The sequence below is a fragment of the Bos indicus x Bos taurus genome, chromosome 18, assembly GCF_003369695.1.
Source record: "Bos indicus x Bos taurus breed Angus x Brahman F1 hybrid chromosome 18, Bos_hybrid_MaternalHap_v2.0, whole genome shotgun sequence".
Lineage (NCBI taxonomy): Eukaryota > Metazoa > Chordata > Mammalia > Artiodactyla > Bovidae > Bos > Bos indicus x Bos taurus.
Window position 1 is genome coordinate 12,202,764 of NC_040093.1, and position 140,202 is coordinate 12,342,965.

Genomic DNA, 140,202 nt, shown 5'->3' on the forward strand with positions numbered 1-140,202 from the left:
TAGGTGTCCAATATGCTACTGGAGATCAGTGGAGAAATAACTCCAGAAAGAATGAAGGGATGGAGCCAAAGCAAAAACAATACCCAGCTGTGGATGTGACTGGTGATAGAAGCAAGGTCCGATGCTGTAAAGAGCAATATTGCATAGGAACCTGGAATGTCAGGTCCATGAATCAAGGCAAATTGGAAGTGGTCAAACAAGAGACGGCAAGAGTGAATGTCGACATTCTAGGAATCAGCGAACTGAAATGGACTGGAATGGGTGAATTTAACTCAGATGACCATTATATCTACTACTGTGGGCAGGAATCTCTCAGAAGAAATGGAGTGGCCATCATGGTCAACAAAAGAGTCCGAAATGCGGTATTTGGATGCAATCTCAAAAACGACAGAATGATCTCTGTTCGTTTCCAAGGCAAACCATTTAGTATCACAGTAATCCAAGTCTATGCCCCAACCAGTAACACTGAAGAAGCTGAAGTTGAACAGTTCTATGAAGACCTACAAGACCTTTTAGAACACCCAAAAAAGATGTCCTTTTCATTATAGGGGACTGGAATGCAAAAGTAGGAAGTCAGGAAACACCTGGAGTAACAGGCAAATTTGGCCTTGGAATACGGAATAAAGCAGGGCAAAGACTAATAGAGTTTTGCCAAGAAAATGCACTGGTCATAACAAACACCCTCTTCCAATAACACAAGAGAAGACTCTATACATGGAGATCACCAGATGGTCAACACCGAAATCAGATTGATTATATTCTTTGCAGCCAAAGATGGAGAAGCTCTATACAGTCAGCAAAAACAAGACCAGGAGCTGACTGTGGCTCAGACCATGAACTCCTTATTGCCAAATTCAGACTTAAATTGAAGAAAGTAGGGAAAACCACTAGACCATTCAGGTATGACCTAAATCAAATCCCTTATGATTATAAAGTGGAAGTGAGAAATAGATTTTAAGGGCCTAGATCTGATAGATAGAGTGCCTGATGAACTATGGAATGAGGTTCGTGACATTGTACAGGAGACAGGGATCAAGACAATTACCATAGAAAAGAAATGCAAAAAAGCAAAATGGCTGTCTGGGGAGGCCTTACAAATAGCTGTGAAAAGAAGAGAAGCGAAAAGCAAAAGAGAAAAGGAAAGATATAAACATCTGAATGCAGAGTTCCAAAGAATAGCAAGAAGAGATAAGAAAGCCTTCTTCAGCGATCAATGCAAAGAAATAGAGGAAAACAACAGAATGGGAAAGACTAGGGATCTCTTCAAGAAAATCAGAGATACCAAAGGAACATTTCATGCAAAGATGAGCTCGATAAAGGACAGAAATGGTATGGACCTAACAGAAGCAGAAGATATTAAGAAGAGATGGCAAGAATACACAGAAGAACTGTACAAAAAAGATCTTCACGACCCAGATAATCACGATGGTGTGATCACTGACCTAGAGCCAGACATCCTGGAATGTGAAGTCAAGTGGGCCTTAGAAAGCATCACTACGAACAAAGCTAGTGGAGGTGATGGAATTCCAGTTGAGCTATTTCAAATCCTGAAAGATGATGCTGTGAAAGTGCTGCACTCAATATGCCAGCAAATTTGGAAAACTCAGCAGTGGCCACAGGACTGGAAAAGGTCAGTTTTCATTCCAATCCCAAAGAAAGGCAATGCCAAAGAATGCTCAAACTACCACACAATTGCACTCATCTCACACGCTAGTAAAGTAATGCTCAAAATTCTCCAAGCCAGGCTTCAACAATATGTGAACCGTGAACTTCCTGATGTTCAAGCTGGTTTTAGAAAAGGCAGAGGAACAGAGATCAAATTGCCAACATCCGCTGGATCATGGAAAAAACAAGAGAGTTCCAGAAAAAACATCTATTTCTGCTTTATTGACTATGCCAAAGCCTTTGACTGTGTGGATCACAATAAACTGTGGAAAATCGTGAAAGAGATGGGAATACCAGACCACCTGATCTGCCTCTTGAGAAATCTGTATGCAGGTCAGGAAGCAACAGTTAGAACTGGACATGGAACAACAGACTGGTTCCAAATAGGAAAAGGAGTTCGTCAAGGCTGTATATTGTCACCCTGTTTATTTAACTTCTATGCAGAGTACATCATGAGAAATGCTGGACTGGAAGAAACACAAGCTGGAATCAAGATTGCCGGGAGAAATATCAATAACCTCAGATATGCAGATGACACCACCCTTATGGCAGAAAGTGAAGAGGAACTCAAAAGCCTTTTGATGAAAGTGAAAGTGGAGAGTGAAAAAGTTGGCTTAAAGCTCAACATTCAGAAAACGAAGATCATGACATCTAGTCCCACCATTTCATGGAAAATAGATGGGGAAACAGTGGAAACAGTGTCAGAATTTATTTTTGGGGGCTCCAAAATCACTGCAGATGGTGATTGCAGCCATGAAATTAAAAGATGCTTACTCCTTGGAAGGAAAGTTATGACCAACCTAGATAGCATATTCAAAAGCAGAGACATTACTTTGCCAACAAAGGTTCGTCTAGTCAAGGCTATGGTTTTTCCTGTGGTCATGTATGGATGTGAGAGTTGGACTGTGAAGAAGGCTGAGCGCTGAAGAATTGATGCTTTTGAACTGTGGTGTTGGAGAAGACTCTTGAGAGTCCCTTGGACTGCAAGGAGATCCAACGAGTCCATTCTGAAGGAGATCAGCCCTGGGATTTCTTTGGAAGGAATGATGCTAAAGCTGAAACTCCAGTACTTTGGCCACCTCATGCGAAGAGTTGACTCATTGGAAAAGACTCTGATGCTGGGAGGGATTGGGGGCAGGAGGAAAAGGGGACGACAGAGGATGAGATGGCTGGATGGCATCACTGACTCGATGGACGTGAGTCTGAGTGAACTTCAGGAGTTGGTGATGGACAGGGAGGCCTGGCGTGCTGCGATTCATGGGGTCGCAAAGAGTTGGACACGACTGAGCGACTGATCTGATCTGATGGCCCTGGAGGCTCAAACCGTAAAGAATCTGCCTACCAATGCAGAAGACCCAGCTTCGATCACTGGGTAGGGACGATCCCCTGGAGAAGGAAATGGCAACCCACTCCAACATTCTTGCCTGGGAAATCTCACGAGGAGAGGATCCTGGCAGACTACAGTCCATGGGATCCCAAAGAGTCAGACATAACTGAGTGAACAAACACACACATGACCGTTATGGCACCCCCAGACCTGTAAGAGTTGACAGTCCCAAAAGTTGTTCAGTTGCCCAGTTGTGTTTGACTCTTCTCAAACTGCAGCATGCCAGGCCTCCCTGTCCATCACCAACTCCCGGAGTTCACTCAAACTCACATCCATCGAGTCGGTGATGCCATCCAGCCATCTCATCCTCTGTTGCCCTCTTCTCCTTCTGCCTTCAATCTTTCTCAGCAACAAGGTCTTTTCCCAGTCACAAAAGTTATCTAATGAGAAATCTTGAAAGGACAGATGGTTAACAAAAATGCTTTGAGAATTGCAAAGCCCTGAGGGATTTAGGAGCCTTTATTATCTGTGGTAAGATTGCGAACCATCTGTCCTAAATGGAGAAAAAAAAGATTATCCAGGTGGGATGAATTCTTATTTAACTTAAATCTTTATGTATTCTGTGTCTGATAGTCATGAAAATTCAGTTTGTCTGTTTTGTTTGCGGCAAAGGGTCAAAAGCTTTCCCCCACACACTCTACTTTTAGCATTAGCGTGGAAGGTCTTATTATCACCAGTTCAAGAAGCTCTGCCCCTTCCTCGCTGTGTCCTCAGGCAGACTGCTTGCCTGACTCTGTGCCTCGGTTTCCTCATCTGTAAAATGGTGATTCTTGTTGTGAGGAGCCAGTGTGTTCCTGCTGGCAAACGGCCTGACTCGGGGAGTGCTCAGTATTACTGCAAAACGGTTAAAGGCACAGACCCGAGCCAGCTGTGTTCAAATTCCAACTCTGCTGCTTGACGGCTATGTGAGCCGAGACACAGAACTTAATCTCTCTGCCCTTCAATTTGCTTCTCTGTAAAATGGGCATCAAAACCTGTGTCTGTTCATACAGATGAACTTCTCTATGTAACAGAAACAGACTCACAGACCTAGAGAACAGATGTGTGGTTGCCAAGGAGGAGGAAGACGGGGGGAAAGGAGGATTGGGAGTTTGGGGTTAGCTGATGCAAACTATTATATATAGAATGGATAACAAGGCCCTACAGTATAGTGCAGGGAACTATATTCAATTCTTGTGATAAATCATAATGAAAAAGAATATGAAAAGAAATGTATATATATATCTACATATATACGTCTGAATCATTTTGCTGTACAGCAGAAATTAACACATTGTAAATCAATTATATATTCTTCAATACATTTTTTAAAAGTGTGTCTATTCATAGTGTTGGCATAAGAATTAAATGTTAATACATGTAAAGTACTTAGAGCCAGCCATGGAGCAATTCCTTATGAGTTGCCTGACAAGGTCTTCACTTTATAGACGAGGAAACAGAAGTTTGCAAGGATCTGAGTGTTTCCCTTGAAGGCCTTCCGCAATGCTGGTGGGAGAAACCCCCACAGGTCTGGGCAGACCGCCCTCCAGCCCAGGGTCTCTGCAGGCCAGGCTGGGCGGTGGTCCTCCAGCATCCCTTCCCCGGCTGACTTCTTTCTCCCTATGTCTGCATCCTGCTTCCCTGTTTTTAAAGGGAATGCATTTTTGTTTTTCTAAATATTGGTCCCATGTGTTTTGTTGTTGTTGTTGTTGCAAAAAACACATAACAATTAATTTATATGTAAAATCATGACTCAAGTGCGTTTATTACATCCACTACATTGTGAAACTCTCACGTCTGTCTAGTTCCATAACATTTCCATCACTCTTAAAAAACCCTCGTACCCGTTAGGCAGTCACTTCCTCTTCTCCCTTCCCTCCAGCTCCTGGCAACCACTAATCTGATTTCTGTCTCTAAGGATTTGCCTCTTCTGGACATTTCTGACCAATGGAATCGTACAATATGTGGCCTTTTGTGTTCAGCTTCTTCATTTAGCATCGTGTTTTCAGGGGTTCTGCTGTAGCATGGATCAGAACTTCATCACCCCCCCTTTTTTAGGTATTTATTTGGCTGCGTCAGGTCTTAGTCCTGGCGTGTGGTTCTTTCCCGGTGGCACACAGGCTTCCCAGTTGCCACAGGCTTCGTTGCCCTGTGGCATGTGGGATCTATTTCCTGACCAAGAAAAGAACCCAAGTACGTTGCATTGGTAGGTGGATTCTTAACCACTGGATCACCACATAAGTCCCAGAACTTCATTCCTTTTTAAGCTTGAGTTAATATTCTGTTCTATGAATAGAGAACATTTTTTTATCCATTCATCCGTTTGACGGGCCTTTGGGTCGTTTGCATCTTTTGGCAATAGTGAATAACGCTGCTATGATCATTTAGGTATACACCGAGAGGTAGAATTGCTGTGCGTTGGGACTGTACCTAGGGACGGTAATTCTGCTTAACCTTTATTAAACGCTGTATCGCGGTGGCTGTGCCATTTTCCAGTCCCACCACCAAAGGAGGGTTCCTATGTCCCTGTGGCTGCTGTTTATTTTTTGTTTTTTCTTAAATATTTACTTATTTGGCTGTGCTGGGTCTCAGTTAGGACACTTGAGATCTTTAGTTATGGCATGTAGAATGTAGTTCCCTGAACCAAGGGAGTGTGGAGTCTTAGCCACTGGACCACCAGGGAAGTCCTTGATGCTGGTTTTTAAAATACAGGCTGAGAAGCATGAGGCCCCCTTGAAGCTGCCCCTTTAGTCATCCTGAGATGGACATTCACCCCAGCGCTCCTGTCATCCTCCGGCTTCAACCGCTTCCATCATGTTCATTTCCCAGCTCCTCGAGCTGGCTCCCTCATTCTTTGGGCCCCTAGCCCTATGGTCATGTTAACTCTGGATGTAAGCAGATCTGGGGAACCAGATCCTGACTCCTTGCTCACCGGGTGCTCCAGGCCAGTGGTCTGTTTCCTCACCCTCACTGTGCAAACCCCAGAAGGGAACCAGAGGGAATTTCCCTGGGTTCAGGGAAAAGCATTCTAACCCTAACTCAAAAGCCAGAGGCAATAGAAGAAAAACCAATCCATTTGATTTCTTAAAAATAGGGAATACCCTGGTGGTCCAGTGGTTAGGATTCAGCACGTTCACTGTCAGGGGTCTGGGTTCAATCCCTGGTTGGGGAACTAAGATACTGCAAGCCTCGCAGCCAAAAATTATTTATGTTGCATGGCAACACCACAACCAAAGTCTAAAGATAAAAATGACAAGTTGGACCACAGACAATTTTGTGATGTCTTTTTTTTTTTTTTAACCGCAATACTAGTATTAAAAAAAAAAAAACTGAGAGAAAATTATTTCCAATATATATCACAAATACAGGGCTTCCTGCAATGCAGGAGACGCAGGAGACTCGCGTTCCATCCCTGGGTTGGGAAGATCCCCTGGAGAAGGAAATGGCAACCCACTTATTCTTGCTGGGGAAATCCCATGGATAGAGGAGTCTCGTGGGCTACAGTCTGTGGAGTCACAAAGAGTTGGACACAACTGAGCCCTCACCATCATCATCACAAGTACAGGGTCACTCATCTCACACGCTAGCAAAGTAATGCTCAAAATTCTCCAAGCCAGGCTTCAACAGTACGTGAACCGAGAACTTGATATTCAAGTTGTTCAAGATGGATTTAGAAAAGGCAGAGGAACCAGAGATAAAACTGTCAACATCCATTGGATCACAGAAAAAGCAAGAGAGTTCCAGAAAAACATCTGCTTTATTGACTATGCCAAAGCCTTTGACTGTGTGGATCACAACACATTGTGGAAAACTCTTAAAGAGATGGTAATTCCAGATCACCTTACCTGCCTCCTGAGAAACCTGTATGCAGGTCAAGAAGCAAGTTAGAATCGGACATGGAACAACAGGCTGGTTCCAAATTGGGAAAGGAGTACGTCAAGGCTGTATATTGTCCCCTGCTTATTTAACTTATATGCAGAGTACACCATGTGAAATGCTGAACAGGATGAAGCACAAGCTGGAGTCAAGATTGCTGGGAGAAATATCAATAACCTCAGATATGCAGATGACACCACCCTTATGGCAGAAAGTGAAGAGGAACAAAAGAGCTTCTTGATGAAAATGAAAGAGAGTGAAAAAGCTGACTTAAAATTCAACATTCAAAAATCTAAGATCCTGGCATTCGGTCCCATCACTTCATGGCAAATAGGTGGGGAAACAATGGAAACAGTGACAGACTATTTTCTTGGACTCCGGAATAAAAGATGACTGCTCCTTGGAAGAAAAGCTGTGACAAACCTAGACAGCATATTGAAAAGCGGAGACAGTGCTTTGCCAACAAAGGTCTGTCTAGTCAAAGTTATGGTTTTTCCAGTAGTCATGTACGGATGAGAGTTGGACCATAAAAAGAAGCTGAGCACCAAAGAATTGATGCTTTTGAACTGTGGTGTTGGAGAAGACTCCTGAGAGTCCCTTGGACAGCAAGGGGATCAAACTAGTCCATCCTAAAGGAAATCAGTCCTGCATATTCATTGGAAGGACTGATGCTGAAGCTGAAGCTCCAGTACTTTGGTCACCAGATATAAAGACTGACTCATTGGAAAAGGCCCTGATGCTGGGAAAGATGGAAGGGAGGAGGAGAAGGGGACGACAGAGGATGAGGTTGGGTGGCATCACTGACTTGGTGGACATGAGTTTGAGCAAACTCTGGGAGTTGGTGATGGACAGGGAAGCCTGGTGTGCTGCAGTCCATGGAGTTGTAAAGAGTGGGACACAACTGAGCAACTGAACTAAACTGTGTCCTGTTTCGGCTGGAGATCCACGACCAGAGCCTGATCAGGAAGAAACATCAGACAGATCCCAAATAAACATTCTTTAAACAAAGAGGATGGGGAGAAGGATGGTCTTCTTCAGAAATGCCAATATCAGAAAAGACAGAGAGGCAGAGGAAACGTTCCTGATTAAAGACCGAAGAGACCGAACTAACGGTAACCCGGGGCATTCAAAAAGTTTTATTTATTTGGCTCCGTCAGGTCTTCGTTGTGGCACCTGGAATCCTTGCTGAGGCAGGCAGGCTTCTCTCTAGTTGGGATCAGTTGCCCCGAGGCACGTGGGATCTTAGTTCCCGGACCAGCGATCGAATCCACATACCTTGTATTGGAAGGTGGATTCTTAACCACGGGACCATCAGGGAAGTCCCTAACCCAGGGCATTATCGATCGGGCCAACGGATACAACTGGAATACAGTCAGTAATACAAATAGTGTAGCAATGTTAAATTTACTAGTAGGGTCCTTATGTGAGAGCAGCCTGAATCTTAGGAAAAACACACTGAAATATGTAAAGCATTGTGATGTATGCTATGCAACTTACTCTCAAAGGACTCGGGAAAAAAGTGTGTGTGCGTGCACAGACACAAAATGCACACACCCCAACGCAGTGCGAGCCAATGGAACAAAATGTCTTGTAATACGTGAGTCCAGCTGACCCATACACAGGGCGTTCTTTGGACCTGAAGTTCTTTGGACCTTTTTGGCAACTTTCTCTATTTAAAGTTGTTTCCAAATACTATCTCTATTTAAAGTTGTCTCCAAATGCTAAGTTAAAAAAGAGAAACCATCAGTATCTTAAGAGGATACTGCCAGCAGGATGCAATCCAGAATTGACTCTTCCTTAAAAGAAAAGGCCAAACCCAACGGTTGACAAGTTAAATGCTAGCTACGGGCCTCTTCCTATAGGAATGATGGCATCTCTGGGCTTCAAGTTAACGCTAAGCATCTTGGGACCAACCCATAAATTTACTTTTAATCAGAAATTTAAGGAGAAAGAGAAAGAAATTTAAGGGGACTTCCCTGGAGGTCCGGTGGTTAAAACTTCACCTTCCGAAGCAGGGGGTGTGCGTCTGATTTCCAGTTGGGGAGCTAAAGACCCCACATGGCTCAAGGCCAGAAAAGCAAAACATAAAACAGAAACAACATTGTAACAAATTCAATAAGGACTTTAAAAAATGGTCAGCATAAAAAAAAAGAAAGAAATTTAAGTGAACGATTTAAAAACTTCCTCTAGGGCTCCCCTAGTGGCACAGTGAGCCTGCCAATGTAGGAGACAGTTGTTCGATACTGGAAAATCCCACATGCCTCAGAGCAACTAACCCCGGGTGCCACAACTACTGAGCCTGGCAGCCGCAACTACGGAAGCCTGGGCGCCCGAGAAGCAAGAAGAGAAGCGGCCACAATGAGAAGCTCACGCACCGCAACTAGCGAGGAGCCCCAACTAGAGAGGAGGCCTGGATCGCCGCAACTAGAGAAGGCCCGTGCGCAGTTACGAAGACCCAGCACAGCCAAAAAGTAAAAATGAATCAACTTTTAAGTGTTTTAAAAAATAAGCAAGAAAAAATAAAAAAGCTTCCTCTGAAAGTGCCATCAGCATGGGCCTTGGTGAGGCCCTGTGTGGCAGGCAGTGCCCTGGGGAGGTTTGTCATCTGTTGCCCGGGCCCTTACATCTGGGTTGGCCTAAGAGACTTGCTCTACGGACACCATATGGGGGAAGGGATGCGTGGGGACTTCCGAGGCCAGGTCATGAGGTTCAGGGAGCTCCTTGGTGGGCACAGGGCAGCTGGGCGTGGGCGCTCCGGTGACAGTTCCCAGCCACCAGGCACTGGAGTGAGCCCACCTGGACCACCAGCCAGGCCGGTCTTTGCGGCGAGTCCAGCCCGAGGCCACTGACCACACCTGCCAGAAGAGCTCGAGGGAGAACTGTGTGGCCCGGCCTTGTCGACCCATGGAAAAGAGAAAGATGGATACATCCCTGTGTTTAGAGCCAGTGAGCTTCCGGATTTGCAGTGCAACAAAGGATTGATCTCGCTCAAAGAAAGGTCTGGTCGAGGGGGCCCTCTAAGTCCGAGGAACATCCTCCCTGATGAGGGTCTTTTTTTTCCCCTCTGGGTGGCCTATACTTTCCCAAGATCTATGCTGGGGACCCTGGGCCCCACGGCATCAGTTAATCTCTCTGGAGATTAAGGTCAGTCACGTGACCAACTGCAGTCAAGACCCTGAGAAGCAAGGCCTGGGCGGCCTTCCCTGTTGTCACCTTGTGGCTGGGAGAAGTCAGTGCTGTCCAACTCCCCTGGCAGAGATACCAGAAGCCCAGGCCCACTCTCTCTCTGCCCACGTGTCTCTTCTTTTTGCTGATTTTTTTTTTCTTGCTGTGATAATCTGTAAGCATGCACAGAACAGCTCTTTTGAGTCCTGCCTGAGTTCTTCTAGCAAACGGTTCGACACAAAGGCGGGACTGGGGACGCCTGAAATGGAGTAGCAAGAGAGTCCCCCTCTGGTGTCTCACCTGCCGCAACTCCACCTGCAGGTCCAGAGGGCCCTCAGAACTGAGGAGCAAACGCAATCGGCGCACGGGGACTTTGTGCTTATTTTCCTCAAGACAGCGCGCTCCCCCAGGGAGGTGGCTCACACCCACTGGTTCACAGCCACCCGGCTGGCTTTGGAGAAGTGGACCAACCTGCAGGGCTATTCTGAATGCCCCATAGAATCAGGACTGAAGGCGCCTCATTTAGAGCTCAGACTTAAAAACTGAAATGTAGATGGGATTCACTATTAACCGCCAATGGAGAATAAAAGGGAAAGGGGCAGAAAACACCTTCAGTCTCCTTTGGCGGGGGGAGACATCTGCTTCATTGTGTGAGGTGAGAACTGAGGCTGGCCTTCCCTGAGACCGGTTGGGTGAGGGCAAGGCTGACCTGAGCAGCCTCAGTGAACACTCGCTGGTCAGGGGTGAGGGCTCGGGGCTCCTGCCCGCACATGAACTGTGGATGGGGTTCTCTGTCGCAGGCGGCAGAACTCGCCCCCAGGAGCCTGCTAGGACAGCAGACACAGGGGCTCCTTGGCCAAGTAGCCCCAGGACAGGCCTGTCCAGCTCCAGGGAGATGAGAGGCGAGGGGGTAGGCCTTCATGGCATCCCTCAGGTCCCCTATGAAGTGGTCACCCCAATGCTAGCAGCTCCCAAGGCCCCACTGTTTGAGACAAGCTGACTTACAATAATGACTTTATTTTAACATATTTAATTACAGACATAAAATAGCTGGGGAAGGGGGTGCGCCCCAGCCGAGCCCCACCCTGGGGCTGCCAGGAGGGGGGTGCAGGTGAGGCCTCCCTGACGACCCTCCTTCCAGGGGTCTTCCTATGGCGGGGCCCTATTGCTTTAGCAGGGGAGGGGCCATGCAAGTAAGGGGGGCGGGGAAGCCTCTGGGCCCCACCCCCCCACGGCTGTGCTGGCCTTCCTCCAGAATGCCCGGTCGGCGCCCCACCCTCAGCCTCTCCACCTCCGTCTTCTTTGTCGGGGGAGCAGACCATGTGGCCAGCCCCCCACCCCCTCTGCAAACCTAAAGGGGAATAAATACAAACTTTACAAAGTAAAAGGGGGTCCAACGTTGCCCTGGGCCGGGCCTGGGGTCGATGGGGAGCAGGGCCCTGCCACGCGGGCCTCACATCATCCCTAACTGCAGCAGCGTGCTGGCGTAGGCCATGGGCTTGACGTCGGGGTGAGGCTGCGAAACCAGAGGCACAGGGTCAGATACAGAAACGGGCAGGCAGCAGGGCTGGGGCGGGAGGCGGGTCCTCAGAGCCCCAGAGGCAGAAACCAGCCCCCGCCGCCCCGCCTCCCGCCCCTAGAACAGCTTTCCGCTCTGGCCCAGGCTTGGGGGTGGACTCACCACTGCTGTGAACTGGTGGAACTGGGGCCGCAGGTCAGCGCCCCGGAGGTGGATGTAGGCGGCTTTGTTCCCCATCTGGTCGCTGCGGGAAAAAGAGCAGAGGGGCCGTGTGGTCAGTCAGAGGCTGGGAGGGGCTGGGGGATGAACGCGCAGGGAGAAGGGTCCCGGACAGAAAGACAGGGACACAGATGTCAGGAGAGAGGAATCGAGGTGGAGAGGGGCCCTGGGAGCCCAGAAAGAGGAGTAGGGATGAAGGAGAGAGAGCCTGGAGGGGGCTGGGTGCCGGGAGGAGCAGGCCCGGGGAGCAGTGCCAGCAGGGGCAGAGGGTGGAGGCAGGGCTCAGGCCAAAACAGGGTCCCAGATCCAACCACGCCCTGGCTCTAACCACCAGGCAACACGGGGCACAGAGGAGCGTGGTGACCGGCCAGCTGGGATGGACTCAGTCTCTGGTCTTGTCCAGAGCATGGGAGACTCTGGCTTCTTCAACCAAACACTAGCAAAGCGGAGGGCAAGACGGACGGGGAACTCGAACTTGCGGACCACGGGTCCTGCTTGGAAGCAATCAACTGGAAAGAGACACTGAGGAGGGCTACGTGGGGAAAGGGAACCCTGGCGGGGTTCAGGCGACCTGAAGGACTGACAGTGGTCATCACTGTTATGTACAGAAGAGCTCCTTCCTTCAGAAACGCCCTGAGGAAGACAGGACGCCTGGGGTTAGCTTCCCAAGAGCCCACGGTGGGGGCGGGGGTGGGGTGAGAGTCGGTAATTGTTGAACCTGGGTGACGGGTATGTGGGCGTTCATTACAGTATCTGATGTATCTCTGGAATTTTCTACCATGAAATGTTAAAAAGAAAAGAAAACCAGTGGGCTGCGAAGAGCGGCCCGGCAGGCGGGGGTGGGGACGCACCAGTAGTTGGGGGCAGAGAAGACGGTGACGCAGCGGCCGCCGTGCGCCACCTCGTAGCCCTCGGCCTTGACCTCGTGGCTGCGGATGATGTAATCCAGCTTGTTCTCCTCCAGGAAGGCCTTGGTGACATCGGGCCCGAACTGGCAGCTCACGCCCCGCTTGCTGACCGAGCGCCCGTTCTGGGGAGACACGCAGCTCAGGGCGTCTACTCCCCGCTGCCCCGCCCGCCCTGCCCACAGCCCGCACCTGCCAACCACAGCCCCGGGCAGACTGACCTGCGGCTGCGGGTCGGACCAGAGCAGGTCGCACATGGGACCTGGAGGAGAGAGAGATGAGCGTCAGGGGCTGGGCGAGGATGCCACCCTCCACGGAGGTCACAGGGCACCTGAGGCGGGGTTCTGGGCCACCACGGGCCTCCCCGCCAACCTCCCCGCGAGACCCCATTCAATCTGTATGACCCCCAAAGCTGGAAGGAGTATTTTTTTTTTAAGTTTATTTTTTTTTTCCGGCTGCACCTCGCAGCACACTGGATTGTAATTCCCCGACCAGGGATGGAACCCGGCCCTCTGCAGTGGAAGCATGGAGTCCAAACCACTGGACTGCCCGGGAGGTCCCTGGAGGGAGTTAAATAAATGACGGCTGCAGACACTCCTGCTCCCCGGCCAGCACCACCCCACGAGGGAGGTGCACGGACCCAACATGCAGGACAGGAAGGTGAGGCTGTCCCTGGCCACCCGGTCACCTGAATCTGGGGGCTGCCGACTCCGCTCGATCTTCCTGATGTCGTCCAGGGTGACGCCGTCTTCACTGAACAAGCCCCCGTGCATGATCTGGGGTTCAGGGGGGACAGCAGTGTGAGGGGAGGGGCCGGCCACACCCCCACGCTCTGCCTCGCAGCCTCGTGTCGCGGCCGGGTCGGGGAGCCTGCCTTACCAGCACTTTGCCATTGATGCACTGGGCCAGCGGGAGCCACTCGAACACCTCGCTGAAGAGCTCGTACATCTGGGCTGTGTACTTGGCCTTCACCTCCCCCTCGAAGCCATAGATCTGGTTCATGTTGTCCGTCTCATGGTTGCCTGGCCGACAGCAGCATGAAGAGAAACCTCAGCATCCCGCTGCTGGGCGGGGCGCCCTCCAGCTCAGACCCCAGCCGAGGCCAAGGAGGACCGCCCGGCAGCCCCAGCCAGTGGCATCCACGCAGCAGCTCGCGGGTCCTTCCCAGCAACCCCGCGAGGTGGAGACGCTGTTCTCAGTCCTCTGTCTAGAGGGGCGGACGGGCCGAGAAGATCCACAGGTGTGTGGTCACAAGGCCTAGGCTGGCCCTGATCACCATGGGTCCAGCCCTGGTCCCAACCCTAAGTGACCAGAGGCACGTCCCTTGTCCCCTTGAGACTCGGATTCCTTCTTAAAGGACCAGCCACACTTATCATGCTAGAAACATCAAGCAAAGGGGGGGTTTTTGGAGCGGAAGAAAGGCGCCCCTGCAGTGCCTGCTGTGGGCCAGCCCTGTGCCTGGGCGTCTACCTTCCCACCAGAAGCCGTCCTCCTCCCTCTGGGGCCAGGGGAGGCCAGGGAGCAGCCAGGCCCCCCACAATTGCTGAGTCCGGACTGTTTGAGTCCAGCTCTGCGCCGCCTCCTCCAAGGAGGCCTGCAGTAGGCGCTCATGGGATCTATGCCACGTGCCAGGAGCACTGCGAGAACTCCTTGAACCTGGATGTGAACCCAGGGGCATCAGCACGGCTGTCCCCTGACCGGGGATTGAACCCGGGCCCTCTGCATTGCGAGTGTGGAGTCTCCGCCACCGGACCGCCTCGTGCATCTCAGAGCCCCCAGTCCAGCCCCTGCCCCTACTCCATCCTGCTTCTCCTCCACTCCTTGCCGCATCTCCTCTGCACTGTCCCCCTTCTCAGCAGGCAGGGTCTCCCCTCGGTCCTCACTCCCTGGTGAGCTGACCCAGCCCAACGCCACACATACGCTGAGGAACCCCACTTTATAGCCCCCGGAGGCCTCTTAGACATCTCCTCTCCGCCTCACAGCCACATCCAGATCCAAGCTCCCCACTTTCCAGCCTATACTCTGCTCTTCCCGTCACCCCAAGTTTCTCAGTGGCAGCAGCTCTCCAGATGCTCCAGCCAAAACTCGGGAGTGTCCCCCTCCAACCCCTTCTTTCTCTCACATCTGCATCCAGCCCACCAGCAGACACTCAGGCTCTACTCAAAAAGCGAGTCCGCATCCAACCACTGTTCCCACCTGGGTCCAGCTACCACCAGTCTCCCTGCTCCCTCTCTCAGCCCTTGGTCTGTTCCCCACACAGAGGCCCACAAGGTTCTATTAATACCAGAGATGGCCCCTGACCCTCCTCTGCTCAGAGGCCCCCCATGACCAAAGTCCTCACCGGGGCCCACAGAACTCCACTAACGCCATGCTGGTGCCCAGTGCCCAACCTGCCCAACCTGCCAGGGCGGCCCCGTGCATGGTCTCAGTGAAGACACAAAACAAACACGCCTGCAATCGCTATCCCGCACAAGCCCTGCCCAGGGCCCCGCGCTGACCCCAGACCCCCACTGACCCCAGACCCCATGCCGACCCCCCAGCTCACCTCGAAGTAAGTGAAAGTGATCTGGGTACAAGAGCTTAAAGCCAAAAAGGGTGAGGATCACTTCTACGGAGAAGGAGCCACGATCCACAAAGTCGCCATTAAATATCTGCCCTGCTAAGGAAAACAAGGGGGAGTGCTCCCTCCCTAGCCCCTCCAACCCTGCTCCTGTTGGCACTACCCTGGGGCCAAGAACGCCAGCAGGGCTCGGGGCACCTGGGCTCTCCTCACTTTTTGGGTCTGACCCAGTAGTTTGGCCCCTCTGAGCCTCAGGAGGTACCAAGGTCCCCAATCTCGCCTGCTTCTTAGGGAAACTGACGGCAGAGGGAAAGACCCTAGGCGGTTAGCCGGCTTCAGCTCTCCCTGCAATACAGGCCCAAAGCCACAGGGCAATCGGGACATGGGCCTGGTAGCCCCGCCCAGTGGCCATTCATGGAACAATTATCCTAACATGAGCAAATACTTATACAATGAGGACCGGGGCCCCCGAGCCTGTGTTCATCCCAGGTATGAACACGCTACCCGTCTCAGTAGCCTGATGAGGCAGATCCATTTTACAAACGACAAACCTGAGGAACTGAGAGGTGAAGAGACCTGCCCAAGTTGCACAGCCGGAAAAGGGCACGGCCAAGAGGGAAGCCAGGCGTGGGCAGGGCTGCCCCACCCTCACGTACTCACTCTTCAGCAGGACACACATCCAGCCCTGTTTCAAGACGAGGAGAAGCCAGGGCTCGGACGCACTGGCTTCATGCCCAGGTCACAGCAGGCGCGCACCAGCCCGGGCCTGTCTGGCCCTGGAGCCTGGAGAGCAAGGCCGGCGGCTGCTCCAGCCCGGCTTGGGGCCAGGGTGCTCATCAGGCCTCTCCCTTCTCAGGTTCAGGCAGGGAGTCCTCTCCCTCCTGTACTCCACACTTGGGAGGAGAGGCCGGGGAGGAGGAGCTGGCCCTTCTGAGGAAGGATACGTAGGGGTTGGTCTCCGAGGGTAAACCGTTGAGCTCAAATATGTTCAGGAGGTCATAGAACTGGCCGTGGGTGTCCCCGCACACTGTAATCTTCTCTGTCTGGAAGAAAAGAGGCCGCCGGAGAGGGAGGGGCCCAGAGAGAGACGTGTGGAGGGGGCAGAGGGGAGAGGAGGGGTGAGAGGTCACAGTGGAGTGAGAAGAACCATGGAACAGACACAGGCGGGGAGCACGAAATGCAAAGGGGAGGAGAGGGACAGGAGATACACAGGGTGGGAGGAAGGGAGACCAAGCCAGGGGTTGGGGAGGAGGTTGAGGGGGGGCGTTTGTGAGTTTCTGAGCTCCGTGGGCCCTCCCCAGCCAGGGAGCTGCCCGCCCGCCCGCACACCGCCCCCAGCACGCACCTCTTTGAGTGTGGTCTCCACAAGTGTGCTCAGCTTGGAGAGGACCTCTTTGACCTGTACTAGAATCTGGAAGGCAGGGCAGGCTGTGAGCGGGGCCCGCTGGAGGGCCAGCCGCCCACCCCGACCCCGGGGAGACCAGACTGGCCAGGAGATGCTGCTGGGTGGAGGGGAGGCCTAGCCGAGCACGTGCCCGCTGGGAACAGAGCCTGTGACCTGAGTGGGCTATGCAGCATTAAAACATCAGGACTATTTCATGGGAAAACCCAGATTCTCCGTTTGTCTTAAAACGATCAGCATCAGGCAGAACCACGTGGGATGAATCCAGATACAGAACGTTTAAGAGAATAGCTGGCTTGCAAACATGGAAGTGTCAAAGTCACAAAAATCTCCCCAAAAGGCATGAGGCTGCTCTAAACGAACAAAAAAGTAAAACAGCAGACCATATGCAATCGTTGATCCCTCAATGGATTCTGGATTAGAAAAAAAAAAAAAAAAAGAACAGCTGAAAAGGATGTTTGGGGAAAAAAACTGGGGAAAGCTAAACCATCAGCCTGGAAACACACAGTACTAGTCCTTGTGGACTGAAGACAGACTCGGCAGCGGCATGCACACCTGGCCACGTGGGCAGCAGCGGCTGGCCTGCGGGCCGTCTGCGTCAGCCAGTGTTATTCTCTCACCACCGAATTTCCAAGGTGGGAATGACTATAGTCATGCAGTAGAATGTCCTGTTGTTAGGGGACACAGGTTATGGTGCAACTTATCCTCAAATGGTTCAGGAAAAAGGAAAAAAAGAAAATACTGTGTGTGTACACACATGTATATACATAGAAAGATAAAGCGAAGTGTCAACACGTTAATAACTCGTGACTAAGTGAAGGGGCTATGGACGTTAACTGTGCTGGTCTTTTGGCTTTTCTGTGGGTTTAACAATTTGCTAAGTGAAAAGTTGGGAAAACAGTGCTAACAAAGAAAAGCAGGAGGTATCCACTTCCGGTCAGAACGTAGAAAGTTACGAAAGACTGTCACTCTTGCCTTAATGATGGAAACAAGCCAAGAAACAAGAAGAAAAAAGAAAAAACAAAGAACACACTGAAACATCTCACAGTGAGGGCTCAAAGAAACCTAAATGAGTCAAACTACAAGACAGGGAGGCGACCAGCTCTTCCCTGGGACAGCGACGGCGGCTGTGCTCCCGCCGGTGGCGCAGCAGGAGGGCCAGGCTGAGAGGGGAGCGGGCGCGCCAGAGCCCAGGGGGCCCTGCGGCAGAGGCCTCCGCCCAGGCCTGTGCATTCTTTCCCATGGCCACACAGAGGGTGCGAGGCGACGTGGTGGACAGGAGCCACCTGAGGCACAAACGTGGGGGCGAGACTGAGAGCAGAGCGCCCTTCAGACACCCCAGCAGCAGGGCTGAACATCAGAGCACTTTCCTACAGCTCCGTAAGCTGGAGACCTGAGAGCGTACAGGCATCCCTGGGATTCCGGCAGGGCGAAGATCCCGAGCTCCGCCCCCGGGGAGTCCTGGCTCCCCTCTGGACACTTCTGAAGCCAGCTCCAACTCGAGCTGCCCCTGAACTGCAGGGGGGACGGACACAGCCCGTCACTCTGGCAGCCCAACAGAGCAGGGCCTGCCCGTGTCTGCAGGAGAGTATCTGTCTCCATCGCTACTGTGCTTCTACACAAAGTGTCTGGCCCACGAGAAAAAAGCGCTAAGACGGGAAGAGCAGACAAACGGAAGCGGACCCAGAGATGACCCAGATGGTGGGAGATCTAGACAGAGACTTTAAAATAACTGTGTGGAAAATGTGTTGAAGGATCTCACAGAAAAGGTAAATGACATGCATGAACATATGGGGCCGAGAGACGAAAGCTATTAAAAAGTAACCAATGGAAATGCTGGAGATGAAGAATTCATCTGCAGGGTGCCCGGCACACCGTGGGCTCAGCAAGCGCCAGCCGGTGGGACCGCCCTGCTCCTGCGCCCCCGTGGTGGCGGGGTTCAGGCTGGGCCAGCGCCCTGAGGCTACCCCGGGTCCCGGGCTCTGGGGGGTGCTACCTGGTAGGCGCACTTCCGGTGCAGCTTCTTCTGGTCCTTGTACCACTGCATGAGCTCCTTCATGAAGGTGATTGTCACCCTGCCGTCCTCCAGCTTGGGCCCACTGTACTCATCCTCGATGGCTGGCGTGTGAAGGGGGGAGGAGAGTCAGGGGCCACGGCCACTGTCAGGATGGGAAGTGGGGCCTGGCCCCCAGGCACGGGGCAGGCTCGGCGCTAGACACACAGGTTGAGAGGGGACGGGCTGAAGACTCCGCTCCCTGGCCGGGGCCTCTCACGGCCGGCCCCTTCTGCTCAGGTGGGCTCACAGGCCCTCTCCCTGACCTCCCACCTACAGGGCACTCCCTCTCTGGCAGCCTCTCCCCCGGACTTGATCCGCTAGCATTTAACACGTGAACTGACTATCCGTCCTCTCTCCCCACTAGGACACCCGCTCCAGGGGGTAGGGGCTGTGCGGGTCACAGCTGTATCCCCAGTGCCCACAATGGTGGCACCCAGTAGGGACCCAATAATCACCCGTGGAATGAATGACAGATGCCTCTGAGTGCCCAGAGGACCTAGGGACAAATCAGGCCCATGACGGGTGGTGCAACTGCAGGACGGATACGGCAAGGAAGCTCGCCCACACCCAGGCCCTCCAGCCCCCAGGCTGGACGGCAGGGTCTCCAGGAGCACAGACAGCGTGGGGGCGCAGGGACCAGAGGTGCCCAGCACCCACAGCAACACAGGGCCCGGGCAAGGACGAGGAAGGCTCTGGGACGGGCACAGCGGGGCACCCGGGCCCGACTCACTCATGCTCTCGATGTCGAGTGAGTCCACGACAGAGCGCTTGTGCTCGTCGCCCGCAATGGCCCGCTCAAAGGCCTTCTGCTTCACGATCTTGTTGCACTCCTGGTACTTCATCTTGGCATCCTTGTCATGTGGCTTCACCTTCACCACCTGGTACGCAAGGTGGGCAAGAGAGGACAGAAGGAAGGAAAGAGTCATCAGCCCCCAGGCGAGGCGCGGGGCAGAGGGGTCACTGGGAGGCGGGGGCACCATGACTGCCCTTGGCTAGCCTGGCCCAGGGCTCCACGGACACTGAGCAGAGCACCCAGTCCCACGGAGAAGGGGTGCAAGCCTGGAGTCGCTCCCCGTCTAGGTCTTGGTTTCTGTGTCCCTAAACTGGGCGCGACAGCTGCCCACACAGGGCTGCCGGGAGGGAAAACATATTAACCCATTCAGATGCTCCTTAATACACCGCAGCTCTGACCATCATCAAAATAAAACTGGCCCTGCTCCAGCTTCCTTGCTGGAACCAAAGGGGCTGAGAGGTCCCCGTGGGCTGGATCCACCCGGAGTCTCAGTTGTCTCATCTATGAGGTGGGGGAGGTGACAGGCTGTTGGGGAGGATCAGGAACCAGCACGGGCCTGGCGTGCAGCCCGAGCTCTGCAGGCAGCTGCCGTAACTGGTGGTCAGGCGCCCGGGGTCAACCTCGGGCCGGAGACCCAGGACCAGTGAGTTCCCTTGGTTCCCTCCTGAGGAAGGTGGAGGCGACAGAGCATGAACCCCGAGGCTGACAGGAGGACAGAATGAGCAAACACTTGCGAAGGGCGTGTGGCAGCACAGGCCACCCACGGCCCCTTTCACAGGCTGCCGCGTCCATGACACGGGATCGTATGCAGGAAGCACTGGGCGCTTGGCCATGGGACACACTCAGGTCCCAGGAAGAGGAGCCTGTCCCCTCCCCTCCCTTCCGTCTCGCTTCCTACAGACTCTGATCCCCCAAGTCCAGAGGGAGCGGGGGCTGCATTCAGACCCCAACTCTGCCACTTACGTGCTGGGTGACCTTGGGCAAATGAATTCACGTTTCTGAGCCTCAGTTACCTGTAACTCTTCCTGTAATTATCAGTGGACCCTGCCTGACCTGCCCCCCGTTGGCCTCCCCAGGAGTGGGCTCCCACAGCCCTGTGCCACAGTGCAGAAAACGCGGGTGCCAGGCAGCGAACGTACCCTGGTGGAAAGCCTGGCTGCATCAGAAGCCGGGGCAAAGGTGTTTGCTGATGAGCCCCGAGGGTCAGAGTGGCTCACCCCCAAGAACGGGCGTGCAGACCAGGTGTGGGGGCAGGAAGCCGGGTCAGGGCAGGCTCGGGCCAAGGCACCCTGCCAGGTGCCTCCACCTGCGGTGGGGTGTGGCGCAAGGCTTGGGAGAGAGGTGGCCCCTGACAGTCCCTGGAGTACTTCCCAAAAAGCAGAGGTTAGGAGTCCACGGCCAAGGATGAAATCCAAACTGCGGCTCCGCCTGGCCCACGAGGGCCCGCCCAGCCCTCTGCGTTCCCTGCTTGCCCAGCGTGAACCAGCCAGACCAAAGCCACAAGTCCCCAAACATGACAGCCCCCTCTCACCTGCAGGCTGGTACCCCCTGGCCCAGAACACCTCACGTCCACCCTCAGTGACTCTTCAGCCCTGCCTCCTCCTCCTCCAGGTCTCAGCCCCCCGCCCCCGCCCTCTATCTCCCAGGCTGGGTCAGGCACCCGCCCTGGGCTCCCACAGGGCCCTGGGCTCCCCCTCATCGCCCCGCCCCAGCCCTGAGCACCGCAGGAGTCGGGTCTACCTCCCCAGTGGAAGGTGGCCGTGGCCACGAGGGCAGGGCTGAGGCTGTGTCCCAGGTGTAAGGAGCGCCCCGAGTGGGCGGATGCCCCAATAAGCATTTCCTCTGAGCCAGCGCCCTCTTTTCAGAGAGCTTGCGGGCCGGGGTGCGGCCAGAAGCAAACACTGATGACCCCGGGAACAAAGGAATGGAGCAGTAACAGCGCACAGCTAAGCTTTCTCTATGCCTGAGGCTGTAAGCGAAGACCTCGCTCACTTTCTCCTCAGAGCAGCTCTATGTGATGTCATCACAGCTCCACCTCACGGACAGACAGGGAAACTGAGGCTGGGAGAGGTGAAGTCACTGACCCAGGAAGCCAGGATTCCATTCTCTCCCTGCTGAAGATCCTGGTCCCACCGCACACGCTCGGACAGGACGCCTCCCCACCTACTGCCACGGTCCCCACAGCGCCAGACACGCCTTTCAGGGACACGATGCAGGTCCGGGTCTTACGAGCAGGCTCTGGAGCCAGGCCTCCAGGTCTTGCAGCGGTGGGAGGCCCCGAGGCCTGCTGGCTCAGAACTGAATGCTGGACTTCTCTTTAAGAAGAGGGATCTCACAGCAAGTGGGGTCTGGGCTGTGTCCGGTCAGCATCCTGTGACAGTGATGCCAGGCATGTCATTGGGGGAGAGGGGCGGTGGGGGCTCTGCCTTACTCCTTATACCTGCATGTGAAACCACAACACTCGTAGAATAAACAGCTGTTTTTCCAAAGTGGTTTCAGCCGCAAGTATTCCCGGGCTGTAAGTCCAGGGACTCAGACCGATGATATGGTAACACGGGCTCGTGACCCCACATGATGCCATGGGGCCGGCATGTATCTGGGAAACGGGAGCTCTGTAGAGTTCAGGAAGGTGACCCAGAGCACACGCTCCACGCGACAGGACGTCCCTAGAAAGTCTGGGTGGCGCCTGGTAACCACGCTCACTCCTGTTTCCGCAGTAAAACCTCCAGCGGCATCACATGGGACTGCAAACCCTCCAAACCCAGGAAGTCCAGGGGGCAGGTGAGGAGTAGAGACGGAGTCCCCCGGACCCAGCCTGGGCCCTCGTGACTGTCTGAGCTCCAGCTGCAGACAGGACAGAACACAGGTAGAATCTTGTGAGAAGAGGACCCGTAAAGGGGCGGGAATCCTGGAGCCAGGGTCCCCCTGAAAGAATGAACTTGGAGACAAGGGAGAGGCGTTGGTGGGGGGATTCAACACGGACCTGGAGAGGGGCGATCAGCTCCTGCCCTGGAGGCGGAGCAGAGTGGAGACACCCCCAGGCCCCCAGCCCCTAACAAGGCCCTGTGTCTGCACACAGCCCTTCCTGGGGGGCCGTGGGCTCTTCCCAGACACCCCCAAGAGAAAGCACACCCAGAAAGTGCCCTGAGTGGGGGCCCTACTCTCGCTGAGTCCTCACAAGGCCACCAAGGCAGGAGATCCAAAGCGCTCAGAGCTACACAGCTCACGGCCTGGCGTTCTGACCGTGGAGCCGGTGAATCCAGCCCCTGCATGAGTGGCCTGCAGACTGGAGACCATGACTCAAGGTAAGAATTCACACCTAATACACACCCGTATTCACACAAATGAAAAATATTCGTACACACACACACACATATGTGTACTTCCTCCAAAATGAACTGCTGACTTCTCTAGTCTATCTGATGAAGACAGAAGTGCTGGTCTCAAACAGCCCACTGAGCGTTATAAGCATGGACTCTGGGTTCACGCCTCTCGTCTCTGCTGGGCGACCTTGGAGGAGGGACATCGTCTCTCTAGACCTCAGTTTCTGTGCTGTAAAAGGGTAAATCCGTTTTCCTTCATGTACAAAGCACGTAAAGCGCTCACAACAGAGCTGGGCCCGCAGTGAGCGTGCAGACGAGGAAACTGAGGCTGAGAAAGGAAAGGCCCTTCACCTCAGAGCCAGGCCACGTGATGCTGTCTAACCAAGGTCGTGTCTTGGTTCCGCCTCCAGCAGTGCCAAGACTGAAGAGGGGTCTGGGCCCATGCTCTGCGAATCCCTAGCGTGTCACCACACAATGGCTCTGGAAGTAGAGCCTGCATGGGGACCCCCCCGAGGCTGGCCCCTCTGCCCTGCACCCAGAGTCTGATGAAATGTGTCAGAAAGGACAGCCTGCAGGCAGGCGGGTGGTCCAGGCTGGCAAGGACCTCAGGCTCATGCAGGGGGTCCCCAGGGCTGCTGGCAGAGCCCCCAAAGGGAAAGTGGCCGTAACCCAGCCCCTACGAATCCCGCAAGGCCGGGATAAAGCTGTGTATGCCCGCGAGATGGCTGGAAGTGACCATCTCAGACTCCAGGAGTATGCGCTGCGAGGCCCCAGGCTGGATCAGAGCAGTGAGAAAACCTCCATTCCGGGCCTTGGGGAGACAGCCCTGCAACCTAGTAGGGAAGACCCCGTGCAGATCTGCACTTGGGACTCCTCTCATCTTCTGCCCTTTTCCTTCTCTCCCCAGCCCCTCCCCCGCTTTGGAGACCTGCCCCCACCCACCCCAACTGCCCTCCTGAGTTACTCATTACTGAGCCCTCCAGGCCCCGTGACCTGTTCTCACACCACTTCAGCAGCGCCCGACAGCCACCCAGGAGGTGGCCACGCCTCTCGGCACCACCGCCAAATGTGGACACCCCGGGCCCAGGCAGGGGACCGGCTTCAGAACAGCCGGGGAGTCCAAGCTTGTCAGGACCCCGCTTTGCAGCTCCTTCCACCATCCTCCTGGGGGGTCATCCCAGCCCCCTCCTCCACTCCACCTCCCGGGCTCTAAATCTTCTCCTCCTCCCTGCCTCTGCCCTGCCTGCCCTGCCACAGGTGCCCTGGCCCAGGGCTCGGAGCGAACCTGCACTGAAGGCCGCCCTCCTCTCGGGGCCGGCGGCCAGCAGCCCGCCCCGGCCGTGTGACCTGCCCCTTCCAACCGCAGCCCGCAGCTCTTGGCCTCCCGTGTTGTCCTGCCTGACACAACAGAAGCTGCTCAGAGCGTGTAACGGAGGAAATGAAAGGAGGCAGTGAGACTGTGTGCGCGTGTAAGGGGGGGGCACGACAATCATTCATTCAACAAACGCTAAGCCCCTGCTGGGTGCCAACCACCGTCCCAGGGAGCGTCCCAGAACAAAGAGAACCCCCGCTCTCAAGGAGCAACTCTCTGGATGGGGGAAGACGCCGGCCAGAGGCTGGGCTGCCTGCGTTTAGACCCCAGCTCCACCGCTTAACAGCTGCATGCAGGTAGGCGGGCCTTGAGCCTCCTGGGCCTCAGTCTCCCCATCTGTACAATGGGGGTAACCATAGTTCCCGCCTCACAGGGCTGCCACACAAGTCACTCAGCCGGCTGACGTGAAGGGGAGGGGACGAGCCTGGCATGTAGGCGTGCTCTGTGAGGCCTTCCCCTATCACGACCAGAGCAGTGACAGCAGCGGGAGCGGTGGATGAGCGAGTGACCTGGCCAGTCCCTGCTGTCCTCTGGGTCCCCTCCCTCGTCACCTCATCAAAACACACCCCTGTGTGCTGTCCTTCTACAGCGTCTCGCCCTGTTCTCTTTCTCCCAGGCCCACATCCTCACCTGCAATGGTTGTTTGCCCTCCCAATGACAGCTCCATTTTTTTGCCCTCCTCCAAACTATAAGCTCCACCAGAAGGGCTGTGCGCTTCTTGTTCACCAACAGTAATAACAACAATAATCAGGACAGTTAATTACATGTGCCGACTACGTGCTAGGTGCTGTTCTAAATGCCTGAAAAGCAGAGGCTCGTTTACTCTTCACGGCAACCCCAAGAGGCAGGTCTTTGCCCCCTCGTTTCACAGATATGGGGAAGAGCACACAGAGAGGCCTCGCCCCCTCCCAAGGTCAAGCTGGGCTGTGAACCCAGCTGGCATGTGCTGGACGAGCGAGCGGTGAGTAAATGTGTGCACAGCCTCCTCACACCTTGCCCATCAGGTCTGGCCAAGCACGAAGAGGCCCCGGCCCGCCCCGCCTGGCCCCCAGCACCAGCCTGGTTCAGGCCCACTCACCGTCTCGTAGTCACGCAGGGCGGCCCGGAACTTGCCCAGCGCCATGTTGCTGGCAGCCCGGCGGTAGTAGCCCTTGATGTACTTCTTGTCCATCTCGACGGCCCGCGTGGCGTCGGCCAGCGCGTAGCCGTAGCACTCGGTGCGCAGGTAGGCCAGGCTGCGGTTGCCATAGTAGATGGCGTTGCTGGGGTTCAGCTCGATGGCCTGGCTGTAGAACTTGATGGCGTTCTCGTAGTCCTTGGCTGTGAAGATGCAGGGGCGGGGGGGGTATGAGGCAAGGGTGCCACCCCCAGCCAGCAGGGGTCCTAGACTGGGTGCTGGCCAGTCCCCCCACTTACAGATGGAGAAACTCAGGCCCAGAATGGAGCTCAGAAACGTCTCTCCAGCCCGCTCCCCTTCCTGACTTGTCCCACCCTAGCACAAGCTCAAATCCCTAACTCCCTAAATCACTTCCACATACCTGCCCACCCAACCATCGCCCACCAAGGCCCCAGCTGGGCAACACTTCCTCTGGGACTTCCGGAGGGCGTTCTGAATGTGCCCCGGAGAGGGTATGTTAGTGAGTGCCAGCCCTGAGATGGTAATCAGCAACTCTGAGTCTGCCCTGAGCCCCAAAACAATTATACAAGCCCAAAGAGGGGTTCCAGTAAAACAGGAAGTGGGGACAGAAAAGGGACCTACTTAGTCTCAGGAAGGCAACACATTAAAGAGACTCAAAGGAAGCGATAAAGCAGACCAGAGGAAGAGCATTCCCCACAGAAGGAACAGCAGGTGCAAAGGTACTGGGGGGGAGAGCACGGAGTTCTAGCACCAGCAAGAGGGTGGTGTGTCTGGGGGCGCTGAGCCTGGGGAGGGTAGGAGGTGAGGGCAGGGGGACTGGCAGGACGCATCCCGAAGTCCACAGCCAGAGCAGGGTGCAGCGACAGGACGTGACATCTGGCCAAGGGGAAAAGTCCATTTTATTTGAAATGCACCACGGCTGTGCCCTGCACGTTACATCCCGACCCGGGGCATCCACATGTCCCCGCGGCACAAGCACCATCTGGTGCTCCCTCTACAGCAAGCCACAGAGGTTTCGTTCAAGGTCAGACGCTCAGTCTGTATCTGCAGAGCTGTCTTGGCCCACGTGGCTGTTCAACAGGCAGGAGACCAAAGCCAGGGGGAGCGCCCGACCTGGGGGGACGTGGTGTGCCAGGTGCCTTGTGGGGCTCTTGGTACACAGGTCCCTGCACTGAACCCTCATGGCACCCCGAGGACAGCTGCGTTAGCCCCACTTTCCAGATGAGGCTCTAAGAGGGAAACCACGTCACCCGGCAAGTGGCAGACAGGGATTCCGAGTCAGGCCAAGCGCCGTGGACTCCCACGTTCTTCCTCCGTACCAGGCGGCCTCTGGGGGAGACCGGCATGGGGCAGACACGGGCACAGGGGCAGGCAGCCTGGGCCCCATCCCCGCTCTGCTCCTAGCGAGCTGTGTGTCCCGGGGCAACTTATGTACCCACTCTGGGCTAAAGTTTCAGAGAGTCCTCCCGACCGCAGCCTAAAATGAGAACTCCTGCCCTAACTCCCACTGTTCCTTTCCCCAGAGGCATCTGAGAAAACAGGACTTTCCCTTGTCGTGTTTGCTTATTGCCCAGCCTCCCGGTGTGAACTTAAGTCCTGAAAGGGCAGGGGTACTGTCTGTCTTACTCTGACCCTGGCCCTGTCTGAGGACACAGCCCACCCCAGCCTGCTGTCCAGGGGCTCACGATCCAGCTGGAGGGTGGGACGGACACACCACACACAGATCACAGCCCTCAGACCGTGACACCCGCAGTGTTGTGGCTGGGGCCACCTAGAGGGGATGCCGAGGCTGAGACTCAGAGGAGGAGGAGTCGGGAGAAAAGAACGGAAGAGGACTCCCAGCTCCATGAGTGGTTCCTGAATGAACGAAAGAAGGAAGGTAGGAAAGAAAGAGAAAGACGGACACACCAACAGTAGGTAAGGAAGCCAGGTGCTGGGAGGTGCCAGGACAATATAACAACGATCCCTTCCGCAGCTAACGTCTGGCAACCTTTCAAATGGCTCAGATGTCACCTCCTTTGAGAAGCCTTCCTTGACACCCAGGCGGGGTCAGGCACCTTTCTGGGCGGCCCCCGCCCCAAGGCTCCGCTCTCCCAGGCCTGCCCTCTCTGGGCAGTCACCGTTAGGTGATGGGTGTGTCTCCCCAGGACCGTGAGCCCTGGTGGGCAGGCCCAGGACTTCTCAGAAACATGCCGGGGCGGAACGAGCCAGCAGAGTCTGACCGACCCTCCCTGGAATGCCAACATCTTCGAGGACTCCTTCCAGCCTCCTGGCCAGATTCCAGAGGCCGGCGGCCAGCGTGCCTGCCGCGTACCTTTGGGCATGGGGTGGGGAGCCTGACATCAGGCTCTAAGGATCCTGACCACGAGATCCTGGACAGATAGCCTCCCCTCTCTGAACCTCAGCTTGCTCATCTGAAATGTGGGAAGCACAACTGGTCCCGCCTCATGCGCTGGCTGTGAGGGTTAAAGGAACTCCCAGATGAAATGTGGCTATAGCCGAGAAAGCGATCAGCAGATGCTCATAAAAGAACTGACTGAACAACTCACTGAAGGGAAGAGACTAGAAAAAAGGAAACGGGAGGGGCCTGGGCTTCACACAGCTATCGACACCAGATCCCAGCCCAGCTCTACAAATAAGAGTGCACTTAACCCTCAAGGGAGGCCCCATTTTAGAGACGAGAAAAGTGAGGCACAGAGAAGTTAAGGTCTTCCCAGGGGTCACACGGCAGGTAAGACAAAGAAACAAGATTTGAACCCGGGCAGCCTGAGCCCTTAACCGCGTGAAGTCTTGGACTCAGGGGCCTCCTTGGGGGTTAAACGGAACCCCTGTCTTTATACAGAAGGCGGTGGGGGGCGATGAGGCTCAGAGGGGAAGAGGGGTGAATGACACGAGGGACCAGGCTCTTCCCCACTGGGGCCTCTGGATCAGGCCTGAGTTCCCAGGGGTCAACCAGCTAGGGTCCTGCAAGCCCCTGGGGGCCCTCGTCTCCCCCCTCACCGCCCCGGGGCCAGGACGGCTCCAGGTAGGGCTGTGGGTAAGGACTCTGAATGTGGGAGCCAAGCACGTGGTGAGGAAGGGGGATATCCGGGCCATGCTGTTCGCACACTCTGACCTTGAGCAAGCGGTTTCACTTCTCGGAACCTCAGCTTCCTCTATAAAACAAACAGGGCCGCTCCTGCCTGCCTCCCAGCGCCCAGGGGAGGATTAGACAAAGTGGTGTACCTGGCCCCCGCGGGGGCTCAATTAAGGCGAGCTGTAATTAATCTTTTTATTGTTATTCCCCTGACCCCTGGGACTGAGGCCTGTGCCTACAGCTGCCTGCCAGACAGCAAGGGGCTTGGACCAGGAGGGGCATCCCCCTCCATTCCAGCTCAGTGCCAGCGCCGCTGGCTACCTGCCCAGTCTCAGGTCTCCCAGAGCTCAGAACCCAGGTCCTGGGGGGGCAAGGAGCCCCTCCGGAAGGCCCACTGTTTCCCAGAATTCTCCCCTCATCTCAGCATCTGCCCCCATGCTTGCCACTCTTCTCATGCCCCATTTCAGGAGCAGTCTCACCTTCCACACTGCCCCATGCTGGAGACTGGGCCCTGGCAGGGACACCTGATCTGTCAACCCTCAAAGCCAGGCAGTCACCTTGTTCTGTCAGGTCAACCTCCAGAAAGTCTCTCAAATCTCTTCTTTCACATCTATCCTGACTGCCCATCTCTGCCTGGTCTGGCCTTCATCCTCTCCTGTCCAGGGTCCTGCCTCAGTCTCCCCCAAGCTCTTCCAGCCCCCAGTCCTTCCCCTCCAGAGGGGTCTTTCTAAAGCCGCAAACCCAATCCCGTCCTTTTCCCGCCCAGAACCATCCCTGCCTCCTCAGAGTCCCCAAGCGGGATGCTCAGGCTCCCCCTGCAGCCTCACCATCAACTCTGGCCTCTCAGGCTCCAGCCCCGCTCACTTCCTCAGTGCTCGGCTCACCTCTGGGCCTTTGGCATCCTGCTCTTCCCTCCTGGGGTTCCCTCTCTCCAGGTGACCACTATCACTCTCCCTCTGAAACACTTCTTGAGTCGGCTTCTGTCTCTCCGGCCCGGTGGGCACCACTCACCTGTCCACCATCCTACTCTCTTTCCGGGTCTCCAGCCTTGTCCTTGGGTCCGGTCTCTGCAAGGCCACTGGGGGATCCCCTTCCATTGCTAAGCAGCCCATGTTGCTCCTCTCTTCAAATGTCCCATGGCTTCCTGCCACCCTCGCGATGACATCCACACTCCCTGACCCGCCTCCAGGGTCTACCTCCAGCCTCACCTCTCACCAGTCCCAGCTCCTTCTCACTGCTCCAGTCTGACCTGACCTTCCCACCAGAGACTAGCTCTCCGCTAAGGCTCGAGATCCCTCCCACGCCACACCCCACCTCCAGGGCCCTCTGCTATGAGCCTCCTCTCTCTCATTCAGGATCAACTCTATTGGTCTATAGTCTTAGTCTCTTCTGCTCGTCAAAAAAAAAAAAAGCAGCACCCCCCACCCCCAAGTTCTCCACTCCCCCTCAGAACCAAAACTCTCAAGACCCCTGTCAACACTGGCTGTCTCCACTTCCTCATTTCCCATTCACTCTTCAGCGCCCTCCCCTCTGGCTACCAGCCCCATCATCCCCTAGAAACTGCTTGGGTCAAGGCTACCACCAACATGTTACGGAGCCAAATCCAACAATCAATGCTCGGTGCTGGCTTTTGCGGTATCCCACCTCAGGCACATCCCCTCCTTCCAGAAGCACTCCTTTCTCTCAGCTTTCCTGATTTTCCTTCCACCTCAAGGACCACTCCAATGCAGCCTCTTCAGTTCTAACTACTAGAATTCCTTAAGGTTCTACCCTAAGCCCCTTCTTTTCCAAGGCGACTTCCTCCATTCCCATAGGCTGTTGCAGTCCACCCAGAGGCTGATCCTGCCCAAATTCCTCACTAGAGAGTTCCAGGCTGGTCCATCTCTCCACTCAAGAGCCCCTCTGGGAGAGTAGAGTCAAATCCGAACTGGTCTGTGCAGTGACTTATGAAACCCTAAGATATCTGGCCCCTGTCCTAAGCTTATCTTGTATCTATTTCCCTGCTAACTTGTTAAAGTTCCAGCCAAGCCAGCCAGTCTCCTTTCATTTCCGACCTCAGGGCCTTTGCATAGGCAGCACCACCCACCTGGGACACTCCTTCCCAACTGTCCTCTGAAACTTAAATGCCTTTTCCTCAGTAAGGCCTTCCCTCCCCAACCTCTCTAAGGTCGTGGCCTCCAACCCTTATTCTCTATGTCTCTGTTGGGGGTTTTCCGAAGGAATCATCACAGCTTTTAAGTATTTTATTATTTCTCTGTGTGTTTGCTCAATGTCTGATTCTTCTGCTAAATTACAAACTACCTAAGGGCAGGGCCACATCTGTGTCACCTGCTGCTGTGTACCTAAAGTCAACCACAGTCCTTAGCACGCAGCGGATGCTCAATAAACGGACCGAATCAATGAATGAATGGGTGCACCCACACCCTACTTTCCTAAGATCCTAAGTCATACGAGTCTTGGATTGCCTCACCTCTACCCCCAGAACCTTCCCTCTCCTGGAGTAACCTCAAATCTCCTCCTTCCTGGCCCTCCTATCTAATGATCTATTTCCCATGCCTACGATCGCCTGCTCTACCGGGACAGTTCCCCCCCTTCCCCCAACTTGGTGCCTCTCCACTTGGAGTCTCCCCACTTGGTAGCGCCATCACTCCTCCGCCCCATGTCACGACTTGGTAGCGCCCTCTTCAGGTCGCGCCATAAGCTGACACCTCTGGGGTCTCACATTTGGTGGTGCTCCCATTCCGGTCCCCCTCCCGTTTCACACTTGGAAGCGCCCTCCTCGGTCTCCCCACTTAGCACCCGCTCCGCTCGCCACTTCCAGGTATCACCCCTTCTCTCCGGAGCCCCCTCTGTCGCCCCTTGGTAGCGCCATCCTCGCCCTCCCCACGCCCGGTCACTTGGTAGTGCCTGCCCCGCGCCCAGGCTGCCGCTCCGCGTTGCCATGGTTCCGCGCGGGCCCGGCACCCCTTGACTTGGGGCTGCTCTCCACCCTCCCTCACTCCTTCCAGGGCGGGCGCACCTTTGAAGTAGTCGTTGGCCTGCGTCTTGAGCTCCTCTGCCCTCTTCAGAGCGCCATCAGCCGGGGGCTCGTCCCGGGGGGGCTCAGCACACTCAGTCCGCTCGCCCTCCGCCATCGCCATGCCGCAAAGCGACCCCCACCCTGGCAACGGCCTCCAGCGGCACCCGGCCGAATCGTCGCGAAGGAGTGCCGACTTGCCGCTGCCGCTGCTGCACAAGTGTCGTAAAGCGCGGGCCCCGAAAGCTCCCTTCGCGCGCCTGCGCAGGGTCGTTTCGCCGTAGAGCGCGCGGAGGACAAGGTGACCAGACGGCCTCCGACGGCGCCCTTCCTAGAATGAGCCAATGAGGGAGGCGAAAAGGGGCGCGCGGGCAAAAAGGCCCGGCGTGGCCCCTGGTCCCAAAGTTCCGTGTTCCGAGCCACAGAAGTTTCTCGGGGTCTTAGAGTGGGCTCTCCCTGCCGTCATCTCCGGATGGTAGGTGGTTTGCGAACGCTGCTGGTGGGTGTGGCTTTTCTTTGTGACAGTACTGTCCCTGACGCGGAACCCGAGCCGGGGGTGTCTAGCCCTATTGTCAAGTACCTGTGTGACCTTGAACAAATCTTCTCATCCTCTTCAGGGCCTCACTTATCCCTCTCTGGAAAATGGGCAGTTTCTCAAACCGACAGAAGAAAGGGTCAGAGTTTCTAAGTTATTAACTAAAGGTACCCTGGATCCCCTAGACTCAGAAGTTTGTTGCACCATCTCCTTTCTCACCCCTCACTCAGCCGCCTTCCATGGCTCCTCAGTGCCGTTAGGAGAAAACCGAGACTTTTTCTGATGAGCTAGAAGACCCTGAATAGTCTAGCCTGAGGCAACATTTCCAGATGCCACTCCTATCCCCAATCCCCATTCACTGTACACCCTTCTGGGCCACCTTTCCCAAGCCCACAGCCACTAGTCAATGCTAAAGTATAAATTCTTTAAGGCTCTGCTCCCGCTCCCCTCCTGGGGATAGCACGAGCTATCCCACCCTCAAAGCTTCTTGTCCTGGCAATTAGACCCTAGCACAGCCAACAGTCACCCGAGAAGCTACAAGCTAGTATCACCTCCATTTTACAGATAAAGACACTGAGATTGGTAGAGGGCAATGCACTTGCCCAGGGTCATACAATAAGAAAGTCACAGAGCCAGAACATGAACCTGTCCCACCTTATTCCTGTGCTTTTCATTCCTCCTCTACTCTCTCTCTATGCTTCAGAGCCTACCCTGTTGGTTAGATTTTTGATTGTTTTGAGGGCGAGGGATGCTGTAATGGATCTGAATCCTGAATTCAAATACAGCTCAGCCCTTTCCTGCTGTGTGACCTTGGCCAAGTGATCATCTTCTTTGAACCTCAGTTTCATTCTCTGCAAAATGGAGATAATTGCCTGTTGTTTAGGATCACAGGAGAGTTTGGTAAGATCATATATGTAAAGTGACAGGGGGCCTAACACACAGTTCTTTTTATCTCCTTTCCATTATAAGTACTCAAAGTGGGACAGAGTACCTAGAGTTGATGGTTGGGGCGGGGGTAGGGGGAGAGTGGGCAGCTCTCAGGAGGTTATGGGAGGACCTAAACCAGCAGGAATAGGCAAGGAAGACTTCTTGGAGGAGGAGATGTCTGAACGAAGATCTAAAGTATAAGTGGGAGATACCCAAGTGAGGAGGGAGGGAAGGGAGAAAGGCAGAGGGCCCAGCAAGTGCCAAAGCTTAAAAGTGGTTTTCTTCCTTTGAAAAGATTCTTTTGTGGAACATAAGAGAGGAGTTATGATGGTGACATGGCAGGTCAGGCACACCCATGTACACATGAATCTTGACATACAATCTCTCTTTGATGTATATACACCCATGCACAATCAAGTACAGAGAATTATGTCACACAGATAAACACCAGTACATAGAACTGTACTGTCAAACTCCTGTACGCACATCCAGAATCACAACACACAGGTACCAAAAAAAAAAAAATCACAATGCCTTCTACACTCAGGAACACAGAAATCCAAAGTAACGAGAAACACACATAAGGCTGAATCATTTCACCCAGACACTAATACACGCAGGAGGAATTACAACCCTCCCCATGCACAGGTCCACAGAACTATGCCACAGCGACCCACACAGAGCGAAAACATCACCAGACACACGACGTTACAGAGACCTACGTAGGAACAGTGTCACACGCAGAATCACAAATGGACACCCAGTGCACTCACACCCCCGGCAGCAACCCTAGAGATGAGTCAACACACAGAGCTCTGGTGCCTATCAAGGCGAGATCTTTATGGAGGTTTAGAGATTAATGGGTTTCAGAGCCAGCATGGCTGGTCTGGTCCCTCCCCCCTCTCCAGCCCAGCCTAGGTCACCCCCTGAGGGAGAGAGGGGTCAGATCCTTCTCCCCCCGACATAGCACCGATCTGGACAGGCCATCTCTTGATGAAACGATGAGAAGTGCCTTCCAAAAAAGGGAGTGAATTGGGTGGAGAGAGTGAGGCTTTCTCCTGTGGGAGACCAAGAAGAGCACCATCATAGAAAGGAATTTGGAGAGGGGCGGGAACACCGGGTGGCAGAGTACTGAGAAGTCCGGGCCTCCTCCCCACCCTGCGATATGTAGATTGGGCTGTGCGTGTGCCTGTGCGGCTGGGGAAGTCTCCTGGATTGTGAGGGAGCCCTGGGTTCCCCAGATACTTGGAGTTAAGTAAAGGTAAGTATATGTCTGGAGGACTGAGGTGGGGAGTGGAGGGGGGTCTGGGACAGAGAATTTTTAGGGATATGAGACTGAGAACAGAGAGGTCCATTAGCCCAAGGACCTGGGGGGTCAGGATCTGGAATGGGAAAACTTAAGACAGAGAGTAGTAATTGGAGCTAGTTGAGTTGGGTGGGAAGCCCAGAATAGAATTAGGAGGGTGCGGTCTGAAATCAAAGAGTTAGAGGTCTTAAGATTTGGAACCAGAGGAATCTACAGGGCAAGGTCCAGATTCTAAAATCAGCTGAGTTCTAGAACCACAAGAATGTGGATCTGAAATCAGAGGCAGTTGGGAGGCTGTGAGATCTAGAACTAGAGATAAAGAATAAAGACTAGAATTTGAAAAAGTCTGAAGACCAAGGTCTAGAACTAGAGGGATTTGGGCGAGCTTAACCCTAGAACCCAAAGCTTAGAGCTATAAGGTCTAGAACCAGAAAAGTTGATAAAGCAAGGTCTGTAATCAGAAGATGTTTGAAGGCTGAGTCCCAGATGCAGGGGAATTTGGAGTCATAAAATGTGGAATAAGAGGGAATTGGAGATTGTAAGGTCTAGAACCAAGGGAATTTCTAGGATGAGGTCTGAAATCAGAAGACATTTAAAGCCAGTTTCTAGGACCAGAGAAGAGAGAGATAACCAGATCTGGAATCAGAGACTTGTAAGTTGCAAGACGTAGAGGTTTATATATAGTCCAGAACCAGTAAATCTCTACCTCATGGTAGAGATTATGAGGACTAGAGTGAAGGAGAACTGGAATGTGGTGTCTAGTTCAGAAAGTACTAATTATAAGTTCAAGACATAAAACTCATATCTTCCTTTTGATGGGAAAAGCAAGTCTCAAGTCTAGAGTTGAAAAGGAACGAGCTGGGCATCATGAATCAAAATGATCTAGACGTTACAGAGTCTGGATTTGGAAAGAAATGCATCAAAGATCAGGAAGAGTAGCACCAACTGAGAGCTTGGGGTTGTGAGGTACAACATCAGAGGAAATCTTTGGTCTTAAGAGCTGGAATCAGCAGGAGTGGGAGCATGTGCCATTGGGAACAAGGGAGAAGTGTGGGAAGGGCTCTAGAACCAGAGGAAGGCAGAGAGTGAGTTCTAGAAGCAGAGGATTCTGGTGGTCCTGGGCCAGAGGGGGTTGGAAGTTGTGAGCCTTAGAACCAGACAGATTTGGCGACTGTAAAGAAGAAAGAGTTGGAAAGTTGAACTCCAGAATGAGAAAAAGCTGAAGACTGAGAGATCTAGAATCCTAGTGGTCTGGAGGATGGGAGAGCTAAAGCGGACCACATTGGGCATCGTGCAGTCTGGAACCAGAGATGGATGGGGGGGCACACCATCTAGAACCAGAGAAGGCCTGAAGTTTGTGGTCTAGAACCGGAGAATGTTGAAGGTTGTACAGTCTAGAACCAGAGGAGGCTGGGAGTAGCACAGTCTAGAACCACAGAGGGTCAAAAGCTGAGTGAGGACTAGAACCAGAAAGCGTTGGAGGTTTTATGGTCTGGAAGCCGAGGTGGGAGGCTACACCTGTGATAGGAAAACCAGTGTTGGAGCTGGTGTCCAGATCAGGCTAAAACCAGCTGGAAGTCCAGAGTAGAGGTGTGGGCAGAGCTAGGTGGCTGCTTGGGAGACGAAGGGCTCAATGAGAAGTCATGGGGCGTGGAGGAGGATGTGGTTAGGCAGTTAGGTCTGGCCCAGAGGGCCCCATTCCCCATTGACACTTATGATGACAGGGGGAGATCAGAGTCCCACATTCTTAAAGACAGACCCCAGGCAATTTGTAGCAATTAAAAACATACCATGAAAACAACAAAAATAAGAATGAAAGAAAGATGGATAGAAAGAAACATGAATATGATTATCAATACACCCCAAAGCCCAGAAATACAGATCTGAACCTCAACCTCCCCTACCCCCAATTACCGAAAATAAAGCCAAGAGAGTTGAAGAAAAGGATGAGGTACCCAGGATTGAGAACCTCAAGGGAAGTCCTGAGTGAAGCAGGAGGGGGCCAGGGACCCCCCTCCCAGAGGTCACTGAGCTGAGACCACCCCAGAGCGCCCCCAAATGGTGGGGGGCGGAAGGGTGGGGGCTGAGGTAGGCCCGAGGTGGGCAGGGGTCACCGAAAGGGGAGAGGGAACCCTTCTCTGGGCGCCGCCATCCTGTGCGTTGGCTGCCGGCTTGGAGCATGGTTGACATCCTTTCTTGGGGAGGAGAAAGGAGATGAGAAGAGCACCTGACTCAGTTGGCCTGGGCCAAGCCTGCCGCTAGCTGAAAGTGGCTCCTGGGCTGGGCCGTGTCCTCGTCCGGGTAGAGAGAGAGCAGGGAGGGGCCCGGGCCTGTGGGGGAAGATGGAAGGAAAACCAATGGGGAGTTATCACCCCAACCTGTCTTCCCTCCCAGACAGTTAAAAGCCTGACCGCTGGGACTTCCCTGGTGGTCCAGTGGTTAAGAATCCGCTTTCCAATGTAGAGGACCCGGGTTCCACCCCTGGTTGGGGAACTAAGATCCCGCATGCCGCTCGGTGCAGCCAAAAAAAATACAATGGCAATCCCCCCACCGCCAAACTCCTTTCCCCACTGCATGCGCTATTTTCCCCCAACAGCACTGTTTTTCGTTATTTCTTTCTCTGTTCTGGACTGGCTCCCTCACTAGAATGTCAGCTCTATGAGGGCAGGGAGTTCTGCCTATTTCACTTCCACGTGTGTCTCCAGCTCCTTGGGCAGCACCTGGCACTTACTGTGTGTTCAGTGAATATTTGTTACATGTATAAAGGAAAAGAATGAATCGAGGCACAGTGACCATGGCTAAAACGGAGGATGTGACGCAGAGTGTCCTCTGAGATGAGGCAGCAGTCAGACCCCACGGAGACTAGAGTCCAAGCTGAGGGTCTCCCTCTTTCTGAAGGGCACTAGGGAGCCTTGGAAGAGCTTTGAGCAGAGGAAGACCAGGGTCAGATTTGTGCTTTGGAAAGCTCCCTCTGGCTGATGCCTAGAGGTTTCAGGTGGAGCCATGGCTGTTGACAATGATGCTGGGAGCCTCACAGACACAGCAGCTTGTCCTGCTCTGCAGGGGGGCTCTGAAAACAGCATCACCGCAAGGGTGTGCTTTCTTGAGTTTCTTAGGAAACCAGTCTCGGCAGCATCTCTACAAGTCCTCAGAACATCTCCTTCAAGTGTGAACTCTTAAAATAGGCCCTCACAGAGGGGCTTCCCATGTGGTGCTAGTGGTTAAGAACCCGCCTGCCAAAGCAGGAGACGCAGGTTCAATCCCTGGGTGGGGAAGATGCCCTGGAGGAGGAAATGGTGACCCACTCCAGTATTCTTGCCTGGGAAATCCCATGGACAAAGGAGCCTGGCAGGCTACAGTCCACGGGGTCGCAGAGTCGGACACAACTGAGCGACTGAGCACACTGCCACTCACAGAGGCGGGAAACCAAGACTCCAGAGCAGAAACTATCTCCCAGGGCCACAAGCTGGGAATGACCACGGCACAATCAGACAAGGGCTTTGGGAGACCTGGGCTCCACTTCCACCTCAGGGGGCAGCTTTGGCCAGCCCGTCTCCCTCAGGGCCTCTTCTTTCCTCCCACGGTGCCCCCCAACCCCCGAGAAAGTGGGAGGGGCTGTCTGTTCCCACTAAGGTCGTGTGCAGGCACTGACAGCCCATCACCACCCTCAGGATCACCCCACCTTCTCTCAGCCATCTAAGGCACCTCTCATGGGAGACAGGGACCTAGGGCCCGTCTCCCCAGGTTGCTACTCACCCAGGGGCTCATTCAGTTCCACAAGGTGGGTGCTGGGATCCTGCCGGCTCCCTGGGGCTGGTCCTCCTGTCAGAAGGAAGCTCTAGGGGACAGAGACAAAGCCACCATCATTACCATCATATCCAAGGAGGCAGGATGGTGCAGTGCTTAAGGGCACCGTGGGGGTCAGTGGCCACTTATCAGCTCTTTGACCTTGGGTGAGCTGCTGTCCCAGACATGCTGTGCGGCTCCTTCCAGAGCCTTGTTCTTCCCTCCTGGGCCCCAGCAAGCTGACCTGCTCCCATGGACTCCATCGAGGTGCAGCCTTGCTAGTCCTTGTTTGTTTGGTTTTGCTCCTTGTTTTCCCTTGGGTTTCAAGGTTTCAGCTCTTACAAGGCGGACCCTACTCTCTCAAGGATCCGGGCACCACCGCCTTGCCCTGTGCCTTCAGGCTAGAGGTGGTGTTGCTAATCCCAGGGTCTTGCCCACACCTTTACACACAGTCCTGTTACTAAATTCTCCTCAATACCCCATTTGAGCATGCTCTCTGTGTCCTGTCCAGACTGATAGAGTTGTTCAACCTCTTGAGTGTAAATGTGAATAATAATAATTGGGGATTCCCTGGTGGTCCAGTGTGCTTTCATTGCTGAGGGCCCAGATTTAATCCCCTGTCAGGGAACTAAGATCCCACAAGCTGCCTGGCATGGCCAAAAACAAATAAATAAATTTAAAGAAAAAAATTTAAATTAAGTATTACTATTCAAGAGTGGCTATAGGAACTGAATAATTTACTCATGCTAGGCATTTCATGCAGTCAGCATCTGGAACATGGTGGACACTCAAAAAGTAAGAAACTGTTGATATTATCAACCTTTATCAACCTGATATTACACCCTCGTGTTCAAACAGCTCTGTTCAGACTGAGAATTCAGGCTTTTGTTTGGTTGGTTTTTAATATGACCATTTATCAATAGCCCACTAAGGAGCAGCTAAGGGCCTGATTTCATTGCATCTCATGCCAGTCCTATGGAATGTAACTATCCCCACTCTGCAGATTAGGAGACTGAGGCTCAGAGTGGTGACATCACCCACACACCCAAGGTGTCAGAGTTACTAGGTGACAGACCTGGGATTTGAACCCAACTCAGTCTGACTCTAGTGCCTGTACTCTTAAAGCTACACTAATAATCCAAGGCCAGGACAGTGCTAGATTTGCCGGGGGGTGTGGGGGAAGCGGGGAGGAGTGGTTCCCATGAGAGGTGAAGTTTCCTACAGATATTCACCGTTGTCATTTCTCCCCTTACTCTGCTTATTTTTTCTTCTTAGCACTTACCACCAACTTACATCTATTTGCAAAGCCCTTTCATACCTATCTGAGCCAGCAGATCAAGGTCCTACCCTTGAAGGGATGACTGACCATCCATCTGACCTTCAGCCAGCCCCTGCCCCCCTTGTTTTTCCATCTCTGAAAACAGTAGGTTTAAGCCTCTCTGGTTCTGAGGGCCAGAGAATCCCATGCAACCCCACACATACCAGGCTGAGGGGAGGCAACAGGAAGTTTTCGGGTTCTAGGCTGGGGGATCGTTTCGGGGGCCTGATGCCCAGGAGCTCCACCTTCTCTGCCTCGTCTTCTGAGCTCGGGATCAGGGCCCTGGAGGGAGACAGGCGAGAATCTCAGGGCCCAGCAAACCTGGGCAGGTGTGGGCCCCAGTGTGCACAAGGGAGGAGCGTCCACTCACTCCCCCAAACACCTGTTTATTCCTTTACTCATACACCCACCAGTCCATTCATTTGTCTGTCAGTACAACCCATTCATCTATCCAATGACCCATCACTCACCCACATACCTATACAGCCTCCATCCATCTGGCCTTCCATTCATCCACCTATCCATCCATCCACCTACTCTACTCACTAATTTTCTTCTTCTCTCATTTCACAAATCCTTGTTAGGTACCCACTGTATCCAGCGCCAGGCTGAGAGCCTTGGAAAATAATGAGATGTACCCATGAAAGCCTCGTAAGAGTAGTTACGAGACCACCCTGGAGACTAATGGGCTCATGCCTGCAACTTGGAGAGCAGAAACTTGAGTATTAATAATAGTGATCTAGGGGGTTTCCGTGGTGTCTCAGTGGTTAAGAACCCACCTGCCAATGCAGGAGACACGGGTTTGATCCCTGGTCCGGGAAGATCCCACATGCTGCAGAGCAGCTAAGCCTGTGCACCACAACTATAGAGCCTGCACTCCAGGGCTTGGGAATCGCAACGAATGGAGCCCAGATGCCTAGAGTCAGGGCTCCACAACGAGAGAGGCCACCCCGATGAGGTGACCAAGCACCTCAATGAAGAGTAGCCCCTGCTGTCTGCAACTACAGAAAAGCCCATGCAGCAATGAAGACCCAGCATGGCCAAAAATAAAATTGTTAAAGAAAAATAATCATCTAACATCTTTGAAAGGGGGACACGGATCCTCTGAAATTTACTTGAAATCGTGTGTCAGTATGTGTATGTGTCCAGTTTCTTGGGAAGAGTTCGTGGCTTTCAACAGATTCTCAGGGGTTTAGGAAACTTGGTTCTGGACAGTTTCTCTGACACCATGGCAGTGTCCTCTTCACTGTGACAAAAACTGTCACTAGGAGAAGGCAATGGCACCCCACTCCAGTACTCTTGCCTGGAAAATCCCATGGACGGAGGAGCCTGGTGGGCTGCAGTCCATGGGGTCACTAAGAGTCGGGCATGACTGAGCGACTTCACTTTCACTTTTCACTTTCATGCATTGGAGAAGAAAATGGCAAGCCACTCCAGTGTTCTTGCCTGGAGAATCCCAGGGACGGGGGAGCCTGGTGGGCTGCTGTCTATGGGGTCGCACAGAGTTGGACACGACTGAAGCGACTTAGCAGCAGCAGCAGCAGGCCAGAAATACATCCTAAAGGAGAGGTTGGCTGGTGGGATGTGGATAAACAATGAGAACAGTGGAGGGAGCTCCAGAAGGAGGGCACAGCCCAGGCAAAGACATCAAGATTGAAACAAATGTGGCAAGTGCTGGGGACACCAAGGGCCTGGCTGGAGCAGAGGTCAGGGTAGGGGGAACGATGGGGGATGAGGCTGAAAGTGGGGGGCAGGAGAAAGATGGGGTCAGGGGCCTTCTCTCCACCTCCCTTTTATCTACCCCAACCAGGGATTGAACCCGCGCCCTCAGCAGTGAAAGCACAGAGTCCTAACCACCGGACTGCCAGCAAGTTCCCTCTACACTGCCTTTGTATCCCTGCTCGACTGCAGCTCACCTCTTCCGAGCCCCAACCATAGGGGAGGATGCTGAGGGATCCCCTCTGGAAGGGCTGGAGCAACTCAGCCGGGGGTCACTCCCCCAGCGGGGCAGCAGGGAGGTCTCAGGGGTTGGGGGCGACATGCCGTGGAAGCTCCGAGCACGGGGCCGGGGGACAGCCCCTGGAGGTCTGTGGTAGGCCCTGGGTAGCTGCTCGCTGGAGTTGAGCTGAAAGTCATCATCCATGGAGATGTAGGGGGCCAGCATCTCCAAATCCAGAGCATCGACGTCCTGCAGAGGGCAGGAGGCAGTTAAGAGCATAAGCTTTGGCCTTGGGTGGACCTGGGCTGGAGTCCCAGCTCCACCACTTCAGAGTTATATGTCTGAGGTCAAGGTTCTGAGCCTCAGTTTCCTCATCTGTAAAATGGGCAGAAGGACTCTGTGGTAGCCAGTTGCCAAGATGGCCCCCAAGGATCCTCACCTCTTGGTATTTCGGCCCTAGTTTAGTCCCCAACTACTGTGTCCAGTCAATCCTAAAAGACATCAACCCTGAATATCCACTGGAAGGACATGCTGAAGCTCCAACACTTTGGCCACCCGATGCAAAGAGCCGACTTATTGGAAAAGATCCTGATGCTGGGAAAGATTGAAGGCAGGAAAAGGGGGGCAACAGAGAATGAAATGGTTGGATGGCATCACCAACTCAATGGACATGAATGTGAGCAAACTCTGGGAAATAGGAAGCCTGGCGTACTGCATGAACAACATCAAAGACCTTAGAAAGACAAAAGGTGGTGTCTGGAATATCCTTAGTCTGACAAAAGGTACTCTCGAGTTTAAGGATGTACCTCGTAGGTCTTCTCAATCAAACGATAGAACTTCTATTAAACTTCAGAGCTCTGTTACTCAGCCATCTCAACAGAAGCCTGAAGTAGAGGGGTTTATCTCAGAGATTAGTGGGTATGGCTTTTGTCTAGTGGAGTGAACTCCAAAGACACTTACATGAACAGAAGCATTGGCAGCTTGGACTGAAACGGAAAGGGATGGTACAAAATGAAAAGGGACCTTTGGACCATCAAAACTCTCTAAGCAGAAAGCAGGTTACAAAAACCACTCAGCTGCAACACATGCTATCTTTTTCGGAAAAAGGAAGGATGACAGTGAATTGCCAAGAGCCCAAAGGGTGGAGCCAAGAGCCATGAGAAAAACTACTGGGAAATAGTAGGAATGAGTTCTGATCCAGGAACTTTTTTTTTTTTAGTTTTTTTTTTTTTCAATTGAAGGATAATTGGTTTACAATATTGTGTTGGTTTCTGCCATACATCAACATGATAAGGGACTTTAGATATTTGCCCAGATGGATTTCAGAACTGCTATGGATCAGTGACCCAAGTGCTCTCCTTCCCCCCACTTTTTTGAATAGGAATATTTTGGCAGTTATTCTACACCTGTCCCATCACTGGATGTTGGGAATGTGGATGGCAGACAACTTGTCTCTTTAGTTCAGAGGCCAGCAGATTGAGAGGAACTGTATTTGAGGTGCTCAGCCACCCCCAGACCTGACTGGGGTGATGAGATTCTGGACTTAAAGTTGATGTTGTAATGGGAAGAGACTTTGGGGGGCCTTGGGAGGGGTGAGTGTACCTTGTGTGAGGGAGAGACATGAATCATTGGGGGTCCCAAGGATCACTGCCTTCTGGCGTTCCCACTTGTTTGTGACTGCCTTCCACACTGTGCCACAGTTGGTTTGTCTGCCCAATACAATACAGCAGAAGTGATGGGACGTCACTTCTGAGATTAGGATATAAACCACCGCAACTTCTGTCTTGGGTTCACTCAGATTACTTGCCTCGGGGGAAGCCAGCGGGCGTGCTGTGAGGATGCTTAGGCAGCCTCTGTACAGGCCCACATGGTGAGGAACTGAGGCCTCCAGCCAAAGCCGTGAGGGCCTGCAGCCTGCCAGCAACCCTGTGCGTGAATTTGGAAGTGGATCCTCTAGCCCCACACGGCTGTAGCCCTGACTGAGAACTTGATTTCAACCTCATGAAAGACTCAGACAAAACCATCCAGCTAAGCTGCTTCCAGATTTCTAATTCTCAGAAACCATGTAACGTAACAAATGTTTGCTTTAAGGTACTGAGTTTTGGGGTAATGTGTTACAGAGTGATAGCCAGCTAATTCATCATGCCACTACCACTTATCTCTCCAGACCACCAATCATCCAAGCACTTTCCATCTACCATCCATCCAACAGTCTGTCTATCCAGCAACCCATCCATCCATCCGGATACCTAAGCATTACCCATCCATCTCTCTACTATCGCCCACCTAGTGAATTCAGTGATCCATCCCTCTATTCATTAACCACTCCACCATCCCTCTCTAAAGCTTAGATATGTCACCTAGAACCCAGAGGTAAAGACCGCTCCTTCCACGCCAGCCCTTACCTGAGCGATATCTAGATCTGTCTCCACTGTCTGCAGGTCTTTCCCAGAGGCCAAGACTTTGTGTGCATTCTCCACGTCCACAAGGAGATCATCTGGGAGATCAGCCTGCGGGGACAGAGTAGAGACTCAAGGAAATCTTGGGCCTGGGAGATGTTGGCAGTAAGGCAGTCTGAACATTTGAGCTCAGGCTAGAAGTGAGGGTTAGTTGTCAGACAGCTGGGATACCAAGCGAGTCAAACAGCAAATGTGGGTTTCTGAACCTGGGTGTGCAAAAGCCTGAGTGCCTGGGTGTAGATTGACAGGGCACAATCGGAGGTTCAAAAGACCGAAGTCTGAGGCCAAGATACTCAGGCCCTGGCGGGTTATAGATCTTGGAGTCTGGGGGGAAACAATGCCGAGTCCAGTTGTCCCAAGGGTAAAGGTGAGGTCAAAGGTCACAGTCTGTTTCCCGGGTGGAGAGAAGATAGTTTGGGGAGTCATGAAGGTGGGGATAAGGAAAGTCAAGACTAGATAATATGGACCCCTGAGTCAAAGGTCAGCTTTCTGGACTCTTAAGTAAAAACAGTAACCATTATGGTCTGTTGAAGTCTTTCCCAAGTGCTTGTCATGGATGATATCACTGAACCCTCGCCATAACCAATGAGGTGGCTACGTGCTACTATCCTAATTTTACAGCTGAGGAAACCGAGGCCCCACTTGTCCAGGGTAACACAGCTCTACATGGCAGAGTCAGGCTTTGAATCCAGGTTTGAATAGTCTAAAACATCAGGCATTCTTGTCTCTGTGAGGTTAAAATTCGGAGAACCCAGGACTTCCCTAGCGGTGCAGTGGTTAAGACTCCATGCTTCCACTACAGGGGGTACAGGTTCGATCCCTGGTCAGGGAACTAAGATCCTACTTGCTGTGTGCACAGCAAGCCACAAAATTCAGATGTTTAGTCACAAGCAATGAGGGGTTACCCCTGCCAGCCCCAAACATCCTACATTTTGATCCAGATAAAAGTTGAAAGAATCCGGACTCTAGATCTTGAAGGAACCCCAACTCCATCTCATGCCCAACCTTTCCACTCCACAGAGGGAGAAACTGATGCCCAGAGAAAAGCAGGGTTCAAGCCAAACACCCAAAAGCCTGGATCCTGAGGGCTGAAGTGGAGGGAATGCTTACCGGAAGAGGACTCTGGGGGCGCCGTGTGGCTGGGGGTGCACTAGGGGTAGCGGCTACTGAAGTCCCGTCCAGGATTGGTGCCAGGAGGCGACGGAGGTCAGGGCTACAGAACCTACGAGGGTCAGCGGCCAGGGCGGCCTCACTCAGGGCAGGGGGGTGCACGAAAGCCAGGATCCGGGGACCAGAGGTGTCTGCAGAACACAAGATGCGTAGGACACAGGAGGGTCACTCAGGGCTGAGGGCGGAGCCCTCTGCCCACCTCAGGGAGCAGAGCTGATGATGTAATCAGTATGGACCCCATTCACAGCGTTGGGAGCTGAGTGCTGGAGAAGATATGCTGGGCCCGGTGCCATCCCTTCAGTGGCCCTGAAGGGTCCTAGGGGAGGGGCCCACACGGAGCTGGGGCACACAGTAGATAGGAACAGTAGCAACTGCCCAGCGGTGGGGACGTGTTTTAATATTTCAGATTGACACAGCTGGACGGGGGCACAAAACTAACCTGATTCTCCAGTAGCACAGAACAGCCTTTGGCCATCTGGCTCTGGTGGAGGGAGGGTGAGTGGGCATGTTGGGGGAGGAACCTGGCCTAAGACCCTCAGGGAGGTTCTAAGGACCCTGGAGGTCAAGATGTGGTCCCGAGCCAGTTCTAAGTCAGAAACGGAAAGGATGTGGGTGACCTCATACCACACCCAGGAGCATGGGTTGCTAGCAACCCTTTGCAGATGGTGAAGCCCTAAAGAACAGGCAGGGAGGGAAACTCATTTATCCAGGATTGGAGGGGGAGGGCCATTAACCAGGAGAGAAGGAAGAGGTAAAAAGAAGCCAGATGTGGAAGGGTCTAGACTATTGGAAGCCAATGTATAGTGAAGTGGGAGCAGGGAACAAATTGAAAGTGGGGACAGTTGGGAATCACAGCAGGATTCAGAGCACAGAACAATAAGACTGAAGCAATACAGAAGAGGGAGGGCAGAAGAGAGAAGAGCATTCTGGGCAAAGGAAGCTGCACGTGCAAAGGCCCTGAGGCAGGAAAGAGTCTATTATGTTCCCAGAGCGCTAAGGAAGCTGGTGTGGATAAGAGAGTGAGTGAGAAGGGGAAGGAGGCAGGAGGCAGGTCACACGGGGCCAAGTGGGTCAGATAAAGGGACTTGGGCTTTCTCCAGAGCGTCCTGGGGACACAACCCCACCCAGCTCCAGCCCAGCCCCATACCAAGTCTGTCCCCAGGATTAGGGGCATCCTTCTGAGAGGGGCTGCCCCGCTGAACGTGTCTGCGAGAGTGTCGCTCCGTTTGCTCCAGGGACAGCACCACTTCGGTCTCTTCCACTCGGCTGGGGTACAGGGCAGAAAGGGGAGTGGGAGTCAGGGAGGGTGCCTGGCCCCACCCCTAGGCAGTCCCTTCCTAGTGATGTCCTGTTACAGGAGGCCATCTCGTCCAGGGGTGGGAGGGCATTGTACAGAAAATAATTTGCCATGCTGACTTGTTTTAAAGATTTAAATTTTGTTGACTGCTTTTTTTTATTATATTAAGAATAGCATTGAAAAGAAAGTTAAGGGTGTCTTCCCAAATTCCCCCTGTGGAAGGAAAGGCAGGAAAAAAAGAGTTGGCATTTAGCACAGCCTGGGAAGAGAGAGAAGAGAGACGGGCCATGAGGGGCAGAGAACAGGGAGACTGAAAGGCATGAGAACTAAATATTCTCTTTATAGACATTTACTTATAAACGCATTCTTATAAATGTATTGATAAAGACTATATATGTACCATATTCTTATGTTACCAAATATGAAGAATTTATAGGGATATATTTTTATGAATAAGATTTTATTTAGGAAGCTTCTATTCATAGACATTTGCCACATTCAAAGGAACGAATTTATAAATATATGCTTCTGTCCCTTGTGTCTTCCTGCCGCCCCCTCCCTCCCCAGTCTCTAGCTGCAGAAGCAATCCAAATGTTCCCTCTGCAAACTGGCTTCTGGATAATGGGGCCTGGGGTGGAGGACCAGACCCTCATTTGGATCTCATTTGCATAACACTCTCCAGGATGAAGTGTGGGTGGTCCTTCCACCAGCTCTCCCAGAAGCTAGGACCCTGCCCCATCCTCACCCACCCCTTCTGGGCTGGAAACATCCCAACTGAGGCTGGATCCAAAGCTGCCCCACCCCTCTAGAAAAACAGAGGCTCATACAGTCACGTGTACATGCACTCCGTACTCACAGGCACAAACGGGAACCCTCATGTACCCCCAGGTGTATTCCTGGTCAGGTGGGCACACAAACTCTCTACAATGGGGCTAACACATGTGCCTACATGCCACATGGAATGCACATATTCATTCCTTCCAGACCTTTCCTTGTTTGTGCTCAGTCGCTCAGTCATGTCCAACTCTTTGTGATCCCATGGGCTGGAGCCCACCAGGTTCCTCTGTCCATGGGATTTCCCAGGCAAGAATACTGGAGTGGGTTGCCATTTCCTACTCCAGGGGCTCTTTCCAATCCAGGGACTGGACCCATGTCTCTTATACCTCTTGCATTGGCAGGTGGATTCTCTACCACTGTGCCACCTCAGAAGCCCTTTCCTAGACAACCAGAAATACTTAGTGGTTAAGAGCAAGGGCTCTGCAGCCAGCAGCCTGGGATTCAGATTCCAACTCTGCCACGTACAAGCTGTGTGACCTTGAGCCTATGGCTGAACCTCTTTGGGTCTCATTTTCCTCTTCTGTAAAGTGGGGATAATAATAGTACCTCCTCCCCAGGTTGTTATGAGTCCTAAATAAGTTGGTATATGTCAAATGCATAGAACTGTGGCACAGGATGAGCTCTATATATTTGCCATCATTGTTTACTGAGCAATTACTATGTGCCAGGCACTGGAGTTTCAACAGTGAACAAGACAGACAAGACTTCCGGCTCTCATGGTGGGAAATGCTAATAGGAAAAGACAGACCTTAAGTAAAAGACATTATTTGTTGGTAAATGTATCTACGTTGTTGTTGTTGTTTGGTTGCTAAGTCACGTCTGACTCTTGGTGACCCCATGGACTGACTGTAGCTTGCTAGCCTCCTCTGTCCATAGGATTTCCAGGCAAGAATACTGGAGAAGGTTGCCATTTCCTTCTCCAGGGGATTTTCCCGATCCAGGGATTAAACCTGCATGTCCTGCATTGGCAAGCGGATTCTTTACCACTGAGTCACCAGGGAAGCCCTATCTATGTAATTACAAAATGTATTATGCACCTTTCCAGTAAACAAAGCACTTGAAACATGGCTGGTTGGAACTGAGATGTATCGTCGTGTAAACGGCTTCCCCAGTGGCTCAGCGGTAAAGAATCTGCATGCAATGCAATCCTTGGGTTGGGAAGATTCCCTGGATAAGGAAATGGCAACCCACTCCAGTCTTCTTGCCTGGAGAATGCCATGGACAGAAGAACCTGGCAGGCTACAGTCCATGGGATGGCAAAGAGTCGGACATGACTGAAGTGACTGAGCATGCAGAGCAGGTCAGTGTAAAACACACCCCAGTGTAAAACACACCTGATGGTCTAGCGGCTAGGAATCCATATTCCCAATGCAGGGAGCCTGAGTTCAATCCCTGGTAAGGGGACTAGATCCCACATACTGCAACTAAAGATCCCACATGCCCCAGCAAAGATCAAAGAGCTCTCATGCCACCTGGGAGCAGCCAAATAAATAAATAAAATACTAAAAATAATAAAATAGAATACACACTAGATTGAAAAATTGAGTATGAAAAAAAGAATCTAAAAGTCTCAATAATTTTTAGGGGACTTCCCTGATAGGCCAGTGGTTAAGACTCCAAGCTTCCAGAGCTTTTGCTGCAGGGGGCTCGGGTTTGATCCCTGATGCAAGAACTAAGATCCCACATCCCATTCAGCATGGCCAAGAAATCTTTACAACTTCTTAAATAATAATTTTTAATATCAGTTACATGTTGAAATGATATTTTTGTATGCATTAGAATATGTACACATGTACCTGTAACATAATGTGCAATAATTTAATAGTCTATTATTAATTACATTAATCCATATAGTCAAAGCTATGGTTTTTCCAGTCATGTATGGATGTGATAGTTGGACCATAAAGAAGGCTAAGTGCCAAAGAACTGATGCTTTTGAACTGTGGTGTTGTAGAAGACTGTTGAGTGTCCCTTGGACAGCAAAATCAAACCAGTCAGTCCTAAAGGAAATCAACCCTGAATATTCCTTGGAAGGACTGATGCTGAAGCTGAAGCTCCAATACTTTGGACACCTGATGTGAAGAGCCGACTCACTGGAAAAGACCCTGATGTTGGGAAAGACTGAGGACAAAAGGAGAAGGGTCCTCCAGACCTGCTTGGGTCAAAACTCAGCTAACTGTGTGACATCGGGCAAAGGACTTCCTCTCTCTGGTCTTCACTTTTCCCTCCTCCAAAATAGGGATGGAGGAACTTCTTGGTGGTCCAGTAGTTAAGAATCTGCTTTCCAATGTAGAGGATACAGGTTCAATCCCTAGTCAGGGAACTAAGATCCCCCATGCCTCAGGGCAACTAAGCCCACACTGCCACAACTAGAGAGCCTGCTTGCAGCAAACGACTGAGCCCACGCGCTCTGGAGCCCATCCGCCACAACTAGAGAGAAACTCACACGCCGAAACGAAGACCCTGCATGTGAACTAAGATCTGATGCAGCCAAAAATAAATAAATGATCTGTTAAAATGGGGATCGAAATAACGGCTATACCTCATGGGCTTCTTGTGAGCACAAAGCCCACGGTGTAGAATGCTGTAAGTGCCCCGTGCAAGTGAGTTTTATTTTTATGGAGCAGGTGCTGCTGGCAATGGAAGGAGGCTCAGGTATGGAAGAGGGGGGATGGAGTATACACAGTGTCAGCACTCAAGCAGGCACAGAGACCCATGCAGCTGCACGCCACTCAATATTCATACTCAATGCTTCTCATCTCACAGTTAACCCCCTTTCAAATCAGAATCTTTGAATAACGTGTAGCCTTGAGAAGAATCAGAGCAAAGGAGAGGGGACCTCACTGTTACTGAGTAATCTCCTATTCATGCTTCATCCATTTTCTGCCAGTAAAACTGAACTCCCCAGGTCTGCTCTTTGCTTAAAGGGTGAAAGATCAAAATTCCAGGGCCTGGCCATCCAAAGGCAAGTCTTCATAATGAATAAAAGGAGCTTCCAGAAGAGATAGGAGGGCAGGTCCCCTCTCCTTTGCTCTGATTCTTCTCAAGGATACAAGTTATTCAAAGATTCTGATTTGAAAGGAGGTTGATGGGGGAGCATTTCGAAGACAACCAGGCTTGTTTTCCTGTGTATGAAGACTTGCATAAATATTCCTGTTACCAACCTCTGTTTTCTAATACAATCTCTTCTTGATCAAAAAGATCCTGGGAGGGACTTCCCTGGTAGTCCAGGGGCTAAGACTCCATGCTCCCCATGCAGGGGGCCCCGGTTTGACCCTGGTCGGGGAACTAGATCCTGCATGCTGCAACTAAGAGTTCATATGCCACAACTAAGATTTGGCTCAGCCAAGTAAACAAAACAAAACAAAAGACCCAAGGAAACTCCTATGGTTTTAGAAATGAATGCCATGTCCTGGGAGACAGACTTCAAAGAAAAGCTGTAATTCTCTGTCTTGGGTGATAATTAGCTGCCCTTGTCACAAGTTGTCATGGTGAAAAACTTCTAAGATGCATGATGGAAGGGGGGAGGAGCCTATGCTTTACCACTGCACGCTCATTAGAATGGTTCCGATGAAGACAGAGGAAATCAACCCTGAATATTCACTGGAAGGATTAATGCTGAAGCTCCAATACTCTGGCCACCTGATGCGAAGAGCTGACTCACTGGAAAAGACCCTGATGTTGGGAAAGATTGAAGGCAAAAGGAGAAGGGGGTGGCAGAAAGTGAGATGGTTAGACAGCATCACCAAATCAATGGACATGAATCCGAGCAAACTCCGGGAAATAGTGAAGGATGGGGGAGCCTGGCTTGCTGCAATCCACATGGTTTCGAAGTGGGACACAGCGACTGAACAACAACAATGAAAACAAAGACGATATAAAATAAAATGCTGGCAAGGACGTGGAGGAACTAGAACCCTCACACAATGCTGATGGGAATACAAAAGGGCACAGCCACCTTAGAGAGCAGTTTGGCAATTTCTTCTGAAGTTAAGCATACACCGACCATACGGCCCATCCATTCCATTCCGAGCTGTTGATCCAACAGGAATGAAAACATGACCTCACAATATCATGGATGAGAATGTTTCCTTTTCTCGTAATCACCCCAAATAGTCAACAGTTCAAATGTCCTCCAACTGAGGAATGCATAAACCGCGGTCCATACATATTCATAGCATAGATTACCTAGCATCAAAAAGGAACTGATGGATACACACCACAACATAAACTTAAAATCTATTAGGCTAAGTGAAAGAAACCAGGCTCAAAGACTACATACTATAGAATTTAGTGTACATGACATTCTAGAAAAGGCAAAATTCTAGGGTCAGAGATTAGATCACTGGTGGACAGAGACCATTAGGGGGTGGGCTGAGGTTCACTATATAAGAATTTTGGAGGGTGATGAAACTACTCTATAGCTTTTTTTTTTTTTTGACCTTGCTGTGAAACTTGTGGGACCTTAGTTCCCCAACCAGGTATTGAACCCTGGCCCCAGCAGTGAAAGTCAAGAAAGAAGCCAAGTCCTCACCATTGGGCTGCCAGGAAATTCCCTACTCTATAGCCTGACTGTGGTTGGGGTTACACAATTCTGTGCATTTGTAAAAACTCACAGAACCACATACAAAAAAAGAGTGAATCTTCTCATGTAAGTTACATGTCAATTTTTAAAAGGCCCTACAATTCAGCTGTCTTATTATAACTTGAAAATAGTCTTTTTCATTTATATTACCAGCACACACTCATATATTTGTGTCTACATGAAGATGCCTGTGTGTGATCAGTCACACGTGTTCTACATACATGTGCACACTTCCTCTCACATGTGTGCACTGTGCACATGCACACTTGAACATATACACACATACCTGTTCATACATATGCAGACCAGACCCATGCACACAGACATCCCACCTCCTTCCCGCTTACCTGATCAGGAAGTGGACGCAGACGATACTCTCAGATTGGGGACCCCGGCCCCCTGACACCACTGTGGCCTGGGTCTGGGTCCACAGGTAGCCACCACTCCGGGCCAGGAAGCGGTACTGCCCCGTTACTGCCTGGCCCTTGCTCAGCACTGGGGAGGGGCATGGGGAGGGGTTAGGGAAACTGAGGAGAGAAGGCAGTGGGGGCGGGGCATGGGGTATGAAGGGTCAGGGAAGAGAATGTTCCCTGGGGCTTGGGGAGCGCGGAGCTGGTGTTGGCTGGCGCCATGCAGCACCGGAAATGGAACCTGAACACATACACGTATGGATGCTCTGGCCGACTGCATCCGAGTCCAGCGCGTGGATGTACTCGTAGGCAGAACAGCCAATCAGGTCGTCGGGGCTGTAGCCGGCAACCTCCGCGATCCTGAGGTGGGTGCAGTGGAGCCTAGGTCAGTTCAACTGGCTGAGGTGGAGGGTGGGTGAAAGGGAGGAGAGTGGGGACACGGGGCTGAAGCCAGCAAGACAGAGAGACAGGCTTGTAACAGAGACAAAGGGAGAGCAAGGAATAGGGAAAGGAGCGTGGCAGCCTGAATAATGGCCCCTGAAGATGTCTCCGTCCTAATTCCCCGAACCTGTGAACACACTACCTTCTACGGCAAAAGGGATTTTGTAGATGTGATGAAGTTAACGATCTTGAGATGGAGAGATGATCCTGGATCCCCTGGGTGGGCCCAGTGTAACCACGGGAGTCCTTACAAGATGGGGGAGCACACGGTCAGAGTGAGAACAGAAGATGCGATGATGGAGGCGGAGGTGGAAGTGATGTGCTTTGAGGTGGAGCGAGGGACCACGAGCCAAGGGATGTATGGGGCCCCCAGAAGCTTCTATGGCAAGGAAACGGATTCTTCCCTGGAGCCTCTGGAAAGAACACAGTCCTTGATTTTCATTTCGTAAGACTCATCTCAGACGTCACCTCCAGAACTCTGAGATAGAGAATATGCGTTGTTCTGAGCCACTAGGTATGTGGTAACAGGATACAGCAGCCTTAGGAAATTAACAGCTGAGGAGCGTGCGTGCGTGAGGAGCGTGCGTGAGGAACGTGCGTGCCTGCGTGCGTGCTCAGGCGCTCCAGTTCTGTCCGACTGTTTGCAACCCTATTGGCTGTAGCCCGCCAGGCTCCTCTGTTCATGGGATTTTTCAGGCAAGAATACTGGAGTGAGTTGCCATGCCCTCCTCCAGGGGATCTTCCTGACCCAAGGATCAAACCCGCAGCCCTGCATTGCAGGTGGATTCTCTACCCACTGAGCCACCTGTAAAGCCCGAATAGGGGAGGAGGGAGAAGGTAAAAATGGAAATAGCAATGAAAAGAAAGACAAAAAAAGAACGTGAAAGAAATAGGAGAGGGGTAGAGAAAGGAAGAAAGAACATCACTAAAAGAAAAATAAGAACGAATAGAAATAAAAAGTAATCATGACAATTATTTTTTAAAAATAGGCACATCTAGGCTACTCTGCACCAGGCAACTCACTGAGTGATCAGAACACATGTTCTAAGTAGGCTGTGTTCTCACTTCACAGGACGGATGAGGAAAGTGGGGTACAGAGAGGTGAGGTCCTTTGGCCAAGGATGCACAACCAGCATGTAACTCGAACAGTCTGAACTCAGATAAGAAGACCCACATATAGGGAACCTCCTTGGCATGTCCAGAAGTTAAGACTCTGCATTTCCAATGTAGGGGGTCAAGTTCAATCCCTGGTCGAGGAACTAAGATCCCCCATGATCAGAGGCATGGCTAAAAGTTAAAAAAAAAAAAAAAAAAAGACCCACAGACAATTCAAAGACAGGCACACATATCAAGACAGAGATATGGAGTCAGAGAGCCAGAAACAGACCAGAGAGAGAAACTGGGGGTGGTGGGTAGGAGAGCAGACAGTGAGTGAACTTGGGCAGAAAGGAAGAGCAGGAGCCGGGCTTGGCAGGTGGTGGGTGGGCCCCTGACTCCTGCCCACCTCTCATCACAGTAGGTGAACTTCATGTCCAGGCTGTGGCGGCTGAGGAAGGCCCCTCGGCCCAACGGGGGCTCCAGGCTGCCAGGGTGGGGGATGGCTTCACAGATTAGCACCAGGCATTGCAGAGGGGGCTCCAAGTTGGGACTCCCAGCTGGGGAAGTCTGTGCCGGGGGCTTGTAGACCCTCATGTGTCCAGAACAGTGTAGTACCTGGTGGGGGTAGTTGGGGGCGAGAGGGTGATGTACCTGGGCCTGGGGCTACCCAAGGTTCTGGGAGGTATGTTCCTGTGGGCCCCTCCCCTAGGTAACTGAAAGAAGAAAGCCCTGAGGATTTCAGAGCCCCAGCTCAGAGAGCTCTGAGGACCCCGACCCCATAGAGACCCCAACCTAAGAAGGTTCTGACAATCTCCAGATTCTAAGACACAGGGAGCTTTGAGGACCCGATTTTCCTACCCCATGGAGACTCCAGACTCAGGACGCTGAGAACTCCCAGTACCAGGCCCACAGAGATCCAGACTAAGGAAGGATACAAGGACCACCCGATCCCCAACCTCCTAAGTACCCAGAGGATGTCCAAGACCCAACCCGAGAAAGCCCCACTGGATCCTGGGCCCAGGAGATCCCCGGACTCCAACCCGCTGTGGGAACTTAAGGGCTCAGGTCCAGCCCCAGCGGGCCCCTCCCTTCCACGCCAGGTCCTGCCCACCTTCCAGGTGGCCGCCTTGAGATTGAGGGTGCGCCCACGGCTGCTGAGGGTGCTCTTCATGCGCAAGGAGAAGCACCGCTCCGTGGGGGCCTCCGGCTTCTTTTTGGACAGGCCTGAGGAGGGCCGCAGGGTCGGGGGCAGGGGCAGGGGTAGGGGGAGAAGGGGAAGGGAAGGGGCGGGGGAGGGAGGAGCTGGTCATCGGGTAGCTCAGGACAGGGCCCAGGTCCCTCCAGCACCCCGGTTACTAAACTCTTACCAGCCTCATCCTCAAAATCTAGACCTGAAACCAGAGAGGGTCTCCCAGGGGTATGTTACGCTCTTTAAGACCCGCCCCCCCCAGAGCGGGCTGAGTCCCTGCATTCCCCCAGGGCAGGGCCACAGCGTCCTTCTTTTCCCATCTTTTTTTCTCAGTGGACAGGGAAGCTTGGCGTGCCGCAGTCCATGGGGTCACAAAGAGTCGGACACAACTGAGCGACGGAACTGAACTGAACTGATTCCAGAGGGGAGAGGATATGCTGAGGGCAGGATGGAGCCTCAGTTTCTGTAATTTAAGGGCAGAGACCTCCAGGGAACTCACTCTGCCGGGGGGTCAGGGCATCTTGAAGCTCCTCTTGGTCACAGGGATGGATAAAATCAAAGATATTGTGTCCGATCAGCTCCAGCTGGGAGGGAGGGAAGCAGAGGGTTGCCTTGGAGGAAAAGCATTTTTACAAGGGCCTCTGACCCATCTCACCCTTCCCATCCTCATCACCCTGCCCCAATTCATGAACCCGGATTATTTTCCTAGTCTCCTTATTCATTCATTCATTCATTCATTTCTTCAGCATGCCAGGCCTTCTTCTAGATGGTGTGGGCACGGAAGTAACTACAAAGACAAAACCCCTAACTCTCAGAGCTTACTGGGTAGTGGGGCACATGCTCAGTCACTTTAGTCATGTCTGACTTTGCGACCCCATGGACTGTAGCCCACCAGGCTCCTCTGTCCATGGGATTTTCCAGGCAAGAATACAGGAGTGGATTGCCATTTCTTTCTCCTGGGGATCTTCCCAAACCAGGGATCAAACCTGAGTCTCCCAGATTGCAGGTAGGTTCTTCAGCGTCTGAGCCATATAAAACAATATACTAACTGATACAAAGAGAACTAAAGCAGGGTTGTGCTGTGTTGTGCTTGGCCCCTCAGTTGCGTCCAACTCTTTGCAACCCTATGGACTGTAACCCACCAGGCTCCTCTGTCCGTGGGGATTTTCCAGGCAAGAATCCTGGAGTGGGTGCCATGCCCTCCTCCAGGGGATCTTCCCGACCCAGGGATCGAACCCAGGTCTCCTGCATTGCAGGCAGATTCTTTACCAGCTGAGCTACTAGGGAAGCCCTTATGATGAAATGATGGAACATTATCTTAGAGGTAGTGGTCAGAGCTAAAGCTGAACAGGGGAGTGATGAGATCTTGGAGTTCTGGCTCTGCCATTTCCTAGCTCTGGGACCTTGGAACATTCACCTCTCTGAACTCAAGAGCTCAAACTAACAGAAGTTTGCATCAAGAGTGGGATGGGGACTTTCCTTGTGATCCAGTGATTAAGAATCTGCCTTGCAAGGCATGGGATGTGGGTTCGATCCCTGGTTGGGGAACTAAGATCCCACATGCTGAGGAGTAACTAAGACTGAGAGCCACACCTACTGAGCCAGGAAGGCCACACCCAGAGAGTCCATGTGCCACAACGAAAGATCCCTCATGATGCAACTAAGACCTGACGCAGATAAATAAATTTTCTTTTTTAAAGAGTGGGATAACAAGGCAGGGGAAAGGAATAGATGCCAACTGTGGAGCTCATCTGACATGACTGACGTGACTTAGCAGCAGCAGCAGTGCAGCTCATCTATGTGATATAAGAAAAAAAACAGTAGCCATCTCCTGGGACTGGGTGTAAGATGAGCTGAAATTAGTTCTACTCCCTAAGCCTCTTGGCTCCCCATCCCCGGGCCCCTCATCCTACTCCTCTTCGCCCATTTGGGACCCCACATCCACCATTTTATGGAGTTTCCAGCCTCTAGGTTCACTCTCTCCAATTCTATCTCTGTGCAGTAGCTAGAGGGATCTTTCTAAAATGAAAATCTGATTGCACCTTTCTGACACAATCTCTCCTCTGCTTAAAATCCTTCCATGACTCCCTAGTGCCCTGGAGACAAACCTTCTATTTCAGTCCTAAATTTTGACCTCCAGCCTTTCTGTCACTTTCTCTCCCTGCACTCTGCACCTAACTCGGAGAAATGTCCCCAAAGGTTCTGCTTTTATCTCACATCTGTGTCTTGGCATATTGTTTCCTTGGCCATGTACATTCCTAGCCTTTGGTGGTCCCAACCATTCACCATACCCTTTGACTGGGTAAGTCCTTCAGGTTTTAGCTCAGATGTCTTTTCCAGGAAGCCCTTGATTCCCTCCCAGTCTGGTTCAGGTACCAGCGTCCACCCCAGGCTTGTACAGCCCCTTTAGCTGTCCCACCCCAGCCCTACCCATTCCAAATTTTCCTGTCTGGTGACATATTTGCCTCCCCTTTGCACTGTGGGCCTTGTAAAAGCAGGGCTAAGGTGGTTCTGGTGCCATCCGTATCCCAGCATCGCCTGCACAAAGTAGGAGTCCCTCTTACCTGACTGAGGCCCAGGTGTTTGCTGACATTTTCTGACAGGTAAGCCATGTCTCCCTCGGCGGTGAGCACCATAACAAAGCCCTCCAGGGCCTTCAGGTAGCAGGCATCCAGCGGTTCGCCCCCTGCTCCCACCTGGTTCCACTCCCCTGGTGTCCGGGCCAGGATGGATGGGGTGTGTCCAGTCAGCCGTGAGCCCGCCCTGGCTAGCCTCCCTCTGCTTTCCTTCACTCAGAGGGACTTACAGGTACCCCCAGGTGAGTGGGGCACATCCCAGTGACTTGGAGTCCCAAGGAAGAGGGAAGGACCAAGGAGGACTGGAATTCTAAGAGAACAAGGCCTCCCAGGGGTACAGAATTCTAGGAAGGCAGGGGTCTCCCAGGGGGATAGAACTCTTGTTGTTTAGTCAATAAGTAGTGTCCTATGACTCTTTTGGGACTTTAGTCTGCCAGACTCCTCTGTCCATGGGATTTCCCAGGCAAGAATACTGGAGTGGGCTGCCATTTCCTTCTCCAGGGGATCTTCTAAACCCAGGGATCGAACCTGAGTCTCTGGCATTGCAGGCAGATTCTTTACCACTGAGCCATCTGCGAAGCCCCTAATAGAACCCTGAGGAGGGCAGAATCCTAACGGGATGAAATTCCCAGGGGTCAAAATTCTAAGGGGCCAAGGTATAAGGGGAGTCAGAATTCCAAGGGGGCCAAGCTTGCCAAGGGTTCAGAATTCTTGGGCAGGACCTTCCTGATGGGCAGAATTCTAAAGAAGCAGGGACTCCCAAGCGACAGAATTCTAAGGAGGACAGAATACAAGACAGGAAAGTCTAACGGGCAGAGTCTCCAGAGGATGACTCCACTTTCCCCATAATAAAATCTTTGCAGGGTCCTGGGATTCCAAGGGGTGTGTGTGTGAGAAAGAGAGAGAGAGAAAGCCTCCCGCTGACTTTTAGTTTAACAGGGTGGGAATTCAAGGGGACAAACAATATAACTAGTGAGTCTAGCTGAGAAGATCTCCCAGGGGACCAAGTCCTAAGGGTCCAGGTGCCTTAGGGAGTTTAGCGAAACAGTGAAACGAAAGTGGTAGCCGCTCAGTCCTCTCTGACTCTTCGTGACCGCATGGATTGTAACCCGTCAGGCTCCTCTGTCCATGGAACTCTCCAGGCAAGAATACTGGAGTGGGTAGCCATTCCCTTTTCCAGGGGAATCTTCCGACCCAGGTGTAGAACCGGGTCTCTTGCATTGCAGGCTGATTCTTCAGGTCTGAGCCTTCACTATTTCTTAGAGTTCTAACTCTAAGGAGGCGGAGCTATGCAAGGGAGCATTCCAACGGGCGGGGCCTAACAAATAACAGACTTCGAAGAGGACGGGGATTCCTAGCACTGGATTCCGATTGGCCAGAACTCGAGGGGGCGGGGCCTCTCAGGGGACTTGGATTCCAGAGGGGCGGGGCTCCGCCGGGAAGCCATCTGGGGGCGGGGCCTTGTCGGGACGCGGCTTCCCGGAGGGGTCTCCTCAGGAGGTACCTTTCCGAGGGCGGGGCCTTGCCCAGGTGGGAATTCCCGGGGACGGGGCTCACCTGCGGTGCAGAGGCGGTGCATGCGCAGGTAGCTGATGGTGAGGCGCATGATGGAGGCCTTGTCCAGGTGGGCGCTGACCCCGCGCGCGAAGGGCAGCGTGTGCGCCAGCTGGTACAGCACCTCGGTCTCCTGGCTGCGCCGGCTGCGGGCCGCATCCCGGGACTTCTCCTTGCGCAGCTCCGTGCTCGACCTGCGGGCATGGCCTGCGTTCACTGGAGGCGCTCCGGGAAGGGAAAGAGTTGGATGCGGCAAACACGTGGGGTGCTGCCACATGGGTCTCAGAGAAGTCAGAACCGCGACTGTGCAGGCCTCGCTGTGTGGCCCGGGCGAGTTCCTGGAGCTCTCTGGGTGGTTTATACTATCGAGTCGCTCCTAGCCTCGGGTTTTATTGTCCGTGCGCCAGCCCATGCTGCCCTCCGGTGCCTCACTCCTCTCCAAGGCGTGCCCAGGGCCGCCCTGTCCCCTCCCTGACTTATCTGCTGATTATTCCCCGGGCTTGGGGCGACTGGGTAACAGGGAGGCCTCCTGCTGGGAGGAGGCTGGCAGCGATGGCCAGTAACAAGGGGAGGGAGGGTACAAGAAGATGCCTGCAGCCCCCTCCAGGCCCTCTGCCCTACAACCTCCCTGAACCCCGTCTCCTGCCCTTTTCCCTCCTCGGCTGAGCTGAGTTCTCAGAATCTTGGAGTACAGATCTCAAAGTCCAACGACCCATTTCCCCGGGCCCTGCCAGAGAGACACAGCAAACCATCCCTAGGGTCCTGGGGGGTTCTGTTCAGCCAATGGCTAACCACTTACCCCTGCCCTTTAATCCATTTCAAATGCTTGAATTCTGCGTGTGGGGTTGGAAGTAGAAAGTTATCGTGTTTTTTTGTTTGTTTGTTTGATTGTTTTCAGAAATATCTGCCACGTATCCAGCTTTTACTATTATGTCAGACCCTGTGCCATGTGCGTAAATTAACCCATGTAGCTCAGACATCCCTAGGAGGAAGACAATATCATTATCCCCATTGAACTTATGAAACCCAGGCACAGAGAGGTGCAATGCTTGCCCACAAGGAGTGAAGCTAAGGTTTGAACACTGGTCTGCCTGAATTCTTCAGTTTCCTCTGTTGTATGTACGTGCCGAGTTGCTTCAGTCGTGTCCAACTCTTTGCAATCCTATGGACTGTAGCCCGCCAGGCTCCTCTGTCCATGGGATTCTCCAGGCAAGAATACTGGAGTAGTTTGTCATTTCCTTCTCCACGGGATCTTCCCGACCCAGGGATCAAACCCTCATCTCCTGTTGTATGGCCCTGGATTATCTCCAGGTTTTAGTACTTCTTCCGGTTTCTGCACTGTCTTAAAAGTCAAATTCCAGGTCTCTCTGAATCCAAACTCTATAGTTTTTTGGGGAAAAATGATAGAATATGTTACATATAGTATAGTATATGTGTAATCTTATCTATATTGAGATACTACTATTGATAAAAAACCATAAATTTGTTGTTCCCTTGCTAAGTCATGTCCAACTCTTTGTGACTCCATGGAGTATAGCACACCAGCCTCCTCTGTCCTCCATTATCTCCTGGAGTTTGCTCAGATTCATGTTCACTGAGTCGGTGATGCTATCTAACCATCTCATCCTCTGCTGCCCCCTTCTCCTTTGACCTTCAATTTTTCCCATGATCAAGGTCTTCTCCAGTGAGTTGGCTATAAATGGCAACCCACTCCAGTATCCTTGCCTGGAGAACCCCGTGGACAGTACGAAAAACCATAAATAAGCAGCTATAATTTGCTAAGTATTTATGAGTCTGGCATTGCACTAAGTAAGGACTCAGCCTACGTGTACTCATTCAATCCTAAGAAAGCCCTAGGCAGGGACTTCCCTGGTGGTCCAATGGTTAAGAAGCCACCTTCCAAAGCAGGAGACAATGGTTTGATCCCTGGTAGGGGAACTAAAATCCCACATGCTATGGGGCAACTAAGACCGAAGTCAGCCAAATAAATAATTTTTTTTTTTTTTTTTTTAAAGAAAGCCTAGGCTCTGAAACCTCCATTTCACAAAGGGGAAACTGAGACTCTGAAAAGGTAAGTCCTTCACCCCAGAGTCATAAAGCCATTAACTGGAAGAGTTGGGATCTGAACTCGGGCAGTGAGATTTCAAAGCCTTCATTCTTCTAATTCCTTCTAATTCTTTTCTTATAAACCAACCCCCTCCTCACCCCCCTCCCCCCCGCTGCCCCCCTATCCTGGGCCGGGCCCCTTCCACAGCCTCCATGGAAGCAAAACCCGAGAAGGGGAAGCTGACCTTCCTAAAAGCCAGAGGCCATTTCTGGGGCATCAACCACACCCCCAAACAGGAGCCCTGCAGCGCCACCCCCAGGCAATGGAGGGAGGCGCGTGGTGCCTCCTGTCTCTCTACAGATGGGAAAAATCTCATGCAAGTGGGAGGGAGGCACAGAAGGGGACAGGCTGGGTGGAGGGGTGGAGGGAGCCAGCAACTGCCCTCATCCCCTCCCTCCTGGCTGGCGGGGGGCAGGGGCCTCCAGTCCTCCTCTGCCCAGAGGACATTCCGTCCTCCTGTCCCGTTCTGTTCCAGCCTTGTTTGTCTTCCTGCCCAGAGGGTGGGGGTGGGCGGGCCTCACTGAGCTGGGGGCCCAGACGGAGGGAACAGGGAATGGGACCGGGATGGGGGTAGGGGTGGGGTTGGCCCCCCCACCTCCCTGGCAGCTGGGCTCTACACTCCTCTCTGTGGCCGACTCCTCCCTTCATAGAAGGAGCTAGCTGGTGGCTGCGGCAGGACCCTCCCTCTGGCTCCCAGCCTGCTCTCCTGATATTCTGACAGCAAGTGTGGGTGGGCCTCTCCTGGTCTCTGGCCTTTCCCTGTATTTATTTACATATTTTTATTTTATTATTATTATTAAAGTTTTTATTGAATTTGTTACAATGTTGCTTCTGTTTTCTTGTTTTGGGGTTTTTCTTTGGCCCTGAGGCATGTGAGGTCATAGCTCCCTGGCCAGGGATGGAACCCCTACCGGCTGCATTGGAAGGCGAAGCCTTAACCACTGAACCACCAAGGAAGTCCCTGGCCTTTCTCTTTAAACAGAGTCAGGGCTAATTCCTCTGGTTCAGCATTCCAGTCTCGACTCCATGACCTATTAGCTGTGTGACTTTGGACAAGTTGCACGGCCTCCCTGTGCCCAAGAACAGCACAAATACTCATGGGGCTGTTGTGAAGACTAAATGAGTTACTGTATGTCAAGGGCTTAGAATTGAGGCTGGCAATTGGTCAATGCTATATAAAGGTTTGACTCTTTGAGACCCCATGGACTGCAGCAGAATTCTCCAGGCAAGAATACTGGAGTAGGTTGCCATGCCCTTCTCCAGGGGATCTTCCCAACCCAGGGATCGAACCCAGGTCTCCTGCATTGCAGGCAGATTCTTTACTGTCTGAGTCACCAGGGAAGCCAAAGAATACTGGGGTGGGTAGCCTATCCCCTTCCCACCCAGGCATCGAACCTGGGTCTCCAGCATTGCAGGCAACTTTTATTATTCCCTCTTTGTCCACATCAGGGATGGAAGGCTTAGGAGACTCATAGGCTCTGGAGAAACCCTCGGGCTTCAGTGGTAACCCCGTGGTGTGGTGTGTGTGTGCAATCACACATGTGACTTTTACACAATACTTTGAGAAAAAGACTAAATCATAGTGATACTAATAATAATGATAGCACTGGTGTATTGAAAACTCATGAGCTTAGAGACCCCATTAAGTCCCTTCAACAACCCTAAGCACCTGGAAAAGTGATCTCCCTTTTACAGAGTCAGAAACTGAGTCTCCAAGCAATTGCATTATCAGCCCAAGTCACCAAGCTGGTAATCCCAGGGCCCTCCACCAATGTGCAGCTATGCTCAACGCTTCTGTTAATCCAACCACGCGTTTGCTTTTGCCCAGAATCCTGTCTGACTTGAACACAGTTTATTGCCCACCTAAGGTCTGTCCCATCACCACTCATCATCCAGATCTGGTGCAGGAAACGGGAAGTAGAACCCTCATTTTCCAGGCTATGAAACTGAGGCTCAGAGAGCAGCCTGCTGGCATAAAGCCACACAGCCAGGAAGCTGGTGAGCTACGATTTGAACCCTGACTTTGGGGCCTGGGCTTTTAAGTGACATGCCTTGGTGGGCATGCCACCCAAGGGACCCCTGTCCGGCCCCTCCACCGCCCAGTGGACCCCTGTCCTTTCCCCTGCTCCCACCCCTGCTGCCTCCGGATTTCCCCAGCTGGCCCCATGCCCAGCCCTGGTCCAGCCCCTTGGCACTCTGCCCAGGTTGAGACGTGCAGCTGGAGCCCTGCCACCCTTCCTCTGTGTTCCAGCAGAGAACAGGGGGTGGAGCCAGACTGGGAGGCCCCAGGGTAAGGCCTGGGATGGGGACTAGGGCCTGGTGCCCCCCCACACACACCAAGAGAGGGAGAAGCCCACTTCTTCCCTGCCCTGAAGAACTTGCCCCTGAGAGCAAAGGCACAGAGAAAGTGGGGACACTGGCCCCACATTCGGGGCTGCTCCTGTGCCTCTCCAGACAATCGACTTGGTATTGGGGGTCTTGCAAAAAGTATAGAAGATTTGGGGGGCCTTAGGCTGAATCCATGCAAGGATCCTCTTGGCACTGCCCTGAGGTGGCCTGAAAAGGCCAGAGGCAGGGTTTGGGTTGGAGAAGGGACTTGGGGAAGGGGGTTGGGGGAGTCTCTCTACTCCTGACTCTGCGCATTCCCAAGGACCTGGTAATCAGTGGGGTGCCTGTACCCCAAGTCCTATGTTCTCTGGGAACCCTCTGACCTGGGAGACACCCAGGGCCAAGTGCCCATCGGGGCTTCCCGAGAATCACCCTTGCCTGGGGTGGGATGGCAATTAGCCAGAGCTGGAAGAGGGGGAAGCAGTAAGGGAGTATGGGGGCCCACTCACCATCACCCAGACCCTCTTTGGCCCAAATGCCATCCTAGGGGTGCAGGAGGGGATGGAGCGTGGCCGGGATCCGGGTGCAAGTTATGAGTGGGTGGTGCGCAGGCTCAGATGACACCAAAGGAAAGGGCTGTCCTTAGATGCGGAGAGGGGGAGCGCCCCCAGCTCAGCCAAGAGGGGCCCCCACCCAGTCAGGAGGGGCTGGGCCAGGGCTGGCCCAGAAAGGGTGGGATAGAGTTTCCCTGGCAGGCCCAGAGCCAGAGACTGGAATAGAATTGCAGGGGGGAGTATAGGTGAGTGGGGGAGGGATGTGAAAACATGAGGGTGTAGACAGATCCAATCAGACCTGTGAAGCCAGGGAGGAGGGAAGGGGGTGAGGCTTCCTGGACGCCTCAGATTGGACGGGAGAAATCAAGGGCTTGAGATACTTTCCGGGGTCCCATGAAAACATGGCCAGACAGGACCCCCTGGCTGTGGACCCAGAACACCAGTTCCCTGTGCTGCCCAGCAGATCTGCACCTGTTGGGAAGGGAACACAGAAACCCACTCCGTGCCCAGGATGACCTAGCTGGCCGCTGCGGCAGGGGGCGCACCCATCACAGCTCACACTGAAGCAGGCACAGCACCCTCTCTGGGGTCTTCCCAAATAAGGCTTGGGTGCTGCTTCCCACTGTCACAGGAATTGGGTGGGGTTGGAGGAGTCAGATAAGAGGCTAGACTTTGGGAAGTGGGTCAGGCTGTTTTCCTATTATTAAAGGGATGACCCTACCTTTCACAAGAATACAAGAAAAGCCCTTGGGAAGGGTCCCCCAGGTGGCTTCTGAAAGGTGACCGCCTCTGCCTATTTCTAGGCAACCCAAGGTTTGGGAAACAGTATCAGGGAGGGTCCAGTTATGGAGGTTCTCTCTTGAATCAATAGCTGACTCCCAATTCTAAGGGATTCCCTTTATCTGGGAAGGCTCAATTCGGGGCTGTCCCGTATCTCCTAGGACCCCAGGGGTCTTGTGTCAAAGAACAACCTCAATTCTGGGGGCTCGGAGGCCAGAAAAGTTACTCTGAAGAAGGAAAATGCCTCCCGCAGAATCCCGGGAACTGCTCAAGTGCAACCACCCCAATTCCGTGGGGACCCCGAGTTTCACCCCTAATCAGAAAGGGAAGCGAACCCAGAGCAGCAGGAAATCGGGGATCAAGACCCCAAAGTCGCTCCTGGCTAGAGGGGCGTGGCAGCCTGGACTTGGGGAAATGCCCCCACCCCTGCGATCCCCTAGGGTGGAAAGTGCGGCGGGGATGTGCCTGCAACCGCGCGTCCGAGGGCGTCCTAGGCTTGCACCCGCTCCTTCCCCACCCGGCTCAGGGGTCGCTGGAAGAAGAACCCCCAATTCTCATCACTCCTGCCCGCGAAGCCCAGTACCTTGCGCGCTGTAGTCCCAGCGCCATGACTCTCCAGTCGCAGCTCCGGAGCCCTTCGAGGCCCCTAGCCCCCTCCCCTGCCCCGCGAGCCCCCTCCTCAGCCCCTCCTCCCGCCTCGCGGTTGGCTGTCCCGCGCCCTGCCCGCGGCCCTGATTGGCTGATCGGTCTGTCACTTCCAAGAAAGAGGCGGGACCAGAGACTGAGCCTTAGAACGCCAGGCGTGTGTGTGTGCAGGAGGCGGGTACCGAGGAATACACACACACACCCCGCCACACCCCTTGCCGCGGACTTCTAGGCAGTGTCACCCGCACTGTGCACAGTCGGCGGGCCTCTCCTTCTGGCCCAGTCTACCCCGCCAAGTTCCGACACCGACACTCGTCTGAACCCACGTAGTTCACTCTGTCCCTCACACCCCAGCCCCCACCCTCTAACTCCCACCCCCGGCTCACCCCTCCACTTTCTACCCCCAGATGGGCCCCTCCGACTTCCAATCCCACCCGCTCCAGTGGCCCAGCCCTGCCTCTGGAGTCGCCCAGCTCCGCCTACTCTGTCTCGTCTTCCCTACCCACCGAGCCCCCCGCTTTTCCTTTTCGCCCCCAACTCCCGACCCCACCCACCCCAGTTCTACAGTCCCTCCACTTCTGTACCGCACCGTTCCCTCTCAGTTCCTTGTCCCTTCCTTCCACCCTCTCATCCCTCCATCTCGCTCCCATGCTCCCTGGTCCGCGCTCCTCTGGTCTGGCACCCCTCAGTCCCCAATCCCGCCTCCTTGCCTCTCGAACTCCCTTTGCAGGTTCTCGCTGGTGAGTGATTAAGTTTATGTCAGGTAAATTTCAAAACTCAATCACACCCACTTTTCAGAAGAGCGGAGAAGTTGTAGCTGTCTACCAGTGAAGGAAGTAAGACGGTAGAGACGCGAGGTCACCGAGGAGTGTTACACTTGACTAAGATGGGTGTTAATCCACCGCAGGTCAATATTCTGGATACAGCTTTGGGCAAAGAAAAGGACACTATAGCAGAAGTCTGTGGATTTTGCCCACCCTAGTATCCCATTCAGTTTTCTTTTGGGGAACTTCTTCTCTCTTCTTTATTTATTAATAAATAAAGCACTTTTACTTATTTATGTATCTGGCTGCACCGGGTCTTAGTTGCAGCACATGGGATCTTTAGTTGCAACATACTAACTCTTAGTTTCAGCATGTAGGATATAGTTCCCTGACCAGAGACCAAACCCAAGCCCACATGCATTGGGAGTGCAGAGGTTCAGCCACTGGACCACCAGGGAAGTCCCTCAGTCTATTTAATTTGAACAGGACTGGCCATAACCCTCCCATCACCAGCTCCAGCGACTGGTGATAGCTTGGTTTAGTCACTAAGTCATGTCAGACTCTTGCAACCCCATGGACTGTAGCCCACCAGATTCCTCTGTCCATGGGATTTCCCAGGCAAGAATACTGAAGAGGGTTGCCGTTTCCTCCTCCAAGGGATCATCTCGACCCAGGGATCGAACCCAGGTCTCCTGCATTGGCAGTTGGATTCTTTACCACTTAGCCACCAGGGACTAGACCTAGCCAGTTTATTCTGTTTCTCAAATCACAGTGATTAGTTCAGAGAAGGTATGTGACCTAACCTAGCATAGTGACAACCAGCCCTGAGACATTTGCTGCAACTATCATGAAAGATGTTCTCTTTCTCCTGGAGTTGCCAAGCTAGTGGGATGTGAGCTTGGAGCTTATGGGGCTCTGTTGCTGAGAAAGGCTTTATGAGCTGAATGTCAATGCAGAGGAAAGCAGAAATGAAAGTTTGTGAAAGATAGTCTTGACACTAGCACTTAGGTGCCTGGATCTGGCTACACCTGAACACCATTTTAATCTTGGAACCATTATGGGGTTTTTGGTGGTTGCTGTTGTTGTTAAATATTGTTTTATTTATTTACTCTGTGCTTAGATTAGTTGAGTTGATGTCAGCTGCTTACCCTCCAAAGAATCTTGATAAACTGAGGGACTGTGTCCTAAATCTCAGGAGAGAGATGTGTGAATGTGAAGCCAAATCTAGAAAAGGCTGCAGGAGAATCAGTGTCCTGTTCAAGGAAGCAGGGGTTATCCAACTCACAGCAGAAAGCCAAGCTGAGGACTTATGGTGTCCAAGGAAAACTAGCATATGTTAAACAAAAATTAAAACAGGACTAAATCTTATGTACATAGATGTGCCAGGCATCTATGATCTAGGTTAACAATAAACTTCACTTGGTTGTTCCTGGCAGCAAAAGCAATACAGGAAATGTGTTTGTTGAAATAGTTTCTAACTTTTGCTAAAAGGATATGTTTGGGGGACTTCCCTGGTGGTCCAGTGGCTAAGACTCTGTGCTCCCAAAGCAGGGGTCCTGAATTCAATCCCTGGTCAGGGAAACAAATCCCATGTGCTGCAAATAAGCTTTCACATGCTGCAATAAAAAGATCCTGCATGCCACAGCTTAGATCAAAGATCCATATGCTGCAACTAAGACATGATGTAGTCAAATAAATTGATTAATTTTTTTTAAAGGAGTGAACTTTTTTTTTTTTGCCTGAGTTGCAAGGCTTATGGGATCGATCCTACCTAGTTTGCTGACCAGGGATCAAACCCAGGCCCCTGGCAAGGGAAGCTGAAATGATCTGATGCTCCCCTCACTCACCTGCCTGGTGGTTGATGCTGCCTGTCACCTAGAACCTCCCCTGGGGACTGTGCCTGGAGCATCTACATGTGGGCCTTCCATGCGGCTGCTTGGGCTTCCTCCCATCATGGCCGCCAAGTCCCAGTGGAGAGGAAGAGTGAGCGAGAACACTCACAGAAACCATGCCTCCTTTATGACCTAGCCTTGGAAGTCATGCAGCGTCACTTCCCTCTCATTCCTTTCGACAGGCAATCACAAAAAATACTGCCTAGTGGACGGAAAGAGACTCCACATCTTGATGGGAAAGATCAAGCTTCCACAGGGAAGAACGTGTGGAACTGGAAACATTACTGCAGCTATTTTTGGGAAATATCTTTTTTACAGAACATTATCTTTTTACATTATCTTTTTTACAGAACATTATCTTTTTACATTATCTTTTTTACAGAACATTACCTTGGAGTTCTGCCTACAAGCAGTGCCATGGAGGTGGAGTCTTAGGCTTTGGGATATTGGAGGTAAAAATGCTTATTTTATCAACAGGGAAATAGGGTTCAGCAACAAAACCCCAGAACCGTGAACATTCCCAGTCTGACAAGTCAGCATTCCTGGCTAGTTTTCTGTACATCTGCTTGGGCATTTTACTTGCTGATGTTCACTTCTGTATGACTCACTCTCCCTGCTGTCGAAGACTGGGGGGAATAGCTCCTAACCGTTCTGCAGGCGTCACCTCTTGTGATCTAAATCTTTTTAAAATTTTTAAACATACTTATTTATTTGGCTGCACCTGGTCTTAGTTGTGGCAGGTGAGATCTAGTTCCCTGACCAGGGATCAGACTCGGGCCCCCTGCATTAGGAGCTCTGAGTCTTAACTGCCCGACCACCAGGGAAGTCCCATCTTGTGATTTGATTTTGTCTCAGCTCTCCCCTTCCCTGACTCTGACTCTTAATAATATGGGCTTATAAAAATCAGCTGGCATTCCTGGAACACTGCCAGGAGCAGAAAATCCCTCCAAACTCGAGCCAAGCCAACCTGGAAGCAGACGATGGATTAAATAGGATGAGTCCTAAGTGTTATGCACCGGCTCTATGCCAAGTGCAATTCCTGCTCTTACTGGAACATCAGGACAGCTCCATCAGGTGGGCTCCATTATTTTCCTGCTGATCAGTGGTTATGATCCATGGTTCTATAGCCAGCCTGCTTGGGTTCAAATTTTTACTCCATCACTTGCCAGCTGTGTGAGCTTGGGCATGTTGCTCCGTGACTGAGTCATTTCTGTAAAATGCTTTTAGTTAAAAAAAAAAAAAAAACCAAACCCTGAAGTAGATCAGACTGTTGTTTCCAAATCTTCACTCCCCTGCCAGTCAAAGGGCTCCATTCTGGAGGGTGAACAGGCATAGCTCAGACAAGCATGGTCACCACCTACATGTCCACATGCATACGTGTCCATGTGCATTTTGATGTCACACACATAGGTGTCGTGTAACAGGCTGCCATTAACACACGAGTCAGTAGCAACACATGGATTCTGACAAATGCTCGTGCTAGCACATACCATGATCGAGATCTATGTCTTGGCCTTGTTGTTTAGTTGCTAAGTTGTGTCCTACGACTCTTTTGCCACCCCATGGACTGCAGCCCGCCAGGCTCCTCTGCCCATGGGATTTCCCAGGCAAGAATGTTGGAGTGGGTTGCTGTTTCCTTCTCCAGGGGATCTCCCCAACCCTGGGATGGAAACCGAGTCTCTTGCGTTGGCAGGCGGATTCTTTACAGCTGAGCCACCAGGGGAGCCCGTCTTGGCCTTAGGCATACTTTGATGTTAGCCTGCTTGTTGCTGCTGGCACGTGGATGCGTGTTGATGCACACCCAGATAAGTGACGCATGTAGGTATCTGGGTTCTGTAACAACAGCACCTGTCATCCATAAGACACGTGAAACTCACACGCACGACTATAAGCACACGCATCTAAAAATCTCTTGCATCACATGGTTCTCTGCAAAGACTTTGATGTGTATGTTGGTGTAAACGCAGGAAACCACCCCGCCACGGGGGTGATAGGTACAGTGACCCAAGTCCCCCTGCGCAAGTGCTCAGCGCTTTGGCACTCCCTGCAGTGAAACCTCTGGTTAGACTCTGGAAGCCAGAACGCCCCTCCCCAGTTCTCGAAGTCCCCCTGCTCCCTGGTACATCCCTCCTTCGTGGTTCAGTGAGCAAGTCTCAGCACTTGGACCCATCCTAGGAGATGTGTGTAAATCTGTAAGTCTTCTGACATTTGGTGGCCCGGGAATCCAGATTGTTGCGATGCACTGTGCAGCTCGGACCAGAAGGGGTTTCCTGGGTTCCTGCTCGAATGGGATGCAAGAAGAATCTCTTAACGACCATCTTAGGCTACAGAGGCTCCCACTTTTACCTATAGCTGGCAAGAATTTTGCATATATATTAAAATATATCAACAACCTCAGATATGTAGATGATGCCATTCTAATGGCAGAAAGCAAAAAGAACCCGAAGAGCCTCTTGATGAGGGTGAAAGAGGAGAGTGAAAAAGCTGGCTTAAAACTCAACATTCTGAAAACAAAGATCATGGCATCCGGTCCCATCACTTCATGGCAAATAGAAGGGGGAAAGTGGAAAGAATGACAAGTTTTCTTTTCTTGGGCTCCAAAATCACTGTGGACGGCGACTGCAGTCGTGAAATTAAAAGACGTTTGCTCCTTGGAAGGAAAGCTGTGACAAACCTAGACAGTATATTAAAAAGCAGAGGCCTCACTTTGCAGACATGGTTTGTATAGGCAAAGGTATGGTTTTTCCAATAGTCATGTACATATGTGAGAGTTGGACCTTTATTTTTGGGGGCTCCAAAATCCCTGCAGATGGTGACTGCAGCCATGAAATTAAGACGCTTGATCCTTGGAAGGAAAGTTATGACCAACCTAGACAGCATATTAAGCAGAGACATTACTTTGCCAACAAAGGTCCATCTAGTCAAGGCTATGGTATTTCCAGTAGTCATGTATGGATGTGAGAGTTAGACTGTGAAGAAGGCTGAGTACCAAAGAATTGATGCTTTTGAACTGTGATGTTGGAGAAGACTCTTGAGAGTCCCTTGGACTGCAAGGAGATCCAACCAGTCCATCCTAAAGGAAATTAGTCTTGAATATTCATTGGAAGGACTGATGCTGAAGTTGAAACTCCAATACTTTGGCCATCTGATGCGAGGAACTGATTCATTTGAAAAGACCGTGATGCTGGGGAAGACTGAAGGCAGGAGGAGAAGGGTCAATAGAGGATGAGAAGGCTGGATGGCATCACTGACTCGATCGACATGAGTCTGAGTAAACTCTGGGAGTTGGTGATGGACAGGGAAGCCTGGAGTGCTGCAGTCCATGGGGTCACAAAGAGTCAGACACGACTGAGCGACTGAACTGAATTGAATATGCTCATCATATTAGAGAATCATAGCACTGACATTCCCTGTCTTTAGGGTATTTGAGTGCTAGACAAATTAGCCAGTCGCTCTATTTTTTCTTCTCTCTTAATAGATATATGAATGTTTTCATTTAGCCCTTATATCAAAATGTTGTCTATCAAGAAAGATAGACGTTTGACTGGATTTTGTCTTATTCACTTTAAATCTAAACTTATTAGTCATCGAAAGCAGGGACATCCGGCCCTGTAATGTCTGAGAACATCGACCTAATGGATCACTTCCTATTTATCATAAATTACAGATTCACCATCAGTCATCCCCAATTCTGAGATCCAAAGAGCTCTGAAAAGGAGAGCGTGCCATTGAGTGCACTTGATGGCAAAGGCTGGCCCCACGTGGGCTACTTTGGTAATCTATATTTATCCTACTGTGGTGTAAACAGCCCACATTTCACTGTGGGAATATTGATCTGTTTGCTTCCAGGAGTCACCCTGAACCCAGGTGGGCTGGCCTCATACATGTCACGTATACAAACCACCTTTCTAAAAATCAAACACCTCCTTCATTCTTAAACACACATGCTTAGTAAAGGACTGCCGAGCTTATTTTTCTTCTGGTTCTTTTCTAAACTATAGATATCTTGCCATCATTTTAAAATGGATTTTATTTTTGGTTGCCCTGGGGTCTTTGTTTCTGGGTGGGCTATCCCTAGTTGCGGAGCACAGGTTCTAGGTGGACGGGTTTCGGTAGTTGCAGCGTGTGGGCGCAGGAGTTTCGGCTCTCAGGCTCTAGAGCATGGGCTTAAATGCTTCATGACACGTGGGATCTTCCTGCACCGGGGATTTAACCCGGGTCCCTGGCATTGGCAGGCAGCTTCTTACCCAGTGCACCACCTGGGAAGTCCTACCATAATTTTTAATTAGACATTATAGGTACAGATGAGTTAGTCTGTGCATGAATTTCATTTCCTGGTAATAAAAGGAATATATTTTAAAATCTATTATTTTTAAAGGGGGTACTGGATTGAATAGATTTTATATCTATTATTACAGTCAATTGAAATTATATCACTAAGCCAGTGATTCCCAAAGTATGGTCTGCAGACCCCTGGGAGTCTCTGAGCTCCTTTCATGAGCTCTGCAGGATCAAAACTGCTTGCATCAGAATATTAAGATGTGTTACTCTTTTAAAAATTTATTTGAAAAAAAAAAAAAAAACTTTATTTGGCTGTGCCAGGTCTTAGCAGCATGTGGGAGTCTAGTTGCCTGACCAGAGTTCAAACTCAGGTCCCCTGTATTGGGAGTGTGGAGCCTTAGCCACTGGATCACCAGGGAAGTCCCCTGGCCTTATGCTACTTCCCGCTATAAGGTAAAGTTTTCCAGAGGCTATGTGATACTTGATTATGTCATTGGTCTGATATTAACATGCAGTGTATTTATCACTGCTACTTTCCAATCAATAAATAAATCTTTAAAAAATTTATCAGTTTAGGGGCTTCCCTGGTCATCCAATGACTGGGACTCTGTGCTCCCAGTGCAGTACAGGGGGCCCGGGTTCAACTCCTGGTTGGGGAACTAGATCCCACTTGTCACACTGAGACCCAGTGCAGCCAAATAAATAAATAAGAATGTTTAAGAATGATCAGCTTAGATTCATATATGGTAAATTGGAAGAACTGTCCTGTAGTGTGCTGATGCCAGCTCTTACTGGCTCGGGAGAGTGAACTGTTTAATTTCTGATCGTATGTGCCAATTGTTAAATCTTTGGTAGCATGAAATGAGCCCGGGTTTGGAGAATTTACATCACAGAGACATTATATCACGGATTTTTTTTTTTTTTTCAGAGAGCTGGATGAACATCACACCATATTGTATATTACCCACACAAACAAAGACTCTTCAGGATCCTGGAGATTTCCCAGGCAATCCAGTGGTTAAGATTCCCATGCTCCCAATGCAGGGGGCACCCATTTGATCCCTGATCAGGGAACTGAAATCCTGTATATTGCCCAGTGTAGCTAAAATAAACAAATAAAGAGATGTTGTAAAAATGATTCTTCTTTCCTCAATAGTTTTTAAGAATATAAAGGCATTCTGAGACCAAATCATATTAGAACCAGTCCTCTCAGATCAGATCAAACGAAAAAGCAATCAAGCCCTAATCTAAGCCTGACGCGCCCCCTGGTGGATGTGATGATATACACACCCAAACATACACACCTAAAAAGTGTGTGTGTGTCTGCTTGGTTGTGAAATAGCAATGTACAGGTAAAGATCACACTGATAACGTATTTTAACGCTTTCCATTTATTTTTACAACTGTATTTATTATCTTTGGACGCTCTGGGTCTTCCTTGTGGTGCGCGTGCGTCTCGTTGCTGTGGTGTCTCGAGTTGCAGAGCATGTGCTGTAGGGTGCGCGGGTTTCAGTGGTTGCAGCTCGTGAGCTTTGTAGTTTCAGCTCCCAGGCTCAATAGTTGCCGCCCCCGGGCTTAGTTGCCCCGTGGCCGTGGCATCTTCCTGGACCAGGGATCCAACCCATGGTTCCTGCATTGGCAGGCAGATTCTTAACCACTGGACCACCAGGGAAATTCGGTCTTCACTCTTTTGAAGCTTACAGGCCAGTTATTTTGTAGAACATCCCTTGTTTTTGGGGTTGTCTGATGTTTGCTCATCATTCACTCCAGCATACATATCTCTGGTAGGAACACTACAGAAGGGATTGTTTTCTTATTGTGTCCTTTCCTGGGACACATGATTCTGATTTATATCATTATCCATGAAATTAACTTTGATTACTTTTAATGATTTGAGCCTGTCAATATCTCTTGTTCTTGTATTGTTTAGTCGCTAAGTTGTATCTGACTCTTTTGTGACCCCATGAGCTGTAGCCCACCAGGCTCCTCTGTCCATGGGATTTCCCAGGCAAGAATACTGGAGTGGATTGCCACTTCCTTCCCCTAGGGGATCTTCCTGACCCGGGGATGGAACCTGTGTCTTCTGCACTGACAGGCAGATTCTTTACCGCTGAGCCACCAGGGAAGCCCACCAGGGAAGAATGCTGCTGAGTCACTTCAGTCGTGTCAGACTCTGTGCGACCCCATAGATGGCAGCCCATCAGGCTCCCCTGTCCCTGGGATTCCCCAGGCAAGAACACTGGAATGGGTTGCCATTTCCTTCTCCAATGCATGAAAGTGAAAAGTGAAAGTGAAGTCGCTCAGTCGTGTCCGACCCTCAGCGACCCAATGGACTGCAGCCTACTAGGCTCCTCCGTCCATGGGATTCTCCAGGCAAGAGTACTGGAGTGGGGTGCCCCTTGTGTATAATAATGGCACTTTTCCCGCTGTGTTCTGTGCGTCCACCAGGTGGCGCATAGCATTCCTTCAAATTACAGTGTCGACAGCCATTCATCGCCCATACTGCTTAGATCCATCCATCCACGAGTCACAAAAATAGTAATCATGTAATCCTGCCCTTTATCCCAACCTTTTTTTGTTTGGATTACTTCTATGAAGAAAAAAATTCTTTCTCCACTAATTGTATGTCCTGAGGTCCAGGTCTTATGTGAAAGGCAAAACAAATACTTGATTTTTTTTTTTTTTGACCAATTCTCATAATACTGACCTGGTTCCCTGATCCTGTAACAGGAAGAGGGCTTGTCCTTTTCTTTCCTGTCCATGGAGGGAAAAAGTGTTAGAAGACAAAGTTCAACTGAGTTCATTTTAAAGATCTTATTGGTTTTATTCAAATACTCATGAGCTGGGTAGTATCCAGTTTAGCAGATGGAGAAGGGTACTGGGTGCTGTCATAAATCCTGTCTGTTCTCATAAGAGACACAAGTCCTTTACACCCCAAAGGCATAAGGGCTGTCAGTATAGATATTAACCTTCATTCCTCCGCCCTTAAGGCAATTTGAATGAAAGTCATTCATTCACCTTTCTGAACTCATTTATCAGGACCTACTATGGGGCTTCCCTGGTGGCACAGTGGTAAAGAATCCACCAGCCAGTGCAGGAGACGCTGGTTCAATCCCTGGGTTGGGAAGATTCCCTGGAGAAGGAAATGGCAACCCACTCCAGTATTCTTGCCTGGAGAATCCCATGAACAGAGGAGCCTGGGGGACTACAGTCCACGGGGTCGCAAAAGAGTCAGACATGACTAAGCGACTGAGCACAGCATCAGATCAGATCAGATCAGTTGCTCAGTTGTGTCCGACTCTTTGCGACCCCATGAATCGCAGCACGCCAGGCCTCCCTGTCCATCACCAACTCCTGGAGTTCACTGAGACTCACGTCCATCGAGTCAGTGATGCCATCCAGCCATCTCATCCTCTGTCATCCCCTTCTCCTCCTGCCCCCAATCCCTCCCAACGTCAGAGTCTTTTCCAATGAGTCATCTCTTCGAATCAGGTGGCCAAAGTACTGGAGTTTCAGCTTCAGCATCATTCCCTCCAAAGCAATCCCAGGGCTGATCTCCTTCAGAATGGACTGGTTGGATCTCCTTGCAGTCCAAGGGACTCTCAAGAGTCTTCTCCAACACCACAGTTCAAAAGCATCAATTCTTCAGCGCTCAGCCTTCTTCACAGTCCAACTCTCACATCCATACATGACCACAGGAAAAACCATAGCCTTGACTAGATGGACCTTTGTTGGCAAAGTAATGTCTCTGCTTTTGAATATGCTATCTAGGTTGGTCATAACTTTCCTTCCAAGGAGTAAGCGTCTTTTAATTTCATGGCTGCAGTCACCATCTGTAGTGATTTTGGAGCCCAGAAAAATAAAGTCTGACACTGTTTCCACTGTTTCCCCATCTATTTCCCATGAAGTGGTGGGACCGGATGCCATGATCTTCGTTTTCTGAATGTTGAGCTTTAAGCCAACTTTTTCACTCTCCACTTTCACTTTCATCAAGAGGCTTTTGAGTTCCTCTTCACTTTCTGCCATAAGGGTGGTGTCATCTGCATATCTGAGGTTATTGATATTTCTCCCGGCAATCTTGATTCCAACTTGTGTTTCTCCCAGTCCAGCGTTTCTCATGATGTACTCTGCATATAAGTTAAATAAACAGGGTGACAATATACAGCATTGATCAACTCCTTTTCCTATTCGGAACCAGTCTGTTGTTCCATGTCCAGTTCTAACTGTTGCTTCCTGACCTGCATACAAATTTCTCAAGAGGCAGATCAGGTGGTCTGGTATTCCCATCTCTTTCAGAATTTTCCACAGTTTATTGTGATCCACACAGTCAAAGGCTTTGCAGAGTCAATAAAACAGAAATAGATGTTTTTCTGGAACTCTCTTGCTTTTTCCATGATCCAGCGGATGTTGGCAATTTGATCTCTGGTTCCTCTGCCTTTTCTAAAACCATCTTGAACATCAGGAAGTTCACGGTTCACATATTGCTGAAGCCTGGCTTGGAGAATTTTGAGCGTTTCTTTACTATCGTGTGAGATGAGTGCAATTGTGCGGTAGTTTGAGCATTCTTTGGCATTGCCTTTCTTTGGCACTGCCCTACTTTGGGATTGGAGCACAGCATGGGGCTTACTATTCAAGTGGTTGTGTTAATTACGGGTAGGGTGTCCCGCCTAGAAAATCCCGTACTCTTCTTGGAGCTAAGAACATTGGACATGAAAAGTAAGATCAACTTGGAGAAGAGGGATTTCTGATCAATCTAATCTGGGACAAGATAATAATCTAATATGGCGGCACCATTTGGGGATGTCCAATCAGGGGGTAAAGGAAGCAGGGCATCAGGGTTAAGGTTTGACAGGGGTGTATGGTGATGTGAGCGGCAGACAGTAGGTCTGTAGAGACATGAGAGGTTCTGTGTGTTCTCATTAAACGATCGGTCTTCACAGCCTGAGGGACTCAAAACCAAATCATAGATGGCATAGAAGTTTGGGAGTTGCACACACAGCACGTAAGGAGCATGTGCTCAAGGACAGGAATCCCTCCCTCAGAAGCACGAATTCTGCTTCTAAAAATATGAACTGGTTGACATCATGAATTACTAGAGAAATGCAACTATAATGAGGTACCACCTCACACTGCTCAGAATGGCCATGATTTAGTCTAAAAACAATAAATCCTGGAGAGGGTGTGGGGAAAAGGGAACCCTTCTACACTGTTGGTGGGAATGTAAGCTGGTGCAGCCACTATGGAAAACAGCATGGAGGCTCCTCCGAAAATGAAAAATAGAACTACCATGTGATCCAGCAGTCGCACTCCTGGGCATATATATTCAGAGAAGACTACAATTCAAAAAGATGCAGGCACCCCTCTGTTCATAGCAGCACTATTCGCGATAGCCAAGAAATGGAAGCTATCTAAATGCCCATCAGGGGATGAAGGGATAAAGACGTGGCGCATACATACAATGGAGTACTACTCAGCCGTAAAATGGAATGAAATCATGCCACTTGCAGCAACATGGATGCAGCTAGAGATTATGGTACAAAGTGAAATAAATCAGAAAGAGAAACACAAATACTGTGTGATATCACTTATACATGGAGTCTAAAATTCGACACAAAGGAACCTATTTACATAACAGAAACAGACTCAGACGTGTGGTTGCTAAGTGGGAGAGGGGGCTGCGGAGGGATGGAATGGAGTTTGTGATGAACAGATGCAAACTGGTATATACAGACTGGACAAGCAACAGAGTCCTGCTGTAAATCACAGGGAAACATTCAATATCCTGTAATCAACCATCATGGGAAAGAATATATATGTGTGTGAATCACTTTGCTGTAGAGCAGAAATCAACACAACATTGTAAATCAACTCTACTGCAATAAAAATGATTAAAAATAGAAAATATACGGAAAAAAAAAAAGAAGGAAATTTCTGGGTCATACATTGACACACAAACAGAAGTATTCAAAGGCCTTTGTAAGTCCTAAAAGCCAGGTGCCTTTCTCTGGGTCATGCTCCTCCCCCCAGTTTCTCCTCCTGCATATCTGACACTCTCTCTGTCCTCATGTAAGGCCACCTCCTGTAAGTTTCCTGGGAGACGTTCTCTGTGGCCAGATAAAAAACAACAGTAGATGCTGCCAGGAGGACGATTTAGTCCATTCATTCTTGGGGCAAAGGGAAATCCAGCGAGGAAGCAGGTGAAATGGGAACTGAGCATCATCCTGGCTTCCACATCCAGGAGCCCGGCTCTGCCATCCTGGACTTGGAGCTGGGGGAAGGACATGGTGGGGCTTATTCAGGGGTGGCTGTGACCAGGGCTGGCCTGCCTTTCCCAGATGGGCTGGGCCAGCGGGGTTGGAGGCTCTTGGAGGGATTCAGGGGGCCTGGGGACTGTTCCAGCCTGTATCACCGACTAGCATGGGACCTCACCTCAGTATCTTGCTTGAATCCAGGGATCAGGTTGAGAGAATTCAATAAATGGCCAATTGATTTCATATTTACCGTCCAGAAACCCAGCATCTTTTACACACAGCAGAGGCAGAGTCCCAACAGCTGAGCTAGCTTCCGTTCAGCATCCTCACAAAGCTGGGCTCAGGAGCAGAAGTCAGAGCCATCCGCACACAGAGAGGGTGGGCACCCAGGTGGGCAAGAGGCAGGAGACAGATGGACAGTGTGAACAGCTGGAGTTGGTTCCCTGTGAACAGAAACTCGACAGCAGCAGGAGCAAGAGAGTAGCAGGGCCCTGCCCAGATAAGAGACAAAAGACCTCGTGTTCCTCATCCTCAAAGTCAATGACACATGCGCAGAAAGGCCAAAAGGGAGGGGGTGTCACCTATTAGTAAGTGATGTCCTCCTACCCACAGCCATTTTCACCAGAATCCGCATTGGCTAAGAGATGCACGTGAACACACGGGAGCAAGATGATTGGCCAAAGGAGACCCGGGAGAAACGCCCTACACTAGTGATTCAGACCACCCTGAGGGTGCAGCTGTCTTTGAGCCCTCCCACTTGTCTATCCACACACACTCTTAACTCCTCTCAGTAAACACGCGACTTGCTTCACATCTCTCTCTCTCTATGTGGAAATTTATTTCTACACAGCTGATGGTCCTGGGCCTTGTCACTGACCCCTGGTCCCTGGTGGGCTAGTGGTTGGGATTTGGTGCTCTCGTTGCGGTGGTCGGGTAAACTCCGGGACTTGGTGGTGGACAGGGAGGCCTGGCGTGCTGCAGTCCATGGGGTCGCGAAGAGTCGGACACGACTGAGTGACTGAACTGAACTGAACTGACTCCAGTCTCGGGCGGGGAACTGAAATCCTGCCTCAAGCCGCTGCAGATCAGGCAGAAGGAGGTGGGGGGTCTCTGAGGGAGCTGGCAGTGGCACTGGATAGCGCCACGTGTAATGGCTTTTACGACACTCGAGAAGGAACAGAAGCAGGATGCCAGCCCGAAGCCTCATCCCTGTCGAATCAGGGCTCTCAGAGTCCATCGAGCCCTGGCCTGGCCCCCCGCTGCCCTCCCAACAGCACAGCCTCTGAGTCTCCCCTGCGATGTCGGGGTCCCCCTCCTCTGTCCCACCGCAGGGCCTGACTCAGCGGCCCTGAGACACTAGACTCCAGGCCGGGGCGTGGGGGGCTGGGCTCCTCCCTCCTCAGTGATGCTAGCCTCGCTGGCCTCCGCGCGGGGCTCCTCTCCCTCACCTCCGCTGGGATCCGGGTCTGGCCTCACGCCCCTTTCTGATCGCGCTAACCAGGTTTGCATTGCTCCAGGAAACTCCTGGTAACACTGAGGACCAAAGAGAGGAACCCCTTCATGGGAACACGACATGACGGGGCAGGGATTCTCAGGAAAAGAGGAGGCGATTCCCCCAAACCTTCCCTATTCCCAAGTGTAATAACAACTCTGTGTAGTGACTCACGGAGGGAAATAGATATTACATCATTATGCGGCTCACATACAGCCACAGAGAAAAGTGCATGAACCAACATAGCAGAGGACTCTGCTCAGAGCATTTTCTCTGCTGTTCTAGTCTATTCTTATTCACGGAAAACATTAATACTGTTTATGCCCAAGTGAACCGGTTTTACATCCTACCCAAAACTGTCCCAGTTTTTCTTAATTGGGTCCGTCAGGTCTCAGTTGCGGCGCGTAGGATCTTCGTTGCGTTCCATGAGATCTTCCGCGGCAGCCACACGGACTCTCTAGTTGCGGCGTGTGGGCTCAGGAGTTGTGGCGCTGGGGCTTAGTTGCTCCCAAGTATGTGGGATCTTAGTTCCCCAACCAGGGATCAAACCTGATTCCCTACCTTACAAAGCGGATTCTTTTTTAAAAAATAATTTTATGTATTTATTTTTGGCTGTGCTGGGTCTTCGTTGCTGCGCGGGCTTTTTCCTAGTTGCAGAGAGCCTTGGAGCACTCTCTAGGTGTGGTGCAGGGGCTTCTCAATGCGGTGGATTGTCTTGTTGCAGAGCAGTTTCCAGGGCATGCGGATTTCAGCAGTTGCAGTTCGTGGCAACAACTTAGTAGTTGCTCTTCCCAGGCTCTAGAGCATAGGCTCAATAGTTGTGGCGCTCAGGCTTAGTTGCTCTGTGGCATGTGGGATCTTCCCGGATCAGGAATTGAACCCCGGGTCTCCTACATTGGTAGGTGGATTCTTTACCACTACCCCATCAGGGAAGTCCCTACCCCAATCTCTTCCTTGGGAAATAGAGTTCCCTGTTCACTTTGAAATGAACTAATCACACCTGAAACTAACACCACATGGTAAATCGATGATACTTCAATTAACATTTAAAAATTAAATTTTAAAAATGTTAATGAAAAAAGTTAAAAGTTTCTAGTTCAGAGGTGTTGTTACAGGTCATCTCTGGGGGGGCGGGGGTCTGACATGAATTCAACACTTGCAGCCCTGCCAGAGATGAGTCGGATCCCATTCACTGTAAAAGTCCTATTTGTCATCATTTGTCACTTGAGTAGCTTTTTTTTTCTGTCGTTGTGACTGCTGCTTCTGCTGATTCACAATATCGGAAGGAGGAAGGGATCTGGCCTGACCATCAGGTGTGGTAAGTGGTCGCCTGTGTTACATGGAGCAGGGACCAGCCTGTGACAATGACATCTGCAGGGAGAATAAATAGCATGATCAGATATCAAAGGTTGGGGCCCTCTGGCCCTGGGGAGTCCCGGTCTCACCTCCTAACGGGCACGCTGCATACCTGACATTGTTTCAGAAAATATGTTCCACCAAGTTCCTGCCCGCTCCCTAGTAGGGGATCCCTGAGGCCAGATGGCGATAAAATTTCCTACAACCCAGGAGGAAGTTCAATCTTTTTACACTCAGGTACTGAGGGGAAGTCCCTGACTCTGCAGATTACTGGTACATTCCAGAAGCACTGCTGGGGTTTGTTCAGGAATCCCTGAACGCAGGGCCTCCTCGCAGTTTCCCAGGGGCTGGGCTTGAGGCTGATGGAGTTTCCCTGGTTGGTATTTGGGGTGTCTGGGACCAGTCTGGACTGTGTCTCTGACCTGCAGTGGGGCCTTATGCCAGGGTCTTCCTTACTTCCAGGGAACTGAGGTGAGAGATAACAACCAATGAGGCTTCCAGCATCTCTTGTTTCCCATGGTTTTCTGAGCATCCTTTGCCAGTGGGAGTACCTAAGACCATGGTGGTGATGAGGCAGCCGTGGTTCCTATCTTCCCGGAGCTCTGAGTCCAGTAGAGATCCCAGACTCATCCCCAGGTGACAGGCAACTTGTTTGGGGACTGTTGCTGTTTTTTTAAATGTAATTCATTTTATTTTTTAGTGCACTGGATCTTCGCTGCTCCCTGGACTTTCCTCTACTTGTGACGAGCGGGGGCTACTCTCCAGTTTCGGTGCGTGCCCTTCTCATTGCAGTGGCGTCTCTCGTTGTGGGGCATGGGCTCTAGGGCTTGCAGGCTCAGCAGATGTGGCACTCGGGCTCAGTTGCCTTGAGGTACATGGGATCTTAGATTCCAGACCAGAGATCAAACCTGTGTCCCCTGCATTGGCAGGTGAATTCTTAACCACTGGACCATCAGGGAAGTCCCTGTGTTTGGGGACTGTGGATGTGGGCTTTCAGTTGCCTCTGCTGCCCTCTGGGCCGATGACTGCCCAGGAATGGTCCTGGATGACAGAACAACACTCAGGCACCGCTGTATTTAAAATAGTGCTTATGTTTCCCCTAAACAACAGCAACAGGCCTCACCCAAGGAGGTTCAGTGCCATGTGAAGCGAGTATGAACAGTGACTTTGACTTTGTTCTTGGGTCCAGGAGCTGGGGTCAGAGTGAGGTTTGTTTGTTTTTTTAAATTTTTATTTGTTTTGGGTTGTGCTGGGTCTCTGTTCCTGTGCCAGCATTTCTCTTGTTGCAGAGCCCTAGCTCTAGGGCACTTGGGTTCAGTAGTTGAGACTTGCTGGCCCCTGAGCAGAGGCTCAATAGTTGCAGCCCACGGGTTCAGTTGCTCCCAGGCATGTGGAATCTTCCCGGATCAGAGATGGAACCGTGTCTACTGCATTAGCAGGTGGATTCTTTACCACTGAGCCACCAGAGAAGCTCCACAGTGAGGTTCTTGAATATGGGCTGGGGTCGAGGGTTTGACTTTCCTTCTGCCCCCAAGAAAAGGAGAGCATGGTCTCCCCAGAAATGCCTTGGAGGTGAAGCTCAAAAGCTGTCAGAGTCACACAAATATAGAGAACAGACTTGGGAGTTTGGGGTTACCAGATGCAAACTCGCACATACAGGATGGATAAGCAACAAGGTCCTGCTGTATAGCACAGGGAACTATATCCAATATCCTGCGATAAATCATAATGGAAAAAATATGAAAAAAAATGTTTATATATGTACAATGAATCACTTGGCTGTACAGCAGAAATGAACACAACATTGCAAATCAACTATACTTCAACAAAATAAAATAAAAATAAAAAGCTGCTTGGACTTCCCTGGTGGCTCAGTAGTAAAGAATCTGCCTGCCAATGCAGGAGACACAAGTTCGATCCCTGGATCACGAAGATCCCACAGGCCATGGAGCAACTAAGCCCGGGTGACGCAATTATTGAGCCTGTGCTCTGGAGCTGGGAATCACAACTACAGAAGCCCTCCCACGTTAGAGCCTGGGCTCCGAAACAGGAGAAGACACCGCAGTGAGAAGCCTGAGCACTGAAACTAGAGAGTAACCCCCGCTCGCCACAGCTAGAGAGGGGCCCACGCAGCAACAAAGAACCCAGCCCAACAAATAAATAAATAAAATCTTTTTTTTTTTTTAAAGCTGTCAGAGTCAAACATGAGAAACTGGGCCCTCCTCTCATGCAAGGTATTGCCTATAAATGGTCTATTTGGCCCTTTGAAAAAAGCGTAGAAGTTCAAACCCAGGGCTCTCTGACTCCAAAGCCTCAACACTTTGGGGGCTGGTGTCCTCCATGTCTATGGAGCCCTGGTCGGGCCCCCCACAGCCTCTCTGAGTACAGCCTCTCAGACCCACCCCTGCTGCCCTGATTTCCTCCCACTTGTCCACCCAGGAACTGACTCAGCCACCCGGAGAGACCAGGCTCTGAACTCCGGATGCCGGCAGGAGTGGCCCCTCAGTCTGAGAGACGCCAACTCCAAGCCCGCCCTGGGCAATTGGCTTCTCTTGGGAACTGGCCCGTGTCCACACCAACCTCAACCCTCCTTTTGGTAGAAACACCACGCTAGGTGCCAAGCCTACCAGGCTGGGTGCCAAACACCTGGGGTGGACGACGTGAGAGCTGAGCCCATTTTTCCGAAAGACACAACGGGACAGCAGGTCGCCGGAACTTTGGAAAGCAGCAGGCAAGCCTGTGCCTGGAGATTTCTGATCTCTTGTGTGTTTATTAATCTCTGTATGTGACTCACTGGGAAAAATAGATATTACTTCCTTTAGTTACACACAGTCCAAAAATATGTGATTACCAAGTATTTGTGAAGATTCTCTGCCATGCACACTCTCCTATCTTCCATGAATTTTGTCTTCATTTTATTTTATTTTTTTTTTCAGTGCCATTCTCCCAAATCTTCCCACCCTCTCCCTCTCCCACAGAGTCCATAAGCCTGTTCTATACATCAGTGTCTCTTTTGCTGTCTCGTATACAGGGTTATCGTTACCATCTTTCTAAATTCCATATATATGCGTTAGTATACTGTATTGGTGTTTGTCCTTCTGGCTTACTTCACTCTGTATAATAGGCTCCAGTTTCATCCACCTCATTAAAACTGATTCAAATGTATTCTTTTTAATGGCTGTCTTCATTTTAAAAGCTTTTTAGCTTTCCTGGTGGCCCAGTGAATAAGAATGCGCCTGCCAATGCAGACGACACAAGTTCGATCCCTGGTCTGGGAAGATCCCACATATCATGGGACAATTAAGCCTGTTCACCACAGCTACTGAACCTGCGCTCTAGAGCCCATGTGCCGCAACTATGGAGCCCAGGTGCCCAAACTACCGAAGCTCGAACCCCGTAGAGCCTGCACACTGTACCTACCGTGGGCCTAGAGCCACCTCAGTGAGACACCCACATGCTGCAGAGAAGAGTAGCCCCGCTTGCCACAACTGAAGAAACAGCCCACGCAGCAGTGAAGCCCAGCACAACCAAAAGTAAATAATAAAATAAAAATTCTCTTTTAAAAAGCCCTAAATGGAAGAGTTAAAACTAGCCAAGTCTTAGAGAAAACAACGGAGTAAGTGTTGTTTTGGATTTGAAAATCGTTTCTTAGATATGACACCAAAAGCGAAGAGGCAAAGGGGAAAAAAAACATACAGGCTATACTGGACTTTCAAAAAAGTTTAAACTTCTGTGTATCAAAGGATACTGTCGAGAAAGTGAAAATGCAACTCACAGAATAGGAGAACATATTTGCACATCACAAATCTAATAAAGATCTGAAAGGTAATCTCTAGAATACATTCAGACTTGTAACTGAAAATCAAGGGCTTTCCTGGTGGCTCAGTGGTAAAGAATCCACCTGCCAATGCAGGAGACACAGGTTTGATCCCTAGTCTCGGAAGATCCCACTGCCTTGGAGCAACTAAGCCCATGCTCCACAATTATGGACCTGTGCTCTAGAAACCGGGAGCCACAACCGCTGAAGCCCAAGAGCCCTAAAGCCTGTGCTCTGCAACAAAAGAATCCACCGTGATGAGCAGCCCCTGCATGGCAACTAGAGAGTTGGCTTTCCACAGCTAGAGAAAAGCCCAAGCAGCAGTGAAGATCCAGCATGGCCAAAAATAAATACACTTAATTCTCTAAAAACCGAAAAGTAAAAAGATTTGAATGCAGATGTTGTCAGTCCAGGGAACACAAGGAACTGTCCACAACGCTGGTGCTGACCAATCTCTTTCATTGTTCTGTTGCTGGAACGATACTTTCCCTGAGTAGCTTCACTTTACAGTGTGATTTAGATTCCCACCTGCGCGTGCAGAGTGAAGGCTGGTGTGGTTTGCCTCAATCTGAAACCCTTGATCTGTTTGGTTCCAGACGAAACTCATTCCCTTCTCACTGAGAATCAAACGCACAACTAGGCCTGATTCTCAAGTGTCTTTCTTGACAACAAAGCCACAAAAAACTGTGAAAAGTGCTCAGGAGAAGATATCCAAGGTGCTATCAGGATGTCATGACGTTACAGACCTCATCCTCTGAATTGAGGGACATCTCAGGAGGGTGGCATTTAAACTGAAATCTGGGGGCCGAACGGAAGGCACGTGAAGAGAGTCGGGAGAGGGTCTGACAGAAACCATCATGTATGAACCCTGGAACTTGGGGATGTAGGGAACACATAGGAGGTGGGAAGAGAGTGGTGAGGCATACAACTGAGGAAATAGCTGTTGAGCCCTGGTAGACATCTGGGTTGTAATCAGGCTTCCCTGGTGGCTCTGACAGTAAAGCATCTGCCTGCAATTCAGGAGACTGGGGCTTGATCCCTGGATCGGGAAGATCCCTTGAAGGAGGGAATGGCAACCCACTCCAGTATTCTTGCCTGGAGAATCCTACCGGGGTCCAGCCCTGGTTGGATCCATGGATTCCCTCTGGAGGACGGCGTTGGCGAAAGGATAGATAAAAGGAGAAAGAGAGAATTTTGCAGTTAAGAAAATAGAGGAGAGAAAAGAGGCTGATATTCCTTGGTTTACGCAGAAAGCCAATAAAGCCCCAGCACAGGACTTGCTCTGTTCACGTAGGCCGCAGGCGTCCTCTTGAATCGCGGAAGGTGCCCCACCTTAGGCACCTTGTCGAGTGGGTCTTAGAAGCCCAGGCAGGAAAGTGAACGCAGAGAGCCCCTGCGCTCCATGGAATCAGCCTGAATAGGAAAAGGAAAGAGAAAGAACAACATGGGGAGACCAAGCTTCGGTGAGCAAGGCCCACACTTTATTTTCCAAAGTAGTTTTTATACCTTAAGTTGTGCATAGAGGATAACGGGGGAAGGGGTAGAGTCATGCAAGGTCAGCAGTCCTTGATCCTTATCGAAGCCAGGCTTTCTTTCTGCAAACTTATCATATGTAAAAGTTTTAGATGATTCACATCATCTTTTGGCCAGGAGGCCTGTTAACATTTTATGACCCTTTCTTCAGAAAACTTATTTTTCTCTAAAGGTGATTATTCTAAAGTCAGGCGCCACCCTCCGAAAGCATTAGATAAAGTTGCATTCCTACAGGGCAAAAGTGTGGTGGGCTACAACAAGAAAAGAATTAACTCAAGGGTCCAAGATTACAAACATTAAAGTTACTACTTACATTTCTATACACCAACTATATTAATCAATACACTCCCAGGGACACAGTAGGTAAGGGATATGGAAACTTTGCAGCAAGCATTAGCTCAACAAAGAAATCCTCTACTAGTTCTATTTTAACAATTTTAACTCTGAGAAGCTCTGCATTGTTAGAATATCTTAAGCTTCCTGTGCCTCTGGTGGTTGGGAGACTGTGAATCTGAACAAACCTGTCAGGCAAGCTAGAAAGTCATCAGAGGGGTTTGAATTGAAACACTCCTATTATGCCCAGGAGACTTATTAACCAGAGTTTTAAGTTGATTTTCTTACAGAGAAAGGTGGTCGGGGATAGCCCCCCCGTTAATGTCAGAGGAGTTGGTGAAAGTTGTGAAATAGTAAAACAGACAGATTTTGGTTTGGGGGTAGATGCTCAGGCAGGCCCAGAGGGGTACCCCTTGAGTTCTGGCTCGCCTTGCCCACCAGATCTCTCCCACATGACCTTGTCATGGGTGGAGACTCTCGTGCTGGCTCCCGGCAGAATCCCATGGACAGAGGAACCTGGCGGGCTACAGTCCATGGGGTTACAAAGAATCGGACCCAACTAAAAAACTAACACACACACACACACACACACATGCACACACACACATGCGCACGCACGCACACACACACACAAGGAGTTATAATAAGCCGAGGGCAATGGGGAACCATGAGGAATGTGCAAGAAGGACACTTGGCACCTCCGCCCTTCACTGAGGGCCTCCTTGTCTGCAGAGGCTGGGAAGCATCAGTCCACCTTTCCCACAAGCCCTGGTGGCTGGGGTTCCTGATGTATCTGCAGCCCTGGGCATCACAGTCATGCAGTCATCAGGTGTTTCCCCAGCAGCAACCGTGAGTTTAGGCAACAGCTCTGAGATCTGGATCCTAGATCAATGCAAGGAGACACAGCCTAGAGCCTCTTCCTCCAGCCACTCCTAAGACACATAAGCTCTTAATCGACTATATCATTTGGAGGATCTAACCAGGGCTGGGTCAAGCCAAACCATCCATTCTTTGGTCACCTGAAGTCACGTTGCAGGGAGCAGGGATCTGTTTGTGTGATCCCAGGGATAGAGTTGTGTAAAGGAGGGACACAACCTCCCCATCAGCCAGCAGAGGAGGGACCTCGTGGATCTGGGGAGTCCCAGCCCCTCCTCCTGCATACCTGACATTCCTTCCACACACATGTAAGTCCACCTCATTCCTGCCTGTTTCCTGGGACGGGCTCCCTAAGGCCAGATGGAAATAACACCCAGATACTGCCAGGTAGAAGACCTAGTCTATTTATTCCTGGGGCAATCGGAAAGCCAGTGGGGAACCGGTGAGAGCAGGAACTGACAGCAAACCCCTGGTATCACACCCAGGGAGCCGGCTCTGCCAGCCGCAGCCAGGACACTTGGGAACCGTCACCTGGGGCTTCCCCAGGGTGGCCTATGAGCAGAGTCTGCTTGTCCTTCCTAGATGGGCTGGGCCAGGGGTGTTCAGAGGCCCCTGGGCTGGGGCTCAGGAGCCCTGGGATCTAGTCCAGTCTGAGTCACTGACCAACAGTTGGACCTTGGGTCAGTGTCTTGCTTGGCTTCAAGAAACAGAATGACAGAATGAGACAAATAGTTGTGTGAAGTCAGGATCTTACACTTGTTGCCAAGACAGCTAGAACTTTCTTTAGCCGTAAGTAGAGGCAGGTCCCAACACCTAGTGATGGCATCAGCCAACACAGGCCGGGTGCCCTCACAGTCACCTCCGACGTGGACGGTGACTTCCCGTGTGTCTTGGTGGCAAAGATTCTTCCTGCTAATGCAGGAGACACGGGTTCGATCCCTGGGTTGGGAAGATCCCCTGGAGAAGGAAATGGCAGCCCACTCCCATATTCTTGCCTGGAGAATCCCATGGACAGAGGAGCCTGGCAGGCTACGGTCCATGAGGCCACAAAGAGTCAAACATGACTGAGCGTGCACACACATGCAGGAGACACAGCCGTCCCAGACAGTGAGTTCTTATGGTGGGCACAGTAGGATGGGGTTCCCTGAGGAGGCTGGCGGTAGGATGGGACAGAAGTTTTTGCAAAGGCTTTTTTGGTACCTTGAGAAGGGGCCGAGGCAAAATGTGAACCCAGGGCTATCTTATCCCAAAGACTCAGCGCTGCTGAGTTAATGGCTGTGGATCCCCGGAGTTGGGAAGATCCCCTGGAGGAGGGCATGGCAACCCACTCCCGTATTCTTGCCTGGAGGACCCCATGGACAGAGGAGCCTGGCGGGCTGCAGTCCATGTGGTCGAGAAGAGTGGAACACGACTGAAGCGACTGAGGACGCACGCACGTGTCCACAGGTCTCAGAAGCGACACTGCTCTTTGGGCAGCATCCGGGCTCCGCACCTCTGTGCTGACCTCCTTTCACCCTCCTGTTCTTCAGTGACTCAGCTCCAGGCCCAGGAGTGAGGTCTGGGCTCGTCTCTCTTCAGAAACAGAACCCCAACCCTGCCCTAGAAAACATGCCTTCTGCCACATCCTGGCTGCTATCCAGGCATCGACAGCACCCCAGATACTCACAGAGGCAACTGTCCTCCTGGAGCGATTCCAGGAAGAGCATGGAATCAAGGTCAGGAGCAATGTGCTGCTCCAAACTCTAGAACATGACTTGACAACTAGCATTGGGCAAAGGAGGATCCACCCTTGCTTCAAGCCTCCTCCATTCATGACTTTATTAACCAACACCTGCAACTTGCCAGAAAACAGACATTACATCACTACATGGGTTCCAACATTCCTGAATGCGAGTTGCAGTACACAGCATTTAATTGTGAAATAATTAATAAGATTCTGTGTAATTAGCAGAGACGTGGATTGGTCTCAAGATCTTCATACAGATTGAAGTCAAAAGAGGAAAACAAGTATTGTGTATGTGTGGAATCTAGAAAAATGGTACAAGTGATCTTATTTGCAAAGCAGAAACAGAGACACAGAAAACCATGCATGGATGCCCAAGGGGAAAGAGGCGGGCATGGGATGAATCGGGAGATTGGGACTGGCATATATACACTATTGATACTGTGCTTAAAATAGACAGCTAATGAGAGCCTGATGTATAGCCCAGGAAACTCTGTGATGACCTAAATGGGAAAGAAATCCAAAAAAGAGGGGATATATGGAAACATATAGCTGATTCACTTTGCTGTACAGCAGAAACTAACATGACATTTTAAAATAATTTTTTTTAAAACCTGGAAAAAAGATTCTTTGCAGCACATACTAATCCATTCCTTAATCTATATTTTCTTCAATTAAAAAATGATGTAGCCGATGCCCAGCTTGAGTGGTTGTCTAACCTACTAAAATGTTGCAGTCCACAGTTGGGAAATACTCAGAGACTGCAGAAACCCCCAAACTCCAAGGGGCGACGTGGGGCTGGGAGGGGAGCATGCTGTACCCTGCCCCCTCTTCTGCTGTTGTTCAGTCGCTCAGTCTTGTCCGACTCTTTAAGACCCCAAGGACTGCAGCACCCCAGGCTTCCCTGTCCATCACCATCTCCTGGAGCTTGCTCAAACTGATGTCCATTGAGTCAGTGATGCCATCCAACCATCTCATCCTCTGTTACCCACTTCTCCTCCCACCTTCAATCTTTCCCAGCATCAGGGTCTTTTCCAATGAGTTGGCTCTTTGCAGCAGGTAGCCTAAGTATTGGAGCTTCAGCCTCAGCATCAGTCCCTCCAATAAATATTCAGCGTTGATTTCCTTTAGGATTGACTGGTGTGATCTCCTTGCTCTCCAAGGGACTCCCAAGAGTGCTCTCCAAGGGACTCCCAAGAGTCCTCTCCAGCACCACAGTTTGAAAGCATCAATGGGAAAAAGAAAACATTTAGAACTCTGGTCACTGCACAGGTATTTTTGCTGTAGCAGGATCTTCCCTGAGCTCCTAACTCCGGTCTCAACCTTCCTGTCCAGCCTCCCCAGAGCAGACCTGGGGAGACAGATATTCGTAGACACAGATCTGAATACTCTCCTTCCATGCTCAGGACATGGACATGGTGCTCAGTGCACTGAGGATAAAGTCCTGAGTCCTCAATGCTCACAAGGGACTGACCCTGCCCCTCTCCCACTCGCTCCAGCTCCCTCGTCTGTCTTCCACACTCTCTGGGGCTCAGCCTTCCTAAAATACAGTTCAGCCTCATCCTTGAAATATTAGCTCACATATCCCCTCTTCCAGGAATCCCTCCCTGAACACTCAAGGCATCTCATGACCTCCCACTCTAATCTGGGCTCCCACAGCCACTGAGTTTTTACCCAAACCTGACCTCTCTGAGTCATCATGGTCTTAAAGATGGTCTGTAGCCCTCTCTGATGCTACTGAGTAATCACTGCACCTGTAGCAGCCTCTAACTCAGGGCTTGCCACACAGCTCATTCTCAGTGAATCTTTATTGCCAGGCTCTTAAATGTGTCTGTCATCTATTTTAGACTAAAAAAATAAGGGTCGGGCTTCCCTGGTGGCTCAGTGACAAAGAGGCGGGAAGAAAAGCCACTGCGATGAGAAGCCTGTGTCCCGCAACTAGAGAGCAGCCCCTGCTCCCCTCAACTAGAGAAAAACCCGCACGTGGCAACGAAGACCCAGCATTGCCAAAAATAAATAAATAAATAAAATTATTTTTTTTAAAGTCCAGAAAGTAGAAGACTTAGAGGATCTGATGGGAAAGCTGGCGAGTGGATTCATCTTGGGAGAGTGGGAAGGACCCCAAGGATCCCTATTTGCAAAAGAGGCTGCAGTGTCCGGGGTGAGAGGGAGGCTCTGGTGGGGAGGGGGAGGAGGGGGCCCCATGGGTCTCCTCCTGGCTCTCAAAGAATTGACATCATGTTTGACAGTGACGTGACCAAGCTCACATCTGAAACCTGTTGCTGCCCCAGGGCCCCAGCGTGTCTCTGCAGGCCTGGCAGGAAGACAGGAGAGCTGATGAGAGCAGGAGCTTCTTTCTGGGGCAGGTGGGGGCGGGGCTTCGGCGGCATAGTATAAAACCAGCTGCTGGGATCTGCTACACTTCCTTCCACTCCACCGCAGCCAATCCAGAGCCATGACTCCACGACGCTGCATCCTGGGTAAGAAGGACCAAATCCCGACTCTCTTGGAGCCCAAATCCAAAATCAGCCTCAACACCATCCTCGCTTCAATCCATCACTCCTCGTCCCTAGCCCCCAGCCAGACAAGGGACTCCATCATGGCAGTACCCCTGCCACATCCCCAAGGGCGTGCTGCCTGCTCAGTCGCTCAGTCATGTCCAGCTCGTTGGGACCCCATGGACTGTAGCTCTCCAGGCTCCTCTGTTCATGGGATTCTCCAGGCAAGAATACAGGAGTGGGTTGCCATTTCCTTCTCCAGGGGATCTTCCTGACTTAGGGATTGAACCTGTGCCTCCTGCATTGGGTGCTGCTGCTGCTAAGTCGCTTCAGTGGTGTCCGACTCTGTGCGACCCCATAGATGGCAGCCCATCCCTGGGATTCTCCAGGCAAGAACACTGGAGTGGATTGCCATTTCCATCTCCAGTGCATGAAAGTGACAAGTGAAAGTGAAATCGCTCAGTCGTGTCTGACTCTTAGCGACCCCATGGACTGCAGCCCACCAGGCTCCTCCATCCATGGGATTTGGCAGGAGTGTTCTTTATCCCTGAACCACTTGGGAAGACCAAGAGCAGCCCCATCCATGTCCCTGATCAATTTCCAAACTCATGCCCAATGCTGTACATTATGACAGTCTCCCACCCCAAATCCTGGCATCTAAATTTTAATATTGGTCATGGACATAACACAACACCAGTGTTAGCTCAGCTGCCTTTAACGCTTGACTCCAGCTGAGCCTCCTGCTCTGAACTCTTCCCTCCCAGGGAACACCCACATCCCTCAGAACCCCAAACCCATTTCTCTGAGTCCTGCCTGCCTCCTCTCAACTTCCACAGACCCATAATCCGCAGACACCTAACACAGGTCTGTTCCTAAGCTTTCCCTGAGCCTTGGTCAGGACAGACACCCCCTCGGACCCCCCCTCCTCTAGGTTGGGCTCCAGTGGCTGCCCCATCCACTTTTGAGGCCAAGCATCATCCCTTTTTCTCCCACAGCTGTCTTGGCCGCTGTCTGCATCCTTTTGCTTCTCTGTTCACATGCTGCCCCAGGTGAGCCCAGGAGGGACGCGGACGCTGGGGGGTGGGGTGCCGCTCCCAGAAGACCCCAGCCCAGGACTTGCCCACCCCGCTGCCAGGGTGACACCACCTCTGTTTCCTCCAGTGTCCCCCACAGGCACTCAGCTGTTGCTGTGCCAGTCACAAGAGCGATGCGGGGACCAGTTCTGCGACCCCCGGCAGGACTGTTGCTGTGACGATGCCGTGGTACCCTTGGGCAGGACCCGGAAGTGTGGGAACTGCACCTTTAGGGTCTGCTTCGAGCAGTGCTGCCCGTGGTTGGTCAACAGGCCCCAGGAGTCCTTCGTGGTGAAGGTGAAAGGTCAAAATTGTTACTCGGCTGTATCCTCAGACGATCGGGTTTGTGGCAGGTGAGGTTCTGTGCCTTCCAAGGGAGGAGGGGGCACGGAGGAAAGGGGGGCCTGCATACTGGTTCTATGACTCATCGCCCCCCACCGAGTGCTTTTCTGGGTCCTTCCGTCCCCATCCACCTACTCTATTCCATCCACCAAAGACCCTGATGCTGGGAGGGATTGAGGGCAGGAGGAGAAGGGGACGACAGAGGATGAGATGGCTGGATGGCATCCATCACCAACTCAATGGACATGGGTTTGGGTGGACTCTGGGAGTTGGTGATGGACAGGGAGGCCTGGCGTGCTGCAGTTCATGGGGTGGCAAAGAGTTGGACACGACTGAGCGACTGAACTGAACTGAACTCTCTGTTGCTTCTTTCTCCTTTCGTTTTTATTTCTATTTCATCCTCTTCGTTGGTCAGCTTGTGTTTCTCTTTTCTACTCCTCTGCCCATAATCTATCCATCCCTCCCTCTGCATCCATCTCTCTCTTGCTCCCCCGCTCTCTCTGTCTCTCTTCAGTGTTGGCTGATCAGAGGTCAGTTGGATGCTGTGTCCTGAATGAGCCTGGAGAGATGTGTTGTCCCCTTAGATCTGGGACATGGAGTGGGTTTTAGAGGGATAGGAGACACTCAGATTCAATCCCTCCCTCCTTATTCTGTCTCCTTTGTAACAGTCATCCTAAGTCTATCCTGAGTAGGGAGACTGGTCCCCTTTCTGTGACCATGGACAATCGTGAGAGGTTACTTTGCTGTTGGATGTCCCCAGGACCCTGACCTCTCACAATGACCCCTGTGACTAATACCGTGAGGGATGATCAATCCCCAGGCTGGACCTGGGGACCCTTAATGAGATCCGTGATTCCCCTTGGCATTTTCTCCACCAGGAGCAAACCAGGAGGCACTCTGTGAATTCTGCAACCTCACATATTCTATCATGGCGGGATCGATGCAAACGGAGTCCTTTCTCCACTTCCAAAGGTGGCAAGATAACACCCACTTTTCCACTTAAGAACAAGTTTCAAGTTACCATGACCTCCTGGTTGCACTGAATAAAAATTCCATTTCAATCACAAGTCTCCGCTTTCTTGCACTGATCTCGACAGGGTGTGGCACAAGGTGGGGGACGCGACTCACAGGCAGGGAGGGACGGGGTCTTCGGCGCGGAGCCCGAGTCTGGACTGGTCTCTCCCTCCCAACCCCCCAACCAAGGAGGGAGGGTGGGTCGGCGCGCCCCCTGGCGGGCACTGGGCCCAGCGCGGGGCGGGGCGCTTCTGAGGGTGGACCAGGAGGCAGAAAGAAAAGTCTCCCCTTTCTTGGAAATCCACCCCGGGGCTGGACTTTGTACCGGCCCAGAGATTGTGGTGTGGGGGTTGGAACTCTCACAAAGGAAGAATTTGCTTGTCTCCAAAAAGGATTTCCTAGAAAGAAATCAAAATTTGCGCCTTTACAAGATTCTGGAAACGGAGGTATCTGAACTTAGTAAGGCAGAGCACAGGCAAAGGTCAGAGTGGTCGATTGGTAAGACATTCCTCCTCTGGAGTCAGCTCTGCTCAGAGAAGGGCCTGGAAACTTCTGGAATGTTTGGACCTTTAACCGAAGGTCATTTCAGCCCAGGCCTCTCTAACGGCCACAACCAGTGACACCAGCCTTCCACAAAGGTTTAGAACAGAAAGTTGGGGAGAGGGCTGATTGTCGGAGGCCCGTTTGGGGGCACACCCAATTCAGGGACAAAAGGTATCACTTTATTCTGTGTAATTCTGATATAAAATTGTTTTATATCAATATAAAATTAACACATAAGAAAATAATTTCCATGTCTTTCACAACTCAAAAAGTACACTACAGAAGTCTGGGTCCAGGAAGGGACGGGACTGGCCCGTGAAGTAAGTGCAAGGAGAGAGGAAGGAGTTTGGTTCCAGGGTGGGGAGGTGGGTTTGGACACCCTTTCAAGTCATTCTTCACCAGAACGTTCCAGAAGGGGGCTGGGTGCAGATGTGGCTGGGGCCTTCTCTGGTAGTCCAGTGGTGAAGACTCCACCATGTGTAAAATTGATAGCTAGTGGGAACCTGGTGTAGAGCCCAGGGAGCTCAGCTCTGTACTCTGTGATGACCCAGAGGGGTGGGATGGGGGGATGGAAGGGAAGGCCAGGAGAGAGGGGATACATGTATGCATAGAGCTGATTCACTTCTTTGTACAGCAGAAGATGACACAACATTATAAAGCAATTATACTCCAATAAAAATAAACAGAACAGAGACTAGAATAGAACTAAGCAGGCTTCCCTGATGGCTCAGAGGTTAAAGCGTCTACTTCCAATGCAGGAGGCCCAGGTTCGATCCCTGGGTCAGGAAGATCCCCTGGAGAAGGAAATGGCAACCCACTCCAGTATTCTTGTCTCGAGAATCCCATGGATGGAGGACCCTGGTAGGCTACAGTCCATGGGGTCGCAAAGAGTCGGACACGACTGAGGGACTTTACTTTCACTTTCTAAAAATAAATATAAATAAAATGAAGTGAAAAAAAAGAAAAAGACTCCTCCATGCTTCTACTGCAAGAGGCACCATGCCATCTCTGGTCAGGGAATAAGACACTGCTGCTGCTGTTGCTAAGTCGCTTCAGTCATGTCCGACTCTGTGTGACCCCATAGACAGCAGCCCACCAGGCTCCCCCATCCCTGGGATTCTCCAAGCAAGAACACTGGAGTGGGCTGCCATTTCCTTCTCCAATGCGTGAAAGTGAAAAGTGAAAGTGAAGACGCTCAGTTGTGTCCGACTCTTCGCAACCCCATGGACTGCAGCCTACCAGGCTCCTCCGTCCATGGGATTTTCCAGGCAAGAGTACTGGAGTGGGGTGCCATTGTCTTCTCCTGAATAAGACATTACACACCACAAAAAGTAATTAATTATGAAAATAAAAATAAAGAGAAGATCAGGAGGTGGGGCTGCAAATGAGGGGGTAGGAATGTGGGACAGGGCTGTGGGGGTGGGGCACTCAGAGTCTAGCCCTGTGAGTGGACCCCAGACTCCATTCAAACATGGGAACCAGAGCTCAGTCTAGGAGATCAAGGGCCAGGCAGCACAGGTTCGTAGGTGAGACGCTCTGGGAACTTCAGGTTGAAATCTTGCCTCCAAGTGTCCCTCAACTTTTCCTCTTTGTTCTACCCTTTCCCTGTCCTTCCCAGTTGCCTCTTTTCTCAGTCTATGGCCTCAGGATTCAGATCCACCCATTTTCTCCTCACCAGCAGACTCCAGTTTCACTTACTATAATGTTGACACAGAGCTTCCCAGGTGGCTCAGGGGTAAAGCATGCTCCCGCCAATGCAGGAGACGCAGGTGCAATCCCTGCATTTTGAAGGAATCAGGAAGATCCCCTGGAGAAGGAAATGGCAACCCATGCCAGTATTCTTGCCTGGGAAACCCCAGGGATGAGGAGCCTGGTGGGGTCGCAAAGAATTGGATATGACTTAGTGACTAAGCAATGGTGTTGACAATCCCTTCTGGGTGAGATTCTGGAGGAGGGAGCTGGGTGGGGAGACTGGTTCTAGATTCTCTTGCTCCTTTACTGGAGGAGGAGGCGGTAGAGGAGGGGCTTTGAAAATCGCCTCTGCTTGGGATAGGAGGACCGTCCCCATCATCTCTGAGGTGCCGTGGGACCCCCTCCACAGACACCACCAACTCAGCACAGAGACACTTGGCCCAGAATGAGAAAAGTTCTAGTGTCTGTGTGACCTCCAGTCCTGGCATGGGACTTGAAGCGGCCTTGGTTGGCGCATTTCTGGGTCTACTGGGGCCTTGACGAAGATTGCGGCAGAGTCACCCCCTTGGAGAGCTTGTGGAATGATGAGCTCATCATGTTTGAGGGAAGATTCCCATTTCTGGGAGATGGAGGTGACCATCGGAGAGATGGTGCAGGGAAAAAACTGACTATTCTCATCCTCCATTCTCTACCCGGTCACCATGACTGGATTGTTCATGGGCTCCTCTCACTAAACCTCTTGAAAAATGTCCATTGGTGCGGAAAGTGCCTTCCAATATATTAAGTATTTTATTAAAAATTCCACACCTGTAGGGGCTTCCCTGGTGGTCCAGTGGTTGAGTCCAAGCTTCCAATGCAGAGGTCCCAGGTTGGATCCCTGGTCAGGGAACTAGATCCCACATGCCGAAAGTAAAGATCCCGAGTGCTGCGACCAAGACCTGGTGCACCAAATAAATACAATTTTTTTTAATTAAAGGAAAAAACAAACAAAAAACACAAAAGCCTTTCCTGGCTCAAAGGAACAGAGCCCCTTGGAGAAATGACTGATCTGGGAGCTGAGGCAGGGAAAGCACAACCTAGGCTGAAACATTTGGGGCCAGAAAGTGTGAAAGGGAGTAGACAGAGAGTGACAGGGACTTGTCAAAAGGACCTTGCCCCACAGTTTCTCATCACACATGGCCCAAAGCTGGCTCCAGGTGCTTGCTCTTCACTCCGCACCCCATCAGGAGATGCGCGTGCGGCGGCCTTGGCGGGCTGGGCGATCCTCGGTACCCATCTCAGCAGACCAGCGCCTCCATTGCGCGAAGGTGGCTCTCATGCAAACCCCTGACTCACACACCTAGACTCCTTGTTCCGCATTTCCAGACGGGTCGGGTGTGTGGCCAGCCTCACCACTGACCTCACGCATTCGCTTCATATACTTTGGTCCTGGTCCAGCGCTTGGAATCCCCCAACCCACGTCCACTAGTACAACTCACGCGGGGTGCACGGGGCACACTCCACCCCAGTCCCGACCACATACCTGGTCGCTGTGGGGCAGAGCAGGGAGGGAGAGCAGTTATGTCACGGGAGAGACAGGCCCCCAGGGAAATCACAAAACAGGACTCCTTCGAGGCTAAGTGACCCACCTGAGACTAAGGGAGAAAACGCGCGTGTGGACAAACAGGGTCGGCGCGCCCTCTGGCGGCGAAAGTGGGGACACGCGGGGAAGGATGCTCCATCTCCCACAATGCCAAGAACAATCCCCAGGTTAGAGCTGAAGGTGAAATGAAACTGTATTTCATCCAAGTGAAATACAGTGTACCAGGCTTTTCATAAGTAGTTATTCGTTTCCTTACTTACTGTCTGTCTTCCCCACATGAACGTGAGTGCTGGAAAGTCCTGTTTTGCTCACAGCTGAATTCCTAGCACCTACAACAGGTAAGTGGGACACACAGCGGGTGCTTAGTAAGTTATATGGACTGGAATTAACAATTTTGCCCTTGGATTCAGGCTTGAGTCTGACTCCGCAGGGCAAGGCATCCCCAGGAGCTAAAATGTGCCCGAGTCCCCATTTCTGGACATGGTCTGGGACCTCGAAGCCCCCGAATTTGCTGAACAAGTAGCTCAGCCTTTTTCTGAAACTTGGGCATGGGCCTGTTCCCTGAGTCAGTGATGTTAGGGGATCGGGAGTGCACCTCTAAACCTGAGGAAACCGCTCTATCTCTGGGGCTGTGGACAGAGCAGGGGCAAGCTGGTGGGGTGCACAGGTGGCCCCCATGGTGGGATGGGGGAAGGGCATTTAGAAAAGAAGAGGGATGGTCTTCAAGTTAGGAGTGGAGGGGCCTCCTGTCTGAAAGTCTCCATGTTCCTGGGTAGAATTCCAAGCTGTCAGGGAATTCTAAATTCCAGTGGGATCTTCCAGCCTCCAGTTCCTCCCCATTCCTGCAGGATGGGGAGCTGGGAGCACCTGTGAATGGAGGTTGCTTGAATAGCCCAGGTAAGGGGAGAAGACGCATATAGGGAGTCCTGAATGGGGAGGAGGGAGGTGTGAAAGGAGAGAAGTCCCCTCCCCCAGTAAAAAGGAACTAAAAGCAAGTGTTTATCACATGAGTATCGCAAATTACTGGAAGACTGACAGGGGGTACCCTCACGATCCAATAAATGTGAGAGAAAGCTGCCCCCCTTCCCCCACCTTATCTCCCCAGAGTGAACCTAGGACTTTGGCAGAAAAGAAAGTCCACTTTGAAATCACACCACCCAGAGTCGTTTGATAGGGACTGTCACTTTGCACGTATCTTTCTGTTTTCTTTTTTGGAGGTGTCTTTGTGAAGAGGGTAGATCATATTTTGTTTAGCAGCTGTTTGCTTGGTGTAAAACTTTGAAAAACTATTTATTGGGACTTCCATGGTGGTCCAGTGGTTAAGAATCTGCCTTCCGATGTAAGAGACGTGGGTTTGATCCCTTGGTTGGGGGACTAAGATCCCACATGTTGTGGAGCAACTAAACCCTATACCACAATGAAGATCCCATGGAAGACCCAATGCAACCAAATAAATCAACATATTTTAAAATATTTGTTTATTTTGGCTGCACCGGGTCTTGGCTGTGGCACCTAAGATCTTCACTGCAGCACCCATGTGGGATCTAGTTCCCTGACCAAGGATGGAACCCGGATCCCCTGCATTGGGATTGTGGAGTCTTACCCACTGGACCACCAGGGAAGTTCTGGGTGTATAACTTTTAAATCTTTAGCAATAGGGTGTGTAGGCCTCCATCTGTACTCTATTAACCATCGTGTGAGAGGCAGCCCCAGTGTTTACAACAGCCCTGTGAGGGAGGGACTGTTGTGAAGTCCATTTCACAGAGGGAGAAAGTGAGGGTGACTCAACCTGTGATATTCATATGCGTTTATTGCCAACTGTGTGCTTAGAACTTAGGATATAATGGTGTGTGAGAGGGGGAAATGATAGCCCATTTTTTACCTTTAAATGGGGCAAAAGTACATCCTGTACTTCTGGGGACAATCTCGTGTTTGCCCACTGATGCAACGTAAATATTAAGGGCTCCCTCATTCACTCTGAGGTGTCATGGTTTGGATAATAAATTATATGATGGCCCTTCTTAGAGACCGCACTGTATGGGAGAAACAAAGATTAAAGAATGAAACAGGGAGGTTTATAACTCCAGTTGTGACAAATACAGAGATGGAAATAGTGTGGGGAAAGTAAAATAGCAGGGTTTGTCTTCGTCCAAGATATCAGAAAGGCAGTGTCAGTCTGAGAAGGCGATGCTGAAGGACTAGTAAGTGACAATTAGGATGGAGCAGGTGAGCGGGGAACATTCCACGCTTGGGAACATCGAGGGAAACGTAAAGACGCTGCTTTGTGTTTTAATTTTTTTTTTCACATCTACACAGTGTTTTTATTTTTATTCAAACTATAAGCAAACAGCAAAATTAACACAATATTCACCAACTCCAGACCCGTTTTCTTTTTTAAACCAAAGTGTGATCAATTTAACAAGCACAGACTTTCAGATTCTGATAACCTCTTACCCAGCCCTGCTGCTCGTCTAGATGGCCAGGCTTTAACAGCAAAGCAATTTCTTCTACGGAGCTTTTTCCAGTATTGCTCTTTAAAGGAGCCACAGTGGGACACTGACACGCAGTAACCAGCCTGAGACGTGGGGGGTTAGTGGACATGCCGGCCCCTGGTTGTCTTGGTGAGACAGAGCCGTGAAAACACATGCCAGTAGGTACCTTCACACACAATTCTGTGCTCAGGCTCACAAAGGCAGAGACAGTCAATCTCTTTTTTGTTTTCAACCTCCCTTAAAGACTCTTTGAAGTTCTGTTCTAATACTGCAGACCTGGTCTTTTTACCAGAATTTTTTTTCTTCTTTAAAGTCTGGGTTGTTGTTCGTCTATTAACATTTGGATAAACTGCATCACAGTACCAAAGAATCCCCCACCAAAACGGAGTTCAAATTTGATCAAAACATAACCCCCCTAAAATTATACAATACAGGCAGAAGGAAAGAAAAGTCACCCTAAATCTAAATCTGACCACTCAGGGCTTAGGCAGAGAAATGGGGGAAAATCTACATGCATCACTAAACTGAAACACTGTCTGGGAACTCTGGGACAGTGTCCATCTCCTCTACTTCCCAGACAGCTGCTCGTAGAGCTTGGGCACATAATCATCCCATTTGGCCTGGTAACACGTGCCGGCCACTGGGGCCCCAAGCTCGTACTTTTTGCGGAAAGAGGCCACCTTGAATTTGCCACGGTGGTCTCCAGATCGGTTGCTGAGAATGGGCTCATCACACTTCAGTGGTCCTTTCTGCTCATAAACCAGCCAGACGTAGCAGTGCAGGCCTGTGCCCTTGGGAGGCCCAGAGCCCACATAATCGGAGAGAACCGTGCCACTGCTGATGTTGTTGCCCCTCATGTTGACCACCAGGAAATGGTGCCATTCCCTGTATTTGGGGTCCTTCCCGCTGGGAGCATCCAGATCTGTCAAGACCAAGGTGTACAATTTACCTAGATCAAGGCCATCCCATGTAGTGCTGGTGGGCCAGTTTTTAACCTGGGTGGGTGTCAGCACTTTGCCCAGTTCGTCGATCTCCGCCCCGCCATATTCGACCTGCAGCGGGTGCTGCGGCCGCTCATCCATTTCCTGCAGGCTCAGAGGCCCGGGCCACTTGCTGAGGTCCACCGGCATCACGGAGCCGAGCGGGTCAGATAGCAGAGAAAGTGGCTTGTGGACTCCTGCTTTGTGTTTTAAACTTGTTCTTGCTAGAATTACCATTTAATTGGACTTCTATCATTGTTGCTATAACAAAAAAACAAGTATTTTTTATTAACTGCAAGAAAATCTCGAGGGGATTTCAGTTCAGTTCAGTCACTCAGTCGTGTCCGACTCTTTGCGACCCCATGAATCACAGCACGCCAGGCCTCCCTGTCCATCATCAACTCCCGGAGTTCACCCAAACTCACGTCCATCGAGTCGGTGATGCCATCCAGCCATCTCATCCTCTGTCATCCCCTTCTCCTTCTGCCCCCAATCCCTCCCAGCATCAGAATCTTTTCCAATGAGTCAACTCTTCGCATGAGGTGGCCAAAGTATTGGAGTTTCAGCTTCAGCATCAGTCCTTCCAAAGAAATCCCAGGACTGACTTCCTTCAGAATGGGCTGGTTGGATCTCCTTGCAGTCCAAGGGACTCTCAAGAGTCTTCTCCAACACCACAGTTCAAAAGCATCAATTCTTCGGCGCTCAGCTTTCTTCTCAGTCCAACTCTCACATCCATACAGGAGCACTGGAAAAACCATAGCCTTGACTAGACAGACCTTTGTTGGCAAAGTAATGTCTCTGCTTTTGAATATGCTATCTAGGTTGGTCATAACTTTCCTTCCAAGGAGTAAGCGTCTTTTCATTTCATGGCTGCAATCACTATCTGCAGTGATTTTGGAGCCCACAAAAATAAAGTCTGACACGTTTCCACTGCTTCTCCATCTATTTCCCATGAAGTGATGGGACCAGATGCCGTGATCTTAGTTTTCTGAATGTTGAGCTTTAAGCCAACTTTTTCACTCTCCTCTTTCACTTTCATCAAGAGGCTTTTTAGTGCCTCTTCATTTTCTGCCATAAGGGTGGTGTCATCTGCATATCTGAGGTTATTGATATTTCTCTCGGCAATCTTGATTGCAGCTTGTACTTCTTCCAGCCCAGCATTTCTCATGATGTACTCTGCATAGAAGTTAAATAAGCAAGGTAACAATATACAGCCTTGACGAACTCCTTTTCCCATTTGGAACCAGTCTGTTGTTCCATATCCAGTTCGAGGGGGTTTATACCGGCTGAATTAAGTATTTTAAAAATTAAACAACAGCTGATGAATTAAATATTTTAAAAATTCAGCTTCCTAAAACATAGCGAATAAATCTAATTTCAGCCTATCAAAAAAGTACTCAAGTAATACTTTATATAAAATAGGTAACCAACAAAGCCCTACTGTGTTGTACAGGGAACTATACTCAATATTTTGTAATAATTTATAAGGGAAAAGAATCTGAAAAAGAATATCAACACATATATATGTAAATATGTGTGTGACTGAATCACTTTGCTGCACACCTGAAACTAATACAATATTGTAAATCACCTATACTTCAATTGAAAACTTACATGCGACTTCCCTGGTGATCCAGCGGCTAAGACTCTGAGCTCCCAATGCATGGGGTAGGGGTTTGATCCCTGGCCAGGGAACTAGATCCCACATACTGCAGCTAAGAGTTCACACCTGATGCAGCCAGATATTTAAATAAATAAATATTTTTAAATTACATTAAAAACATTTAAAAGACTCAAGTAATACAGTCCCAACTGTTATGGGCAATATAACAATTACCCATTGTTATAAATTGCTCTAAATGTTCGCAGGGGCATGTCTCATTTTTAGGCTGACAAGACACAGAATAAATAAAATTCTAACAAGGGAAGTCTTCATCCCACCTAGCTAATGACTGCACCCTAAGTTCCGTTAAGGAATATGTGTAAATATTTCTGTCTTTTTTACAAAAGGTTAGTTGAGTGTTTTGTAATCCGAAAGTTAAATTACAAGGTTGCTGAATTTCTTCAAATTCCTCTTTGTACAGAGTCCCCTGGGGGCAAGGTAGTCAAAGTTTCTTCATGGACAGCAAAAGGGCAGGGTGGCTGGGCAACTCCGGAAGAAGGTCTTGGCCATGATCGTGGTGAGGCTGGGGTGGAAGCAGCCCATTCTGTAGGCCATGGTGAGGAGCATAGGTCTCATCCTGAGTCATGAGGAGCCATGGAAAAAATAAGTCTGGGTTTTTGATTTGAGCCTGGGCCTCACAGGGGCCAGGGTGCATGATGCAAGGTCATTGAGAAGGTAGGAGCAAAATCCAGGTTCGAGAAGATGGTAACTGAATCGGAGTGGAGAGAGCAGAAATAGACAGGAGTATCCTGATTTATCAGATATTTAGGAGACGGACTTCCCTGGTGGTCCAGTTGTTAAGAATCTACCTTGCCAACGCACGGGACACAGATTTGATCCCTGGTCCTGGGAGATCCCATATGCTGTGGAGCAACTAAGCCCGTGTGCCACAACTACTGAGCCGCACACTCTAGAGCTCGTGCTCTGCAACAAGAGAAGCCCCTGCTCACAGCAACCAGTAGAAGTCCATGCTGAGCAATGAAGACCCAGTGCAACCAAAAAAAAAAGTGGGGGGGTAGTATTTAGGAGATAGCAGCATCATGACTTGGGGATGGACTAAACAGGCATCCAGTCATTCAGTAACTATCTATCGAGCATCTGCTTGGTGCTGGGCATCATTTTGGGTGCTGTTTTGGGGAGAGGGTAGGAGATGGTCAAGGATGGTGCTCAGATTTATGGCTTTTGTAACTGGAAGATGATCATATCATTCGCTCAGACAGGGACTCCCAGAAGAGGGCCAGTTCTGGAGGAGGAAATCCTCCATTTTGGAAATCCTGTGTTTGAGGTGCCTCTGGAGCACCCCAGTGGAGATGTCAAGTAGGCAGGTGGATACGCAGATCCAGGATTCAGCTGAGAGCTCAGACATAAAAATAGGAAAATTGTCTGCCTTTTGGTGTGACTGAAGCTATTGTCTGGATATGGTCACCTGGCAGAAGAGTATACTGATCAGGAAGGGAAGAATGAGTCTGAAAGTGAGAACAAAAGACCAGCCAGAGAAGGAGAAGGAAAATCAAGAAAGTCTTAGGACACAAAAGCTAGAGGAAGTGCGCATTCTGAGGAGGAGGAAGCATTCAGCTCTGTCCAATGCTGTCCAGTTGCTCAAGGTTATTCAGTGGCAGAGCTAAAATGTAAAGCTAGGTTCACACCATACGCAATTATAAATTTTAGCCCAGGTAAAGGTCTAAAAGTCACACACACAGTAACGTCTTTTTAATAGAAAATGTTTTATAATCTTATTTGTGGAAAGATCTTCTTAAGGTAAGACAGAAAACAAACTATTTTTTAAAAATTTTAATAGACTGGAGGAAAAGATTTGCAGTACATAGGGTTAAATCCTCATATGCAAAAACCCAACAGGAAAATGATTAAAGAAATAAGCAAACAGTTCCCAGAAGATGGACACAAACATCCATTAATATGTAAAAAGATATGTAAAATATGTCTAAGGTTGAGGAAATGCAAGTAAGACAATAATGAGATACCATTCCTTGGACTGATCACATGGCTGGAGAAACGAAACACTAAAACTTCTTTAGGAATGCCATTAAGCAATACCTAATAAAATCTAAAACGTAGCTTTTTCCTGACCAGGATATTTGTCCTGGTGTCCTCATGGTATGCAAAGTAACAGAGCTCTCCACTATTCACTCTATTAACTATCAATTCTATTAATTGTATTAAGTCTATAAAAAGTGCATTTGTACCCTTTTCTATATGTACCTGATTCTTTAATGCTCTATAAAGAACCGAGACACAAAATATACATACTCAACAACTCAGCAACCCTAGTAATGGGGTTGTTTTCTTTACTTTGCAACTTGATAAGAAAAGGCAATCCAATTTTTTTTTAATGGTCAATGGAAAATTAAAGACAACTGACCAAAGACACATCCGAAATGGGCAGCAAACAGAGAAATACAAAGTCCCTCAAGTGGTTATAAAATCACCAATTAATGTTCCAAAAGATTCCACTTTATACCCATAAATTTAAGAAGTGATAACACCCACTTTTGGGGTGAGTGGGGGCTCCAATACATTAGTAGTAGAAATATGAACTGTTAACAGTCTTCTGGGAAAAACAATCTGGTAATATCTATTAAATACGTATACCCTTCGACCTAGCAAGTCTATATGTATGATTTATAAACACTCCACTGTGTAAGGCTGCTATGTCTGACAATAATATTTTGTGCAGCACTGGGGGTGGGGGGTGAAGAGGGACTGAAAAATCTTCAAAGAAGAAATTCTATCCGACTTCCCTGGTGGTCCAGTTGTTTAAGAATCTGCCTACAAGTGCAGGGGACACGGGTTGGATCCCTGATCCAGGAAGATTTCACATGCTGAAGGGCAACCGAGCCCGAACACCACAACTACTGAGCCTGCGCTTTAGAGCCCGTGAGCTGCAACTACTCAGCCTGCCTGCCTACAGCCCGGGCTCTGCAACGAGAGAAGCCACTGCAGTGAGGAGCCCGTGCACTCGAGAGTGGGCCCTGCTCGCCAGAGAAAGTCTGAGCGCAGCAAGGAAGACCCAGCACAGCCAAAAATCAAATTTTAAAAAGAAATATTATGTAACTTTTATGAAAGACAGATTAGAACTATGTAGATGTTGCCCTGGAGAGATGCCAATGAAATATTAGGTGACAAAAGGCAAATCGATGCTATGGTTTTGATTTTACTTTTGTCCATACATGTATGTTTGTAGGAAGCAGAATGTGGTTTGGAGCTTAATCTCTGGAGTCTGGAACTTGTGGCAACATCCAGGCATCACCATCTTCTCCCTGAATGTAATAACCCTTTTGTGCCTCAGCTTCCTTGATTATAGAAAAGGCAGGGTTAATAATATCTGCCTCACACACCTTGCCGGGAGCACGCACTGAGATCATTCATGAACATGCTTGAGGATGCCTGGTGAGCCATTTAGCGATATCATGAGGTATAAGCATGATCCACATAAGCTTGGAGGATACGGTGGAAGAAAATATACCACACTCGTCTCATTGGTGACCTCGGGTGGGTGGGGCTGGACAGAGGGGGACACAGCTGATTAAAATTTGTGTCAATTCAACTTGTTACAGCCAGCATACATTATTTTTAATTTTTTCCATTTATTTACTTTTGGTTGCACTGGGTCTTTTTGTGGCGAGCAGGCTTTCTCCAGTTACGACCAGCAAAGGCTACTCTCTAGTTTTGGTGCACAGGCTTCTCATTGCGATGGCTTCTCTTGTTGCAGAACCCGGGCTCTAGGCACATGGGCTTCAGTCGTTGCGGCCCATGGGCCCTAGAATATGGGCTCAGTAGTTGTACGTGGGCTTAGCTGCCCCTCGGCATGTGGAATCTGCCTGCACCAGGCATCAAACCCGTGTCTCCTGTATTGGCAGGTGATTTCTCAACCACAGGACCACCAGGGAAGTCCTTTAAAATTTTCTCATTAGAGCATGGTTGATCTACAATGTTAATGTAGCGTCTGCTATACAGCAAAGTGTAGCATATGTTATCTTGTAAAAAAAACACAAAACCCTACCAAAGTAGAAGGAAAAGCAAACCAGGCAGTCTTCCCTGAACTCAGCAAGTGCCTCTAGGAGGTAATGGGAAAGGAGACCTGCGCAAGGCAGAGTCCCCAGGGGAGTCTTCTGCCCCACCTGTGATCCCAAGCAGCTGAGTGGTGCTAGGTAATGGCTGTTCCTCTCTGGACCTCAGGATCCCTCCTGTGGAGCTTACCTCCAAGGGAAGATCTGAGGTCAAATCCCGGTGAAGCTTATGTGGCACTCTGAGTCAGACATCTTCTAAGCAATCATCCCATGAATTAGATACTTTATAGGATCAGGCCCATTTTGCAGGTGGGGAAAACTGAGTCACAGAAAGGTTAGAGTCACTTGCGCAAGTTCACACACTGGAATGTCACCAGATTTAAACACAGGCAGCCTGGCTCTGAATGGGGGTTCTGGACCACCAGGCTCTCCTATCTTCCATGTGTCAGCAAAGTGATCAGCCCGCTTCTGGCCTCAGTTTACTCAACTGTGAAATGGGCTTTCCATATCAGGCTTAGGCCCAGGAGAAGTGCTTTCAAAAATGGGCGCCTGTGTTTCTTCAGTTCCTTGCAGGAAGAAGGCAGAAGAGGCCTCAGGGCCTCCCTGTTTTCTCTCCTCCTGGTTTTAAGCTCCTGGTGAGTTGTCCAATGGCTCACCGAGGGCAGAGACAAAGCAGGGCAGAGATCCAGACACTGGGTCTTCCAGAAACCACGGTTTCGCCCAGGGGCCTGTGTGCCTCTCCCCACCCCCGACTCCCAGCTGGATGAGCGGGCTCCCCTCTCCCTACCCCGCCCAGACCTGACCATACCACATCCTGTTGGGGCCCCGCCAGAGCAGGAAGAGGAGTCCCTCCGGTTGTGAGGCAAGACCTTTACCGCATGGCTCCCTCCACCCCACTGCCCCCACCGAGTCCCCGTAGATAAAGGCCCAGGGCCGCCGCGCGTCCTAGGAATCTCCGCGTGTCCTTTCCTGCCTGCCATGTCTCGCCGCTACACACCGCTCGCCTGGGTCCTCCTCGCCCTCCTGGGCCTCGGGGCGGCTCAAGACTGCGGCAGCATCGTGTCCCGCGGAAAGTGGGGCGCCCTGGCATCCAAGTGCAGCCAGAGGCTAAGACAGCCTGTGCGCTACGTGGTGGTGTCGCACACGGCGGGCAGCGTCTGCAACACTCCGGCCTCGTGCCAGAGGCAGGCCCAAAACGTGCAGTACTACCACGTGCGGGAGCGGGGCTGGTGCGACGTGGGCTACAAGTGAGTGCACAGGGGAGGCCGGGGCTGGAGCCGGGGATATAGGCGAGAGGAGCGCGCGGGGCGACGGGAGACCGCGGGCACCAATTCTGGAGCCGCCTGCAACGTCTGTTTCTCCCCCAGCGTCGCCGCTTAGGGCTGGGCTTGTGCAGGCAGTGCAGACGTGCAAGGGGGAGGGGAAGGGGCTGCAGTCCTGGCTCTGACCCCAGAGGAAGGGACAGCTTTTGCAGGTGCACAGGAACAAGCCCTGTGCACTGGATTCGCTTGGTAAAGTCTAGTGCCTGGTGAAGCCGGGGTTGGGGCTACAGTCCCAGCTCCATTTACCGCTGCTTGAGCCCTGGGGCAGGCAGTCCCCTCTCTCAGCTTCAGGGTCATCTCCCTCCTCTGCAAAGTCAACCGGGTCGTGGGCCACTCTATTGCTGAGCCAGCCAGTACTCCTTAGAACGATGCCTGGCTGTGTGACCTCGGGCAGGTGTTGCCACCTCTCTGAGTAGCTATCGGATGGGGGCAGTGGCAACTCATGGGGTTAGGGATGCGAAAAGGTGCACTAGAGCTGTGCTTGACAAATAGCAAGGGCGAGGGTCATTGTTTTTATTGTGGAAGATCAGGGGATAAGGAGGAGGGTTGTTGGGGAAATTGTGAGTGGCAGGGGCAGGGACAGGGGTGGGGTGAGCAGAGGAGGGAGGAGTCCTCCTTCAGGAAGCCCTCCATCATTTTCCCACCCACAGTTTCCTGATCGGAGAAGATGGGCTCGTGTATGAGGGCCGGGGCTGGAACACCTTAGGTGCTCACTCTGGGCCCACGTGGAACCCCATAGCCATCGGCATCTCCTTCATGGGCAACTACATGCGTAAGTGTCCAGCCATCAGCGAGGGGGCTGACATGGGTTCTGGGGGATGGCACTTCGTGCTGCGTCCTGGCTGGGAGGCTCTGCCACCTACAACCTCTCTGACCTCAGGCGTGATTCTGTTTCTGAGCCTCGTTTCCTCTTTTGGATAAAGTCCATTTCCAACTACACGGTTTCAGATGAGTTCATCTCTATAAAAGTTCTTAGGTCAGTCCATGAACTGGAGGGTTAGGGTTAACCTGAGAAGTGCTTGGAGTGAATTGCCATTTCCTCCTCCAGGGGAATCTTCCCGACCCAGGGATCGAACCCGGGTCTCCTGCATTGCGGGTAGATTCTTTACCGTCTGAGCTACCAGGGAAGCCCCAGAAGTGCTTGATAAGTGGCAGCTACAGCTGTGGATCGGATGGGAAGGTCTGGGGGCAGAGGAGGGTGAATAAATGATCATCTTGAAGGCCGACACTTGTGGAGGGCTTGCTCTATACACAGTCACTCATCTTATCCCCCAGCCCTGTGGGCAGGTGCTGTCATTCTCCCCTTTCACAGATGAGAAAACTTAGGCACAGAGAGCAGTGGCAGGCCGGGTTCTGGGCCCAAGTGGGCCTCCCTCGGCCCTTGGAGGAAGCCCCAGCCTAACTCCTGCCTCTCCTCCCCCAGATCGGGTGCCCCCGGCCTCTGCTCTCAGGGCGGCCCAGAGTCTGCTGGCTTGTGGCGCAGCTCGGGGATACCTGACTCCTAACTACGAGGTCAAAGGACACCGCGATGTGCAGCAGACGCTCTCTCCAGGGGACGAGCTCTATAAAATCATCCAGCAGTGGCCGCACTACCGCCGCGTGTGAGGGCCTGTCCGTCTTCTCACACCCCACCCATCCCATCAGAAACCCCACCGCCTTCCCCTGCCCCAATAAAGGCGAAGCTTAAACTGTATTCCTGTGTCCTGCCATATGCCTCTTCTCTCTTCCTCCCACAGACCTCAGCCACACACCCCGCCCCTACCCCTAACCTCCCAGCACTCTGACCTTGCTGGTGCTCAGAACCCAGAGGTCCCGACCCTGAACCGAGACCCCAGAGATCCCAGCTGGGAAGCAACATCACAGCTCAGAACCCGGAGGTCTCAGGTCAGAGCGCCGGGAATCAGCACCAAGTCCGCTGAGACGTCACCACCAGCAGCTCAGGAGTCCTCACCTCCTGGACAGTGAGCCATGCTACAAGACACCCCCTCTCTACCTCACCACCAAAGACATTCAGTGCAGCATCTCTGCTCGGATCGCTGTGGGGATGAGCTGCTCACTCCCAACCCTCGGGTCCCCCTCTTTCATCGCTTTAGAAAGTGCGGGAGTCTTTCCTGAGCCTGTAGCCCCATCTGCCTCCCAAGTCACAGCCAGAAATACACACAGGTCCCAGTTAAACACCCTGCCATCCCAGCCACCAGATCTTCATTTCTCCCCACTCCACCCCAACCCTTCAGTCATAAACTGAGGGATCCCAAAGGCAAATATGTTTATTTACAAAACTCACTTACCCTCCCTCCCAGCAGGCCATGCCTGCGGGAGGGGGTGGGGCCTCACACGCCTGAGACCCCCCCCCCAAGAGCACCAGGAGGGGCGGGGCTGGGGCGGGGCCAGGACGCACCGGCCCCGCCCCCACGCCGAATCCAGCGGTGGGTGGGGTTGGAGGTCCAGTCAGCATCCGAGGTCACGACCGCATGTCCAGTCGGTTCATGTATTCCTGCAAGGCCTTCAGGCGGGCATCTATTTCGGCCATGTCAGCCGCCTGGTGGTCCGAGCTGTACTCTGTGAGAGCAGGCGTGGGTGTGGGGGTCTGTAAGGGGCCCAAAATCCTGCCCTCGGTACCATCCCAGTGGGCTCTGGGGCAGGAGAGGGGGAGGTGTTGAGTCCCAGGCTCACCTTTGATGGGAACCCAGCCCCCTGAACTGGCCAGGCGTCTCTGATGGCGACCGCGTTCAAGGGGGGTGGACTTCTGCTGCTGGGGATGGCGGGAAAGGGGGTCAGGCACCCTCTATTCCGGCACCCCCCAAATCCCACCAGAAATTCTAAACCAAAGGACCTCATAAAAATAAGGGGTGACATCTGCTGAGCACTTATGCAAAACAAGCTCCTTGTATCTTCACCAGAATCTTCTGAGGTGAATACTATTACAATTCCCATTTAGCTGATATAGAAACTATTGATAGCTACAGAAGCTAAGTAACTCCCTGAATCACACAGGTTATAGCAAGCGGAGGCAGGTTTTAAGACCTGGCAATTTGAGGCCAGAGCCTTGCTGCTAATCGGCATCCCCTGCTCTTCCGGTGGGCTTCCCCTGTGACTAAGCGGTAAAGAACCTGCTGGCCAATGCAGGAGGTGCGGGTTCGTTCCCTGAGTCGGGAAGATCCCCTTGGAGAAGGGAATGGCAACCCACTCCAGTATTCTTGCCTGCGAAATCCCACGGACAGAGGAGCCTGGCAGGCTACAATCCATGGGGTCACAAAGAGTTGGACACGACTTAGTGACTAAACAACAACCACCCTCCACCGCACCGTCATTCTCCCCTCCAACCCAAAGGTATCAAAACACTGCCTCCAGAGGAATTCCGAATCGCCCTTTACAACCCGACCCACTAGAATGGAATCACGGGAGAAAAAGAGCGCGAGCTTCTGGTGGTTTAATGCTGCCCCCGCCTTCTCCAAAGCCCGAGGAAAGACACTCACCGTATTGAACCCACTCCACGTGGTGGGGCTGGGCGCCTTCCCCCGGCGGCGAACGCTGAGAGGAGGGAGTGATCAGGGCCAATGGGAAAAGTCTGGGGCACCTCCCATCTCGCACTCTTCGTCGGTTTCAAGGCTCCAGCCTCCATCACCCAATCTCCCCTCAAAAGAGTGTTTTGAATCTCCCCAGACATCCGTTTGGAGGCGGTCCTTTCCCCCAGCCCAAGTTTTACCCTCCAGGGAGGGACTCAGAGAAATCCTCTAACTCGCTGCAGGAGCTGGCGGACGAGTAGCGGCTGCGGAAACTGTCCACTAGGGGGAGACGGAGAGTGTGAGCCTCCCGCACGGGCCACAATCCCGCCCAGCCCGCTCGCCAGCCCAGTTACCCGAGGAGCTGCGGTTTCGGGAGCGGTTAGCCGCGTCTCCTCGACCGGTCACCGCTGCCGGCGGCCGAGTCTGGCGAGACCAGGAGACGGATGGGCCGTCCCCGCTTCCTCCGCTGCCCAATCGGTTCCGCTGCTGCCTGGGGAACGAGAAATAAGACGTCCACCTGTGTGCCCAGTCCCGGGAAGGGCGTAGCTGCGCCCCTGCGGGTCACAGCTAAATAGGTGAAAACAATGCGGAGACACAGACCAGGAAGGGGTGTGAGAGACAAGCCATGGGGAGAGGGGAGGCTGGCAATCAGGAGAGGAGAAGGTCGGGCGGGAAGCAGGAGCAGGCGACAGGTGATGGAGATGGGAGAAGGGGCTGGATGAGGGCACGCTTCAGAGCGGCAGGGAAAGGGGCAGGGCTACGGGCAGGTGAGGAGGAAACATGCTCTAACTTCATCTTGATCTCTCTCTGCTTCTTCTCCTTGGCTTTCACAAAGGCTGTTGGGTCGAAACGGGGCACGCGACCACCTAGGACCGGGTGGGGGTGGGTATGGAGAGAAGAGGAGGCTGGGGTCACCGGATCACGCCCCCACAGTTCTAGTCCCACACACCTCCTCCCACGGGCAGGGAGGGCCATCACGGACCTGTGGGCGAGGGCGAGGGGCGGGCAGGGCGGCCTCGACCCCGGCCTCCGCGGCCGCTCTCCCGGGATGAGGAGCGGGCGGCGCCACGGCCACGCGACGTCGAGCGCTCCCGGGACGTGGAAGCCCGATCTTCCCGCGCCGAGGGCGGCACCACCGGCGGGGTCCGTCTCCTGGGAGCACGAACCCACTGTAAGTTTCCCACCGGTGACAACACTCTTCCCGGACTGCACCATCTCCGAACCTTCTATCCCAACCCCCACCCCCCCACCGTCAACTCCTAATATTCACTTCTTACACACGGTCCTCACAGACCTCTTTCCCCAGGCTTCACCCGCTCAGAACCCCCCAACCAACCCCCTAAAAAAAACCATCTGTCAGTTCCCTACATTCTAACACATCCTCTCAGTAGACCCTTCTCCCAGAGGTCTCCCAAGCTCCCTGGAAATCATTCCCAATTTTTCAACACGCACCCCAATACATGCCAGCAAACATAACCCGGATCCCCACCTGCTTAGCCACGCCCTCTCACTCAACTAGCCTTCAGGCTCCGCCCCTCTTCGATCCCTAGCTCCAGGCCGGCCTCCCGAATGCCGCCTCAGGCCTGCCCATCTCTCTACAGACCCCGCCCATCGTTTTCAACTACTGACTCCTTTCCTAAGCCGCTGGCAGCCCATTAGGTCCCTCCCACCCTCCATCCCCGCCCACTCAGGCCCGACCGGTCCTCTCCAACCTCTCTGGGCCCCGCCCCGTCACCCATGCCCCGCCCAGTCACGTGGGCTCCGCCCCGCCCATCTCGCCCCGGAGCCCACCCGCAGGCGGGTCCGCAGCGCCGAGGCCCCGCCCCGGGCGCGCCCCTCACCCCCTCTTGTACAGGGCCAGCTCGGTGTTCAGCGCCTTCAGCCGCGCACGCAGGCTCCGCTCCGACGCCTTCACCTCTTCGAGCTGCAGGGAGAGAAGAGGGGCGTGGAGGTCCAGACTAAAGCCAAAGTCCGGGCCCCGCCGGCCGCCCCGCCCCCTCACCTCCTTGGCGAGGCGGCGGCAATCCTGGCTTCGACGGCCCGACCCGCGGTGCCCGAGGCCGCGCTCCTGCCGCAGCTCCAGCTCCAGGCCGCGCACGAGCCCGCGCAGAGACTCGACCTCCTGGCGCGCCGCCCGCCCGGTCACCGCCTCCTCGCGCAACCTGCCCAGCTGGGCCTCCAGCTCGCGCTTCTCAGACACCAAGCGCGACACCCTGGGAGAAGGAGGTAGAAGGCGAATGCCGGGGCCGGGTGAGGGGCACGGTTCCATACTCTGCCCTCCTCCACCCGGGTGGGCACGCTCCGCTTGCGTTAGAGAAATGCAAATAAAAACCACCAAGAGATGCTGGGTTGACAGGACCTTTTTAAGACAGGGATCCAGCGCTCAACATCCACACCCACCAGTCCCAACATCACCTGACTGTAGGCAGATACACAGCACCACGGGGGAAGGCGTCCCAGAAACCTGCATCTCATTAGCCTATCGGTTTAACCACCACTTCACGGGAAATACAGAGGTCTGGTCAAGGCTATGGTTTTTCCAGTAGTCATGTATGGATGTGAGAGTTGGACTGTGAAGAAAGCTGAGCGCTGAAGAATTGATGCTTTTGAACTGTGGTGTTGGAGAAGACTCTTGAGTCCCTTGGACTGCAAGGAGATCCAACCAGTCCATTCTGAAGGAGATCAGCCCTGGGATTTCTTTGGAAGGACTGATGCTAAAGCTGAAACTCCAATACTTTGGCCACCTCATGCGAAGAGTTCACTCACTGGGAAAGACTCGGATGCTGGGAGGGATTGGGGGCAGAAGAAGGGGACGACAGAGGATGAGACGGCTGGATGGCATCACTGACTCGATGGACGTGAGTCTGAGTGAACTCTAGGAGTTGGTGATGGACAGGGAGGCCTGGCGTGCTGTGATTCATGGGGTCGCAAAGAGTTGGACACGACTAATCGACTGAACTGAACATGAATCACAGTGATAAAATCAACAAGAACCCTGGTGGTCCAGTGGTTAAGACTTTGCCCTTGCTTCCACTGCAGAGGGGAAGGGGTTGGATCCCTGGCTGGGGAACTAAGATCCCACAAGCCATGTGGCAAAAAAGAGAAAAAATCCAGAATGTGGGAAACTGTATTAATAACCTGGCTTCTTCCACAAAGCAGCAGCATGAAAAAGTAAAGGGGGCTGTAATAAATTAAGAGACTTAAGAAACACAACAAACTGTAATGTGGGGCCATATCTGAATACTTATTCACACAAGCAAATTACAAAAAGACATTTGCACACCCTGGGTATCAGATGACATTAAGGTATTTTTGTTAGTTTTGTTGGATGTCATAATACCGCTTATGTTTGTTGCTTTTATCAAAAATAACCTTATATGTTAAAAGATACATATTGAAATGTTTACAGAGGAGATCCAATATCTGGGATTTGCTTCTCAGAGGACAGGAAAGGGTGTAGATCATAGAAGATGGGCAAAATGTGTTAGATAACCATTGAAGCTGGGGCACAAGCACCTGTGTGTTATACTACTAGTTCTGTGCATGCTTGGAATTTTTCCTAATTAAACGTTTTCTAAAAATCTGTGGCTCCCCTACACTCTCCAAGGAGCTTCTTCATCTGGTCCCTTCCAGCTGACTTCCCCTCTCCCCTCCTCTCCTCCCACCTCCCTCTCCCACGATGCTCTTTGCAAATGCAGTTCCCTCCTCCTAAACCATCTCTCCTCCTCCTGGCAGGAATGACTCTACTCATCCTCCAAACATCAAGACCCCAGTGAAGCCTGCCTGGCCCCCCACCCCAGCCAGGGGTGAGGTCAGGTCCCTCTAGTCTCTGCCCCCCGGATCTCTGTACACTTCCTTCCCAACACCAATCACTGATCAGTGTGATTATCTGTTTTCTATCTGTATCCTTCCTCCAGCTCTCCGGTCAAACCCGGTGTCGGGATCCGGGTTTTGTGGCCAGGCTGACTGTACCCAACTCTATTCCAGCTCCTACGAGCTGTGTGACCTGGGGCAGTTTCACTTCACATCTCTGTGAAGTTGGATTATAATAATAACACCTACTGATAAGGTTGTAGGAATCTATAAAGAGTGCTTAGACTGTGTACAGTACTGAGTGATGGCTCAATAAACATCAAGTAGTGCCGGGAAGTGTACGTGGCACACCGTAGGAACTCATTAAATGTTAGATGAGTGAATTAATGAATCTTGGCCTCTTTCCAAACTCCCTAACTTCAAGTTGGGAAGAGGAAGGTAAGAATTGCCTGGCTCTGGCTCTCAGAGCAGAGAGCGCCGTCTTGTGGCCATTCTGGGAAACACATGCACACACGAGGAAGAATCACAGGGTTCTCCAGCCCAAAGAGCTCCCGCCGCTCAAAGGGGAGAGGTCTGGTCCTTCCTGAGCGCTCAGTCCTGCCGCCGGCGCACAGTGGCTGAGGAAGGAAAAGGGGCTTGAGCTGACTGCTTGGATACAAGGTTGAGCCTGGCCATAGTACTTTACTGTGTATGGAACAAATTCTCTAACCTCTCTGGGCCTCAGTTTTCCTCCATAAAATGATAGTAGTGCCTACTCTGGGAGGATTAAATGAATTAAATCATATGGCACTGAACAGAGTTCCTGGCACACAGTTAAGTGCTCAATAAACATTGCTGCTGCTGCTGCTAAGTCGCTTCAGTCGTGTCCGACTCTTAGCGACCCCTTGGACTGCAGCCCACCAGGCTCCTCTTTCCATGAGATTTTCCAGGCAAGAGTAGTGGAGTGGGTTGCCATTGCCTTCTCCAATGCATGAAAGTGAAAAGTGAAAGTGAAGTTGCTCAGACATGTCCAACTCTTAGCAACCCCATGGACTGCAGCCCACCAGGCTCCTCCATCCATGAGATTTTCCAGGCAAGAGTACTAGAGTGGGGTGCCACTGCCTTCTCCACAATAAACATTAGATACTGCTATTATTATTAATACTAAAAATAGTATTAGCCCTCCCCAATGTGTACCAAATAGGAAAAGGAGTACGTCAAGGCTGTATATTGTCACCCTGCTTATTTAACTTATATGCAGAGTACATCATGGGTAACGCTGGCCTGGAAGAAGCACAAGCTGGAATCAAGATTGCCGGGAGAAATATCAATAACCTCAGATATGCAGATGACACCACCCTTAAGGCAGAAAGTGAAGAGGAACTAAAAAGCCTCTTGATGAAAGTGAAAGAGGAGAGTGAAAAAGTTGGCTTAAAGCTCAGCATTCAGAAAACGAAGATCATAGCATCTGGTCCCATAACTTCATGGCAAATAGATGAGGCAACAGTGGAAACAGTGTCAGACTTTATTTTTCTGGGCTCCAAAATCACTGCAGATGGTGACTGCAGCCATGAAATTAAAAGGTGCTTACTCCTTGGAAGGAAAGTTATGACCAACCTAGATAGCATATTCAAAAGCAGAGACATTACTTTTCCAACAAAGGTCTATCTAGTCAAGGCTATGGTTTTTCCAGTGATCATGTATGGATGTGAGAGTTGGACTGTGAAGAAAGCTGAGCGCTGAAGAATTGATGCTTTTGAACTGTGGTGTTGGAGAAGACTCTTGAGAGTCCCTTGGACTGCAAGGAGATCCAACCAGTCCATCCTAAAGGAGATCAGTCCTGGGTGTTCTTTGGAAGGACTGATGCTAAAGCTGAAGCTCCAATACTTTGGCCACCTCATGCGAAGAGCTGACTCATTGGGAAAGACTCTGATGCTGGGAGGGATTGGGGGCAGAAGGAGAAGGGGACGACAGAGGATGAGATGGCTGGATGGCATCACCGACTCGATGGACCTGAGTTTGAGTGAACTCCAGGAGTTGGTGATGGACAGGGAAGCCTGGCGTGCTGCAATTCATGGGGTCGCAAAGCGCTGGACATGACTGAGCAACTGAACTGAACTGAACTGAATGTGTAGGACCCCTACCAGATGGAGACCAAGTCCCAAGCATACAGCAGGCACTCAGTAAATATGCTAGGAGCCTTTGCTTTCCTCACTTCACTCTTTAAGTCCCCTTGTTTTCAAAACATTCCCACCTTTGCACATGCTGTTCCCTCTGCTAAAACACTCTTCCCCACCCCAAGAACCTATCAGGTTCCTGTTACAGCCTCCCAAAGCAGAGGCTCCCTTTCCTGTCTCACCCCATCTCTATTTGCAATATACTCAGGTGGGTATGTGATCAAAGTCTCTGCCCCCTGGGCTGGCACTACATCATGGTTAGGGAAAGGTCAGCAAAAAAGAGGTACTCGGGGAAGGTGGATTCAACTGAATAGAGCCCTGCCTCACACCCTGCCTTTGCACCTGCCTTGCCCTTTGTCTGGAACACCCCACCCTCGCCAGGCAGGGTCAGGTCTCCCTCTGCACTCCCTCATCCATGGTGAATCTTCTCTGACTGCAGACATTGTCTCCCCCACTGGACTGGGAGCCCCAGGATAGGACCAGGACTGTCTCAGTCATTGCTGTGTCCCCAGCACCATTAACACACGGCGGGCACAAAAGAGTGGCTCAGAATAAATATTTGGGGAATGAGGGAGGGCCATCTTTCCAACACTGCTAAGCAGTGGGTCCTGCAGTGCACGATGGGATGTGTCCCCTCCCCCAGCCCCCACTGCCCACCCACCCCCAAGACTCACTGCTCCCGCAGGTGCCAGATCTCAGTTTCCCGGCCGTCCCGAGTGTCCTGGCCATCCAGCCCTCGAAGGCGGCTCAGCTCCTCCTTTAGTGAGCGAATGATGCCCTGCAGGACCACAGGGTCCGGCTTGCCCTGGTACGGGAGGGGCAGCGGGTAGTGAATCCTGAGAAGGATTAGAACCATGGCATCTCAGAGGCCAAGAATCCACCTGGGAAAGGACAGGTGACCATTTCTGGCTAAACACTACTACATGAAATTGGTTGAGAGTCTTCTGGGAACACTTGTTTTCCTGATGAAAACAGCAGATACAATTAGCAAGCACAGTTCTGTTCCATTTCCTTCTGCTTTGATACAGATGCAATGTCTGGAGGTCCGGCAGCTCTTTTGTGACCATGAAGAGATAATGATGAGGTCAAAAAGCCAATATGTCAAAGATGACAAAAGAAAAACAAAAAGAGAAGGAGGCTGAGTCCCTAATGAAGCTGTTGAGTAGCAGCCACCTACCTAGACATCTTGTTATGTGATAAACTATTGTTCAAGGCCCTGGTAATGGTTATCCTGATACTTGCAGCCAAACACAATACTAAACGACATAAACCTCAACACTGAAGATTCCAAAGGCAAGGCTTAAGCAACATGCCCACCTTGCCTTGGGTACCAGCGGTTCCTAAGTCCTAGCCACATCCTCTTCCACCTGACCACCAGCTACCAGCCTGGTGGGTACCCTTGTACCCACCTGTCAAACTCCACAGAGTAGATGAGGATCAGGTAGCGCTTGGAGTTGAGCTGGGCAGACCTCGAGGCCAAGGGGCCTGGGCGGCCCCCCATCTTTCGGTTCCGCAGGGACTCCAGATCTGTGTAGGTCAGCAGGTCAAGGGTGACCGACTCACTGCTCTGTTGGAGAGAATGGAGGAGTTGCCAAAAAACTCAACATGGCCACACCCAGAGCACACAACCCACACGCCCAGGCCATGCCCTGATCATCTGTTGCGCTAGCTGGGCTTGCCTACCCAGCCGTGGTAGGCTGTGGGTCAAGATGGCCCTCTGGTGCAGGAAATCATCAGAGGGACAAACTGGAAAGAACCGCAACTCTCAGCCACAGGAGACAGCTTAGTGGTGTGACTTCCAAGTGTTGTCTGCGCACCCCTGGGGGTCCCCAAGACCCTTTTAGGGGAGTACATGCAGTCAAAACAACTTGCGGAATAATAACTAAGATGTCATCTGCCTTTTCTTTCTGTGCTGACATGCGCACTGATGGTACAAAAGTCATGGTGGGTAAAACTGCTGGTGCCCATTAGCAGAATTCAAGCCAGGGGCGTCGAATGTACTAGCAACTGCTATATATTCCACGGCTGCTATACAGTCTCCACGGGGGAGGGGAGGCAGGGAGAAACACACAAAGAAATAGATAAATAAAAACAAAATGAAACCTATGAATGTCCCTGATGAACCTGCAAAACTTATTAATTTTTTTGAATCTTGACCCTTGAGCACACAGATGTTTACTACTCTGTGTGACAAAACAGAAAGTCCACATTTGGCTGCATATCCAAGTATGACACTTTCTAAGAAAAGCACTTGTGGGGCTGAATTTGGAGCTAAATTAGCCACTTTTTCATGGAACACTATTTTTACTTGAAAAGGTACTGACAGACAAAACCATGGTTATTTAGTCTTTGATATTTGGCAAGCATTTTCTCAAAAATGAACAAAGTGAGCCTGTCACTTGAAGAAAAACAGCTAACAGTATTTGTTGGCAACGATAAAATTCAACCTTTAAAGTGAAAATTCAAATTTTAGAAAACTTGGGCCTGCCACTGCGGGCTTGACAGTTTCTCAATGTTGAAAGATTTTCCTGGCCAGATCAGTGAGGATATTAACAAATGTGACTTCCTAATACTGTATAATGAAATGTGGCAACCTCTGAAAGATCTGCACAATTCCATGAAGCAATATTTCCCAAATGACCAACTCCTGATGTTACAAGTGATATTACAAACCCATGATGTTACAAAATAGGTAAAAGATACTTGCAAAGTACAAGATATGCCAATAGATTTTAATATGACAGCATAGGAAAAATTCATTGATATGGTCTCAGATTCCACATTGCAAGAAACCTTTCAGAAACTACCATGTATCCAATTTTAATGTGTGAGCAGAATTATCCGAAAAAACTATTAAAGGACTACCTTTGCCAGCTACATAGCCTCCTGAGGATTTTTTTTTTTTTTCTGCATGTATGTCAACCAGGACACATCACAACAGACTGAAGAAGCACATGATAACCTAGCAGTTATCTATTAACCCAGATAGTAAAGAGATTTCAATAATGTTTTTTTAAAAAAACTACATTTCTTTCTAAATAATTTTGGTTTTGAGACTACTATTCATAAAAATATTACTTAGGTCAATAACAGGTTTGTTATTGTTATTAAATGAGTTCATAAATATCTTTATATTTTTCTCAGTTTTAATTTATGACATGGCGAACAAATACTGCTAGATGAAACAGGCATAAACAAAAGCTCTTTGGTATCCTCGGTAATTTTTAAGCATATAAAAGGGTCCTAAGACCAAAAAGTTTGAGAACCTCTGGGTTAAATAAATCATGATGCATGGGTACACTTGAATGCTAAGCAACCACTAACAAGGATGACAAACTCAAAAGTTACAATAATAATAAAAACAGGCAACATCTGTTTAGTGCTTATTGTGAGTCAGGCACTATTCTAAGCTTTTTACATATAACTCATTTAACCTGCATAACCCTCTGAAAAGGGGACTATCACCCCCACATTACAGATAGGGAAACTAAGACACGGAGGGGAAGTAATTGGCCCCGGGCACCCAAGTAGTAAGCGGTAGTGATGAGTCTGACTTTTAGCATCTATAATCTTGGCCATTATGCTATACTGCTTATAGACACCAAAATGTTAACAGTCTAAGGTGGGGGATAGAAAGGGAATTAAGACTCTCACTTTCTAAGTCACACACATTAATATCATCACAATTTTATGAGTGTAATTTTATCCATAATCAGAGAAATAATGCAGTTCATAGTTTTCAAACGATGTCTGAATAGTATCTACGTTCCAACCTGCTTCTTTTTTTCATATTAATACTTTCAACTACTTGACATATATTTTTTTTTCAACTGTCTGTCTAGTGGGAGCACTGAATGTCAGGTTCGTGAGGGCAGATTTTGTCTCTTTTGTTCAGTGTTGTATTTCCAGTGCCTGGCACACAACAGATTCCCAGTAGATGAAATGATTAGCTACATCCACTGATATGACTAAATTTTTTATGAAATACTGTTGGATCTTTTTTAAAGGTTACAGAATACCTTGGGAAATTTATCAACTCTGTAAAATTAGAGATCTGCAAATATACACACCACACATGTTCACAAGTGAATAGAGAAATGGAGAGATGGCTGGAGTGATTTTCATCAAAATACTAACAAAATATTACCAGGAGTGAACATGAGGAATGCAGTGATTTTTACTTTCTTCTTTACATTTCTCTGTGACTTGAATTTTCTCCATGAGAACCACTGTCATCACAATTACAATGACAATACGCCATGTACATTTGGGAAAGAAGAAAAGACAGCCCTATTTCCTCAATGAAAGAGAAGTAGAAGGTCTTGCATACATCAGACGGGCATCTACCCTCCCAGGGACCCAGAGGACAAAAACCTCCCCCAACCCTGGCCCCTACCTGGGTGAGGGCCGACTCCAGCATGTTACAGAAGATGCTGAACTGTTTGAAGTTCCCTGTCTTGTGAGTCAAATCTTCGATGACTAGGTAGAGAGAAAAGTCCTTCCTGAGCTCCGACCACGTGCCCAGCCCAAGGGCAATGCACCCAAGCTTTCTACCTTTCCCCAGCACCAGTGCCTCTGGCCCGAGGGATGAGTCCTACACACCCTCCCCCTTAGAGAGCTCTGGTCAGGTAGAAGGGGCAGGTGAGCAGGATCCAGACTGGCCTCATCTTCTGGGAGACACTGACTCTGGGGAAGGACAGGCGAGCCCACCCAGGCAGGCACACTCACAGTTGGCATCGAACTCGCCCCGCCACTGGTCGGCCGTCATCCGATCCTCCACCTCCAGCTCTAGCACCTGCCCAGACACCATCACCCGCACAGCATGCTCCACACCCCGGAAGACGTAGTCCACCTGCAGGCCAGCAGGCTGGTCCATGGCCAGAGTCGCTGGAGAGGTGGATGAGACAGAGACCCAGAGGGGCTGAGAGCCCAGGCTCAGGAGCTGGAAGGCCAGAATCCTGGTCCCACCATGCACCACCTTAGGAAGAGACTCTGCCTCTCTGTGCTTCAGTTTCCTCATCTGGAATATGGGTACAGAACAGCACCTACCTCATAGAGCTGTCATGAGGATTAAACTGAACAATACACGTAAAGGCCCTGGGAACTGTGTTCTGCACGTTATTAGGCCTAATATATGCTGATTAATAGAATATATGATTTCCAATAAGAGAATCATGATTAATACTATTATTAATTTATTAATCCCTATATGCATTATATATTTATTACTTATTCATTTATTCAAACGTTTGTGAAGAAAAGTCAAGCTGGAAAGAAAGATGGAGCATTGAGATCAGGCTGGACAGGGATTTTAAATAGGGGGTCAAGGGCAGGCCTTCTGTGGAGGTGACATTTGGGCAGAGAACTGAAGGAGGTGAGGGAACAAACCATGTGGCTACCCCTAAGGAGAGTGCCCCAAGTCTAGAGAAGAGCCAGTGCATGGCTAACAGATTCTCCATGAGACACCTGAAGCATTTAAACTGAAGTAATCATTGATCTTCTTCATTAGTCCATTGCAAGTATAAGTACTTTCTCTTAGCCAACATGACTACTACTCACTGTTAGTGCTAGAGAAGCTGGAGGAGGGGGTCAGGCCGCCATCCTCAGCCTGAGTTCTAGGGAGTCATTCAGAATGCCAGCCCCGGGCTGCCTGAGTTCATAACCAGGTTCAGCTCTGGGCATGTACGTGGGCGAGAAACTTAACCTCTCCTGGAGCCAGATTCCTTACCTTTAAAGCACATGCCCTGCCATACAGAGTGAAGTAAGTCGGAAAGAGAAAAACAAATATTGTATATTAACACATATATATGGCATCTAGAAAAATGGTAAGGATTGGGAACCATTTGGTACGGAATGGAACTTACCTGCAGGGCAGGAATACAGATGCAGATTTAGGAAATGGTCTTAAGGACACAGGCAGGGGGAAGGAGGGAGTGGGACGAATTGAGACAGTAGCACTGATATATATACACTCTAACTCGTGAAATAGATATAGCATGGGGAGCTCAGCTTGGTGCTCCGTGTTGACCTAGAGGGGTGGGGTGGAGGGTGGGTGGGAGGGAGGCGCAAGATGAGGGGGATATATGTACATTTATAGCTGATTCACATTGTACAGCAGAAACTAACACAACATTGTAAAGCAATTGTACTCCAGTTTAAAAATAAAAAAATAAAGCACATGCTATCCTGGGTGCTGGGGATATGATGAGAAACCATATTCTATCCCTACCCTCAAGAAGGCGGCAATAGAGACATAAAAATGTCAAGAAGAGGAGAAAGAGGATGCTAGTGGGTGGGGGTTGCTCTTTTTAGCTAAGGGGGCCACGGAAGGGCCACCCCCTCCCCACTGAGCAGAGGCCTGGATGGAAGAGAGGAGATGGGTGAATATCTGGGGAATAAGCTCCATGTAGAGGGAACAGCCAGGCAAAGGCTCCAAGGTGGGATGTTCCTAGTTTGTTCTGAAAACAGCAAGGTCAGCGTGAGGGAGGGAGAGGGGAAAGTGAGGAGATCAGAGACGTAACGGGCCAGATGATGTTCCTGCAGGCCTTTGTAAGCCCATAGGAGGATAACAGCATTCATCTCCCTGGACTGGCGTAAAGATTAAATGAATTAACCATGTAAAAATCCTCAGCAAAATTGAGCCACGTGTGACACACACCAAGCATTCAATATGGATTGGCATCATCATCATTTTTTACTGAAATGTAATTGATGGACATTATGTGAGTTTCAGGTGTACTACATGGTGACTTGACATCTGCACACATGATGGAATGATCACCACAATAAGTCGAGGAAACATCTGTCCCTGTACAAAGTTACTTCAATATTATTGACTATATGATGTGGCTTGCTTTATAACTGGAGGTTTGTACCTCTTAATCCTCTTCATCTATTTCATCCCCACACCTGACCGTCATTATTCTTGTTATTACTACTTTGTGGCTGTTTCTGAGCTTGAAAGGGACTAGAAAGACAAGGCAAGCCCATTCTCTCCCCAGTGTACAGATGGGGAAACTGTGGCTCCGTGAGAAAAAGAGCTCTGTCCAGAGTCCCAGAGGTGCTCCAAAGACAGAGCCACCAACAGCTGTCCCCCACTCAGATCACAGGAACCCCTCCTGTGCTTAACTTCCTTCTCTTTAGTCCTTCCTTCTCTTTAGTCTCTTTAGTCCTCACACTTTCCCCAGTTTAGTCCTTCCTGAAGTCTGATATTAGAAAATCTAATATTTTGAGAAAAAGACGAGCCCTGGGAATTCACTGTTTATCCAGTGGTTAGGACTCCTTGCTTTCACTGCAGAGGGCCTGAGTTCAATCCCTGGTTGGGGAACTAAGATCCTGCAAGCCAGGCACAGTGGAGCCAAAAAATAAATAAATAAAATTAAGTGCCACTATTAAAAAAAAAAAAATGAGCCCTGAATCTCTTAGGTCAGTGATTTTTAATCTTTTTAGAGTCCTAGAGTCTTTGCAAATCTAATGAGATCTCTTAAGTCTCCCCAGATAAATTAATAGATCCAAAAACCTTTGCCAAGTAATTTCAGGGCCTCCCAGAATACCACTCTTGAAGCCCATCCACAGATCCCCTTTCTCAAAGGCCCAAAGACAATTGCCTGAGCCCCAGACATCTTGAGAGGCTTCTCTGACCCTAGGTCCAGGCTCTTAACTTCATTTGGGGAAGGCGTCTCTGGTGCTTTGGAGGTGCTGATGAAATCTGGAGACCACTTTGCCTCGGAAAATTCACACTCTCACAACTGTACTTTCATTCTCCGGAGTTTCAGAAATGGGGGTTAATAATTCCTGACCTACTGGCAAACAAACAGCTACACATTTCAACATATCCCTCAGTCCCCGGCCCTCAATACGGGTGCCAGGCAGCGCTGGCCCCGCCCCACCGGGTGTTCTAAACCCCGCCCACCCACTCTGCCCCTCCCACGCCGCAAGCCAATCAGCGGCCGCGCCGTCCAGGTTACCAAGGAGTCAAAAACAGCTGCGGAACACCTGCTGAACCACGCAGCCTAACCGCCCCTAATTCACCAAGGTACTCGTGGTACCCGATCCGGGAGACGGAGGAGGAAGAGGGCCTGCCCCACCCCATCCCGGCTGCTAACCCGGCCCCGCCCTCCTCCTTACCCACTCCCGCACAAAAGCCCCCCATTCATAGCCCTTCAGTTGCTAACAGGGATTTTCTCATCCAATTGTCCTGATGACAAACCCGCCCACCTCAGTCCCCAGATATTAAGCCCCTGAATATTTTGCCCGAATTCAATCCTCTCCTTACACCTGCCTCCTTCACCTGCACAAACTTTACCCGCTCCCCTCCCTCCATTCCCTCTTCTAGACAGAATAATCTCCACACTCGCCATCCCCACAGTTCGACTCTCCCCCTCCTGACACCAGCTCCCCAACACTCATTCCCTATATTCTGGCCACTACCCCCTCTCCAAGTCCCCCATGTTCTACTGGGGCTCCCCCTAACATTCTATTTGAATTTTGTCCCCCCTACGCTGTTCCGCCTGGATTCTATCCGCATATCAGCCCAAGGTTCTACTCCACACACACCCCATTTTTCAGCCTGTATTCCATAACCCTTGTATTTCATCTGGATTCCGTCCCCTCTCAAATTCTATGTATACTCCCTCTCTCGCCCGCCCCCCGCATTTTCCATTTCTCTTCCCTTGATCACCACGCCCGGACCCTGCGATCCTCCAGACCCTGAGCCCCTCCTCCCTCCTTCACGCCCGACCCCACCCCCACTGTCCTTCTACCTGCATCCCCCATCCGTGCTCTGTGACCGCCGACCAGTGGCCCATCCTGGTTGCTGGTTTTGTTCCAGTACCAGGTCTCTCCACCTCAGCTTTCTGACACGTCCCCCCTCCCCAACCCAGCGGGGATGCCTTGCCTTTGAAGCGCCGCCCCCCGACCCCACCCCCGTCAACCCGTGACGTCAGAACCTCCACTTCGTGCACTAAGTGTGGACTCTCCAGCGCCCCACTCTGGGCCACACACCTAACCCCATTTCTCTGGCCTCATGACATCATGGTTTTAGTGCATGAGTGCACGCGCGCATACACACACACACTCATTTTCCAACTCCCAGCCCTCCCATCTTTCGCTAAAGTGACCCGCCTGTGCATTTTCAATGTTGCATTACCACCCCAGCTCCTCTTCCCAAACTGTGCTCCCTGGATATTTCAGATTTCACAGGACCGACCAGAGCTGACAATCCTTACGCTGGGCTCCCCCAAAACAAATCCAAATCACCACCTCCCACACCAGATATGAGTAAATCCCCGCCCCTGGCAGTCCCCACCCTTGATGGTTGTTTCCCCACTATCTGCCACCCCCAAACAGTCCAGCCAGTCATGACCTAGTGCGCACATGCATGCACATGTGCACATGTGTGTGCGTGCGCGCGCGCACACACACACACACACACACACACACACACACACACACGGCCTGGCCTAAGTAACTCCTCCTAGCCCCATTCCAAGCTCATGGCCCCTGGCCCCCACCCCCAGCCATCACATGGTTGAATTAGGGCTGAACAGAGCCCCCTCTCCCTTAGCCCTGCACTCCAAAATACAGACCAAGGTCTTCCACACTATCCCCTTGGAATGTAGACCCCAAAACCCTTTAAGACACCCCACCATCCAGACCTCCATAGTGCACACTGAAGCCCATCACCACCCCCTGGGGTATCAGACTCTCCCTCCCCTGCCATCCTTCAAATGTGTTTTGCCTTAGATAAACACCATGCCCACTTAACAACCAATGATTCACCATTAGTTCCACTCTCTGGTAGGTACGTAACCATCCCCCATTTTGTAGATGAAACTGAGACTTGCCTGGAATCCTGCAGTGAGGGACTGGCACATTCACCCTCTACTCATTCCTCAGCGGCCCTTCCCTGACTACCACCTTCCAGTTCCTCCCCTAACCCTCTGCTCCTTTCCCTCCCAGAACAAATCCAAATGGGGCCTCACACCTTAAGCACTCCAGGGTTCAGATCCTAACCCACAGTGTGACCCCAGGCAAGTCATTTAGCCTCTCCCAACCTCTCTCCATTGGTGAAGCAGGGATAATAAGAACTCCCGCCTCACATAGGATTATTGTGGGAACTGAATTAGTCAGTATATATAAGATGCTTCAAATAGTGCCTGGCACTTGGTCAGCTATTACCATCTGTACAACTAGCTGATGATAAGTTGGCAAGCCAGATGCCCATGAAGGCACAGCCATTTTGACCATTCTTGTATCTTCAGCTCCCCGGGCCTGGCACAGATCAGCAGCTGCTTGTGAATTCATGCTCGATACCAGGAGACAGGGTTCAGGGCACTGGAGATACAAGCAAGGTCTTCTCCTCTCAGCTCACTCCTCTGTCATCTTCCAGGTCTCAGCTCCAGTGTCCCCCCTGCTGCAGGAAGCCCTCCCTGACTCCCAAGCTGGGTAAGGACTGCCTCAATCACTTCAGGGTTCCCAACACCGGCCAGCACCAGGCCAACAACAAAGGGGAGTTGACTGATGAAGAGTTCAACCCCGAGCTCTGAACTGACCTGTTTCTCAAAGTAAGGAATGCAGACCTTCAGCTTCAACATGGGAGTTGGTGACAAGGCAGTGTTCTGGGCGTGGTCCCAAAGCTAGAGGCAGAATCTCTGGAGGTGGGCCCAGGAATCTGCATTTCCCACAAGCTTCCCCAGCACAAACTAGAGCTGAGATCTTCTGCTACTGGCCACCACATTCTGCTCAGTTTATGACCCCATCTAGACCCCAACACACAACCCAACACCCTCCCAAAGCTTAACAGTCCTGCCCTATATCACAGGGAGACCTCTCAAGAAATGTAATGGTGAAACAGTACAAATAACACCTTTAAGTGGAGAAGGCAATGGCACCCTACTCCAGTACTCTTGCCTGGAAAATCCCATGGACGGAGCCTGGTAGGCTCAAGTCCATGGGGTTGCTAAGAGTCGGGCACGACTGAGCGACTTCACTTTCACTTTTCACTTTCATGCATTGGAGAAGGAAATGGCAACCCACTCCAGTATTCTTGCCTGGAGAATCCCAGGGATGGGAGCCTCGTGGGCTGCTGTCTATGGGGTCGCACAGTCAGACACGACTGAAGCAACTTAGCAGCAGCAGCAGCAGCAATACCTTTAAGTACTATGCACGTTTCTAGTTGCTGAGTTCTAGATCCACTTGGAGCCCACACTCTGAGGGACGTCGAAGTAGCCCAGTGGATATAAACAAACACTAATCTACGTGAAGTAGTGGTGAGTGTTATGAAAAAAAATAAAGCCAGAGGGTGACAGAAGCTATTTTGGTTTTGGGTTGTCAGTGAGAGCCTGGGGGAATTCATTGCAGACAGAGGGGACAGCAAGTACATTTCCCAAGTGGAGATTTTATTGCTGTTTGATGGACAGCAAACGGGTTGGGGCAACTGAAGCAGGATGAACAAGTGGGATTGGTGGGATTTGAGAGCATGGAAGAGGGGGAGCTGGATCAGGTGGGGCCTCGTAGGCTTGGCGAAGACTTCTACTGCATGAGATGGGAGCCATGGGGGGGTTATGAACAGCAGAGCAACATGATCTGACTTTTTTTTTTTTTTTTGATCTGACTTTTGAACTAACTTGACCGTGGGGTCAAGGGTAGAGGCAGGGAAGTCAGTGAGAAGGCCACTGCAGCAGACCAGGTAAGAACAGGTGATGGCTTAGGCCAAATGTAGCAAAGGAGGTGGTGGGATATGACTGGATTCTGGATGTGGTGTTTTTCTTTTTTTTAAGCTATGCTGTGCAACATGTGGGATTTTAGTTTCCTAACCAGGGATCGAACCGGCACCCACTACATTGGAAGCGCAGAGTCTTAACATTGAACCACTAGGGAAGTCCCATGTGTTCTGAAGGTTGATCATGAGATTTGCTGACTGATGGACAGTACGTGGGTGAGAGAACAGGAAGGAGTGAAGGCCGACTCCAAGGTTTCTGTCCTGAGTACCTGGAAGGATGGAACTGTCATCAACTAGGTTTGGAGGCTGAAGGGGAAAACTCCAAGTTTAGTTTGGGACACGTTTTTGAAGTCTGTGTGTCAGCTGGACTTCCAAGTAGAGAACAGTAGTGCCAGCCACTGCACATATGAGCCTTGAGTTCAGGGTAGAGACTCCAAATGGAGATACACACTTAGAAACATCATTACATAAAGAGTATATGAAACCAAGAGGCTGGGTGAGTCCACCAGGTGAATGGTATAGCCAGAGAAGAGAGAAGGTCATTCTTCTGGTGATGAAGCTGAGGCACAGAGGATTAAACAACTCACCCAGTGGCAGGGCCAACGTTCAAACTAAAGCAACCCAATGCCAGAGCCCACACTCTTAACCACCCGTGGCATTATTAAGAAGTCTGAGTTAATTCACATGCAACATTTGGTAGGTGCCTGTCACACAGCCCTCAGTAAACGTTACGTGTATCAAAAGCCTTCACAAGTCGTCAAAACACACTCTCATCCCTGGAGTCTTCACACATTCCTTCCCACAATATTGTTCTTCATCTGCCCTCCACCCAAATCAAAGCTTGTTAACAGATGGCAGGGACCTCCACCACTCCACATCGCGCTGTAATAATCCTCTGTCTTAAAACCTCCCAATAAATTGCAAGTCTGTCCTACAAGGGCATTTCTACGTTTCACCATCTGCTGTATCCTACTTTACACACTTTCCCCGTTCAAGAGCCTCATGCGAAACAGAAAGCAGCCCCCGACTCACATACTACCCTCTGTCTCACAACCTCTCACGAAAGCGCCTACCCGTGTTAAAGGCAACCCCTCCCGATTCTCACACTACTAGGTCAGATGCCTGCTCAGCCCATTCTCCCCCCAGAGCACCCCCTCGCCCCCAGGATCGCTACTCCGACCCACGCACCCGCAACCCTAGCCGTCTCTCACCTTCTCCAGGGACGCCCCTCCTCGCGAGCGGTTCAACTGCCGAAGCTCCAACCCCGCCCCAGGATCCGGCCTTCTCGCTGCTGATTGGTTCTGGCTTACTCGCAGCCAAGTTCTCATTAGTCAAAACAGACGCCCGTCACTTCAGTCCCCTCCAGAGCTTGCAATTGGTCAACTCGGAAGAGAAGTTCCAAAATGTGTCGGAGCGTCAGTTTCCTCTCCAATCACTATTGGCTGGAAACTACTGCCAATCATAGAAAGAAGGTTGCACCTCGGAGAGGGAGGAAATCCCGGAAGTAGCTCTTTGACTCCGCCCACAACCCCCTGCGGCAGAGCAGACCACGCCCATATGGAGGGACGGGGGCGGGACGGGAAAGTGTCCGACGCACATGCGCAGAGCGAGGTCTTCGCCTCGGGTTAAGACGCTAAGGAAATGTTCTTAGCGTGAAGACTGGTTGAGATTTATCGTCGGTCGGTGTGTTCCAAGCCTGCACTTAGCAGTTTGCAGGCCTTGGCTTATTTAAAATTAGCAAAAACCCTGCACTGTGGGAGCTATTATAATTCCCATCTTGTCACTAAGGAAATAGGTTCAGAGAAGTACAGCCACTGGCCCGGGATCACACAGCTTGAAAACTACCCCTATTTTGGTTTAAGAGTTATCAACAGGGTGATATAGCTTACAGAATTTAATAGGGGAGTAAGGGAGGGGAGCGTTCTTTAAGAAAAGGAATACAAAATCGCTAACACAAAATTCAGTATGGGTATGAAAATTTACTTAGAATGTGAAATAATAACATATTACATATTTAAAAGAGCTGGCAAATACCACAAACATTGCAAAATCCCAGAAGATAATTGTCACGCGAGTGTATGTTCCTCGGTTCTTTGTCTCATCACAACAGATTTGGAGCAACGGACATTAAAGCCCTCGGCGCATCACAGCTCTCGGGTCTTGGACAAACTGTGTTACAGCTCTTAGGCAATTCAGTGTTACAGCTCCATTTTATTTAGAAGAGAGAGAGAGAGAGATATAAAGAAAAGAGCGCAGGCACGTGGGAGAGAGAGTCTGAAAGAAAGCGCTTTGGCTCCTCCTTTTATATGTTTTTTCCTCCACCTGGGCCTGCCCTATGCAAATTGGGCTTAGCCAGGAGTTTGTTCTGTTTGTTCTGCCTGAAGTCTTCACTCTGGTCCTCGGACCTTCCTTGTCTTTTAGCCACCGCCATTTTGGACTCCTTTTCCCTATTCTACCTACCTAACATTCCCCTCTCAAGAGATGGGAAGCCCAATTCTTTGGGAATAGGGGCGTCGAGGTCTTTCTGGCTACTTCCTGCTGAACTGGGGCGGCGAGCGGTATTGGGCCTCCCCCTCTTGCTAGTCTCAATCTTCAGAGTCCTTATAGCGGTGTCCAAGGGCGTGTGATATTTTCCGTGGTCAGCTGTAGTTTTATATCTTTGTTGAACTGGCACTGCATGTTGTAGCTGGTTGACCTGGTCAGAGACAAAACAGGTTAGACAATTGACAGTACATGGAATAATCATAGGCATCATCAATATAGCATAACGAGGACTAGTAGGGACATTGGTCAATTTTAAATTCACATCGCCAGGATAGCTCAAGTCCCTCCTTGTTCAGGGATCAGAAGATCTATCTCCTGTCTGTTTTGGAGTACAGTCTCTGTCAAGCTGTGTTGGCTCCTTAGAGTTATCCTGAGAAATCTTATCCCCAGAAACCAGATTTTGGGGGTGTTCATTAGAACGGCACTCATTGGTAGTTCTGAATAGGTATCTGAGAGCTCTCAGGGGCTCACAGGTGTATTGAGTGTCCTCTTCTGTTTTCTTCCATGGCTTGACTCGTGAGTAGTGAATCCAGGAGTCATGTCCTGGTACCTTGACTGCTGTGGGGGTAGAAAGTATTACAGGGCAGGGGCCCTTCCATGTGGGCTGGAGTTGAGCCTTTGGGAACCCATCTTTCCAGACTTTAATTAGGACTTGAGTTCCTGGAGCATATAGTGGTGACTCTTTAGAATCTTTTGGGGCCTGGTTCATACCCCACAAGTGTATATCCTGTTGGAATTGCCCAATGGCTATGGTATAAGACTGGAGGGTCTGAACCTCTGGATCTAGGAAGAGGTCATTGACATAAACAAAAGGTCTCCCATATAGCATCTCATAAGGACTAAGACCAACCTGTTCCTTAGGGGCAATGCGGGTGCAGAGGAGAGCTATTGATAAAGCCTCCTTCCATCCCAGGGAGGTCTCCTGGGTTATCTTTTTTATCGCTGATTTTAAGAATTGATTGGCTCTTTCTACTTTTCCTGAAGATTGAGGCCTCCAGGCACAATGGAGATAATAAGTAATGCCCAATGCTTTCGAGACTCCTTGGGTGACCTTAGAAGTAAATGATGTCCCATTGTCACTTTGTAATGACCTGGGCAGACCAAATCTTGAAATGATTTCATGGACCAGTTTTTTTTTACCACCTCCTCAGCCTTCTCAGTCCGGGTGGGAAAGCCTTCAATCCATCCTGTGAATATATCTATCATAACTAATAGGTATTTATACCCTTGAGAAACTGGCATCTGGGTGAAGTCCATCTGCCAGTCCTCTCCTGGGTAGACCCCACGTCGTTGGATGGGCTGGGCCAGCTGGGGTCTTCGAGCTCCTTGAGAGTTGTTTAATTGGCAAGTGGGACAAGAGGAGACCACCTGTCTTATAGTTGTTTGGAGGCCTGTTCCTCTGAAGGACCTTCCTAGTAATATTTGGAGGGCCTTTTCTCCTAAATGAGTAGTGGCATGTAAGGAGTTAACCAACTTCCATTGGAGGTTTCCAGGAAGAAAAAGGAGTCCCTCCTTTTGGAACCACCCCATATGATCTTCTTGAAAGCCCTTGCTCTTAGCTTTAAGAATCTCGCCTTCAGTATATGAAGGAGTTCCTGGCAAATTAGTCTGTGGAACTAAGGTGGCAGTCCCTATTAGGTCATGGTTCTGTAATGCTGCTCTCCTAGCTGCCTGATCAGCTGCTTGGTTCCCTCGTGCCACTTCTGTGTTCCCTTTTTGGTGTCCTTTACAGTGGGAGACTGAAAACTCAGTAGGCAGATGGACCGCCTCCAAGAGTCGAAGAATCTGATCACCATATTTGATTGGGGACCCTCGGGTGGTCAAGTGGCCCCTTTCTTTCCAAACAGCCTCATGTGCATGTAGCACCAGAAAGGCATACTTGGAGTCAGTGTAAATGGCTATTCTTTTTCCTTTTCCCAGCTCTAAAGCTTGAGTCAGGGCTATGAGCTCAGCTAATTGGGCTGAAGTACCTGGTGGCAGAGGCTTAGCCTCTATAGTCTCAAAATTGGAGACTACTGCATACCCGGCTCTTCTTTTTCCATCCAAGACAAAGCTGCTTCCATCAGTGTACCAGATTTCCTCAGGATTGGTCAGAGGATCTTCTGACAATCCCTCTCGGGGTTTTGTCCAGTGGTCCAAGGTTTCTAGACAAGAGTGAAAGAGGAGAGAGCCCTCGGAGGTAGGGAGGAGGGTGACTGGGTTAAGAACCTCACAAGGGGATATAGTGAGGCCTCGATTTTCCATCAGCATTACTTGATATCTGAGGATTCTTTAATCAGACATCCATAAATGGCCTCTCCCATTTAGGAGTTGTTTTACTTGGTGGCTGGTAAAAATAGTTAATTTGCCCCCAAAGGAGAGTTTTAAAGCATCTTCTATCATGATTGCAATAGCTGCAATATTTCGAAGGCAGGGGGGCCAGCCTCGGGCACTTAGATCGAGCCTCTTGGATAAGTAAGCTACAGGCTGGGGCTCAGATCCCAACCTTTGAGTTAACACTCCCAAGGCTATTCCCTCTCTTTCATGGACATAAAGTTGGAATGCTTTTTCTGGGTCTGGCAACCTCAAGGCAGGTGCCTGAGTTAAGGCCTGTTTTAGTGTAGCCTCTGCCTCCTTTTGAGGAGTTCCCCACATCAGTGGGATTGACTCATCTCGTCTCTTTAAGCTTTCATATAAGGGCTGGGCAATTAGACCATAGTTGGGTATCCAGATTCTACAATAACCAGTTAGCCCCAGGAAAGCTCGCAATTGTTTTCAAGTAGTGGGGGAGGGCAACTGGAGGATTCCTTGTACCCGATCAGAGGACAGCCTCCTGGACCCGTGTGTAATCTGAACTCCCAGGTAAGTGACCTTTGTCTCGACCATCTGTGCCTTAGCACCGGAGACTTTATATCCCCTTTCTGCCAAGAAGTTTAGAACCTGAATTGCATGTTGTTGGGCGCTTTTCTCATCTGGAGAGCAGATTAGTAGGTCATCTACATATTGTAATATTTTCCCATTAGGTCCCAGGTCCAGATCTAGGAGATCTCGGCTAAGGGCCTGTCCAAACAGGTGGGGGCTATCTCTGAACCCCTGAGGTAATACTGTCTAAGTCCTCTGTTGGTGTTTTTCTCCTGGGGCCTCCCACTCAAAGGCAAAAAGGTTTTGGGATTCTTTAGCCAGTGGTATGCAAAAAAATGCATCTTTGAGATCCAAGACTGTAAACCACTTGGCACTGGGTGGGATTTCTCCCAAGATTACATAGGGATTGGGTACTGTGGGATGGAGGGGGACTACAGCTTCATTTATAATCCGGAGATCTTGAACCATTCACAAGGTTCCGTCTTTTTTCTTTACTGAGAGGATTGGGGTGTTACATGGCGAACTGGTAGGGACCAATAGCCCACAAGCAAGGAATTTATTTATTAGAGGCTGTAGTCCCTCCTGAGCCTCTCTTTTGAGAGGATATTGTTTCCGGTTAGGAAACCGAGTGGGATCTTGGAGGACAATGATGACCGGTTCAGCTTGGTGTGCTCATCCAGGAATCCCCTGGTCCCACACCTGGGGGTTAATTTTGTCTTCCCATAGTTTTTGGTCCCTCTCTATTGAAGGTGTAATGGGTTCTTCAGTAGTAACCAGGAGCTGTAGAGCTCTAGGGGCTGAAAAACTTCCCATCACAAGGGTGGTCCCCAGTTTAGTGAGTATATCTCTTCCCAATAAGGGGGTAGGACACTCAGGGACCACCAGAAACTGGTGGGAAAATATTTGTCCATCCCAGCAACAAAGAAGTGCTCGGGTGAATCTTTTAGTAGTTGCTTTTCCTGTAGCACCCAAAATGGTACAGGTTTGGGAGGAGAAGGCTCCGGAGTATGAGATCAAGACAGAGTAGGTAGCCCCTGTGTCAACCAAGAAATTCTCGGACCTACCTGCCACATCCAGTTGCACCCTTGGCTCCAGCCCCGTGATGGTTATCTGTGACAGGCGGGCTGGCTGGAGTGGGCCGCTTCAGTCCTCTTGAACCATCATGAGGGTAGGCTTGGCGCTTGACCTTGAGGCTCTTGGGTCCCAAGGGCAGAGTGCCGCCCAATGTCCCAGTTGATGGCATTTGTGGCAAGCCGTTCTAGGAGACTTGTCACAGTTTGGACACTCTTTGGCCCAATGCCCCACCTGTCTACAGATCAGGCATCTGTCTCGTGCCTTGTCCCTCAAGGACTCGGGGTTTGCCATAGGGCTTCTCTGGAGGGTGGCCAGCATCTGGGCATGCCTTGTCTCTTTCTTTCTCTCCTTCTCCCGGGCCTTGGCCTCCTTCTCCTGTTCTGTTTTAAAAGGTATTGGTGGCTGTCTGGACCATCTCATCTAAAGAGGCAGCAGGGTTCTGCTGTTGTAGCTGCTGTAACTTAATTCTGATATCTGATGCGCATTGGGACAGGAATTTGTCCTTTAAAATCACCCATCCCTCGTAAGAGTCTAAGTCCAGATTGGTAAACTTTTGGAGGGCCTCTTTTAGCCTCTCCAGAAAGGCAATGGGGTTCTCATTGGGCTCCTGAGTTATTGCTGAGACTGGGCAAAGTCCCACAAGTAATAGGCTTCTTTATGTTTCCATGGGTGGACTTCCTTAGGGGTGAGTCTTTCTAAAGCTTATCCTACCCAGAACTGTTGCAACCTGAGAGCCAGGCATCCCCGGATCAGGGTGCAGATCCCCAGGCAGGCTGAGGCGTGACAGCCTCCTAGAGATCGAATCCCCGGGCAGGTCGAATTGGTCCCTGGGCAGGTCGAGGCGTGACGACCTCCTGGGACCCCTGGGACTAAAGGATCCCCGAACAGGTTGAGGCGTGACAACCTTTCGAGGACCAATCCCTAGGCAGGTCAAGGCGTGATGACCTCCTGGGACCCCCCGGACTGGAGTTTGGGCGTCCCCAAGATCTCCGGTGTGACCAATGCTGGGTAGAATTAAGAGGTTTGTATTGCCCACTGTGGACGGGAATAGATATGATGTAAGTTCATCCTACCCAGAACTGTTGCAACCTGAGAGCCAGGCGTCCCCGGGTCAGGGTGCAGATCCCCAGGCAGACTGAGGCGTGACAGCCTCCTAGAGATCGACTCCCCGGGCAGGTTGAGGCGTGATGACCTCCTGGGACCCCTGGGACTAAAGGATCCCCGAACAGGTTGAGGCGTGACAACCTTTCGAAGACCGATCCCTAGGCAGGTCAAGGTGTGATGACCTCCTGGGACCCCCCGGACTGGAGTTTGGGCGTCCCCAAATCTCCAGTGTGACCAGTATTGGGTAGGATTAGGGGGTTGGATATTATAGAGTATTTCCCTCCCAAGGCCAACTATTTTCTGGTTGTCTCTCCAGAAGATTGTAGAAACCTTGTGGGTCTGGATGGGGCTCAAGAAAAGAGCATGAAACAGGAGGGAAGGGGGGGCAGAGCACAACTTTTGAAAGAATTACATAGCACAAGGGTATAATGTAAACCAATTAAAATCAATTGGGTCCAAGATGACAAGTCAAATTCAAGTAAACCTTAATCCCCAGTCTATAAGCCAACAGACACACCCAGAGGTGGCAAGACAGCTCCAAGGCACAAGGTCAGAAGAGGGAGAAGTGGGTGGTTTCCCAATGGCTGGGATGATCTTCTCACTCATTAGCATATGAATTCCTTCCCCTCACAAAACCTAGCCAGGCCTAATTCCGTGGCCGCAGCCCTTGCCCTCGGCAATGGTTCACACCGTGAAGGGTGGCTTCTCTCTGGATCCTAACAAATCTACCTCTTATCGCTTTGTCTCTCAATGAATTTTTGCAATGAGACATCAGAGCCTGAGTTTCATTAGTTTTGGCCGGGCTTGAGTCCCGGGAGAGAGCTGAAGGACCGGAGGAAAAAGCAGTGGGAAAAACATGCCAAGGAATCCCCTTCATAGCCCGCCAGAAAATTTGCTAAATATCTGACCGGTGCTCACAGCTTCATTGGTCTGATCTTTGGCACAGAGAAGAGAAAGGACAGAAGAACCCCCACCGGCTTGTGTAACAAATACTGGGGCTCAGCAGATAGCGCCTTTGGGACACGCTGAGGAGTAGCCTCTCCAGAGTCCCTCAGTTGTGCCCCTGACACCCGCCTGTTCGTGGGAGGTTGTTAAGGTCCCTCCAGCCTTGGGAGCGAGGACCTTTTACCTTAACCGGAGGTCTTCTGGAATCTGAGACTGGGCCCTGTGAGCTTTCTGCTGAGTTCGTTTCTCGCTGTCCCGGTTTCCAGCATGATTGGCCTTCCCCTGCGCTGGGTTTCTTCGCCTTCCGCTTCTAGCGCTGGAGCTTCGCTGAGTTGGGCTCCTGTTGTGCTTGGCCTCTTCCACATAGAGGTTGTTTCAGCCAGGTTAAATCCGAGTCACGGCACCATAGATGTCACGCGAGTGTATGTTCCTCGGTTCTTTGTCTCCTCACAACAAAGATTTGGAGCAACGGACATTAGAGCCCTGGGCGCATCACAGCTCTCGGGTCTTGGACAAACTGTGTTACAGCTCTTAGGCAATTCAGTGTTACAGCTCCATTTTATTTAGAATATAGCAAGAGGGAGAGAGAGAGAGATAAAGAAAAGAGCGTAGGCACATGGGAGAGAGTCCGAGAGAAAGCCCTTTGGCCCTCCTTTTATATGTTTTTTCCTCCACCTGGGCCTGCCCTATGCAAATTGGGCTTAGCCAGGAGTTTGTTCTGTTTGTTCTGCCTGAAGTCTTCACTCTGGTCCTCGGACCTTCCTTGTCTTTTAGCCACCGCCATTTTGGACTCCTTTTCCCTATTCTACCTATCTAACAATAATGTAATGTTTTTTATTAATTTACTGCCTGACACACCTCTCTGGTTATGTTTCCTACTTTTTTGGCTGCATGTCCCTATTTCATAATATCCTTACCTCATAATATCCTCATTTACAGAGAGAGAAAAGTAAATTATCTTTCCTCTAGCATACTTGATGGAACTTTTTTTTAGTCATTGTCATTTAGAAAAAGTTCACAAGACAGTATTGGTGATGTCATCTAAGTATTTTGGAAACATGGGGAAAGTTTCATGAATTTTGTGGTTCAGAGGGTAAAGTGTCTGCCTGTAATGTGGGAAACCCAGGTTCGGTGCCTGGGTCGGGAAGATCCCCTGGAGAAGGAAATGGCAACCCACTCTGGTACTCTTGCTTGGAAAATCCCATGGATGGAGAAGCCTGGTAGGCTACAGTCCACGGGGTTGCAAAGAGTTGGACACGACTGAGCCAACTTCACTTTCAACTCATCTTAGCTACACATTTGGGAAAATACTTCTACATTCTAACTTCTGGCTCAGTCCTTTTAATTCCTGATTCACTTTCATTATTCAGGTGCTTCTGGAGTAGATCTCTTGAGGACCATTAATACAACAACAAACTGGCCTTGTACCTAGTGAGTTAGCACCTTGGACAATAGGATCATTCTGGAAGCCATTCGAGACACCAGGACAATTGGTTAGGTAATTCAGTTCAGTTCAGTTCAGTCGCTCAGTCCTGTCCGACTCTTTGCGACCCCGTGAATTGCAGCACGCCAGGCCTCCCTGTCCATCACCAACTCCCGGAGTTCACCCAAACCCACACCCATCGAGTTGGTGATGCCATCCAGCCATCTCATCCTCT

The 140,202-nt window shown here is 50.9% G+C and overlaps 5 protein-coding genes, 1 long non-coding RNA gene, 1 other non-coding gene and 1 pseudogene across 15 annotated transcripts; 4 read left to right on the forward strand and 4 right to left on the reverse strand.

Moving 5' to 3' along the window:
* Positions 1–11,069: 11,069 nt before the first annotated feature.
* On the reverse strand, positions 11,070–31,671 carry PPP5C (protein phosphatase 5 catalytic subunit). The gene is made up of 13 exons (XM_027515397.1): positions 31,455–31,671; positions 25,300–25,541; positions 19,464–19,611; positions 18,674–18,795; positions 16,621–16,686; positions 16,220–16,318; positions 15,261–15,366; positions 13,595–13,737; positions 13,404–13,491; positions 12,937–12,977; positions 12,662–12,840; positions 11,754–11,835; positions 11,070–11,588 (listed from the first exon to the last, which is right to left on the reverse strand). Exons 1-13 carry the CDS (start codon positions 31,573–31,575, stop codon positions 11,526–11,528), a joined length of 1,500 nt encoding a protein of 499 aa, XP_027371198.1. The 5' UTR covers positions 31,576–31,671; the 3' UTR covers positions 11,070–11,525.
* Positions 31,672–31,850: 179 nt separating this feature from the next.
* Positions 31,851–40,454, forward strand: LOC113876316. The gene is made up of 2 exons (XR_003506454.1): positions 31,851–31,926; positions 39,908–40,454. It is a non-coding gene; the product is annotated as an uncharacterized LOC113876316 (long non-coding RNA).
* On the reverse strand, positions 33,728–65,299 carry HIF3A (hypoxia inducible factor 3 subunit alpha). Of its 5 annotated transcripts, none has more exons than XM_027515393.1 (15): positions 65,231–65,299; positions 58,882–59,072; positions 57,313–57,458; positions 55,248–55,332; positions 54,671–54,783; positions 53,966–54,174; positions 52,274–52,380; positions 51,958–52,105; positions 46,039–46,157; positions 44,832–45,022; positions 43,668–43,772; positions 41,240–41,511; positions 39,488–39,605; positions 37,976–38,057; positions 33,728–36,549 (listed from the first exon to the last, which is right to left on the reverse strand). In XM_027515393.1, exons 1-15 carry the CDS (start codon positions 65,254–65,256, stop codon positions 36,452–36,454), a joined length of 2,010 nt encoding a protein of 669 aa, XP_027371194.1. In that variant the 5' UTR covers positions 65,257–65,299; the 3' UTR covers positions 33,728–36,451. The 5 variants fall into 5 exon arrangements, with proteins under 5 accessions (XP_027371194.1, XP_027371195.1, XP_027371197.1 ...); XM_027515394.1 differs by lacking the exon at positions 65,231–65,299 and adding an exon at positions 63,823–63,919; XM_027515396.1 differs by lacking the exon at positions 41,240–41,511.
* A 26,732-nt stretch (positions 65,300–92,031) lies between these two features.
* Positions 92,032–94,590, forward strand: LOC113875836 (insulin growth factor-like family member 1). Its single transcript, XM_027514502.1, has 4 exons — positions 92,032–92,090; positions 93,104–93,157; positions 93,270–93,534; positions 94,402–94,590. The coding sequence occupies exons 1-4, from the start codon at positions 92,066–92,068 to the stop codon at positions 94,424–94,426; spliced, it is 369 nt and encodes a 122-aa protein (XP_027370303.1). The 5' UTR covers positions 92,032–92,065; the 3' UTR covers positions 94,427–94,590.
* Positions 94,591–95,796: 1,206 nt separating this feature from the next.
* On the forward strand, positions 95,797–95,869 carry TRNAW-CCA. Its single transcript has one exon. It is a non-coding gene; the product is annotated as a tRNA-Trp (tRNA).
* A 5,195-nt stretch (positions 95,870–101,064) lies between these two features.
* Positions 101,065–101,988, reverse strand: LOC113876317 (annotated as a pseudogene). The gene has a single exon (XR_003506455.1). The product of XR_003506455.1 is annotated as a phosphatidylethanolamine-binding protein 1 pseudogene (transcript).
* Positions 101,989–108,379: 6,391 nt separating this feature from the next.
* On the forward strand, positions 108,380–110,532 carry PGLYRP1 (peptidoglycan recognition protein 1). Its single transcript, XM_027515399.1, has 3 exons — positions 108,380–108,764; positions 109,490–109,611; positions 110,263–110,532. Exons 1-3 carry the CDS (start codon positions 108,496–108,498, stop codon positions 110,442–110,444), a joined length of 573 nt encoding a protein of 190 aa, XP_027371200.1. The 5' UTR covers positions 108,380–108,495; the 3' UTR covers positions 110,445–110,532.
* A 556-nt stretch (positions 110,533–111,088) lies between these two features.
* Positions 111,089–131,311, reverse strand: CCDC61 (coiled-coil domain containing 61). 4 transcript variants are annotated; one of them, XM_027515402.1, is made up of 14 exons: positions 131,248–131,311; positions 123,043–123,201; positions 122,711–122,793; positions 119,724–119,881; positions 118,989–119,150; positions 114,348–114,558; positions 114,187–114,269; positions 113,328–113,497; positions 113,136–113,211; positions 112,699–112,835; positions 112,546–112,624; positions 112,316–112,370; positions 111,513–111,591; positions 111,089–111,398 (listed from the first exon to the last, which is right to left on the reverse strand). In XM_027515402.1, exons 2-14 carry the CDS (start codon positions 123,188–123,190, stop codon positions 111,301–111,303), a joined length of 1,539 nt encoding a protein of 512 aa, XP_027371203.1. In that variant the 5' UTR covers positions 123,191–123,201; positions 131,248–131,311; the 3' UTR covers positions 111,089–111,300. The 4 variants fall into 4 exon arrangements, with proteins under 4 accessions (XP_027371203.1, XP_027371202.1, XP_027371201.1 ...); XM_027515401.1 differs by lacking the exon at positions 131,248–131,311 and adding an exon at positions 127,077–127,195 and having other exon boundaries at positions 111,513–111,588; XM_027515400.1 differs by lacking the exon at positions 131,248–131,311 and adding an exon at positions 127,077–127,195.
* Positions 131,312–140,202: the final 8,891 nt, after the last annotated feature.

Bases quoted from the DNA above. Each gene is read 5' to 3' on its own strand.
- PPP5C (XM_027515397.1), bottom strand. From the start codon at position 31,575: ATGGCGATGGCGGAGGGCGAGCGGACTGAGTGTGCTGAGCCCCCCCGG. The intron at 12,841-12,936 runs GTCAGTCTGCCC...GTGTCTCCCCAG, and splicing joins GGTCCGACCCGCAGCCGCAG to AACGGGCGCTCGGTCAGCAA. The intron at 11,836-12,661 runs GTGCGTCCCCAC...TTTTTCCCGCAG, and splicing joins TTCTCTGCCCCCAACTACTG to CGACCAGATGGGGAACAAAG.
- HIF3A (XM_027515392.1), bottom strand. From the start codon at position 59,155: ATGTGGCAGCACCCCACGTGTTTGCCGCATCCAACTCTTTCCCTTCCC. The intron at 54,784-55,247 runs GTGAGTTCCCTG...GGCCCTCCTCAG, and splicing joins TGCCCTGACCCCCCGGCAGA to GCCTGTCCAAAAAGAAGCCG. The intron at 45,023-46,038 runs GTATGGGGCTGG...TGTGTTCTGCAG, and splicing joins TAATCCTGGGGACAGACTTG to ACACCTCTGGTCCCCGGATC.
- LOC113875836 (XM_027514502.1), top strand. From the start codon at position 92,066: ATGACTCCACGACGCTGCATCCTGG. The intron at 93,158-93,269 runs GTGAGCCCAGGA...TGTTTCCTCCAG, and splicing joins CTGTTCACATGCTGCCCCAG to TGTCCCCCACAGGCACTCAG. The intron at 93,535-94,401 runs GTGAGGTTCTGT...TTTCTCCACCAG, and splicing joins GACGATCGGGTTTGTGGCAG to GAGCAAACCAGGAGGCACTC.
- PGLYRP1 (XM_027515399.1), top strand. From the start codon at position 108,496: ATGTCTCGCCGCTACACACCGCTCGCCTGGGTCCTCCTCGCCCTCCTG. The intron at 108,765-109,489 runs GTGAGTGCACAG...TCCCACCCACAG, and splicing joins TGGTGCGACGTGGGCTACAA to TTTCCTGATCGGAGAAGATG. The intron at 109,612-110,262 runs GTAAGTGTCCAG...CTCCTCCCCCAG, and splicing joins CTTCATGGGCAACTACATGC to ATCGGGTGCCCCCGGCCTCT.
- CCDC61 (XM_027515400.1), bottom strand. The intron at 114,559-118,988 runs GTGAGTCTTGGG...TCCTTCTCCCAG, and splicing joins ATCTGGCACCTGCGGGAGCA to GGTGTCGCGCTTGGTGTCTG. The intron at 113,498-114,186 runs GTGAGGGGCGCG...TCGTGCTCCCAG, and splicing joins CTGGCCCTGTACAAGAGGGG to GAGACGGACCCCGCCGGTGG.